The sequence below is a fragment of the Bos indicus x Bos taurus genome, chromosome 8 (assembly GCF_003369695.1).
Source record: "Bos indicus x Bos taurus breed Angus x Brahman F1 hybrid chromosome 8, Bos_hybrid_MaternalHap_v2.0, whole genome shotgun sequence".
NCBI lineage: Eukaryota > Metazoa > Chordata > Mammalia > Artiodactyla > Bovidae > Bos > Bos indicus x Bos taurus.
The window spans coordinates 88580834-88704352 of NC_040083.1; the positions used below are offsets into that span (position 1 = coordinate 88580834).

At 49.0% G+C, this 123519-nt stretch overlaps 1 protein-coding gene across 1 annotated transcript; it reads left to right on the plus strand.

The window, feature by feature from the left end:
• The first annotated feature begins 14291 nt into the window (after positions 1 to 14291).
• Positions 14292 to 119761, plus strand: LOC113897484 (translation initiation factor IF-2-like). Its single transcript, XM_027550226.1, has 7 exons — positions 14292 to 14357; positions 19683 to 19781; positions 38288 to 38369; positions 38698 to 38971; positions 91912 to 92032; positions 113041 to 113118; positions 119702 to 119761. The coding sequence occupies exons 1-7, from the start codon at positions 14292 to 14294 to the stop codon at positions 119714 to 119716; spliced, it is 735 nt and encodes a 244-aa protein (XP_027406027.1). The 3' UTR covers positions 119717 to 119761.
• Positions 119762 to 123519: the final 3758 nt, after the last annotated feature.

Sequence of the window (123519 nt, forward strand, 5' to 3'; positions counted from 1 at the left end):
GGGAATGGCCATGACTCTCAGGAAACGGGGCTCCTCAGACCCAACATTCATGCCATGCTCCCTACAACTTGGAAGAGGGAGCTGGAGGCTTCTGGGAGAGGGGGCAGGGGCTGGCCCTGAGGGGGTGGCACCATGTGCCGCCCAGAGAGGAAGGCAGTGGGAGCAGGGAACAGCATGAGACACAGGCCTGACAGAGGGGTGGGTGCTGGGGGCCCCAGGAGCCTAAGGGCCAACTGGAGGCTGAGATCTGGTTGAAACGAAGTCCTAGAGGTGTCTAAGGAGTGTACCAGGCAGAAGACAGTGTCTTCCATTTCCAGTGTTGTTTTTGGCATTGTCCACTTTAGCTGTAGTTATAAATCATAATCTGAGCAACAGCGTACAAAATTAAGTTAACATATGTTCATGTATGTCCTGTGAGAACTGGAAACACACACAGGCACACGCGCACACACACAGCACTCAGCATCTCCGTGAACAGGGCTTGTCTCTCACACCGTCTTCATTAGCATTCCTTCCCTATTCCAGGCAAACAGCTTAATTATTCATCACAGGAACTTCCCGGAATGCCCATCAACTCTTTGGTGGAGAATATCCACAGTTTCCAAGCTGAGATTCTTGGAATCCTTCACCTTGCTGCTCAGACTCTTTTCCAGTCCTAATGGAGCCCATGGTAAATCAGGCGTCCACTTCTCAGAAGATTCCTCCCTCACTGCCTTGGGCAATGCCCACGAAGCTCTGGGAGTGTGGACCTTATTCTCCTGCAAGCAGGAAACTCAGCTCTTCTCATCCACAGCTGGTTATGGGGACATCCAGGGGTCTAGCACCCAACCCCTGCATAGAGATCGTGGGTGACGGGGGCTATTTCCCTACCAGCTGTTGGTTGGTGTGGTTACTCAGTCGTGTTCAACTCTTTTGTGACCCTATGGACTGGAGCCCACCAGGGTCCTCTGTCCATGGGATTTCCCAAGCAAGAATACTGGAGTGGGTAGCCATTCCATTGCCTGCTGCTGCTGCTGCTAAGTCACTTCAGTCGTGTCCAACTCTGTGCGACCCCATAGACGGCAGCCCACCAGGCTCCATCCCTGGGATTCTCCAGGCAAGAACACTGGAGTGGGTTGCCGTTTCCTTCTCCAATGCATGAAAGTGAAAAGTGAAAAGTGAAAGTGAAGTCACTCACAGTCGTGTCCAACTCTTAGCGACCCCATGGACTAGGGAATCTTAAAGACCCAGGGATCGAACCTGCGTCTCCTGCATTGGCAGGTGAGTTCTTTACCACTGAGCTACCTTGGAAGCCCCTCTATATAAGTCACTAATGGGTAAATATTATCATAAAAATACACAGATAAAAATTATTTTATTAATCATCAAACATCCCCAGATGAAAATAAGGCAAGAAAAAAAGGAAATTGAGTTCTAAAAGCCATTAAAGAAGAGAGTTAAAAATGAAAACCAATATAGCTAAGGCACCAAAAATAAGGGGGAATGGAGACCTGGTTAACTGGTAGAAAACATTTTTTGTAATCATCTCCCAAGGTGTAAAACACAAGTGCTCTGAAGACAGCTGTTAAGAATCACTAGTTGAATCATTTCAAAGGCTTCGCTCTGCCCTCTGAGTCTACTTCTCAATTTCCTCTCCATTGTCAGCTGTGTGGATTTTTCATTCAAACAATAGCTGCTGTTAATGGATGTCCTGTTTTGTGCCATAATAAGCTCAACCTGCCATTGCACCCTTCCAGGTACCAGGCCACAGACACTCACCACACGAAGACCCAGCCTTGAGCATGCTGTATCCATGACAGCAACAGATGCCACATCGTGTCAACCATTTGAGGTCTCGCCACTATTTTATCTGTCACCATGGCAACAGGAGAGCCCTGGGAGCAGCCTTAAGGTGTCTCCCAATATAAACACTCAGTCTCCCAAGCAACATAGCTGCCTGGTGCTAACTAGGCCGGCCAAAGCTTGCAGGGCTCAGGGTGTCACCAGCCTGCTGAGGAACCATGGGCAAGTTCCCGGACTGGCCAGGCCCCCGGTGATGAAGATGAGACAGTGTCATTTACATCATAAGTAAGGAAAGTGTCTGACTAGAGACAACTCTAGTAAGCATCAGTGTCACCATCCAGGACTGCTGGGGTCGAAATGAAGGGGACCCAGCTCCACCCTCGTGCAGGGCACTGAGGGAGAGGCCCCCAGGGTGATGGAGCAGCTCTGATGTGGCAACATTTGATGGACACTCTCAGGCCCTTTCACATCAGGTGGCCAATCCCTGATTAAGGGGACACGCCCAGCGCTCACAGGGGGCCCATTGTGTGTCGTGCAGAAAATCCTGATCAGGAATTCCAATCGTAGTCACCTTTGTAACCAGCGTTAGTCCAAGGCATCCAACTCCATCCCACTTCCTCTCCCTGCCCACTGGGATGGGTAATTCCCCCTGAGAGTCCAGCATTCAGCTAGAAAGCTCTCACACACCTTCCCCTCACAGCTCAGAGGGCTGGTATTGTCATTTTCATTTCACAGACTACAAAGCTGAGCTTTCAGGGCATTTGATGGCAGAACCCAGACTCAAAGCCCATGCAGTGGTCTGTATTTAGACCACATTGTTAAATTTAAATTTCTGACAAACAGCAAATAAACTTTAGCACAAGTACATCCCAAATATTGCATGGGACAATATTTTTATCTGATATGTCTGGAAACCCCCTTGTAACTGATGCTGCTCCTACCACATTTAAAATAGGCACATGAAAAGATACTCAGCATCATTAGCATAATTATTAGACAAATGCAAATCAGACCTACAATGAGGTACTATCTTACACTGGTCAGAATGTGTCTTGTGCTTAGTCACTCAGTCATCTCTGACTCTTTGTGACCCCATGGACTGTAGCGCTTCAGGTTCTTCTGTCCATGGAGATTCTCCAGACAAGAATACTGGAGTGTGTTCCCATACCCTCCTCTGGGGATCTTCCCAACCCAGGGATTGAACCCACGTCTCTCAAATTGGAGGCAGATTCTTCACTATCTGAACCACCAGGGAAGGCCAAGAATACTGGAGTGAGTAGCCTATCCCTTCTCCAAGGGATCATCCCAACCCAGAAATCAAACTGGGGTCTCCTGCATTGCAGGCAGATTCATTGCCAGCTGAGCTACCAGGGAAACCCCCTGGTCAGACTGGTCATCATTAAAAAGTCCACAAATGATGAATGCTGGAGAGGGTGTGGAGAAAAGGAAACCCTCTTGTTGCTGGGAATGTAAGTTGATACTTTTTTTTCTTGTTGTTTTGTTGCTAAGCCATGTCCAACTCTTTGTGACCCACAGACTGTAGCTGCCAGGTTCCTCTGTCCATGGGATATTTCAGACAAGAATACTGGAGTGGGCTGTTATGCTCTTCTCCAAGGGATCTTCCCGACCCAGGGATGGAATTTGTGTCTCCTGCAGGCAGATTCTTTTACCACTGAACCACCCAGGAAGCCCCTGTAAGTTGGTACAGTTCAGTTCAGTTCAGTTCAGTCGTTCAGTTGTGTCCTACTCTTTGCGACTCCATGAACCGCAGCACGCCAGGCCTCCCTGTCCATCACCAACTCCTGGGGTTCACCCAAACCCATGTCCATCAAGTTGGTGATGCCATCCAACCATCTCAATGGTCGTTCCCTTCTCCTCCTGCCCTCAATCTTTCCCAGCATCAGGGTCTTTTCAAATGAGAAATCTCTTTACATCAGATAGCCAAAGTATTGGAGTTTCAGCTTCAACATCAGTTCTTCCAATGAACACCCAGGACTGATCTTTAGGATGGCCTGATTGGATCTCCTTGCAGTCCAAGGGATTCTCAAGAGTCTTCTCCAACACCACAGTTCAAAAGCATCAATTCTTCAGCACTCAGCTTTCTTTATAGTCCAACCACTATGAAAAACAGTATGGAGAACAGTATGACTTATCCTGAGAAAAGAATATTTTAAAATGTCTATATGTATAACCGAACCACTTCGTTGTACAGCAAAAATTAATACAACACAGTAAATCAACTATATGTCAAAAAAGTGATGAAAAGAAAAACAGGTGGCTACTCATGGGCTAGGATGTCAGTGCTGGTTGCTGGTTGCTGGTTGGGTCCAGTCAGAGACTGGAAGGCCATGCGTGCCGGCTGCCCCAGGTTAGCTGTACCCCTGTAGAGGACAGGTCAAAGGCAGAGGCTGAACCAGCAGAACAGCCACCAGGTACCATTGTCCCTGTGCACGATGGCTACGGGCACCCCAGGCCTGGGAGTGATGCAGGCTGAGTCCTGACATAGAGGAGGGGATGCCCCCAGAGCTAATTGGAGATTAGTGCTCAGACTAGAGATGGTGCAGGCATGTCAGATAGCGAGCTCTCACTTGGCAGGAAATATGGCCCTCAACGAGCAGCTTGACTGTATGCCTGGCACTGTGTGAGTCTCTTCCTAACTTGCAAACCCTGACCATAGAAGCCAGGACACATGGGGGCAAGAATGGCTCCTGGCCAGGAACATACAGAGAGGCCAGGGGCTTGGCAAGCAGCTTTCCTTGTGTGTGGATTCCTGACTTGGTTCCATTCTTCTCAGGAGAAAGTTCCTCACTGGCAAGGAACACGGTCTAGGATGGCTGCGGACGCCCCCATTCCCAGAGATTCCCAGACATGTGAAAACTAACATCAGACTCTCTAATAGCAACCTACTCAGTCAAGATAAGAGCCAGATCTGGCTTGCAGGTCCAGTGCTGGGGAGTGGTCTTGTCGGCCGAACCTGAGCCCCCCTAGGAGTTCAGTCACCCTCCACTTGCATTCTGGTGGCAATGAAGAACAGGTGTCTTGGGGGCTGGGGAGAAACTTGATGGTCATTCAACCTAACACTTGGAGTGTTCACTCTGACAGAGTATCTCTGGCAAGGACCTGAAGACCAGAGATGGGGTATGGCTTTGAATTTGGGGTGCAGGGAGGTGTAAGAGAGCTCCCTATTTATACTAATGATGGACAGAGGCTGGGACTGGAGCTCATGTGGAGGCACTGGATGTTCTCTGCCCATCCTCAGCAACTGACTCTGAAACACCTGGTAGCTTGTCATCCGAGGCTCCGAAAACATCCACCTGCCCCAGGCGGGGTTGGGAGGAACTGGTGATCGGATGGACTGGAGGGCCAGTGCCAGCTGACCCAGAAGGTTGAAAGGACCCCTCCTGCAGCTTTCCTGTGCCCCATCCTGGCAGCCTGGAGGAAGTCAGAACAGTGTCACAAGGTGAGGAGCCTTGAGCAGGTGGTGGGCCTCAGTGTCACAGTTTGGATGGGTTCCTGGAGATCTGCCAAACAAATTGGCCAACCTAGAGCAAGATGGGGTGAGGGGAGAGAACGGCCCTCGAGGATAATGGATCATTGGATGGTGGGGTGCAGAGGACACCAGAGGCGACTCCGAGGCTGACAGGGGTACCCCAAGAGCAGAGTGAGTTGCTTAGACAAGGTGGCATTAACAGCAGGCTGGGGTGTGCCTGGGGCTCATGGAATACTCTGCAAGCAGTGATGCTCTTTGCTCTAGTGCTGCCATGGGCCAGACCCCGATGAGGACTTCTTTCCTCCTCATCTCCTGAGCTGGGCCTGAGCCCAGCCCCTTCATGCTGCTAACTGGGTTAGAATCCAACAACTGCCTCAGAGGCAGGATGTGTGTGTGGAGGGAAATACCAGAGAATCAGCCCAAGGGAAGTGGCCAAGTGGGACACCCCAGGGTGGAAGGCTGGCCTGCCCACTGGGGGTGAAGGATAGAAGTGTGAGAAGACAAGAAGAATGGTCCTCACGTTCACTCATTACACACCACTGTCAGTGAAATGAGAGCATACAAATGCATGTGTATTGTCACATCATTGCTGCATTTGTGCTTTATATACATTGCAGTTTATTGTGGATCACAATAAACTGTGGAAAATTCTGAAAGAGATGGGAATACCAGACCACCTGATCTGCCTCTTGAGAAATCTGTATGCAGGTCAGGAAGCAACAGTTAGAACTGGACATGGAACAACAGACTGGTTCCAAATAGGAAAAGGAGTTTGTCAAGGCTGTATATTGTCACCCTGCTTATTTAATTTATATGCAGAGTACGTCATGAGAAACGCTGGACTGGAAGAAACACAAGCTGGAATCAAGATTGCCAGGAGAAATATCAATAACCTCAGATATGCAGATGACACCACCCTTATGGCAGAAAGTGAAGAGGAACTAAAAAGCCTCTTGATGAAAGTAAAAGTGGAGAGTGAAAAAGTTGGCTTAAAGCTCAACATTCAGAAAACGAAGATCATGGCATCCGGTCCCATCACTTCATGGGAAATAGATGGGGAAACAGTGGAAACAGTGTCAGACTTTATTTTGGGGGGCTCCAAGATCACTGCAGATGGTGACTGCAGCCATGAAATTAAAAGACGCTTACTCCTTGGAAGGGAAGTTATGTCCAACCTAGATAGCATATTCAAAACAGAGACGTTACTTTGCCAACAAAGGTTTATCTAGTCAAGGCTATGGTTTTTCCTGTGGTCGTGTATGGATGTGAGAATTGGACTGTGAAGAAGGCTGAGCACTGAAGAATTGATGCTTTTGGACTATGGTGCTGGAGAAGACTCTTGAGAGTCCCTTGGACTGCAAGGAGACCCAACCAGTCCATTCTGAAGGAGATCAGCCCTGGGATTTCTTTGGAAGGAATGATGCTAAGGCTGAAACTCCAGTACTTTGGCCACCTCATGCGAAGAGTTGACTCACTGGAAAAGACTCTGATGCTGGGCAGGATTGGGGGCAGGAGGAGAAGGGGATGACAGAGGATGAGATGGCTGGATGGCATCACTGACTTGATGGACATAAGTCTGAGTGAACTCTGGGAGTTGTTGATGGACAGGGAGGCCTGGCGTGCTGTGATTCATGGGGTTGCAAAGAGTTGGACACGACTGAGCAACTGCACTGAACTGAACTGATACATTGCAAAACACATGCAAAATGCATTAAAGGATGAGACAAAGCCAAAAAGATATTTTTGAATGTTCTTCTGAAAATTCTGGTCTTAACCATACTGGATTATACTCAGTGGACAATATACCAGGGTTTGGGCTTCCCTGGCAGCTCAGTGGTAAAGAATCCGCCTACCACCTAACTCAAAGAGCCAACTCACCGGAAAAGACCCTGATGCTGGGAAAGATTGAGGGCAGGAGGAGAAAGGGGTGACAGAGGATGAGATGGTTGGATGGCATCATCAACTCAATGGACACGAGTTTGTGCAAACTCCAGGAGATGGTCAATGACAGAGAAGCCAGGTGTTCTGGAGTCCACGGGGTCACAAACAGTCGGACACGACTTAGCAAGTGAACAACAACAACAGCAAAACAGGAGATGTGGGTTCGATCCCTGGGTCCAAAAGATCCCCTGGAGGAGGATATGGCAACTCACTCCAGTATTCTTGCCTGGGAAATCCCATGGACAGAGGAGCCGGGTGGGCTACAGTACAGGGAGTCTCAAGATAGTCAGATAGGAGTTAGCAACTAAACAATAGGCTAGGGTTTGTGGTATGTCTCTAGGTATAAGTTCCTCTTTCATGTAGTTCTTGCTCCTGTGGTCTTGAAAGAGGCCTCCTGTGAGATCTGACAGAGAGTGGATGTTTTCACACTCTCAGATGTCTTCTCTTTCCCTGAAAAATCCCGAGTATAATCTTCACTTTGCAGTTTGGCGCCATCTGTCCCTCAGTGGGGGTGGGTGTACTTGGACGAGAAAATGAAGCCCCCAATCCCACTTAACTGGGCACCCACCCAAGGGTGGGCACATGCTCCCAGTGTTGCACCAGGCAAGATTTTATTCTGTAGATACAAAATGAAAATGGAAATTTTTTTCCGTGTGAACCCTCCACTTCAGAGACCTCAGACGCAGCAGGTAGCAGCCACCCCCACACCTCCTGGGCCTGGGAGACAGAGGCAGGAAGATGTAGAGTGCAAATCCAACATAGCCTCTTTATCAGGTCATGGGAATTCTTGACAGTGAGCCTCTGGGGACTCCCACTGCAGACTCGCTCTGATTTCAGCTCCAGCTCCCACGAGGTGAAGGAGCAAATCATTCAGCGGGCTGAGAGCTGGTGTCTGCGTGGTCTTCTGCACCCAGGCTTCTGCTTCTGCAAAGCCATCCCTGGTCTTCACTGAACCCTTGGAGTGCACCATGTGCTGTGCCCACCTAACCATCCCACACAGGGCAGTTGATGATCTTTCCTCTAGTTCTTCCTGGGTTCAGATCCACATTCCTAGGATTTTTTTTCCTCTGAGGGAAAAACTCCATGAATAGAACTTTTGACTTGTTTTACCCTAATGTTCTCTCTGGAGGAATGATCTGGATGAATGAAAAGAAAATCACTGGGTGAAAAGTCATGTAAGATTTAAGTAGGACATCCATACAGATATATTCAGGAATTGCACGGAAGACTTTTGAAACAGCAAAACTCCAGTCTTCTTGGCTAAGTTAAATCTTTCAGACTTTACCTGAGTGAAGTCAGGCAATCCTGAGGCAAGGATTTTGGAAGCTAAGACAGATGGATTGACTCAGAAGCAGGACCACTTTGGCCCTGTTCCTGACAGGGGAGCAGCTGGAGGTTCGCAGGCCTGTGCTGGTGGGATGTCTCCCCATCACTGTCCCCCATTTAAACTGTTATCCCAGCCCCTCCTCCACCTCTCCTCCATCCTGTTATTATTTGTGGGAGCTGAGTAATGAAGGAATGGTTAAACCTCTAGAACCAATCACTTTCACTTACATCTCCAGCCTCATTAGAAATTACAAATAATAAATCATTAATGAGAATGTGTCGTCAAAGAAGACACCTCACAAAAGACTAAACGAGCTGTTGATATGAATCATTAATAATAATCAGTGTCTGTGCAGACTCAAAGAACGGATGTGTGGACACTGGGGGAAGGAGAGAGTGGGACAAATTCAGAGAATAGCGCTGACATATATACACTGCCATGTGTAAAACAGACAAAACTAGCGGGAAGCGGCTGTACAGCACAAGGAGCTCTGCTGTGATGACCCAGATGGGTGGGATGGGAGGGTGGGAGGGAGGCTCAAGAGGGGAGGGGATCTATATACATACAGCTAATTCACTTCGCTGCACAGCAGAAACTAACACAACATTGTAAAGCAATTATACTCCAATAAAAATGAAAATAATAATCACAGTGTCCGGAGTTTCAGGACCTGGGGCTGGGTCCTCCGAAACCAACATGTTTAATGGCCTTACTTTCCATAAATGTTCACGCACAAGCTGGGAAGGCGCCATTCCATCAGGACAGATGGTGAGAACTGCTCTCCCACCCATGTGGTCTAGAAGGCAACCTGCAGAGCAGACCAGGCTACAAAGAAAATCCGCTGAGCAGAGAATCAGCAGAGGAGAGAAAGTTCCAGAACCACAGGGGACTCGGCTTGTGCTCCAGAAGCATCTCTACTCTCATGGAGATACCCAGCATCCGCTGTCTTTTCTGTTTCTCAGTGTGTCTCATTTCTCTCTCTTTCCTTGCCTTCTGTCCTGTCTTTCCTTCCTTTCCTTCCATTCCTCTCTCTTTCCTTTCTTTCCTTCTCTCTGTCCTGAACCTTCTTTTGAGTATTCCTAGGGCAGTAAAGCGTGAGCCAGCAGTTCAGGTTGAGATAAAGTAGATGGGGTATAGCATGCTCACTGAATTTCAGAAGATTCAGGCTTCCCCCGCTTCCCCAGGGGAAAAAGATTACCTAGCTCCCTGGATTTATCCTGACTTTTGGCTGACATTGAATGGACTGTTTAAATCTTCATTATTTTAACATGACAAGTGTTGGGACTTCCCTGGGGGTCCAGTGACTAAGACTCTGGGCTTGAAATGCAGGGGCCCTGGGTTTGATCCCTGGTCAGGGAACTAGATCCCACATGCCGCAACTAAATATCCCACATAACTCAACGAAGATCAAAGATCCTGCATGCCACAGCTGAGACCCAGTGCAGCCAATTAAATTTTTTAAAAAAGAGTAGAACTACTACTTTAAAAATGGCAAATGTTGGACAAGATATGTAGGAAAGGGAATCCTCGTGCACTGTTGATGAGAATGTAAATTGGTGCACCCACTATGGAAAGTAGTATGAAGTTTCCTTAAAAAAAACTAAACATAGTGTACCATCTGATTCAGCAATTCCACTTCTGAGTATTTATCCAAAAGAAATGAAATCACTATCTAGAAGAGATATCTGCACCCCCATGGTTCATTGCAGACTTATTCATCATGATCAAGGCATGGAAATGACCTAAGTCTCCATCAAATATGTGATGTACATGTATACACAATGGACTATTATTCAGTCACAATAAAGAAGGAGATCCCCCCATTTGGAGGGACCTAGAAGACATTATCAGAGAAGGCAATGGCACCCCACTCCAGTACTCTTGCCTGGAGAACCCCACGGACGGAGGAGCCTGGTGGGCTGCAGTCCATGGGGTCGCGAAGAGTCAGACACAACTGAGCGACTTCACTTTCACTTTTCACTTTCATGCGTTGGAGAAGGAAATGGCAACCCACTCCAGTGTTCTTGCCTGGAGAATCCCAGGGACGGGGGAGCCTGGTAGGCTGCCGTCTATGGGGTCGCACAGAGTTGGACATGACTGAAGCGACTTAGCAGCAGCAGCAGCAGGAGGACATTATGCTAAGTAAAATAAATCAGACACAGGAAAAATACTGCATGAAGTCACTTATTTGTGGAATATAGGAAAGTTGAGTACATAGCAACAGAGAGTAGAATGGTGGCCACCATCGAGGAACTGGGAGTGGGGAGAAGCCAGGGGAGATGAGGTCAAAGGGTTGTTGCTGTTGTTTAGTCACTAAGTCATGTTCAACTCTTTTGCAATCCCATGGACTGTAGCCCAAGAGGCCCCTCTTTCCATGAAATTTTTTCAGGCAAGAATACCGGAGTGGGTTGCCATTTCCTTCACCAGGGGATCTTCCCAACCCAGGGATCAAACCCACATCCTCCTACATTGCAGGTGAATTCTTTACCACTCAGCCACGTGGGAACAGCTGAACCTGCCTGAGCCCGGAGGAACATCAGTAGGGGACTCACCCAGCCACACGTAGAGTCATGAGAAATAAGAAATGGCTATTGTGTTCATCCAAGTATTTAGATTTGTTTGTGACACAGCAGTTCATGAAACAAAGTCCAGTTTGGCAATTTGAGCTCACCTGACTTGAATGCACAGATCCTTCCAAGATTTTCTCTGCCAACCCTGCCCTCTCCAAAGTATCTTCTAGATGCTGGCAGGGCAGGGCTGTGGGAGGAGGGGCTGGGTGCTCTGGTGTTCTTCCACCTCAGTGAGGCTCAAGGTCTCCTAATCCCACCCCGACAGCCCGAGGTACCTACCCTGCCCCACAGGGGCCCTAACGAGCTTCCTGCTTCACCGCTGTTAGGTTCTTTCCATCTGAGATGGCCCCAGAATGCTGGCTGGGGCCAGCTCTCATCCCTTCCTGTTGTCTGGTGACACAGCAAATCTCCCAGTCACCCAAGCTGGCAGTCTCATCGCTGTTACGCAGCTGGCCTCCTGGCCCAAGGCCTCGGCTGGAGCGGTCCCTGGACATCCTTGGGGCATGCTCTCTCTCTATTTCTGTCTCTCTGTATCCCCGTCTTTGTCTCTATCTGTGTGCCTGTCTCTCTATTTCTCTGTGTGTGTGTCTCTGTCAGTCTCTCCCCCTCTCTCTGTTTCTCTCTGTCTCTCTAACTCTGTGTGGTTTTTCTCTTGGCACCCTCAAAACCCAGACTTCTGATATGGCGGCTCCCAGAGCAAGAGAACTGAGGGAAGCAAGCACAGCTGCCTGGCCTCTTTCCTCAGAGCCTCAGAAGTCACACAAGGCCACAGAGACTCCCCACAGGTTCACGGGGAGGGAACATGGACCCCACTTTCTATCTGGAGGATTGCCAAATAATTTACAGGCCTGTTTTAAAACTACCAGACTGGGGACTTCTCTGGAAGTCTGGTGGTTAAGACTGCCTTCCAGTGCAGAGGGTAAGGGTTCGATCCCTGTTTGGAGAGCTAAGATCCCACATGCATCATGACCAAAAAACCAAAATATAAAACAGAAGCAACATTGTAACAAATTCAATAAAGACTTTAAAAAAGTGATCCACATCAAAAAGAAAAAAATCTTAAGTAAAAAGTCTCACCAGATTGCCACCCTCCCAGCCATCCCAGGAAGTTGTAGGGACCCCTGGGAAGAGGTATCTCTGCGATCCCGAAGAGGTGGATCATCCAAACCCCACCCCTGCATCCCCAGCTCTTGGCTGACACTGCAGTTCCTCACCCCAGAATGAAGCCAGACCCATGAAAGCAGAGCAAGCTTCACCATCCTTTTCCTTCAGGCACGCCACCTCCACAATCTCGAGGCCGGGGGTGGGGGTGGGGGTTGGGGGAAGGCGGGCAGCTTCTAACCTCCTCTTCTATCAGATGACATTCTCCAACTTCCCTCCCCACCTCACCCTGCTGAAAAACAAGACTTGTGGGGAGAGGCATGAAAACCACATCAGTTTAAGTTCATTGAAAAGGAATAAACACGTCTGGGTAAAGTAACACCTACTCTGGCTGAAGTTTTGTAAAAATGTTTTCCCCAAAGTGGTTTTTGCTACAAATATGAAAAAGGCCATCTCACAGGGACTGAAACAATAGTGGGCATTTAGTGGTGTCACAGTAGAAAAAGTCAGAACGGGAGCCCTAGCTCAATGACGCCATCCGAGCCAGGCACGTCCTGTCCTTCCATTTCTTTCTCAACACAACAGCTTTTAATCCTCATGCTGGTCACTTAGTTTACAAAATAGCTCTCAGAACTCCAGGCATTGCACCAGGATCCCCAACTGGAGAAAAAAGATTTCTTTTTACCTCTCATCATGCAGAACAGGGTCCCGTGTACACCCTAGAACAATCAGCGGCAAAGGAAACAAGGATTGTTGTGACTCGTTGATACTAAGGAGGCGTGGGAAACCTACCTTCTCTGAGATCAAGGGCTCCCTGTCTGCTACATAAATACAAAATTAAGTTCTTCTGGTGGGAAAGGAAACGAGGAAGAGACCCTGAGTAGGAAAAGGGCAGTGTCTTCCTTGGGGGTCCCCAGATATTTAAATGCTTCCTATTTCAGACAGGGTGTATGTTTGCATTTCTCAAATAAGGTCAAATCCCAATTGTCTTGGGAATTAGAGAAAGGAAGAACGTGAGTAGGTAATGCTGCTGCTAAGTCACTTCAGTCATGTCTGACTCTGTGCGACCCCATAGATGGCAGCCCACCAGGCTCCCCGGTCCCTGGGACTCTCCAGGCAAGAACACTGGAGTGGGTTGCCATTTCCTTCTCCAATGCAGTAAGGTGAAAAGTGAAAGTGAAGTCGCTCAGTCGTGTCTGACTCTTAGCGACCCCATGGACTGCAGCCCTCCAGGCTCCTCCGTTGATGGGATTTCCAAGGCAAGAGTACTGCAGTAGGGTGCCATTGCCTTCTCCAGAGTAGGTAATAGTAGCCCAATATTTGAATCCCTCATCCCATACATGCGTTTTGAGATCTAACAATGTAGAGAAAGATGATGCAATGAGTTTCTACCCAGTCACCATATAACAGAACCTTGGTGATGCGTTGCTGGCCTCCCAGTCCCTCTTTAGGAGGTGAGATGAGTGTCAGGTGGAGGGAGGCAGGGCTGCTGGCAGGAGGAAGAGGAGGAAAAATGGCCGGGTGACCAACCAGCTGCAAAAAGATATACAACAATTGAGAGTATGTGGAATTACCGGTCTCTGGAACTGGTCAAAGTGGTCACTCCCTGAGGCCATGAGTCCCTCCAGGATCTCTCCTGGTTCTTCAGCACCCAGCCTTGCTCAACCACCCAGCAAAGCCTGGGTGGTCTCCCCTTGGGCCTCACATCAAGATGTTTGTGACTCCCCACTGGCACTGAGCTCCTGAAGAAGGGCCTACATCTCATCATCGAGATCACCCACTGGGCACTTGAGAATTTGGCTGCCTCATCAAGGATGCCCAGTGTGCTGGCCCTAAGCCACTGGCTTTACCCCAGTTTAAGGTGGCTGGACAGTGTGGACATCCTCACCAGGAGGAAGTATTTATGCAGGGGCAAAGTCAAACACCTCTTGCAGCCCGGTTCTCATCTTCCCATCTTCCACGGCGCAGCCACAAAGAGAGTGCTACATCACCAACAAACTTACCAAGTCCCAAAACCCTCCTGCTCCTGCCCTGGTAATTCCCCATGATTGCTGCTATGCGTGGGGCATGGTCAGGCAACATGGACAACGCTGAGTGCCTCATGTGTGGGAACGGCAACTCAGCACCGCACAGGACACAGACGCAGGTTAGCGATGCCTGTCTCGTCCACATTCCCAGCTCACCCCACCGAAGATGGAGGCACCACCCAGGGCTCTTTCTCAGCCACCTGTTCTCTAAAAATTTGGTGGCTTTCCCCCCCAGATCTTTCTTTGATTTGTTCATTCCCAGTAGTCACAATCATGGTACATCTTTTGGCTAGACTATTAGACATCTTAGCATTTTCAGAACTTTCTATTTATAATTTATCCCTCTTTATTTGGTGAGACATCCTTCTCTTACTCCCCTTTTAATTCTTTTTAGTTCCTTAAGTATATTTCAATTAGCCATTAATTTATTAACTCTATTAAGTCAGAGTCTGGGCTCCCTAATGAATAATTTCCATTGTTTTGTGTATATACCATCTTTTCTTGTTTCTTTGTGTGCTTCCTATTTTCTGTTGCTGTTGAAAATGATTTTTTAAGATTACTTTATTTTTGGACATTCTGGGTCTTTGCTGCTGAGCGGGCTTTTCTTTAGTTGCAGCAAGCAGGGGGCTACTTTCTAGATGTAGTGCATGGGTTTCTCATCATGGTGGCTTCTCTTGCTGGGGAGCATGGGTTCTAGGGCACATGGGCTTCAGTAGGTGCTGTTCCCGGGCTCCAGAACACAGGCTCAACAGTTGTGGCACACAGGCTTAGGTGCTGTGAAGCATGTAGGATCTTCTCAGATCAAGGATTGAACACATGTCTCCTGCATTGGCAGGCGGATTCTTTACCACTGAGCCACCAGGAAAGCCGTTGAAAATGCATTTTAAATAAGATAATGTGGCCACTCTGGAAATCTGATTCTCCTCTCCTCCCCAAGGTTCACTGTTTTTGCTTGATGACGTTTCTGAACTTTCTATAAAAAATGTTTTCTTTGTCATATGTGGCCACAAAGTCCCTGTTCTATTAGTTGCAAGTAGTTAGTTGATGACAGAACAGAGATCTCTTGAATTACCTGGAATCCATAAGCCTCCCAGTCTTTACCAATGGGCTACACACTTGAGGGCCAGCCTTCAACACTCATCTAGACAGTTGACAACTCTACTTTAGCCTTCACTTCCTGTTGGCACAGGGCTCCAGGGTCAGCCAGAGGTGAGAGCTGAGGGCTTTCTCAAGTCATTTCCAAGCAGGCACACAGTCCCAGGCATGTGCACAAACGGGTATATGCATAACAAATGACCCAACCTAGTAGCTTAAAACCATACCAGTTTGTCATACTATACTTCACAATTTCATGGGTCAGGAATCTGGAGGACTCAGCTGGTGAGTACCTGGTGGGGTGTTTCCTGAGTTTACAGGAAGATGTCAGCTAGGGCTGGAGCCATCTGCAGACTCAACTGGGATGGGTGTCCAGATGACTCACCCCCCTGGCTGGCTGTTGATGCTGGCTGCCAGCTGGGTGCTCAGCAGGGCTGCTGAGTCAAGTTCCTTCATGCAGCCTCTTCCTATGACTTGGGCCTCCTAAGAGGGCCCTGACTTCTGATTTGGGGGCTTGGAGCCCAAGAACGAGGGCTTCCACAAAAGTGGAATGAGAGCTTGGCTTTTTATGACTAGGGAAGTCACACAGCACCACTACAGTCAATCTCTATCCATTAAAGCAGGCAGGAACCTGCCCGGATCTAAGGGGAGAGGACAGACACACCCACCCTCCATAGTTTAATGGGAGGCCTGCCAACAACTTGGTGCTAAGTCTTCAAACTTCCCTGCACGGGAACCTCCCACCCTCGAGTTTCTGTGTAGGTTTTGCCAGCCCGGCAAGGCCATCTCTGGATAGATCCCTGTCTATTATTCTCTATCTCCTTCCTGGTTTATTTCCGTCCTGAAAACGGCATCACAGCATTCCCTTGCTTGCATCTGTCCACTTAGAGTTTCCTTCCCTATCATTTTCTCAGGGGAGGAGGAGGTAGTAGTGGGATCTTGTCCTCTCGTTCAGCTTTATCCTCCCAGTGCGGAGCACAGTAGGTGCTCAGTTAACATGCGCAGAAGGCACAGAGGCCTGTGGCCCCACGAAGTGTGGTGTGGTGTGATAAGCCGCTGAGGACACTTTTGAACTCAAGTCTGGCCCACTCTTAGCCTCTCTGAGGATTTCCCTGTCCACATGTGGGATGGTTGAAGGTAATCGTGCAAATCCTAACACCGGGGTTGAGACAGGACAGATATGAGCACTCAGTTGTGTACAACTCCTTGAGATCCCCATGGACTGTAGCTCACCATTCTCCTCTGTCCATGGAATTCTCCAGGCAAGAATACTGGAGTGGGTCGCCATTTCCTTCTCCAGGGGATCTTCCTGACTCAGAGATCAAAGCTGTGCCTGTTGAGTCTCCTGCATTGGCAGGTGGATTCTTTACCACTGAGCCACCGGGAGGCCCTCAGAACAGATAAGCCTCAGCCCTTTTATGCTGGCCCTTCACTCAGTGCAAGCCTGAGTATCAGGGTTTGTTTTACATTCTAACATAGAAAATAACCGAGGATTCTGCTTTTACCTCTTGGCAGGCCCCTCCTCCCTGTCTTCTTTCAGTCCTCGTAGATGGTGTCCCCGCTTTGAGAAAGGCCCAGGGCCATTTCTTCCATCACACCTCCCCTGCTTCCAGGGCAAAAGCCCCTCACAGCTGGTCTGAAACCTTCCTCCTTCTCACACAGTCCAGGGAGCTCTCCTGGGAAGCATGCTGGCTCATAAGGACCAGAACTGTGACTGTCCACTCGTGAGGAAATGAGATTCACACCCAGGAGGATGGGGTCTTCTAGAGGCAGGGCACAGAAAATAATTTGCTTCCAGACCAGCTGCAGACCGCATGGTCGAGATGGCCTAGTTCTGGCCAGGGGAATAAAATCCATCCCCTTCCAATTTCCTGCTCGGCGCCATGCTTACGTTCTCCCCTGAGGTCAAAGCCTCTGAAAAGACCGATTGCTTCCAAAACGAAACCCAAGGCCGGTGTTCACCCTCAAGTGTTTCAATTATTTCTGAATATCTGATGATCTTGGGGACCACTTCCCTCCCCCTACCCAGATGGAACTGGGGTTAAGCTTCACTGAGACTCAGCAAATCACAAAGAGGAGGCAATTTCTCCGTGAAATTGCCACTCCAGGCCCAGGTCATGCAGTCCATGCCTCACATTCACCATTGTGTACAGCTGGGGGCACAACCATGCTCATCCTGGGGATAGAGGTGCCAAAGTGTTATTCCTTGTGGTCACTGTTTTTCCTGTGGTATCTTGCATTAGGGCTTCCCAGGTGGTACTAGTGGTAAAGAACCTGTCTGCCAATGCAGGAGACATAAGAGACACAGGTTTGACCCCTGTGTCAGAAAGATTCCCTGGAGAAGGGCATGGCAACCCACTCCAGTATTCTTGCTGGAGAATTCCATGGACAGAGAAGCCTGGCAGGCTACAGTCCATGGGGTTGCAAAGAGTCTGACATGACTGAGTGACTGAGCATGCACGCACACATCCTCCATCTAAGACTTATAGTCTCTTTTCAAAGGCCAACATTTTGTCACCATAGATATCAAAGATCCATGACCATCTGGCCAGAAACAGACAGCACTTTAGTGCCGTCGAGGGCGAGAAGATGCATCCACAAGTAGGTCATTGATGCTGATTCCCAAAGGCTTGAACCCCATGGAGAAAGAGCACCTGTCCCTCCAATCTCTAAGGTTTCAGAATTGTCCATGATGGTGTCTTTGAGACTAGACTGACAAAGAGAAGTTTGGGTTTGCACAGTCATGCACAGTGACACCCAAAAGCCACCAGCGGCCGAGCAGAGATCTCAGCTGCCAGTCAGTCTGAATTTTGCTTCTTAACAATGCTTTCGTCTTCCAGGGACACAGCTAAGGCTTCCAGGAGGATTCAAGGTGGAATGTCTGTCCCTCCATGAGACTAGACCGGGCCTCACAACAAGTCATTCTTCCATTCAAGGTGACCCTCCACTTTGGGATGATCTGTTGAACATGCTGATGGAGAAGTATTTGATGGCCAAAGCCACGGGTGGATAGGATGGGGTTCTGGGAGAACGCTTTCTGGGTCAGATGCACCTTAGGTCCACGTCAGGTGTAGAAGCTTTGGGAGGTGGTTTGCTATGCAGCCAAGCCCTTTCCTTGGGAATGATTCCCCAACAAGGGGAGGATGGGCTGTGACCAGCCTGCAGCCCACACCCCAAGGCCGGCAGAGCATAATCCTGGAGGTGACAGTTCCTGTATGCAGGTGCTCCTGCCTAGGAGAGGGACAGCCTCTCTGGGAGGTGCCTCAAACAGGGGAGCCACTTGCACACAAGACTTCCAGCAAGTTCTGATTAAACCTGGTACCAGAGCATCTCTGATTCAGAGCCACCCTTTGGGAGGGTTTCCTACCCTGGTATTGTTAGGGGAAACACACTGACTGAAACTGCCCACCCTGGCCAGGCACCATAGTAATTATTTGTGTGAGTTATTCTACTACAGGAGAGCCTAGTAAGAAAGACAGAACTGATAAGCCACCACCAACTGGAAGAGTTCAGGAGAGGTCAAAAGGAGCCATGACGTGTCCTACCACCTCCCAGAATCCTCGCTGGCCTCCATCTTGACCGAGCAACACATGCACCACCAGGAAGGATCATGAGTCAGAATGATTGGCCAAAGACAACCCAGAAACTAATCCTGTCACCATAGAGCCCTAGATTGTGAACTAAATGGCATGCTGTCCTCCTGGGTTCCCTTACCCTCCTGCTTTCCGACTGGGCACCCTTTCCCAATTAATCTCTTGCTTTGTCAGCATGTGTGTCTCCTTGGGCAATTCATTTCTGAGTGTTAGACAAAAGCCCCCTTTTGGGCCCCCTTTTGGGTCCCCGTTCCTGCAATGGTATGGTTTCTCCATTGGAGTTACGAAATCTCCTATGGGGAAGTATGTTTGGGAAGTGCTGGGAGTGTTCTATTAGGCTTCACCACTCTCCCCACACCCAAGAATGAATGAAATTAGAGCAGCTGACAGCATGAGCGCTGGGCAGGGCAGGGCAACAGAAACTGTGTATTGATGTGAAAGTGGTCTGGCCACCCTGGAAAGCATCTGGTAGATTCTTAGGGAAGAAAGCACTCACGTCTCCTAGGAGCAGCAATCCCTCCCCACCCCTCACCCCCCAAGGAATTCAACCAGGATATATTAAACCAGCATAAATGAAAACAGCATTTGCAGCCCAAGGGCTGAGATGAATTCAAGGTGGGGATGAAGTCCCCTGCAGAGCCCACCTTCTTCCCCTCATTCAACACAGGAAATGAATGATGCCCAAAACACAAAACGGCCATAAGGAGCTGGGTCCCACATCTCTAGCCAGCCCTCTCCCCTCTCCTGTGCTCCTAGGTGCCCACCATCCCAGGGTCCTGGCTGAAACCTGCTGCCAAAGAGAAAGGTGGTAAGATTCCAGCAGGAAAGCTCTTAGCCCTGAGGACGAGCTCCATGGTGGGTTGAAGGTACCACCACAGGCGGCACGTCCTCCCGTCTCCCTGTAAGTCTGCTACTGAGGGGCAGGAACCTTCAGTGAGACAGAGAGCTAGTCCCTGAGCTCCTGGGTGCAGACGGTCTGGGAAGAATGATCCCTGGCAGCCCAGTCCTTCTCAGCACTGAGGGAAGGAAGACAAGGAAGAATGTTCCAGAGAAGGGAATCTTACTTCGGGAACCAGAAAGAGCAAGTCACAAGCAGCAGGAACAGCAAACCATGTGAAAGGCAGCACGGCCCTTGGGTCCCTCCTGGGATCACCATTCATTCCCTCGTTTCACATCAGCAGATGCCTTTGGGTGTAAAAATGAGGTGGGGCAGCAAGAAAACAGGGGACCTGATTCTGGCTCGGGCTAGCTGCAGCTTCACTCGATTAAATGAAAGAAGAGTTGGTAAATGCACAATGCAAATAAATATGTAAAACATCTGAGTGAGTTAACCCCAAATGCGTGCTTTTTACAGACCATGGGATGAGCTATTTTCTGCTCTGAATGCAGAATTCATCATTACAAGCTGACATTTATAAAGGGGAACAGCAATGCATGTGGTCCCATTATGGGGATCCTCTTGGCTTCCAGGTCTGTTTGGGGATGAGGACCAACATGGACCACTCTCCAAAGTAGAAATGAGAGTTCCAGGGCGGTGGGTGGTGGGGAGGGCAGATACCTGAGCCCTGAATCTCTCCTGGAAAATACACTCAGACTGATTGCTTCCTCCTCTCCATATTGGATTTGTTCCAGAGCAACCTCTTGCTTTGTTCTGTGTCTCTGCAGTGAGTAGAGATCCATAATAAAAATTGCAGGTAGTCTCTGCCATGGGGCCAGCTCCACTCTCCCAGGCTGACTCTGGCCCTCTGACCCTAAGGCCATTAACACATCCACAGGATGGCTTTGCAATTGCTTTACTTAATGAGAAAGGAAAACAGCTTTCTGCATAATAGGAGCAGCTTAACATCAGAATGATGCTTTTTCTTGACATGCTTTCAAGAACAAGAATTTTTCCAAGTCCAGATGCATAGCATTTATGTGAAAGGTAACGTAAGCGCTTCAGTGTTCTGTCTGGACTAAGAATGTTTGTGGTTGAAGAGGAATGGGCTGTGGATGGGAAGGTTCTTTATTAAATATTACTGTATTAGAGGGAAAGAATCTTTTGAGCATGTCAGAATTTAATCCTGCTTGGATCTCACCCATGACTTTCATGTTACTCACTACAGGTATGGGAGAAAAAATCAATTTTTCTGAACTCAATATTATATACCAAGAATCCCAATACAGTATTGTATACCAAAACCCTGTCCATAGTAAGTCTGGCAGAAGCAAATTCATTTCCCTTTCAGGGCTATACAACTTACAGAGAGCTCTTGGAATGTGACAGTTTGAACAGATTGTGGCAACAGATGGAAAAAATCACCATCTGATTTTGACATGATGCGGGGAAATAGAATTTGATGAACAATAATTAGAGAAGCCACATACAGCCAGAGAAGGCCCGATTTAAACAGTGAGTTCAGAAGTCAGAAAAGACTTAAGCATAGAACAGGGGCGAAATCTCTGAACAGGTAGGGAAAAGAATTCTGAAATAGATAAAGAGCTATTTTAAAGCCTCCCTGTCTTTCTAGGAGACTGTGAGCTAATGTGCAATGTTTCACACCTGGTATATTCTAAGGGTCTCAAAGAGCTCCTGAACTAAATATATTAACTGTCTCTATAAAGTTTAATGGAGAAGGCAATGGCAACCCACTCCAGTACTCTTGCCTGGAAAATCCCATGGATGGAGGAGCCTGGTGGGCTGCAGTCCATGGGGTTGCTAAGAGTCGGACAGGACTGAGCGACTTCACTTTCAATTTTCACTTCCAAGCATTGGAGAAGAAAATGGCAACCCACTCCAGTGTTCTTGCCTGGAGAATCCCAGGGGCGGGGGAGCCTGGGGGGCTGCCGTCTATGGGGTCGACAGAGTCAGACACGACAGAAGCGACTTAGCAGCATAAAGTTTAAAGGGCTTCCCTGATGTCTCAGCAGTAAAGAATCCCTCTGCAATGCAGGAGACACAGGAGACGTGGCTTCGATCCCTGGGTCAGGAAGATCTCCTGGAGGAGGAAATGGCAACCCACTCCAGTAGTCTTTCCTGAAAAATCCCAGGACAGAGGAGCCTTGCAGGCTCTAGTCCAAATGGTCTCAAAGAGTCAGACATGAGCATGAGCACGATAAAGTTTAAAACTCTCCAGAGGATGCATGGTGTGCCTTGGCGTATATAGCTGATGGGGGTACCAAGAGGGCTTCACTGTATTGGCAGCCTTTTTCTCTTTCAGGTATTTGCTGTGTTCTTTTTCAGTGCTGTTAGTACTCTTGAAATATGTCACGGTAAAATTTAGATGCTCGAATACGGAGTTTATCCTAATGCATGGTCCACACATGTGCTCAGTTGAAACTGTGCCATTGGTTGTCATTAGGTTTGTTTTTTTTTTGGCTACACCATGCTGCTTGTGGGATCTTAGTTCCCTGAACAGGGATCAAACCCGGGTCCTTGGCAGTGGAAGTGCAGATTCCTAACTGCTGGATTGCTGGGAAATTCCCTAGGTTTGTACATTTAGGTGATTGTCCCGGTAACGTAAATGAATGAATGCACAGAGCCTCCTGAATTCTTGCAGACTCTCCGGAAAACCCTTTGTCTGGGGGTTCGTGGCTTCAGAATCTGGACAGGGCCCAGAGGAGGAAGAAAGGAGAAAGATGCTCCCAGTGCAGCATGTGATCGTGTGAATGAGACACAGGGGGAGGTGATGCTTCTCTGGATTCAGGAGCTCGGAGCCCGAGACTCATATTCTGAAAGTATGATGGAGGGTTGCAACAAATAAACAAAGACTCATATTCTGAAAGGATAATGAAGGGTTGCAACTAAATAAACAAAGCCCCAGTTTCACCTGGCAGGCAAACGCCTTGAGTCATTAAGTAGTATTAGGTACATTTAATTTATTTAATTATAAAGACAACAGGCATGAGACCATCCATACTATAGCTAAAGCACATACAGAAACCAAAAACATAAATAGAAGCATCCTTAAATTTTCCAGGTGATCAAATTGCTCAGGTGGGCACATGGGGGCAGGTGTGGTGTGGGGGTCCCATCAGGAATGCAGGACCACAGGGGTGATGTGTATCATACTTTTATCCTGGGCTGTGCAAGCTGAGAATCTGAGGAAGGCTACAGTCTCCGAAGCTCAGGGAGGGACAGGCACCAGAGAGGACAGATGCACATGAAGGGGAAGAGTGCAGATAAGTTGGACCCCAGATCCCAGTATTGATCCACATCCTGACCTTTCTGTCTCCAAGCTGTCAGCCTCAGCAACGTGGGTCATCCCAGAGCAAACCACGCACACAGCCCAGGGTTGGGGAAGCTATGGGAGGATCTGGCTGCTGTTGGAGCAGCTGCAGACCTGACCACTCCCCACTCCACCCTATCCCAGCAGCCACACCAGCATCTGGTGGTCCCTGCCTCCCTTCCCTTCAAACTTACCATGTCTCCGTGCTTCACTTCCTGTTTCCAAACAGTGTGACCCACATTAACCCCTCAGAGAGTGGAAAAGCTTAGCTAAGAGGTCTCCATAGCCATCTAACATGTCATCCCATCCCACAGTCCGGTTGAATCCAGCCTAAGAGCCATGCCCCAGACTCATACCACAACCACAGCCCTTGACCCATGCAATGCTCCCACACACACTTAGCTCAAAGAAACACACCATGTGGGTAAAATAGACCTGCACGCTCAAAGGCAGAGGATGGCCAAGCCAGCCACCTAAATCAGTCGGCCCAGTCCTCATTCCTAACAGATAAACAGACAACCAAGAATTACTGGGCACCTGGGAAAACCCACAGTAATGACAGAGAGGAACTGACTGACCATGAAGAAACCCTGACAACTTGAGAACAGAAGAGAATGTCATAGAAATTCTAAGTAGCTTCCCCACATGTTGGAGACAGTATTGAAATCAGAAAAAGAAACAAACTGCTATTGAAATAATTAAGTATTTAGATGAAGTGTAGGGGTATCTGCAATTAGAAATGCATGTTTCAAAATGAGATGGATTAATGGCTGGATATGCAGATGAATAGATGCGTGGACAAAAAGTAATCATTTGCTAGTAGTAGAATTTGCAGTAGGTATTCATGTGTTCAGGCTTCCCAGGTAGCTCAACGGGTAAGGAATATGCCTGCAATGCTGGAGCCACAGTAGACAGATGCCCTGGAAGAGGGCATGGCAACCCACTCCAGTATGCTTGCCTGGAGAATCTCATGGACAGAGAAGCCTGGAGAGCTATGATCCATAGGGTTGCAAAGAGTCAGACAGGACTGAAGCGACTTAACACACATGCATGGATTCGTCCAGTTCACCATCTAGCAACCAGGAGCCTGGGAGAAGGGATAGCAGAAGCTGAAAGATGTCAACAGCATTTTGGAACCTAGAAAATGGATGAATCAACTTAGCAGGCCAGAAGGGAGAAGATCAAGACAATTTTGCCACAGAACCCAGAAAGTCTTGGGAATCAGAGATCTCTGGTGTGGAGGTAACCAATAACGGGAGAACTGGGCAAAAACCTAAGAAGCAGTGAGACTCCCACGTCCACTTCCCATTCTGCTACCATCTGTCCTCAGTGATGCCAAGGACAAGGGAAGGCAAGGGCACAAAAGTGGAAATCTATTGTGGGGGAAAGAAAACCCTCCGGCCCTTCCATGCCCAGCCTGAGAATGGGCAGCAGGCTTATTCCCACCCGGTCCAGGTAGGAAATCAGAGGGTTCTTCCCCAGGGAAATGAACAGCCAAAGAGAAAAGATGTATTGACACAGAAAGCCAGGGTCCCAGAGAAGTGTGGGGTGCCACCCAAGCTCACCACAGTGAAGTTCTCAAAGGGCAGTCAGGAATCCTTGGGCTGAGTGTGCAGCCACAGGGTCACCACAAAGGAATCGTTAGAGCTGAAAGGAACACGCAAACAAATCAACCCACCTAGGAAAAGAGGAAATAGAGAAAAGCACATAGCATTCAAAAATTTCCCCTAAAGCTAAAATTAAGACCCTCAGAAAAAAGAAGAAGACATGATACCTTCATGAGTAAGAGCTCTTGGAAATTTAAAATTCAGATAGCCAAGAAAAGGGTAATAGAAGTGCTCAGAGAAAAAGTAGAGGGAATCTAAAAGTAACACAGAAGGCCAAAGGATGGATGGTAGAAGGGAGAAGCTGGGAAAATTAGAGTCAGTTCATAAAGACCCATTATCTGAATAATAGGAGTTACAGAGAAAGAAAAGTCAGAGGAAAAGAAATTAGTGAAGATTTAATTCACAGTTTTTCTAGAGTGATAAAACATGAAAAACACCCACATCTAGGTATGTCATGAAACTTCAGAGAAACAGGGGCAAAGAGCAGATTCCAACCCAATCCAGAGAGAAACAGGCCACGACAGAGTTCTAAGGCTCAGGATGGCCTCAGCCACACACAGCATCAGGAGCTGCTTGAGAAGGAGGTAAGGCCCTTCAAATGTCCAACCTAGAATTTTGCTCTGACCAGGCATCTCACCAAGGCCACTGGGAGGAAGGGGTTACTCCATCAAAAGGAGGGAGCCAGCTAAGAAAGCAAGGTGTGGGCCTACTGAATAGCGGAGCCAGTCCAGGGGAGAGGCAGTCTGGACCAGGGACAGGGGGACCCTGGCCTGCCTCACACCAGGAATGGGACAGACAGCAGAAAGCTCTGAGAAGCACGTCTTTAGGAAGAAACAAGGTCACAAGAAATGAGCAGCATCAAACTGATGGAACAGACTATCTCTGTTATGCTGGAGGCATGTGCTCGGAAGGAAAAAGCATTAGAAATTCTGGAGGAAAACAGCAAACTGAGCAGTTCCAGGACTCAGAGGAATGAACAAAAGGAGAAAACAAGGTCTGCTCGTCCTGGCCTTGGGGACATTACTCGTCAAGATCAAGTTGGCGGCCCAGGATGACATTTCCTTCCCTGGGAATCTTCTGTCCATCACTCATTCTTCGGGGAATGACAGCCGCAGACTCGTGATCACATACTTGGCCCTTCTAGTTATTCTGTTTTTTCCATCAGTCTATATGGATTTCAATACAGAACATTCAAAATGTAAAAAAACAACCCCGTGGCAAGTGGGTGGGGAAGAAAGATGGTGGGTCAGTGGGAGGAGAGGAATGGGTACTTGTTTCTCATCTCACTCAAATGGAACAGCCTAAGATGAGTGAGAAGCAAAACCCTCAAGAAATAAACACTCAACGCCTGTGTTGGACAATAAACAGACAACCAATAGAAAACCTCAAAATAGCACACGTATTTTTTAAATTTGGGGGGGCAACAAGAGGTATGGGAACAATCTCTCACCCCAAGAAGCCGTTAGCTACCATCTAATGCTGATAAATCAGGAAACAGAGATATAACACCTGCTGTCAGTTTAAGGAGGTAATTATGAAAATCCAAACATGATTTCTCTGGGGTTTGGAATAGGAGGTAGGGTGAGAATTTCATTTAAAATGTACTTCTGTGTTGTTGGAGTAAACTGTTTTCCCCCTGTACACGTGTTGCTTTGATCGTGGTCTAAAAGAATGAAGTAGGGCTGTATGTATGTACATTGAAATGTGTCCATGAGTGAACTGCAGAATGAAAATTAATTGTACAGTCCCACTTACAAATAAATAACAGAGAACAAAAGATGCAAATTCATACCAAACCATTTAAAAGAATATGTGCATGTTTACATGCTTGTTTAAGGGGAAACAGGTCTGGGAAGAAGCACTAAAAGTACTAAACGATTGTGCTAGAAAACTGGGAAAGAAGGAAGGTTGTCATTTCTTTTGTTGTGGTTGTTTACTTCTGTTTAATTTGATTCCTTTTGAGACGTTTGCATAATAATTTTGAAACATGCTTCCCTGTTTGCTCAGCAGTTAAAAAATCCGCCTGCCAGTTCAGGAAACTGAGGTTCGATCCCTGATCCGGGAAGATCTCACACGCTGCAGAGCAACTAAGACCATATGCCACAATTACTGAGCCTGTTCTCTGGAGCTGCAACTACAGAAGCCCTCACGCCCTGAAGCCCATGCTCCAAAACAAGAGAAGCCACCTCAGTGAGAAGCCCACAAACCTCAACCAGAGTGTAGCCCCTCTCGCTGCAACTAGAGAAATGTCTGCATGCAGCAATGAAGACCCAACACAGCCAAAAATTAAAAAATAATAAAAAATAATTTTAAAGCATAAATAGATGCAGTTCTACACTGTAGAGTGCTTTCTGTTGAAACTAGTTTTCGCTAGTATCTCCTTCTTTGGAATCTCATGCACGCTAGCATTTTGCCTCAATAATAGAGAATTTCACCTTGATTTTAGTTAAAACTCTGTCTTCTCAAACATACTCTCTTTCAAGATGATTTTGGTTCTGTTAAATAAAACACCAGCTGAGCGCATTTTGCAAGCAGGCATGAAATGCTGGTACTGGGGAGAGCTATCTACGTGCTCCCCTTCAGGGACCAGACAGCCTGATGGTGGAGTCCTGGATGGTCGCAGGTTTGATGGACTCATAATACTTAGACAGTGGCCTGATTTGAAAACAGCTTTTATTTCTGCAATAAAAATGAAAGTACTTTTGACTTCTGCTAGCAATTCCAGCGGAGAAGGCGATGGCACCCCACTCCAGTATTCTTGCCTGGAGAATCCCAGGGACAGGGGAGCGTGGTGGGCTGCCTGTCTGTGGGGTTGCACAGAGTCGGACATGAGTGAAGTGACTTAGCAGTAGCAGCAATTCCAGAGTTCTTACAACAGAATCTTCCAATTCAGCTTTTTCTTAAAATCTATCAAAACTGGAACATAACAGGTAGGTTATTGTCATTTGTGGGCATGTGGTGTTTTCATTCCAAGCGAATTATTTCCCTCTCCTGCTGGGAAATAAACAACACAGAGCGCTCAGTATTCAGCGAGGGCTTTCATCAGATATGATGAAGGATCTTGAATGAAAAGGAAAGGCAGCTGCAGAGACTCACTCCGACAGATAATAAGTCAAGCTTAGCGATGCTGTGAGAGGGAGGTTGTCCATCTCCAGAAGTCCTTAGTGAACAGTCATAGACAGAGAAAACCAGGGGATGGAACAATGGCAATGAGGTCTCCAACTTTTCTCTTTGAAGACTAATTCTTTGTACCTTCCAAATCATGGACTAATCAGATGGGGGTCTAGACCACAGAGTTCCCTGTCCCCAGGATATTCAAGGTGGGCAAGAGAGTGAGGGGCAGTCTTCAGTTCTCAAGGCAGGTGGCTTACCCACCATGTGGTCTGGTCATTGTCTGGTTTTGCACAAAAACTTCTGACACATTTGTGTGTAGAAAGTGCCACCAGGAAGTCCCAAGGCCAGAGTTCAAATCCTGTCTCAGTGAAGAGGTGGATGAAGAATGAATGAAACCGACCTGACTCTGTTTCCTCCCTGACAAATGAGGCCAGCATGCCCTGCCTGTGTGTTTATATTGGGAAGCCCAAGCCCTGGAGTGCCAGAGACGCAACTCTGCCCACTGGTGCCTCTGCCCAACAGGAATGTTCCAGTGTGGGTGGGAAGCTCAACCAACTCCAGGCTGGCCTCTAGCGAGAGTTGAGGCCAATAGTTTTCCAAAGCAGTTATTTCATTTTACATTCTTACCACCATTTTTAACTACATGACGCTTTTCCTTTTTTTTTTTTTTTTGCATTATGTATTTACATTAAAAAACTTTTTTTGCCTGCACTGGCTCTTTATTTTGATGTGGGGGCTCTTTATTGCAGTGGGTGGGTTTCTCTAGTTGTGACTAGCAGGCTTATTTAACCTGTGGCACGTGGGATCCCAGTTCCCCTGCCAGGGATGGAACCCATGTCCCCTGCATTGGAAGGTGGATTTTTAACCACTGGACTACCAGGGAAGTCCCGGGTGGTATTTCTGATTGACCTATAACTCACAAAAATATAGAAATCCCCAAGGCAGAACTCAATGAATTTCATCACATGTATACATTTGACTAACCACAACCCGGGTCCAGATAGTGCATTTTCCACCCGCTGTGCTTTACAGACAGAACATACAGTGTGGGCTGTTTTGGATCTGATGTCTTTTACTCAGAACTATACCTAAGAGGGGCTTCCCAGCTGTTGCTAGTGGTAAAGAGCCCACCTACCTGCTCAGGAGGCATAAGCGATGTGGGTTCGATCCCTGGGTCAGAAAGATCCCCTGGAGGAGGGCATGGCAACCAACATGAGTATTCTTGCCTGGAAAACCCCCATTGACAGAGGAGCCTGGCAGGCTATAGTCCATAGGGTTGCAAAGAGTTGGACACAACTGAAGCCACCCAGCACACATATCTAAGAGACTCCTCATTTCATGTGTGGAGTTCTTTCCTTTTCATCACTGTTATTCCATTGTGGGAATATACCAGGATGGCTTGGTCTTTCTACTGTTGATGCCCACTTGGATTGCTTCTAATTTGAGATCATAACAACAAAGCATGAGCAACGCCATGAGCATTTTTGCACATGATTTTCAGTGAACAAATCCATTTAATTTTGTTGGGATTCTACCCAGCAGAGGAATTGCTAGGTTACACAGCATATGTGTGTTTAACTTTAGTAGTCCAGCTAAATATTCTTCCAAAGCAGCTATTTCATTTTACATTCCTACCAGCAATGTACAAGAGTTCCAGTTGCTCCACATCCTCACCAACTCTTGACATTCTTGACTCAAGACCTTCTAGTGGTTGAGTAGTGTTCCACTTACATTTATCACAGCACTAACTACACTAGACTGTGTTTATGGCAGTTTCTAATTGTCCACCCATACCTAGTTCCCCTTCCTTAATGTAATAGGTTTTCAGCTGGACATGTAGTCACTCAGTTAGCAACTACACGTCCAAACCTTCCTTGAAGCTACATGTGGTCCCAGGACCGAGTTCTGGTCAGTGGTGTGGAGAGAGGTGATGCATGCTACCTTCTGGACTATATTGCATGAGGATGCTCTTCTTTCCTCCAGCTGGATGAGATGGCCTAGCTGCATACAGTCCCAGTCTACTCATCTACTTCTGGCAACATTACATAAGATGTATATAACTTCTATTTTGGTGAAACCACTGTGTTTTATGTCTCTTTACTGCAGCAGGAAGCACCGCTCCCCAAAGAGCACACTGTGGTGATGACTCACTTACCCTCTGACTCCTCTACAGTTGGATGGTGTTGCTTTTGTCTGCTCAGCACATCTGTTCACTAGGGTGCTGCTTCTTGCCCAGCCCTGAAGTTTAGTGAGATTATTAATCAAACTCCATCGAGGATGTAGGCAGGTAGCTCAGATCTGACTGCTGGTGGTTCTACAGCTCTGGGCATGAGACCCAACCAAGCCAACCAAAGTCTTTCCATGAGAGTTGTAGTCTGGTGAGAGTCTTTATCATTGTTTTGAATTGAGGCTGCCATTAGCCTTGTGGCAGGATAGTGAAGCTAACACGCAAGCAGAACCACAGTCAATCAGAGAGAAGAAGGAAAGGAGTCAGTGAGAGGAGGAAGGCCATCAGTTGTATCTCAGCCCCTGGATCTAGCTGTACCTTCAGCACCTTTAGATGTAAATGAGCCAAGAGTTTGAGCTGGATTTCTGTCACTTGCAACCAAGAGTCCTGTCTCTTTTATGAATGCACTGAACAAGTTTGAGGGTGATTTTATACAAGCACTGTGCTAGATACAGGGGATCCAAAGTCCTTTCCCTTTAAAATGGCAATCTTGATCTGGATAGAGAGCCCATACAGATGGAATCCATTGGAAAGAAAGGGTTACATTCATTCCTCCCCCACCCCCAACCCCCATCCCGCCCCCAACCCCCCCCAACTAACTTCTAACTAAAAGTAACTTTATTCAAAATATCAGTGCAGGCAACAGAATGCAGTCATGTTAGCTGTCACAAACATTTTCACATCACATCTCAAATTACTGGGCAACTTTGTCATGACTTCAAAATTACTAGTTATCAGGCTTGCTGCTAGAGCATGTTACTTAATGTGTAAATAACAGAGCAAATGGGTCACATTTTGAGATATTTAGATAACCGGATTTCAGTACAATAGGTTTCCAGTCTAATCCTGTATTTTTACTTTATGAATTTAAAAGCATATTCTGAAAAGAGGTCAAGATTTCACTAAGCTCTGGAAGCTCCAAATGAAGATCAAACTAAAAAGAAACACACCAAGAAACAATAGTAGCGAACCCTGGAGCAGCAGTGATTGAGAGCCTTGCAAGGTGGCATCACAGTGGGAGGAGATACCCTGCTCTGCCCGGAGGTGTGGGTGGGGATAGGGTTGAAGACATGATGCTCCAGCTGACCACTCTGACAGGCCTTTAAAGTGCCAGCTCAAGCAGCTGGTGGCGGAAGTGGCCTTTGGGGGTCAGGAAGGCATTGCTATTGCAGGTCAACTGAGGACACCAGCTCTGGTTAAACTTAATGGTCAGCCAGGGCAGCAGGCCAGCATCCTGTTCAGTGTCCCCAGTTTCCACTCTCCCTGGTTCCAACTGGGGTAGTGCTCAGTGGCTTTCACCGGCTCTGCTCTCAGGAATAAAATAAGACAGAAGAAGCCTTGATAAACCACCCTTTTCATTTAGCAACAGGGAAAGTGCTGGGGAAGGGTGTGCATGAGGGCTAGATTACACCCCTTAACCAGAGTAAGTTAGTACTCCACGTTCTGACAGCTAAAATAGTACTCAGGGCACCCAGAACAATGAGGACAGCTCCGAGGCCTTCATTTATATGCTGCTGCTGGAAAGCAGCTTTCAAGAGAGGAGCCCTCCATTTCCTGTGGGGGGCCCCAGGACAGCAGTGGGGCAGGAGGGTACTGGGGGCTCCCGACCATTCCCTCCACAGCTGAAAAGGGTGTTCTGGTGACAAGGGTCCTGGTGGAGGCACTTTGAGGACCTTTCATCTTAAGGAGGCTGCCAGGAAGTGGGCCTTCTCTAGGGCGAGGGAAGGAACCATGAGGTGTGGGGTGACAGTCATGCCATCAGCAGTTCCAGCAACTACAGGGGAGGCTGTTCCCATGCATCCCAGAAGCACTCTTCCGTCACATTCAGAAGGTGGGAATGCAAGTTGGTACAGCCACTGTGAAAACCAGCATGGAGGTGTCGCAGGGGGAAGTCAATTCTGACTCCATGTTGAAACTGTTTCTTTGACTTGCTTTCCGCTGCTTTTGTTATTACAATTACACATAATGGCCTGCCTCAGAGAATCCTACCCCTCTGCCTAACTATTAAACTAAAGTGCCTTTGTTCAGAACCCTGTCCGCCTATAGACGGCAGGAAGGAAAAAACTAACACATCACTCTGCCTGAGACTTGCCATCTAGGAGATATTTGCAAGATTAATGGCATTTTTTTTACTTTGTTTCCTCACTGCCCCCCATCTCTAATCCATAAAAAAACCTGACATCCAGACCCCAACCAGATGGTTATTTTCAGACATTAGTCTGCCATCCTCTTGGTCAGCTGGCTTTCTGAATAAAGTCATATTCCTTGCCTCAACACTTCGTCCCTTAGATTCACTGGCCTCTCATGTAGCGAGCAGAGTGAGCTTGGACTCAGTAACAGAGGTTCCTCAGAAAACTAAAAATAGAATTACCATATGATCCAGCAATCCCACTCCTGGGCATATATCCAGAGAAAAGCATAATCCAAAAGGATACATATGCTCCAGTATTAACTGCAGCGCTATTCACAATAGCGAAGACATGTAAACAACCTAAATGTCCACTGACAGATAAATGATAAAGAAGATGTGGTGCATACATACAGTGGAATATTACTCAGCCATAAAAAGAACGAAATAATGCCATTTGCAGGCACATGGATACAACTAAAGATTATCATACTAAGTCAGAAAGACAAATACCATTTGTTATCACTTATATGTGGAATCTAAAACATGATCCAAATAGAAACAGACTCATGGACATAGAGAACAGCCTTGTGGTTGCCAAGGGCTGGGGGGTGGGGGAGAGATGGAGTGGGGGGTGGGGGAGAGATGGAGTGGGGGGTGGGGGAGAGATGGAGTGGGAGGTTGGAGCTAGCAGATGTAAGCTTTTATACACAGAACGGATAAACAATAAAGTCTCACTGTACAGCACAGGGAATTATATGCAATATCCTATGATAAATCATAATGGAAGAGAATATATAAAACAATGTATATATATGTGTGTGTGTGTGTGTGTGTGTGCGTGTGTGTATAATCAAATCACTCTGCTATACAGCAGAAATTAGCACAACATTGTAAATCAACTGCACTTCAATTAAAAAAAATAGTTCAGATATGTGAGGGGATAAAAATACATTAAAGTTTAAGAGAAGTTACTTCTTGGTGGTAAAACCAAAAATGTAAACAAATAAATAAATTCTGGTGTAAAACAAAAGACATTTTCCCAGACCTGGATCAGAGGCTCCCCAGGCATTATCATCTCAGCCCCCAGGACTCATTTCTCCAGGGGCCATTGCCCTTTATTTTAACAATGTACTGACCCCTTGCTCTCAGGTTTGGGCTTTGGGGCTACACCCTTGGCTTCAGGAAAAATGCACAGGGCTAGCTCTTCCAGGAAACTTTTCCTCCCTTACTTTTCCTCCGAATATGGAGTTCAAATACTCCGTATTCGGTTTTTAAAACTGCTCTCAGCCAACGCATGCAAGTTCCTCTGAGAATGGAGGAGCAGAGTGGGTGTCCCTCCTCGCATCCGTGGGGCCATGGTGGAAGCCCAATGTAGTGGTGCCACATACGCTGACACCTTGAGCTTCTTTTCACATGGGATTATATCATCTAGGCAGTCACTGCGCTCATCCACATGGAGATAAACCAACGTTCCGACCAGCCAGGCAGAGAGACTTCACAAAATGTGACCTAAGTATTCAAACATTTGGTATTGTGGGGGAAGCTGGAAAACAAATTGGTGGACAGGATGCCTTTGATGTGTATCAACCTAGAATTGATGCTTTTGAACTGTGGTCTTTGAGAAGACTCTTGAGAGTCCCTTGGACTGCAAGGAGATCCAACCAGTCCATTCTGAAGGAGATCAGTCCTGGGATTTCTTTGGAAGGAATGATGCTAAAGCTGAAACTCCAGTACTTTGGCCACCTCATGCGAAGAGCTGACTCATTGGAAAAGACTCTGATGCTGGGAGGGATTGGGGGCAGGAGAAGAAGGGGATGACAGACGGTGGGATGGCTGGATAGCATCACTGACTCGATGGACGTGAGTCTGAGTGAACTCTGGGAGTTGGTGATGGACAGGGAGGCCTGGCATGCTGCGATTCATGGGGTCGCAAAGAGTCAGACACAACTGAGCAGCTGAACTGAACTGAACCTAGAATTGGGGGTTCGGGTAGGGAGTGGGTCAAGCTGACAGAAGATTAACATCCCTGTGCACAGGGTTCCTTTGGTTATTCTTCTGTATCAGTTTAAAATGTCCCATGTGCGTGTGTGTGTGCTAAGTTGTTTCAGTCCAGTCAGGCTCTTTATGATCCCATGGACTGCAGCTGGCTAGGCTACTCTGTCCATGGGATTCTCCAGGCAAGAATACTGGAGTGGGTTGCCATGCCTTCCTCTAGGGGATCTCCCCAACCCAGGGATCAAACACGTATCTCCCATAGCTCCTGCACTGCAGACAATTCTTCACTGCCAAGGCAGTGGGGAGGCCAGTCAGTTCAGTTGCTCAGTAGTGTCTGACTCTTTGCCACCCCATGGACTGCAGCATGCCAGGCTTCCCTGTCCATCACCAACTCCCAGAGCTTACTCAAACTCATGTCCATTGAGTCGGTGATGCCATCCAACCATCTCATCCTCTGTCATCCCCTTCTCCTACCTTCAATCTTTCCCAGCATCAGGGTCTTTTCAAATGAGTCACTTCTTCCCATCAGGTGGCCAAAGTATTGGAGCTTCAACTGCAGCATCAGTCCTTCCAATGAATATTCAGGACTGATTTCCTTTAGGATTGACTGATTTGATCCCCTTGCAGTCCAAGGGACTCTCAAGAGTCTTCTCCAACACCACAGTTCAAAAGCATCAATTCTTTGGAGCTTAGCTTTCTTACGGTTCAACTCTCACATTCGTACATGGCTACTGGGAAGACCATGCTGCTGCTGCTGCTAAGTCGCTTCAGTCATGTCCGACTCTGTGCGACCCCATAGACAGCAGCTCACCAGTCTCCCCCGTCCCTGGGATTCTCCAGGCAAGAACACTGGAGTGGGTTGCCATTTCCTTCTCCGACGCAAGAAAGTGAAAAGTGAAAGTGAAGTCACTCAGTCGTATCCGACTCTTAGCGACCCCATGGACTGCAGCCTACCAGGCTCCTCCGTCCATGGGATTTTCCAGGCAAGAGTACTGGAGTGGGGTGCCATTGCCTTCTCCGGGGAAGACCATAGCTTTGACTATATGGACCTTTGTTGGTAATGTTTCTGCTTTTTAATATGCTTTCTAGGTTGGTCATAGCTTTTCTTCCAAGGAGTAAATGTCTTTTAATTTCACGGCTGCAGTCACCATCTGCAGTGATTTTGGAGCCCAAGAAAATAAAGTCTGTCACTGTTTCCATTGTTTCCCCATCTATTTGCCATGAAGTGATGGGATTGGATGCCATGATTTTAGTTTTTTGAATGCTGAGTTTTAAGCCAGGTTTTTCACTCTCCTCTTTCACTTTCATCAAGAGGCTCTTTAGTTCCTCTTTGCTTTCTTCCATAAGGGTGGTGACATCTGCATATCTGAGGTTATTGATATTTCTCTGGGCAATCTTGATTTCAGCTTGTGCTTCATTCAGTCTGGCATTTCATATGATGTACTCTGCATATAAGTTAAATTAACAAAGTGACAATATACAACCTTGACATACTCCTTTCCCAATTTGGAACCAATCTGCTGCTCCATGTCCGGTTCTAACTTTTGCTTCTTGACCTGCATACACGTTTCTCAGGAGGCAGGTAAGGTGGTCTGGTATTCCGATCTCTTGAAGAATTTTCCACAATTTCCTGTGATTCACACAGTGAAAGGCTATAGCATAGTCAATGAAGTTTTTCTGGAATTCTCTCTTTTTTTCTATGATCCAATGGATGTTGGCAATTTGATCTCTGGTTCCTCTGCCTTTTTCTAAATCTAGCTTGAGCATCTGGAAGTTCTCGGTTCACGTACTGTTGAAGACTAAATTGGAGAATTTTGAGCATTACTTTGCTAGCGTGTGAAATGAGTGCAATTGTGTGGTAGTTTGAATATTCTTTGGCATTGCCTTTCTTTGAGACTGGAATGAAAACAGACCTTTTCCAGTCCTGTGGTCACTGATGAGTTTTCCAAATTTGCTGACGTATTGAGTACAGCACTGTCACAGCATCATCTTCTAGGATTTGAAATAGCTCAACTGGAATTCCATTACTTACAGTAGCTTTGTTCGCAGTGATGAAATGTCTCATAATAGAAGATAAAACATTGATAAAAATAAAAAGGCAAACTGAGTCACTTTGTGTGGACCCGGATGAGTCCCTCCTGGGTGCTGGGTGGTGGGAAAATGCTGTCATCTCATCAGATCCTCCCTTATCTCCTTTATACAAATGAGGAAACACACTAGGAGAAGCTTATGATTGATTGTTGAAGGTGCTGAAGCTGGAAGCATTGACTCTGTGTCAGGCATATGATCAGTTTCTTTGCCGAGCCGCCCTCCACTCTGCAGACAAAGCAAACAGGGGTTCAGCGACCTTATTAAAGACAATGTGGAATGATCTAATGGCTGGAAAAGGTTCCAGGGGTCATCCTACTGTAGGCCCCCTCCAGCAATTTCCTGCAGTGGCCCCAGAACCTGTCTAGACACTGGCCATGTAGGACATGGTCCTCCAGGGGTGGCTGGCTCCTCTGGCAGGCAGATCTGCCAGAAAGCATTCACAAGTGGGAGGAAATCGACTCTCTAGTCTAATTTCCACCCATCTGTCCTCGTTCTGCCCTTCATAACCCCACAGGGTAATCCTTCTTCCCGGACAGTTTTGCAAATATTTGGATTCTGCCGTCTTGTGCTCTGCACACTGATCTTCCAGACTGAAGGTTCCCCACGTGTCAACTGCCCTCCCATGGCCTGCTGGTGGCTGTCCTTAGATCCCAAGCAAGGACACTGTATTCTAGATGGGTCGGACTAGTAAAGAACACAAGACAGCCCCCTGCCCTTGTATTTGCAATACTTGCTTTTATCCATCTTAAGAATGGGTTCCTTCTTGGGGTCTGGGATGCTGTTAAAACATATCTTCCCATCAGGTTTTAATCCAAATAGGATGGAAGAACACAGATTCATAGACTTCTTCCACAGGAGGAGAGCTTGGAAGGTACAACTCCCCTGTGTCTTTCTCATAAAAGTCTCCAGCTATGAATGTGGGGCACGTGGTGCTGGGGGTCTTACCTGAGAGTCTCTCTTCCATGCTCTGCAACCCTTAGAGAGGGTGGGAAAGGGCTCACAAGGTCACCTGGAAACATCAGAGCCAAGGCTCAAACTGGAGCCTATCAGATGCCAGGTCATGTTTCCCACCTACAGAGGGAGGGGGGTGAACTCCTGCCCACCCCTACCTTCACCCTTGGCACTAGCTTTGCCATCTTAGTTTTGCTGGCACAGTGTTGATGCACTTGCATTAAGGTCTGCCTATGGCAGCCCCAGCATGGAAAGAGAGGAGGCCCCTAAAGAGACTGAGGCTCTCAGTCCCGTTATTGATCATTTAGGAATGGCTTCATTTTAAAACTCTCACTCTGGTTACTAGCAGCTCCTGGGCATCAGGAAAGTGACCTCAGGTGAGCTGGGAGGATTCCTGCAGCCTGGGATCTACAGTTAGTTAGTGGCTCAATCATGTTTGACTCTCTGCGACCCCATGAAGTATAGCCTGCCAGGCTCCTCTGTCCATGGGATTCTCCAGGCAAGAATACTGGAGTGGGTAGCCATTCCCTTCTCCAGGGATCTTTCCCACCCAGGGATCAAACCTGGATCTCCCACATTGCAGGCAGACGATTTACCGTCTGAGCCACCAGGGAAGCCCTGACTTCTACACTACACACAAGGAAATCCTGGCTGGTTCATTGGGAACTGCATCCCTTTCTCTGGACAGCATCCCTCAGCAGGCCTACTGGCCAGATCAACCACCTTCTCAGGCCTGTCTCTTCTTTCTCCAGGGCCAGAGGATTTGGAGCAGTCTTCGGAGGGCACCTAGTTCTCAAACCTGTGGGTTAGTGTAAATGTGTGTCACCAGCAGTGATCAGATGGTGAACACTTAGCAAACAGTTGGCATGCGGGCAAACAGAAGGGGTGCAGCAAAACCTGGATTGGTACCTACCCACCTCACCCTGGGGAAGTGGCAGAAGGCTTGGTTTGAAATGTTCTTATCCAAATTAGATTTGCTTAGAAGCAAAGGAGCAAGCGTCCTCAGAGACCACATGCTTTTTCCACCCATTGGGCAGGTCAGGTCCCCAGCAGAACAGCATCAGAGCCTGGGAGTTCGCAAAACCTTGGAGATTTGGAGGAGGGTGGAGGCTCGAGAGGGTGAGGTCAGGTCAGGCTCCCAGAAGGGGCAATACTTCATTAGCAGATGGTGAGAAGGGGGTAACTGCGCATGTCATCAGAACGTGTGTTGGACCCAGCAGAGGCCTGGCCAGGGCAGAGGTTAGCCTTTGGGGGCTTGGGGGTTAAGGGGGAAAGGTGGAAGGTGGGGAGAGAAGATATCACAGGGAAAGAGTGGAGATGGAAGGTGGTAGGGGCGGGTGGAGATGGAGGGAGTGGAGGAGTGCAGGAAGGTGAAGAAAGGGGAGGGAAAAGGGGAGGGACGGAGCGGGTGGGGGATGAGAAGTAGGGCGGGGAGCCGGGCGGCAAGGAGGAGGAGGCAGGAGAGAGGGGGAAGGGAAGCGAGAGGAGGCGGGAAGGGAGGAGGGGAGCGGAGGAGGGGCCTGCGCGCAGCCCCGCGCCCTCCCTCCCGCGCCGGCCTCCGCGCCCTCCCTCGCCGCAGCATCCCCGAGTCGCCTGGCCGCGCCGCCCCTCCGCGCCGGGCCTCCGAGCCGGTCGCCTCCGCCTCTGCCGCCGCCATTCCTGCGCCCGCGCTCGCCTGGCCCGGCACCGCGGGGCCGCGCGGCCAGGACACGCCGCGCCAGGTAAGGGTTGGCGGGTAGAGGGCGGGCGCGGGCGGTGCAGGTGCGCGGGGGCGGCGAGACCCTCCCCGAATCGGCCCCCGAGCCCGCCCGGAGCCTCCGCCCCGAAGCCCCCTGACTCCTCCCAGGACCCCCGGGGCCTCCCCGGAGCCCCCTTCCCGGAGCTCCCTGACTTCTCCCGAGACCCCTCTTTGAGTCCCCTCCCAGGACCCCCCAGGACCCCTCCCCTCCTCGGCTGCCTCCCTGCCCCGGCGCGCAGGTGGCTCGGCGACGCTTGGGGCTCGGGGCGCGCGGCTGACCCTGGCCCGGGGCGGGGGCGGTGTGTTCTGCCTGACCCGCGGCTCCTGTCCGCTCGGCCCCCGCCCCACTCCGGCCATTCAGGCCTGGCCCGGCCCCGCGGCTTCTATTTCTGTCGGCGGGGCCGCGGCCCCCGGGCTCTAGACCCCGAGCAGCGCACTCAGACAGGTGGGGCAGGTCGGGGCCCTGGCAGTGAGTGTTGCAGGCCTCGGCTTCCTTTTGGGTTTTGGCTGCGTGATTCTAGAATAGCCAAGGAGAATCAGCAGCCTTAGCTTAGGGCTGCACCTGTTGCAGCCGCCTGGTGAACTGCAGGAGGCTGAATCCACTGGGGTTTTGCCAGGGCAGACAGTGGAAAGGAGGGTTGGATCGTGGTGGTCCCCTTCGTTTTATTTCATTTAGTATTGGGGATGGGGGTGTGTGGGCGTCTGGAGGCGGGCAGTTCACCAAAAACGAGGCCTGTGGTCTAGGGCAAGGGTCGCCGCTTTCTGGAGCGCATATGCTATGCAAAGTTGTTCAGCTTTTGATTTGAAAACCACCACTTAAGTACATCCAGGACTTGGGGACTGTGGCCAAGTGGCTGGCCCCCCCATTCTGAGTCTATTCAGATCCACTAGGCGCCACCGAGCGGAAGTTTCCTTTCCAAGGGTGAAGTGACATCGGTAGCCTGTCAGCTCATACCTGCCCCAGGCCTGGGGCCTGCCTTCTGGCTGCCTGGGCGCTGTATTTTGGGAATGTTTACTGTGTCCCAGAAACAGGCTGCCTCAGTCAGTGCTGGGGCCAGGATTCTGGCCGAGATAATGCCCCGATTGTCACTTGAACCGTTGGTGTCTGTGCACATCGTCTGCAAGAATAAAGAAGAATAAAACAGACCTGCTCAGAGTACTCCAGGCAGCCAGTCCTACCAGGGGGAAAGCCTGCAGGGATGAGGGGATGGTGAAGGGATTCACTGGGGTATTTCTGGGGACAAAGACTCTTCCCACCAAGAGTGTAGACCTTCAGATTGCAAAGAAAAAAAAAGTTTGTATTATGAACAGCGAGTAAACCAAATAAAGAAAGAAAAATTGCTGATGCTGAGAGGCAACCCAGCTCTGGTCTACTCTTGAGCCATGTTATAGGACCGTGAGCTGGCATTCGAGAGGTACTGGCTGTCTATGATTGCTGGAAAATGCAGCGTTATCCCTCTGCTGGTAACTGGGGTGCTCTCACAGCCTTCTTTGGGGTCCTGGCAGATGGTACATCCACCCCAGCTCAGGAGTGGGGTGCAGGGCCACACCGCACAGCTGTCCAGTGGGTCTGGGGGCAGGGAGATGACCATAATGACATCATCCACTCGTGATCCAGTCCCTGTGGGTTAGCCAAGGCAGGTTTCATCTCAAGCGCCCTCCCCCCTCACCAGGCAAGGATGTCTAGGCCAGTCTTGGGAGCGCATGCTAATGGCTGGCTCTGAGTGAGGGGGGAAGGACCATCGGCTGGTGCCAGCACATAGCGAAATCAATAATGTGTTGCAGAGATCAATGGTTTTTTCATTGGTCCTCTGTGCTTCCAAAGAGAGCCTGCTTCTCCCACACTGAGCACGGACAGTTTCAGGCCTCCCACCCCTCCCTCTGGGTTCTGTTTCTGGTTGGGGGGGAATGGGTGTGGCCAGGAGCCTCTTCCTGATCCCTTGTGTGGTGAGCCTGGGGCTCCTGGATTGGCAATTGGGCTCCGTGTCCCCTCCCACCACCAGGCGTCCCCAGTGTGCCTGGGTTAGGCCCCTGCTGCTGCATATGTGTATTGGCTTCCCAAGTGTTCCTTAATTCACAGCGACCTTCCCCTCATGCTAACAATTTGTTCAAAAGAACTCCTGAGAAGGTGATGTGGCAGGTGGTGCATCCCTGTGCCCCCAGCCCCCCATCCCAGTCTCTTCTGGGAGTGACAACAGTGACCAAGTTAACCATCCAGGCCTGCAGGGTGGCCATGGGGTGAAGCTGGCCATGTGAAAATACACAAATGAATTTGCCATCAACTGACTGTCGAGGGTGGCTACAGGGAGAAAGACTGCTGTCCTTTGTGGGGCTCGGCAGGTGCAGTCTCCCCTGCTCCACCTGTGCCTCTGGGGCCCTTGACCATTCAGGGATGTCTCGGGGCGTCACCCGAGAGTGGGCCGGTCCGGCAGGCTTCTCTGCACTGGAGACTCAGCACAGCCCGTGGCCATTGCAGCCTGCCTGCTGTCAAAGGTGATGGAGAGAAGTGCAGATTTATTGCTGCTGCTGCTGCTAAGTCACTTCAGTCGTGTCTGACTCTGTGCGATCCCATAGACGGCAGCCCACCAGGCTCCCCCGTCCCTGGGATTCTCCAGGCAAGAACACAGGAATGGGTTGCCATTTCCTTCTCCGATGCATGAAAGTGAAAAGTGAAAGTGAAGTTGCTCAGTCGTGTCCGACTCTTCGCAACCCCATGGACTGCAGCCCACCAGGCTCCTCGGTCCATGGGATTTTCCAGGCAAGAGTACTGGAGTGGGGTGCCATTGCCTTCTCCAAGAGATTTATTAGGAGGAAGTATCTGCTGATTCAGTCAAGTGGAGATAGCACGTGAGTGGGCCGTGCCTGGAGCTGGGCTGGCATTGTTCAGCGCACCAATTAAGGTGATCTTTGGGATAAGCAAAGTGGCTCATCGCAACTCCTTGGAGTGGCTCACTTTGAATTGCCTGTCCCTTCCTGAGTGCATGGTCTTTTACCTGGCGATATTGTACCTAGACCAGGCATCACAGCAGCCCAGGAGTCATTCCCCCATAGCTGCCTTCCAGCATGCCCTGTGATCCGCCAGTAGGACCAGGTCCTTTATTTGGTCTAAAAGTCTCAGATGCTCTCTATGAAAGTGGAGACTTCACCCCTTCCCCAGGTCACTTCTATGTATTACTCGTGATTGCAGCTTTGAACGAAATGCAGTTAACCAGCATTTGAGCCAAGAAACATTCCTTTCAAAAATGATGGTATTTAAAGAGACAGTTGGGCGTTTGTTGAGTGAACAATGATTTTAAAAGATAATTATATTCCTTAACAACAGTATTTTGGTTATGTTCACACAGTCTTTACCCTTTAGCTGTAGATGCTGGAGTGATCTGCAGAGGAAGTGAGAGCCGTGTTTGAGAGCTGTTTCAGATTAGCGTGGGTGGGGGATGGGTTGGGTGATGGAGGGGGCAGCACTGACCATTGTTGAACGGTTATTCGCTCTGGGTGATGGTACCTGAGGGTTTGTTAGTCTCTTCAGTCTTTAGTCTTTAAAAGTCTTTATCATAAAATAGTTAATGATCTAAGAATCCCATTTCCCCCTCTCAAATGCCATAGGATCCTTCACTTCATGGAATAGTTGAGGTTTACTCAGGATGGGGAACGTGGGTATACCTGTGGCGGATTCATTTCGATATTTGGCAAAACTAATACAATATTGTAAAGTTTAAAAATAAAATTAAAAAAAAATAAATAAAAGAAGTGCTGATGAGTTAAGTGAAAACATTGCTCCTTAGTGTGGACTGTATAGAGTGATCCCATTTACACATGTATAGGTAATAAAGTATAGAAGCGTCTGGAATGACAGACTCTGTGTGTCAAACGGACGATGACAGAGCACCCGCGGTGGACGAGGAGGGCAGGTGCTGCTCCAGACTCTAGGGACACAGCTCCGAGCAAGAGTGGCTGTCCAGCTGGTGACCGGGATGGGAGGGAAGGATATATGTGTGCATGTGAGTTGTGTGTGCTTGGGTGTTGGCAGAGGGTTGAGAAGGGGGTGGCAGGAAGGAGGAAGGGGAATCTAGCCTTTTATCCCCTCACCTATTTCCATGTGGTTTGTTTCTTTTACAGTGGGATTGTTTTTGTAATGATAAAATGTATTTGTAAGAAGGGATTTCCATTAGGGAATGTGCTTAGTTGCTCAGTCGTGTCCGATTCTTTGCGACCCCATGGCCTGTAGCCCACCAGGCCCCTCTGTCCATGAGGATTCTCCAGGCAAGAATGCTGAAGTGGGTTGCCATGCCCTCCTTCAGGGGATCTTCCCAACCCAGGGATTGAACCCAGGTATCCTGCATTGCAGGTGGATCCTTTACCATCTGAGCCACCAGGGAAGCCCTTAAGGAATAGAATAACCTGGGTGTTTTGCAATATTTATTTATTTAGCTGCACGGGCCCTTAGCTGTGGTACTTGGGATCTTCAGTCTTTTGTGGCATGCAGGTTCTTTAGTTTTGGCATGTGGAATCTAGTTCCCTGACTGGGGATCATACCCAGGCCCCACCTGCATTGGGAATTCAGAGTCTTAGCCACTGGACCACCATGGAAGTCCCTGTTCTAAACATTAAGTTTCTAAATCTAAATTTATTCGAAATGGATTTGACTTGTAGGAATTCGTGTTCCTACACAACATAATAACATGATGTGGCTTCAGTGAGGCAGGCAGTGAGTCCACAGCCATTTTTGCTCTGAGCCTGTGCTCTGTGGGCCCTGAAAAAGAGACACCAGTACCCTGACCTCAGCAATAGGGGGGACGAGACTCAGACCCTGAAAATTTAACAGGAATGCCGTTCCTCAATTTGGGCAGTAAGCTGAGGTACCATGCTGGGCCTAAGCCATGGGATGGGGAAGACCCTTAGCTCAGACCCACCATGGTCCTGGTCTAAGTGGGGAAGCACATTTCGTTCCATGGGACTTGACCCAGCAACAAAAGCAGTGACAGTCCAGAGCCTTCTTGGGTGGATTCCCACTGCTAGTTGGGTGACCTGCCACTGTGGGGCTGTTCCACTCATCTTCAGCAGTTGCTGTTTTCTCATTTAGTAGAGAATATGTTAAGTAACTTTCCTCTACAGCAGCAGCAACAACAAAACCCATAAAAATGCTAAGTCCACGGAGTAAAAAAGTACAAGTTGCCTGGAATCCTCAGGGCTTCCCGCCCCCTCCATTTTCCTGTCCTATTACAAGAAATTTGAGTTGCTTAAGTACCAGAATGTAATTGGCTTTGATCTAGCATCTGGGTGTTGTTTGGCTCTGAAGCATGTTTTTGATTCTGTTTGCAAGGACACTACGTTCCCGGAGGCCTACTCTGAATAAGGGCCTCAGCTGGACCCCACTTTGTTCTCACCATGTGTTTGGGAGTTTTGTTTGTTGTTGTTGTTGTTTACTAGTATTTTCCATGTTTGTGGGGCGGCCACAGCCGGGCCTGCAGTGAGGCGGCTGTGCTCTGAGCCTGGGGTCTCGTCTGCATGGCCATGAGCTGCCTGCTATCAGAACAGACTGTAGGCGCATGGCTCATTTTTCCATTGAGATCAGATGTGTTCTCTGCATCTCAGTGCTTTCCAGAGGCCTTAGGGATCCTGCCTGAATAGAGCTGTGCCGTCTGGGCATTTGGGGCACCCAGGAGGTCTGTATCCTTTGTAGGTGAGGTCCCATCATTCATCTTTTTTGAGGCAAAGAAGTTAGGTACTCAGGTGGTGCTAGTGGTAAAGAACTCACCTGCCAATGCAGGAGACATAAGAGATGCAGGTTCGATCCCTGGGTTGGGAAGATCCCCTGGAGGAGGGCATGGCAGCCCACTCCAATATTCTTGCCTGGAGAATCCCGTGAACAGAGGAGCCTGGCAGGCTGTAGTCCATAGGGTCACACAGAGCTGGACACTACTGAAGCAACTTAGCAAGACCCCTTTCACCTCCACTTCATGAAGTCCCACCACTCCGTCCAGCAAATGTTTACTGAGCTCCAATTACGGCAAGAAACCAAGAGATAGAAGGCCCTGCCAGCTTGGCACTTATGGTCAAGTAGTGGGTGCTGGAAGGCTAAGGAGAGGAAGTAAATCCGAATGTAACGCATTGGGGCCATAGTGCCATGGAGAAAGCCAGTGTGGGGTCCAGGTGCTCACAGTTTGAGAATGTTTGAGATTCAAAACCAGGTGGCTGGTGGGCTGATGGAAGAGGTGAGGAGTGACCAGGGGGATGTCCTGGCATGCTTTAGCAAGGCCAGAGGGCAGGTGTGGCTGGAGCAGAGGAGCAGGCCTGTGCAGGTGGTGGGTCTGGCTGGATTCTGGTGTGTTGTGAAGATGGAGCCATTGGGATGATTGGCTCAATAGAGGAGTCCAAGGTGACCCTGAGATTCTTGGCTCAGGCAGCCCGAGGGATGGAGTGGGCGTCACTCTGAAATGGGGTCTCAATGGGCAGAGCAGCTTTGGGGGATTTGGGAGGGTGGTGCCTATGACCTCCACTGCTGTCCACGTGGAGGTGGTAAGGGGCTTGTTGGGCAAGCAAGAGTGGAGTTGGAGGGAGTGGCCTGGGTCCGATATGGGTCTGGCTGTTGCCAGCACAAAGGTGATATTTTTAAAGCTGGGTCGGCACAAGATGGCAGAGGAGGAGAGGAGAGGTCCAAGGTCAAGGAACCAAGAAGGAATGTCATCAGGGCAGGAGAAAGCCAGAGGGGTCTGGGGCATCCAGGGCCACTGGAAGAGTGTGCATGGAGAGAATGGGCTGTCTGGCCGAGGGAGCCAGCTAGATGAGGAATGAGAATTATCCTTGGAGAATTGACCTTAGAAACATGGAGGTTGTCAGTGTCCTGACAAGAGGGGTGGGAGTGTTGGGCCAAGACAAGGTGGCAAGTGGAGCTCAGGACATCAGGAATTGGTAGTTTTTTCGAGAATTTTTCTGGGAAAGGGGGCTGAAAGATGCGGGAGTTGCTGATGGGCATAAGGGGTTGTGTTTCAGGTTTTGGTCCTGATGGGAAAGATGGAGTAGGGGGAAGAGTGAAGGAAGTAGGGTGGGGGCCTTACCCATGTCCTCCAATGAGGGAGACGGAGGGGGACAGACGAGTGGCCACTGTTCCCCCGCAAGCAAACTGTCATCAGCCTCTTAGGTGCCCCACTTCTCTGATTGGCCCTGGGGTCCTCAGAAGGGGTCAAGATGGCAGAAAATGGTTATGGAAGCTTGTGACAGCGGAACCTCTGAGCATGGCGGTGGGTGCCCAGGGGCTGATGAAGCCCTCTTGGGTGCTGAGCATAGGAAGTCTGGAGAGCTGAGTTTGCCAGGCTCCCTGGCAGGAGTGGATGCCCTTCTGGCTGAGAGGACATCTGAGTGACAGGAGGAGGGTGAAGGAGGCCTGGTCTGCTGACCTGATGAGCCTGGGCAGAAACTGAGGCTGAAAGTGGGGCCGTGTCCTTGCAGCCAGGATGTGAGCATTTCCCTCTTATGTTGGCCTGGCATCCCTACACACAGGGCCCGGTCACTAGCGAGGGCCTGCGTGTGATGGATTAACACCGCCCTGATTCCGCATCCGCTGAGCACCACGTGAGTGAGGGAGAGAGCCTGTCTCCAGGCGTGGTCCCTGTGCCAGCAGCATTGTATTTCCAGACCCTGCTGCAGGTGCAGGTTTTTACCTCCACCCCCAGGACCCCTGAACCAGAAGCTCTGTGGTAAAGAATCTGCCTGCAAGGCAGGAGACCCAGGTTCGGTCTCTGGTTCAGAAAGATCCTTTGGAGAAGGGAATTGCAACCCACTCCAGTATGCTTGCCTGAAGAATTCCATGGACAGGGTAGGCTGGTGGGCTACTGTCAGTGGGGTCACACAGAGTTGGACATGACTGAGTGACCAACACTTTCACTTCCAAGGTTGGGCTAAGCACAGCCTGTGGTTGGGAGGTGTACCCTGAGGGGCAGACAGAAGAGCTTCTCTCTGGATGCCCTTTAGACTTAGGGTGCTTGCCTGTAGAAACAGTTCCGTTAACCAGTTTTATTGAGGTATAATTTACATACAATAAAAGGTTACTGTTCAGTGAATTTTGACAAACGTATACAGTTATGCAGGCTTCCCTTGTAGCTTAGATAGTAAAGAATCTGCCTGCAATGCAGGAGACCCAGATTCAGCCCCTGGGTGGGGAAGATTCCCTGGAGAAGGGAATGGCAAACCACTCCAGTATTCTTGCCTGAAGAATCCCATGGACAGACAATGGGTTTGCAAAGAGTCAGACTTAACTGAGTGACTTTCACTTTCACTTCCAAGCTTGGGCCAAGCAGGGCTTGCCTTTTCGGGTACTGCATCCTGGAGGGCGGACAGGAGGGGAGAGGCAGGGCCAGTGGGCCCACTCTGGATGCACATTAGACTTGGGATGTTCACCTGTAGAACCAATGTTTCTTTAACCAGTTTTACTGAGGTATAATTACATACAATTAAAGGCACTGTTTAGTGAGTATTGACAAAGGTATCCAGTTATGCAGCTGCTACCGTGATGTGATGGAGGCCGACAGTGGATGATCTCTGCAGGTGAGGGTGCACCTCACGCGTTCATGCACTTACCGTCCCTGGCTGCTGTCCGGCTGCTGTAGCAGTCGAGCAGTTGCAACAGAGATTGTGTAGCCTATGAACTCTCCCCAAACTCCCTGTTGCCTCTTTGCACTCAACCCTCCACCCAGGCAATCACTGATCTGTCGAGATTAGACTATTAGAAGATTGGTTTCTTTAAGCGTTTCAGAACGGAAGCATGTATTGTAGATTTCTTACTTCTTTCCCTTGGCGCATCTCTGAGATTCTTGGGTTTTGCTGTGTGTTGTACTTTCCGTTTTTTATTGCTGAATCCTGTTGTATCACGTGGGTGTGCCATGATTTATTGATTTATTCACCTGCTGGTGGATGTTTGGATTGCTTCCTGTTCGAGATTATTATGAATAAAAGTGCCGCAAGCTACAGCGCAACACAAAAGAACAACCAGTTAAAACATGAACAAAAATATCTCCAGAGAAGACAGACAGATGAGAAACAAGCACATGAAAAGATGCTCAACATCATTAGTCACGAGGGAAGTGCAAGACCAAACCGCAGTGAGATACTATTTCCCTCTTTTATTTAGAAGAATGACTTTTATTTAAAAAAAAAAAAGGAAAATAGTAAGTGTTGGTGAGCATATGGAAAAGGTGTAAGTTTCACACGTTACTTCGAGAATGTAAAATGGTGCAGCGACTTGGAAAATAATTTAGGGATTCTTCCAAAAATTAAACACAGAAATGTCACGTGACCCAGCAGTCCTACTCATGGGTAAATACACAAAAGAATTGAAGATAGATGTTCCAACGAAAACTTGTACACAATTGTTCATAGCAGTGCTAACTCACAATTTGGGAAACAACTCAAATGCCTGTCAGTGGATGAGTGAATAAATAAATGTGGTCCATCCAGGCAATGGAATATTACTTAGCCATTAAAGAAATGAAGTACTGACATGTGCTACAACATGGATGACCCTTAAAAACATTTTACTAAGTAAAAATAGTCAGACACAAAAGTGCATTGTATGATTCCATTTATACGAAATGTCTGGAATAGGCAGATCTATTGAGACAAAACAAAGCAGGCTGGTGCTTGCCAGGGCCTGGGGAAGGGGAGAATGGGAGTGACTGCTTAATATGTATGGGGTTTCCTTTGGAGGTGATGAAAATGATTTGGAACTAGAGAGTGGTGATGGTTGCCTATCCTTTAAAATGGTTTAAATGGTAAATTTTATCTTATATGTATTTTACTGCTATAAAAAAAGGGGATATAAAAAATGCTGTATTCGTTTGTATGCACATCTGAGAGTGGACATGCATGTTCATTTCTCTTGAGTAACTACTGAACCAGTAGAATTGTGAGGCTGTGTGGTAAGTGTATCTTTAACTTTGTAAGAAACTGGCAAACTGTTTTCCAAAGTGGTTGTATCATTTTACATCCCTACTGCTAACGTGGGAGCAGTTATTTCACATCCTTGCCAACACTTGCTGTCATCAGTCTTTTTAAATTTAGTTACTCTGGTGGGAGTTGTGCTCTACCATAGATGTTCTAGTTGAGTATCTTTTCCTGTATTTATTAGCTCTTTTAGGTTTTGTTAAAATCTTCTGCTGACTTTTTAGTTGGGCTATTTATCTCTTATATTTGAGTTTTTAAGAGTTCTTTACGTGTTCTGGATTCAGTTTGATAGATATTTGTATTGCAAATATTGTTTTCTCTGTGGCTTACCTTTCTATTTGATTAATGATATCACACAAAGGGCAGACATTTTTAGTTTTAAGTCCATTTATATCAACTGTCTTTAGCTAGTGGTTTGTGCTTTTTGTGTCCTGTTTAAGAAACTTTGTCTCACCCATCATCATAAAGATTTTCTCCTGTGTTTTCTTCTGAAGGCATTATGGCCTTAGCTTTTATCTGCTATCTGTTTTGAGTTACCTTTTAACTGGAAAGAGTTTAGGATTGAGGTTCATTGTTTTGAGTGCATATACCCAGTTGTTCCCGCACATTTGAAGAGTAATTGAGAATCTGTGTGGCTCTGTTTCAGGACTCAGTTCTAGTCCATTTTGGCTTATTCACCACTGGCCTAGAAACTAGCCCGTCTTCATGACTGTTGTTTTACAGTAATTCTTGAAGTCAGGTAGTGAACCTTCCAGTTGTGCTTCATTTTCAAAACTGTGTTATCTAGTCTAGATCCTTTACATTTCCATATAAGTTTAAAATCGGCTTGCCAGTTTCTACAAAAACGCCTGCTTCAATTTTGAGTGGGATTGCATTAACTCCTTAGATCAACTTGAGGAATATTGTTATTTTAACAATATTGAGTCCCAGCCAGTGATCATGGACTGTCTTTCCATCTGTATTCAGTTTCCTTCATTTCTCTTAGCAGTGATTTGTAGTAGTCAGTGTAGGTCTTGTATGAGTTTTATCACATTTATTCGTGAGTATTTTGTGATTTTAAATGTTACAATTGGGTTTTAAATTTTTAATTTTCCAATCGTTTATTTCTACTCTTGGAATATTGTGTGGTTGAATGGCACCAGCGACTCGATGGACATGAGTTTGAGCAAGTTCCCGGAGTTGGTGATAGACAGGGAAGCCTGGCATGCTGCAGTTCAAGGAGTTGCAGAGTCATGCATGACTGAGTGACTCAACTGAACTGTTACTGTATAGAAATTCTGTTGATTTTTATATAGTTTATTTATCTTGTGACCTTTCTAAATTCACTTATTTGTTTCAGTAGCTTTTTTGTGTCCTTTAAGATTTTTACACAAAGATAATCCTGACAGTTATAAGTAGGAACCATTTTACTTCTGTCTTTTCAGTTTAAATGCTTTTTATTTCTTTTTCTTCCTTTATTCCATTGTCTAGGATGTTCAGTGCAGTGTTTAACAGAAATGGTGACGATGGACACTCACCTGTTCCCAATCTTAGGAAGAAGGAACTTAGTATCTTTTCATTGAATATGATGTTAGGTGAAGATTTTATGTAAATGCATTTTTGGAGGTTGAGGGAATTTTCTAGTTTGCATAGAGTTTTTATCATTACTGGATGTTCAGTTTTGTTATATGCTTTTTCTGTATCTGTTGAGATGATCATATGGTTTTTCCTCTTTTTTTGATAAATATGGTGAACTACAGTAGTTAATTTTTGAATGTTAGACAATATTTCATCCCTGGCACAAACCCCAGTTGGTCATGATATTATTATCTTTTTTTGGTATTGCTAGATTCAATTTGCTACAATTTTGTTAAGAATATTTAGAACTATATTGATGAGAGATATTGTAATCTTTTCTTGTAATCCTTCTGTCTGGTTTCTGTATCAGGGTAATGTTGGCCCCACACAATAATTTGGGAAGTGTTTCTTCTTCATTTATTATTGAGAGTTTGTGTAGGACTGGCATTGTTTCTTCCTTAAACATTTAACAGGATTTATTAGTTAAGCTGTCCTGGATTTCCTTGATGAATTCGGTTCATTGACATAGAGCTATGAAGACTTTCTGTTTCTTCTTGAGTCAGTCCTGGTGATCTGTATGTTTCAAGGAATCTGCCCATTTCACTTAAGTTGTCAAAGTTGTTGGCATGAGGTTGTTTATAATATTCCCCTATTATCATTTTAATGCCTTGGGATTTGCATGGTTTTCCCTCTTTCATTTCTGAGCCTGGGATTCTTGAAAAAATGAAGCAGAACAAAACCCCCGTGTCTGTCTCCACACCCGCCCAGTTACAACAGAATCTCCTGGGATGGGAGGGAGGGTGTGGATGGGTGGTTTTGACAGCTGTTCAGGTAATTCTTGTGCAGCCAGAATTGAGAGCCTTTGACACAGAGGAAGGAGGGATAAGCTTTACTTACTGGTGGTCTGGGCAGGTCTCCCAGAAGGAAGAGAAGGAGGATCTGAAAGAGTGGAGAAGGATACAGGGCCCTTGTCTGAACACAGGGTCTGTATGGAGAACACCAGGCCAGTGGCCTTGATGGGGCTTTGAGTTTGGTGTGGACCCTGGGTGGACCTGCAGGTATGGAGGGCGTTCTGTACATGACAGATTTTGGAGCCAGTGAAAAATAGGAAGGAAAGCAGCTGGCCAAGAGACAAGGAATTCCAGGCCACACAGCATAGACTTCCTTCTCTGCAGGGTTGTTGTTTGTTTTAAAGTGAGATTTACTGAGGGATAATTTGCATTCAATCCTTAAGGGAATCAACCCTGAATATTCATTGGAAGGACTGATGCTGAAACTCTAATACCTTGGCCACCTGATGAGAACAGGAAAAGACTTTGATGCAGGGAAAGATTGAGGGCAGGAAGAGAAGGGGATGACAGAGGATGAGATGGTTGGATAGGATCCCTGACTCAATGGACGTGAGTTTGAACAAACTCCAGGAGATGGTGAAGGACAGGGAAGCCTGGAGTGCTGCAGTCCTCATGGTTGCAAAGAGTTGGACACTACTGAGAGACTGAACAACAGCGACAATTTGCGTTCAGCAAAATGCACCCATTTTCATGTCCTGTTCTATGAGTTTTGAAACATAGTCATGTAACAATCACCAGATCAAGATACAGAAAATCGTGTAACTCCATAGATTTCCTTGTGTCCTTCCAGAGTCAGATCCTTCCCCACCCCGCCCATTCCCAGCACCCATGAATCTGTTTTCCATCCTTTAAGGCTTTTCCAGGATGATGTATAAGTGGAGTCACACAACGTACAGCCTCTGGGTCCAGCTTCTTTCACTCTGCCTAATTTTGCAGGGGTTTGAGCAGTAACTGATGTGAGCAGAATCACAGTGAGCGCTGACTCTGACACCTGATTTATGAATCAGAAAGATGAGGATGAAGACAGGGAGGCCATTATGGGAAAGAGTGACATAGCGATATTCATGGTGATCTCATTGTCAGGGACCTGCCACCAGCCTACTATGCCTGTCTCGTGGAGTTCTAACCACAGCCCTATCAGGCTGGGAGAGTCCTTCTGTCTTTTCCAGGTGAGGATGTTGAAAACGGAGCAACCAAGGAGTGGTGGACCCAGGATGTGAACACGGGGGCTGTGGCTTGAAGCCTGCAGGGAGGGGTGCTTGCCAGATACAGCATCTGATGCGCACATTGAGGGGTGGCCACTGGTCGAGGTATTTAAAAAATTTTAAGGATACCTGTACCCTCGGCCATTTCAGTTCATTGTCTGGAAATTTATGCTGAGGAATCATGGTTGTGAAGAAGCGTTTATTAGAAAGGGTGTCAGGTGTTGATAAACAGAAAACCCAGATACCAGCTGAAAGCCACTGACAGATGGTCAGAGATGAGGAGATACAGTTAGGCTAGCCAGCCTCTAAAAATAATAGTATAAAATATGATGATGTATCACATCAAGTACTAGGAACTATTCCTAAACCAGGGCATACAGTGAGGACCCATAATTTGTCTAGGAAGCATTAGGCAGACTGTCCAGAAGGGAGGGTCACGTAGTTCGTTGACGTTGTGGTTTTTGTTTTCTCCTTGGTGCTTGTCTGCATGACTCCAGTTTTCTGCAGCAATAAAGGAAAAATGGAAAAAACACAACTGTAGATCACACGCGCACACACACACGTCATATGCCTTGAGAGTCTGACACTTTTCATAGACCTGTTATACCTGCCTTGTTTAAAAAGCAGGTGGGAGTTCTTTCTGTTGTGCTTTTAAATGGGAAACATACGCTGGCCTGTCCAGACAGAGTGAGAGGAGATGCCTGAGTGAGAGTGTGTGGCCGCCATGAGCCCTGCACCGGGGGTGGGCCCACTGCCCTCCTCCATGCCTGGCTCCAGCAAGAGCCTGCTCTGATGGACGGCCTGGGTTTGACCGAGAGTGTGGCTTGTGTCGTGTGTGTGTGTGGCCTCAGGAAGGCCTGACCGTTCATGAGTGGGGTCAGCAGCATCTGGGAGCTGTGGGATTACAAAATGAGGTGACAAGTGAAATATCCCTTCTTGGTTATCTTTGAACTGGGATGCTGATAGATTTCAGTATCATATTTAAAACCAAGCTTCAGAGAGGTTTCAGTACTTATCTAATGTTGCTGAAAACATTTTATTAGAATATTAAAACTTAATGGCTGCTTTCAGACCCTGAGGGCAGCTCACAGTAAGACATGCATTTATTCTGTAAGGCAGTGAACCTGCTTATATGTGTGTACATATGCATGCACACACATGTGTATATATACACACACCCGTACTTAAAAAAAGTTTCTCAGGAGAGCACTCACCCCTAACCACATATGATACTCTCTGATATTTTGTTCAATTGCATCTTGTTAAAAACTGTGTTTGCACCCCCCAGATTGAAAAATACTGAACCCCATTTTGTCGTCTGGCCTTCTGTGTGACTGCATGGACATTTTAAACTTTCGGCGTTAAGCAAATGTGTGAGGACTTTGTATTGTCGTTTTATTTCCCGCATCAACTACTGGCTGTGGTGACCTCTCCTTTGGTTTCTCTAAGTCTGGTGCTGAGCACAGGTTGGAGCCTGGAGCAGAGGGGCGCCCCCCCCCAGCTGCCCATCCCCAGTCGCCTGAGGAATGCATGCTCAAAGGCCACACATGGCAGGGGGAGGTGGGAGCCAGGAAACTGGGTCAAAGCAGAGCCCCTGAGCCTCGGAAGTGCATCACTGGCGGGTCTTTGAAACCTGAGGGACTAGCTTGGGTTTCAAATGTGGGCTCCCTTGGGCCTCCCTGGAAGCACGGCCCCCCTGCCTTATGTTTATATGCTCTCCCGCTTAGTGGACAGGACCACCAACGGAGCGAGGCTTGGTTTTCCCTGGCAACCCGGGAGGGGATGGGAACACGATTGTTAAAGTAGATGCTGAGGGGCCTGGAGAGCAGGCCTGAGAGACACAGGTCCCCACGGGTCTGCAGTGATGGCTCTGTGGCCTCCTGAGCTGGTGGGCACAGACTTTGCATCCTGGGAAGAGAACACCACTTATAGTGAGTGGAAAGGGCAGACTCCGCTTCGAAAACAAGTGAGACCCAGAACACACACACAGTCTCCTCTCTTCCCGGGAGAGGACGCAGCGTGTGCACATACCAGCTCTTTCCGAAGGCCCAGACTTCTGCTAAGATGTTTTGTGTCAGGACTATTTTCAGGCCTTTTCTAGCATTTATGTTGCGGTCCCTAAAGACGGAAAAACTTTCCCCAAGCACAGCTCCTTTCATTAGCCACGCCAGGTGCCGGTCTCTCCAACCTGCTGGCCGGGAGCACAGGGAGCAGTGGTGTGGCTTCTGTTACCCAGAGTGATCTCCACGAGCTTGGCAGCGGCTGTTAGCTGCGCCAGCTGAGAACGGCTGGGCACTTCCCAGAGCAGCCGGAGCTTGTCCCAGCCTGGCCTGTGCTTCTCTTTGCTCTTTGTGCCATGCCTGTTTGCTCAGAGCTGAAGGGGGATGGGTCTGTTGAAGGAAACGTGCTCTTAGGGCTGTGGGGTCAGTCATTTTCTGCCCGGCCAAGTGCCCTTGTGTGTTCCTGGGCCAACCCTGGTGTCCTGAGGCATCTTCTCTCCAGGAGAGTGGCCCCAACAGCAGTAGCCGATGGACCAGGGCGTGCATCCTCTGAATGCTGGGGCCAGGGCCAGCTTGTTGGGGTCGGGTCCCCCAGCAAAGGCCACCTGACTTCAGGCTGACCTCTTCCATGGCCACTCACCACTGGCTGCTCAGCAGTGGGTCCCCTCACCCAGCTCAGTGTGGCCGCTCTTCTTTTCCCATCTTGAAATGCAAGGGAAGATCCCCACAAAACGGCAGCAGCAGAAGGTCCAGCCTGCCCTTGCTTCTCTATTTTCATCTTCCCATTTCCTTCCTCCTTCTCTGGTGAGGCGTTTGCACTTTTACAGTAATGTGCATGTGACCTTGCTTTGCTCACCAGTGTAGCCTGACTCTGAGGCTCCCGGAGCACTAGCAGGCCCTTCTGGCACTCCACCCCAAGGATGCTGTCCCCACTGAGCGCAGCGGAGGTGCGTTCTGGCTGGGTCCGACTTGCATACACTGGATCCTGCAGTGCACGCGTGGATGTGCCTCAGCTCCTGTGAGTGGCCTCGGGCCCCGCTGCACGTCCGGGGCTCTTTCCTCATCCCAGCTCTCCAGCATCCATCTGGGGCGCGCACCACAGTTCATGCACTCGCTGTGCTGTTGGCTTGGTTTCTGGCTTGGGCCATTATGAATGTGGTTTGTAAACATTCTTGTCCCTTTATTCTCCATTGAGGACACCAGGGGTCCTCGATTATCTGTAGTTCCACTTCCCAGGGCAGCTTGCCTCCATCTGTAACAAGGCTCCTGGAATTGGGGTCTCAGACTTAGCTTGCTGGCACCCCTGGCTCCAGCTTGCTCCACCAGGAGCTATACCCTCCACCCTGGGAAGGGCTTGGGCCTCCTTCTCCACCCCTGCTGCCATCTAGCCCCTTGGGGTCTCTCCAGCTGCACCCTGCTCCTTGCTACCCTCTGCTTCCCCCGATCTGGCGGGCCCAGCAAGGCCTGGTGGAAAACTCCCTGGTCATGAAAATGTGGTGGCTCTTCTCTGCTCCGCAGTTCTGTCCCGCTGCACTGTACCCTGTCACTCAGCCGTGCTGCTGTTCACGCCTTCAGTGAGCAGGGGACATGCCTGGCATGTCCCGGGCACCATGTGTGCAGCAGGGCATGGGGATGTAGAGGGAGAGCCCATGGCGTGTGGTGCCTCCAGCTGAACTGCAGTGACCAGGGATGTGTGCCACCAGGAAGGGAAAGTTGGGGGTGGGTGTTGACCAGCAAGGATGGGCTTGAGGGGGTCTAAGTCAGGAACTCTGAGCTGAAACTCAGGGACAGCAGGAAATAGCCAAACCTGAGTGGAGAGAAAAGCTGTGGCAGTTTAAACAAAGCATGTAGCTGTAATACATTGACACTGCTGTCACTAAGATGCCGTGGTGTCTGCCCTCCCTTGTGACTGCTTGGATCTTGGAGCCCTGAGATGCTAAGTAAGGGGCTGATGGCCCTCATGCTGTGAGGAAGCCCGAGCCCCGCAAGGCCATGTAGCACTGGGCCTGCAGTGGACAGCCTCTGCTCCCTCCTCCCCAGGCCCTGACTTGGGAGGGGAGTGGCCTTTACATGATCTCAGCCCTTGGTATCAGGACCCCAGAAGGGGCCTCAGACTTTGGGCTAAGTGTCCTGCTGGGGCCCGTCGGGACTCCTGGCCCAAGGACTGTAAGCGTGGGGACTATCTTGGGCCACCAAGTCCAGGGTGGTTTGTTACATGCAGCAGTGGCTCCCCCAGAGAGTGGGTGGGCCTTGGGGTGAAGTGGGAGAAGTTCTGGACACAGGTGCTGGGTGGGAGGTGGGGTGTGAATCATAACAGGTGCAATAGCGGTAATTACTTGAGTTTTCATCCTACACTTTTCATTGTCTCTGTAGCCGGGAGGCCTTCTGTCTTCTCCTTAGCTGACCATGAAGGAAACATGCTTACATCTCATCGAATCATGATGTACAAGCATGTTTCCTAGGGTCACCATAAGAAAACTTCGCAAATGAGTGGCTTAAACAACAGAAATTTATCCTTGCCCAGTTCTGGAGACCAGGAGTCCAAAATCAAGGTTTTGGCAGGCCCATGCTCCTCCTGAATGCTCTAGGATAGGACCCTTCCTGCCTCTTCCAGCTTCTCTTGGCTCCAGGTGTCCCTTGGCTTGTGGCCACATCCCTCCAGGACCTGCCTCCGTCTTCACTTGGCCTTCTTTCTTGTGTCTTGCCTCCATGGTGCTCTCACAAGGACCTTTGTTAGTGGATTTAGGGCCCATCCAGGTGACCTGGGATGATGGCATCTTAACTCTGTGATCTGAATGACATCTGCAAAGTCCCTTTTTCCAAATAACATCACTTCTCAAGCTCTGATTGAACATTTTTTGTCGCCTACTGTAGCGAGAAGGCAAGAGAAGGCAAGAGAACCGTGTGGGGCTGGGAGGAGGCGGGTGGCCCTGGTGGGGCGGGGACTGGCTTCGTGGCCAGCGGCAGGGAGAAGGGTGTGGGCTAGGGCTGGCAGGCATTCACCTTCTCCAGGATATAGTTCATCGAGGCTTTATCAGCAGGAAAATGGAAACCGCCGCCACTTTCTGACTTTGTGGGAAGTTATCAAAATGAGAGTGCGGTGGAAACTCACTGCTTTGTTAAATAATTTTGCATTGACTCAGAAGGGAAACAGGAAAGGGCCTTCTATCTTTTTATGTGAGTTTTTATCTCTGCTAGTGGGACCTTTCTTTTAAGTAGCTTTTCTACAAAAATACGTTGAATCTTTAGTGTGAATAGGAAGTCAGATATGCTGACTAACTTTTCCTTTATTTTAATGGCATTTCTATTGTTTTGAAAATGAAGAAAGAAAACAAAGAGTATAAGCTACCTCCTCTTGCCCAAGGTACATGTTCTCTGTGCCTTTTGCGCACAAGCACGCACACACACACACACACACATGCATGTACACACGTGTACACATACATAGGACATATATGTAGATGGTGGTTTCCCAAGGATGTGTTCACACCGTAGAAGGTTTTGCAACTTGCTTTTTTCACTTAGCACTAGACATGTGTGCTCCGCACTGCACTGTGAAGCCTTGCACAAGTCTGTGAGGGTCGTATGCCTGTGTCCCTCACCCCGTGGTGGAAATTTAGGTGTCTCTGTAGTCTGTCACATCCTTGACAGTTTTTCTTGGGGTACCCCAGTGAGTACTTATATTATAGGAGTCTATCCTCTGGAGAAGGGAATGCCAACCCACTCCAGTTTTCTTGCTTGGAGAATTCCAGGAACAGAGCCTGGTGGGCTCTAGGCTATGCGGTCGCAAGAAGTTGGACACGACCAAGTGACTAACACACATACCCACCCGCCCACACACACACACACACACCCCACTGAGTATTTGTGTAGGAGTCTTAAAACTGAACTGTTTGAGTCAGAGGGTGTATGTATTTTTACTTTTGACTGGAGTTGGCTGGGCTGCCTGCCAGGACAGTATTGTGCCCCTCAAGCTCACAAGAGCCTTTCTTCTCCCTCACCCACCCAGAGCAGTTCTGGTGTGTGTAGTCCTGACCACTGTGATCAGGAAAAGGGAAAGTCATGGGTCTCTGACCCCATCGCTTGTTTGTGGTTTATTGGTTGTTTGCATTTTCTCCTTGAAACACCTGACCGTGGTCGTCACCTACTTTAATAAAAATTGAGTTGTTTCCCTTTCACTGATTTTATTGATTTGGGGAATTTCTTTAATATCAGAGTATTCTGCAGGGAGAGGGGGAAAAGCCTGTTTGAAAGCATTTTATCCATAAACTTTGTGGTAGTTGCAGATGAACTTTGACTGGAGACCCATGGGACCATCACCTGGTTTTTTTGATTCATCCGGGGTATCCTGAGGGGCCCAAGCCTTTCATGTCCATTGCTGTGGGAAAGACATCAATCAGCTTTGACTGTGCCAGCCTGGCCACCTGGACAAACAGTAGCATCCATCAATGCTGCTGCTGCTCAACTGCTTCAGTTGTGTCTGATTCTTTCCGACCCCATGGACTGTAACCCACCAGGCTCCTCTATCCGTGAGATTCTCCAGGCAAGAATGCTGAGTGGGTTGCCATGCCCTCCTCCAGGGGATCTTCCCCACCCAGGGACTGAATCCGTGTTTCTTATGTCTCTTGCATTGCAGGCAGATTCTTTACCGCTGAGCCACCAGGGAAGCCTGGTGCCCATGAGTGGTGGGGCCCAAAAGAAATTGGTGATATTTGTAATTGGATGTGTGTGTGTGTGTGTGTGTGTGCGTGTGCGTGTGTGTGTGTGTGTGCGTGTGCATGTATTCCTGAAAAATGCTGCGTAGTAGAACTGGAGGACTGCATTCCAAAAGCTTTTCATGGATTTAGGAGTTCCTGCCCACTAGGCGGCTTGTAGGACTAGTTTTCCATACATCATCTTGATTGTATTTTTAGCCAAATGATAAAACACACCACCCCGCCCCCCCCCCCACACACACACCCTCCACGGCTCGTGCTTCTCTGGAATGACAGTGCATAAGTGACAGTTCATCACAGTGTCATGAGTAACATAGCTTGTTTTCCTAGAAGGCAGTTATGTACCCCAGCCAGATGCTGGGCTATGTGTCCTTGATGATTCTCACACATGGCTTTCACTGGACCCTTCACAGGGTGCTGTGTGCTCATGAGGGGTCTTCTCTCCACTCTAAGGTTCTGCTCCAGAGTGGGGTGGCCCAGACTGGGTAGTATCTCAGAAGCTGTGTTCCTGATTGTATCAGGGTTTTCCAGGGAAACAGAACCAATGGGCTGTGGGGTGGGGGAGGAAGGAGGGGGGAGAACTGGGGAGGCTGGCAGGTCTGAAACCTGCAAGGTGAGCTGGAGGCAGAATTCCTCTTTCTTAGGGGGAGATCAGTATTTTTCCTACCAAGGCCATCAACATATTGGATGAGGCCCACCCACGTTAGGGAGGGTTATCTGCTTTACTCAGGGCTTCCCTGGTGTCTCAGACAGTAAAGAATCTGCTTCCAATGCAGGAGACCCAGGTTCGCTCCCTGGGTTGGGAAGATCCCCTGGAGGAGGGAATGGCAACCCACTCCAGTGTTCTTTCCTGGTGAATTCCATGGACAGAGGAGCCTGGGGGTGACTGCAGTCTATGGGGTTGCAAAGAATTGGACAGGACTGAGCAACTAACACTTTCACTTTTCTGCATTACTCAAAGTCTACCAACTTAAATGGTGATGTTATTCAAAACATTCCTTCACAGAGGCCTCTGGAATAGTTTGATCATTTATCTGGGCATTGTGGCCCAGCCAAGTTGACATGTAAAATTAATCATGCTGATCAACACCCCAGGTGCCTCAACCCCGTGGTGGGTTAGGTGTGTAAGCTTGTTTAGGATGTATAAGGATGAGGGGTGACCTACTCCGCATGCAGGCAGGGCTTGTGTCTCATCTCCAGAGGCCATGGGGCCTGGCACCAGTATGGAGGAAGATGACATTTCTTGTATTCTGATGGTGTGGGGAGCGTGGCTCTGGCCTTGTGTGGGCTGAGCCCCATGCTTGCTAACTTGTGGCATCCTTGGGATTGTGCCTTCATTCCAGCACCTCAGTCCCCACACTTAGGGCTGAGCAAGCTCCTCAGTGCCTCTGGGGTTGTTGCTTGTCGTCCTCTTTCTATGAAATGCTTCATTTCCTGGCATGGACACGGTGGAAGTATTTATTAGCTGAAAGGCTCGGTGCTCCGCATCCTGATATTTTCTTTTGCTGGCAGAAACCTTTGTTCAGTTCATGGTCTGGCCATCCTGTCCTGCCCTCCATGTCGCTGAAGTTGACCTGTCCTCTTGGCATGCTCTTATCAAGGCTCTTGGGCCGTCCTGTTAATTGGACGATAAATAATCACAGTGAGACAGAAGAAAAGCAGAGTGGTGTCCTGGGGCAAGTTTGGCTTAGTCCTCAGGTTTACATGGCCCTGGAAGTGACTTGCTTGGTGGATAAAGGGAGGGAGGCAGACAGGAGCACTGCAGGGTTCCCTTAATGAAGGAGATTCTTTTTTGTTTCCATTAGGTGTGGTGTTTGAGGCTAGTGAATGAATGAATGGGAGAGTGGGCTGGTCCCAGAGGTTGGAAGGGATTAGGGTGGCAGGTGGGTGCCCGAGGGACACAGGTGCCAGGCCTGCCACCCAGGGTCAGGAGGCAGTTTGTTGTTCAGTTGCTCAGTTGTGTCCAACTCTTTGCGACCCCAGGGACTGCAGCATGCCAGGCTTCCCTGTCCTTCACCATCTCCCAGAGCTTGCTCAGACTCATGTCTGTTGAGTCATTGATACCATCCAACCATTTTGTCCTTTGTCATCCCTTTCTCTTCTTGCCCTCAGTCTGTACCAGCATCAGGGTCTTTTCTGATGAGTTGACTTCTTGCATCAGGTGGCCAAAGTGTTGGAGCTTCAACTTCAGTATCAGTCCTTCCAATGAATATTAAGGGTTGATTTCCTCTAGGATTGACTAATTTGATCTCCTTGCAGTCCAAGGGACTCTCAAGAGTCTTATCCAATACCACACTTCGAAAGCATTAATTTTTTGGCTCTCAGCCTTCTTTATGGTCCAACTCTCACATCTATACATGCAACAGAAGGGAATATCAGTTCTGAGCCTGGCATTGGCATGTCTGGTGCCTTCCCAGATGCTGAGGCTCAGAGAGGGACATCACTAGGATTTTGGGGACCCGCAGCCTCTCCTTGTTTCTGGGTGTGTGGGGCATAGTGCACGGCTCCCAGACCTCTGAAGCTTCCAAAGAAGCCCTCTGGTCTTGTTATTTCTTAGAAGAGCGTGGCCTGCCTGGCAGCCAGGGGCATGCCTGAGGGTATGGCTGCTCTGTGCTCAGGGGCTGGCAGGGCCTTTGTGGTGCCCCGAGGCTGACCCTCTCTCATCTAGGAGGCCAGCTGGGGTGCTGGAGAGCTGGCGCTGGAGATGCCCTATGACAACAGCGAGTGCCAGAGCTGTGTGGCAGCTCCAGCCTCTACCCTGTCCCCACTCCCAGGCTCCAAAGCACCAGCTGCTTATCTTGAAAGTACCTTCTGGAACTTCCTTGGGTAGCCCAGTGGTGTGTCTGGAGTCTCCACACCTGGGACCCCTGTGGGGCCCCCCAGTGACGGCCCTGAGACCAGATTGCTGTCTTAACACACTTGCAGAAATGATAGCCAGGAGGAGTGTGTGTGTGTGTGTGTGTGTGTGTGTGTGTGTGTGTGTATGTGTGTGTGTGTACGTGTGCATGTGTGCACACACACAGGCTCAGTCCGGTCTGACTCTGCTACTGCATGGACTGTAGCCCGCTAGCCCACCAGGCTCCTCTGTCCATGGAATTTTCCAGGCAAGAATACTGGAGTGGGTTGTCATTTCCTCCTCCAGGGGATCTTCCTGACCCAGAGGTTGAACCCGCATCTCCTGCACTGGCAGGCAGGTTCTTTACCCACTGAGCCGTCAGGAAAGCCCATGCCAGGAAAAAACATTCTTTCTGCCTTTTTTCTCTTTTTTGAGGAAAGCATGTCTGTAGGTAGAGGGTTGGGAAACAGCCATTGGATCATTTTTTACTTTTTCAGCCCTACCCTCAGTCAGGATGTTCTTGGAATCGTAAAGCTTGAAAGAGATGATGAAGAGTATGTAGTTTATGATCCACGTGTGCTGAAGGTTGTGTTCTGTGGGGGAAGTTTAACGGTTAGAGGCTTAACCACAGAGAAAGACAAACTAATTTAAACACAGTTTACAGAGATTATGTACTGGGCTCTTTCATCTGTGTACACAAGGGAATATTGTTAGAAATTAAGAACTTGGAAACATTCAAATTGGTTTTTATTTTATTTGTCCAGCATAATCTTTGTGGTGTTTTATTTGGATCAAAATGCCAATGATTTCTTGACTTAACCATCAACATAGAGTTTAAATGAAGGTTAATTACCATTTGAAAGCTTGTGATACATAGAGCTGCGTAAATGAGTCAGATGGTGTTTATTTCTGGTGTTTATTGATGCCAGGTGTTTAGAAGCTGCAATTTGCATTTGGACATCAGTGGGGTTCGGTCTGTTGGCAGCCAGTGGGAGTGGCGGAAGGCCTCTACCTAGAATCTGCAGAGTGGCTGGAGCTTTTCTGAAACGGAGTAGCACGGACTGCACAGTACAGCTGCCGGGGACCCAGAAACACTGCCGTGGGGCTATAACTCCCTTCTCTTTCTGCCTGCTTGATTTCAAAGAGGAGATGAGGAACAAGGTCCAAACTTCTGTCACTGACTAATCGGGCCAGAGTCTCCTAGGCCTCTGTTATATGCCCGTCTATTTAAAGTTCTGGTCTGCCCAGGTATGGCTGAACATGCAAAATGCTTCTTCAGACTGTGGATGCATTTTACCAATTTTCCGGTTGCCTCTTGTGGGAAGCAAAAGCATAATTCTTTGAAAGTCCAAAGGATTGGACAGGTTGAATCAGGGTCTCTGTCTGGTCCGCGATCACAGTATGAACAGACCCTGTCCCACAGGTGACAGAGCCTGTGTGCACGGTTCATGTAGGGTAAGTCTGGAAGCCGCAAGCCAAACCAAACAGCGCACATCTGCAGAGAGTGATCTGCAGTTAAAAACTTCCTGCTTTTAGAACTCTCTTTTATTATTTCCATACAAGTGCACCTTTGTAAATCTACTGTTCTGATAAAAGTGTTTTAAAATAAAAGTTACCATTTTAACCATTTTTAAGTGCTCAATTTGGGCATTAAGTACCTTCGCTCTGTTGTGCAGCCATCACCACCCTCCACACCCAGGACGTTTCCATTTTCCGAAACTGAAAACTCCCCAACCCCCCTCCCCCAGCACCCACCATTCTAGTTCTGTCTCTACTTCTGTCACTGTCCTAGGCACCTCAAACAAAGGGAATTATATAGAGCATTGCCCCTTTGTATCTGGCTAAGAGTAAAGGTGTTTTTAAAAACATTTGAGTCAAATTAATGTAGTTCTTTTACTCTTTTTCCTTCATATTTTATATTATTTTATAGTGAAAATGATTATTTTGGTATACAGTTCTGTGAGTTTAAATGCATGTATAGATTTGTGTAACCACTTCCACAGGATGGAATAATTCCATCCCCCCAAGTTTTTCTCGGTTCAGGCAAACGTCAGAGATATTGCAAGTTCAGTTCCAGATTATTACATTGAATCTCCTGATAGAGCAAATCACATGAAATTGTTGCTTTCCAGGGGCATGTAAAAGTTATATTTACACTGTACTGTAGTATATTAAGTGTGCAGTCTCACTGGTCTTAAAAAACAGTGTATACATACCTTAATTTATGCATTAAAATTTTATGCATTTGATAATTTATGCATTAAAATGCATTATTTGTATCTTCTTTTAAGATTCCATGTATAAGAGATCCATGATATTTGTCTTTCTCTATCTGACTTAGTTCACTTAGTATGAAAATCTCCAGGTCCATCCATGCTTCTGCAGATGGTATTATTTCATTCTTTCTAATGGTTGAATGATACTCCATTGTATGTAGGTACCACATCTTTGGGGCTTCCCTGGTGGGCTCAGATGGTAAAGAATCTGCCTGCAATGCAGGAGACCTGCGTTTGATCCCTAGGTCAGTAAGGTCCCCTGGGAAAGGGAATAGCAACCCACTCCAATATTCTTGCCTGGAGAATTCCAGATGAATGGACAGAGGAGCTTGGCGGGCTCTGTCCATGGGGTTGTAAAGAGTCGAACACGACTTAGTGACTAACACACACACAAGCCACATCTTTATCTTCAGCTGTTGATGGACGTTTAGATTGCTTTCTTATCTTGGCTATTGTAAACAGCAGTGTAATGAACACTGGGGTGCATGTATCCTTTTGAAGCATATTATCCTCTGGATATATGCCCAGGAGCAAGATTGTTGGATTATGCGGTAACTACGTTTTCAGTTTCTTAAGGAACCTCCATACTGTTATCCATAGTGGCTATACCAGTTTGCATTCCACCAACATTGTAGGAGGATTCCCTTTTCTCCACACTCTCCAGCCTTTATTGTTTGTAGACTTTTTGATGATAGCTTTCCTGCTGGTGTGAAGTGATATCTCGATATAGTTTTGATTTGTGTTTCTCTCAATAATTAGTATTATTGAATATCTTTTATGTGCCTCTTGACCATCTGTATATCTTCTTTATATTGATAGAAATGTCTGTTTAGGTCTTCTGCCTAACAGATGAACTTATTTACAAAACAGAAACAGACTCATTGACTTAGAGAACAAATTTATGGTTACCAGGGGGAAAGAGTTGGGTGGGTGGGTAGTTAGAGAGTTTGGGATTGATGCGTATGCACTGCTATATTTAAAGTAGATAGCCAACAAGGACCTATTGTATAGCACAGGGAATTGTGTTCAATACTCTAATAACCTAAATGGGAAAAGAATTTGGAAAAGAATAGATATGTGTATACATATAACTGAATCACTTTGCTATATACCTAAAACAAACACAACATAGTTAATCAACTATACTCCAATATAAAACAAAAATTAAAAATAAAATAAAAATTTGTTTACAAAGGCAAAAAAAAAATTACTGCTAAAGAATGCTAACCATCATCTGAGCCTTCAGCAAGTTATAGTAGTAACATCAGACATCACTGACCGTAGACCACCCTAACAAATACAATAAAAATGGAAAAGTTTAAAATATTCTGAGAATTACCAAAATGTAACACCAAGACACAAAGTGATCAAGTGCTGTTGGAAAAAATTGTGCCAGTAGACTTGCTCTTAGAAGGGTTGCTGCTGCTACTGCTACTGCTAAGTCACTTCAGTTGTGTCCGACTCTGTGTGACCCCATAGACGTCAGCCCACCAGGCTCCCCCGTCCCTGGGATTCTCCAGGCAAGGACACTGGAGTGGGTTGCCGTTTCCTTCTCCAATGCGTGAAAGTGAGAAGTGAAAGTGAAGTCGTTCAGTCGTGTCCGACTCTTCACAACCCCATGGACTGCATGCAGCCTACCAGGCTCCTCCGTCCATGGGACTTTCCAGGCAAGAGTACTGGAGTGGGGTGCCATTGCCTTCTCCGAGAAGGGTTGCTACAAACCTTCAATTTATAAAAAGTAGTATCTGCCAAGGGCAGTAAAATGAGATATGCCTTTATTACCCTTTATGTTCATAGCCTCTCGTCACCACTGAAGACTGACTGAGTCTGTCCTTGTAGTGCACTTGTTTATGAATGTCCTGTAAGTGCAGCCAGAGAGTAGATAGCCTATTAAGATGGGCTTCTTTCCTAAGGATAACACCTTTGAGGCTCACTCAAGTTGTTGCATATATAGACATTTGATTTTTTCCTGGTCACTGAGTAGTATTCTGTTGTATGCTTAAATGGAGTGGCCATAAATATTTGTTTGTCGGCTTTTCTGTGAAGGTATGGTTGCATTTACTTAGGATAAATACTCATGAATGAGATTTTTGGGCCACTTGGTAAGTGTATGTTTAACTTTATAAAAACCAGCAAAATATTGTCTGGAGTGTCTGTCTTGTTTTACATTCTTACCAACAACCTGTGAGAGTTCGAGTTGCTCCATATTCTCACCCATACTTGGCTTTGTTAATTGGTTTTTCATTGGAATATAGTTGATATACAGTGCAGACTCTTTACCAACTGCGCTACAAGGGAAGCCCAAGTTACAGGTGTACAGTATAGTGGTTCACTGTGTTTAAAGGTTACACTCCATTTATAGTTCTTATAAAATATTGACTGCATTCCCCACATTGTACAGTATATCCTCGTAGGTTATTTTATACCTGATATAATAAGGTGTTTATATTATTTTATACCTGATATAATAAGGCACCTCTCAATCCCCTGTGCCTATCTTGCCCCTCCCTACTTCCCTCTCACTACTGGTAACCACTAATTTGTTCTCTATAACTGTGAGTCTGCTCCTTTTTTGTTATAATCACTAGTTTGTTCTATTTTTAGATTCCATGCATAAGTGATATCATACCGTATTTGTTTTTCTCTAACGTATTTCACTTGGCATAGTACCCTCCGAGTCTATTTATGTTGCTGCAAATGGCAAAGTTCCATCCTTTTATGACTAATATTCCATTATACATACATACATATGCATATATATATGTATATATAATGTCGTGTTTATACATTCATCTATTGATGGACACTTAGGTTACTTCTGTAGCTTGACAGTTATAAATAATGTTGCTGTGAATACTGGGGTGCATGCCTCTTGTAGAACTAGTGGTTTGGGGTTTTTTGGATATATAAGCAAGAGTGAAATTTCTGGGTCATATGGTAATTCTGCTTTTGTTTTTTGAAAAGCCTCCATACTGTTTTCCACAGTGGCTGCACTACTTTTTTTTAATCATTCTAATTTGCATACTGTATATCTCCATGTGGTTTTAGTTTGCATTTCGTAGTGACTGATGGCATTAAACATTTTCTCATGAACTTATTTGCAATCCCTCTATCGAGTTTGGTGAAGTATCTTGTATTTTATTGGGTTGATTTTTTTTCTTCCTATTGAATTTTGGGAATTTTTCCTGAACATAAGTTCTTTGTCATAGTTGGGCTTTTTCAAATATTTTCTTCCCGTCTACAACTTGTCTTTCAGTTCTTGTAATAAGATTTTCACAGAAGGCAACATTTTAATAGTGATGAAGTTCGACTTACCAATTTACCATCATTCATAGAGAGTACATGGAAAGAGGGTTCATTTTCTGTTACTGATCTTTTATCCTGAGATTTTGCTAAACTGTCTTGTTAGTCTTGAGAGCTTTTTTGTTGTTGTAGGTTCTTTGGAATTTTCAACAGAGGCAGTCATGCTATCTGTGAAAAGGTCGTTTTATTTCTTCCCTGCTAATCTGTTTACCTTTTGTATCTTTTTCTCACCTCATCCAGTAGCCAGGGCTCCCGTACAGTGCTGAATAGAGGCAGTGTCAGCGGACATCTGCCTTGTCCCTGTCATTTGGGGAAAGCGTTCAGTCTTCCGTCACTGAGTATCATGTTAGCTATAGGTTTCTTCATAGGTATTCGTTAGTAGACTGTTGGGGTTCCCTTCTATTGCTAGTTAGCTGAGTGTTATCATGACTGGATGCTGAGTATTTTCAAATACTTTTTCGCCATAAATTGTTATGCTTTCGTGTTTTTTCTTCTGTGCATGGTTATGGTAGATTACACTGATTGATTTTACACATTGACCCAGCCTTTCATTCTGGGATAAACTCTATGTGGTTGTGGTATAACATTTATATATTGGTTTGGCCAAAAAGTCTTTTTGACCAATCCAGCATATCACTGGATTCAATCTGCTGATATTTTGTTGAGGATTTTTGCATCTGTGTTCACAAGGGATATTGGTCTGCAGTCTTCTTCTGCTGTTTTTGCCTGGTTTTGTTATCGGGGTAATGCTGGCCTCATTTAAGTTGGGAAATGTTTTTTCCTCCTCTGTGTTTTGGAAGAGCTTATGTAGAATTGTGGAGAAGGAAATGGCAACCCACTTCTGTATTCTTGCCTGGAGAATTCCATGCACAGAGGAGCCTGGTGGGCTCCAGTCTGTGGGGTCACAAAGAGTCGACGGACATGACTGAGCAATTACCACTATGTAGAATTGGTGTTATCTCTTAAATCGTTGGTAGAATTTGCTGATAAAATCATCTGGGCCTGGAGATAGCTGTTTCAAAAGGGTTTTTAACTATAAATTTTAGTTTTAAAGTGTTGTGCAGTTTGTTTATTTCATCATGGTGCATTGTGACAGTTTGTGGTAATTGAGAGACTGGATCATTCCCTCTACGTTGTTGACTTTTCTTATAAGCATAGTTGTTCATGGTGTTCCTTGTTATCCATTACTGTCTATGGGTCTGCAGTTGTCACACCCCTCTGTCCTGGTTCTGGTACTTGGGAATGTATTAGACCCAGTGTCTGAAATGCAGCCTTTGTTTGGAGTGGGGCCAGCATCCTAGCTGAAGGCACTGCCCCATCTCCCTGACTGGATTCCTGGGGTACCCGTGGTATCCAGAAGGAGTAGCAAATGAGGTTTGTTCAGAGGAACACTAAAGCTTTGAAGCCTCTGGGTCAACATTTGGTGCCCCGGGGTAGGAAGTTAATACACGGCACCCCAGTGACCCACATGTCTTCATGTGTTTCCAGAAGCATCAGTTTGCTGCCAGGGAACAGTTTCACATGGCAGGGCAGGAGATGGGTGGTAGGAATCTCCCTAAAGGGTGGAAGAGATTCCCCTCTCATTCATGGTGTTTAAGGGGACAGTTCTGAGTGATGTGTCTGTAGTACTAATTTATGTTTCGTCTATTGCTAATCAAGGCCACAAATTGGGTTATCTTGAAAACTGTGGTAAATTAAGGCGAGTGGAGTGTTAAGTTTTAGTCAGGGTTTAAGTGGAGATTGGTTGTTGTTTATTTGTCGAGGATGCAAGATAGTTGGTAGCACATCCTTCTGTATGGGGCTTAATCTTCCTTCGTCACGAATCCTAAAGTACATGTTTTTAGAATGATGAAGGCTCTGGGGTTTGGGCTGCTGTAAAAAATAACGCAGACTGGGGTGGTTTCTAAGCAGCTGGTGTTTATTTCTCATAATTCTGAATGCTAAACATCTGAGATCAGGGTGCCAGAACAGTAGGTCGGGTTGTCGTTCAGTTGCTAAGTCATGTCTGACTCTCACAACCCCATGGACCGGGAACCTACCAGGCTCCTCTGTCCATGGGATTCTCCAGGCAAGAATTCTGGAGTGAGTAGCCATTTCCTTCTCCAGGGGATCTTCCCGACCCAGGAATCGAACCCAGGTCTCCTGCATTGCAGGCAGATTCTTTACCGACTGAGCTACAAGGGAAGCCCAGGAAGTATAGCGGGAAGGGAAATTAAAGTCAGCCCCTCCTCCGAGGGAGTTGGGGTGTACATTCCTTTTAGCCCCCTCAGCCCTAGACTCACTTGGATCTGAATTGGTGGGACCACATGCTGGTGTGGTGTCTTTCGTGAGATTCCCAAGACCATCTAGTTCTGAGGTTTTAGAAGATGGGCAGCCAGGCTGTGAGGGTGTGAAAGTGAGCGCTGTCCCAGGACTGAGTTCCCTGTGTCCTGTCCTCATCTGCACGTGGCTTCCAGGATAGAGGTGGCCGTGGGTAGGGCGTGCCCACTTCTTTTCACAGAGAGCCTTCAGCTTTGACAGCTGAGAGGGGGCACCCCTGTTAATTCTTCACTGTGGTGGTTAGCTCTGGAGATTAATCATTCTGTTCCTTTCCAGTTGTTTGCTGACATTTTAGTTTCTGTTCTGATTGCTTGTAAAAGAATAACAAACCCCTCTCTTTGGTCCATGTCTTCTGGAGCTTGTGGCTTAGAACCTAATAGTTACACAGTAACGAGAGGGCAGTGGAAGTGAAACAGCATCCTTGCAGAAGGTTCCAGTAACGGATGTGGTATTCATATGTGTCATCGTCACGTGAACCCAGCAAGGAGCCCTCGCGTCCTGGCAGTTAACCTCCCTCGGTGTCACATGAGAACTCCCCTGAAAACATTCACCTTCAGGACTGCAGACCTGTGACCTGTCCGGGGACTAGATATGGGGGTGTTGATTAATGAGCAAGAAGAATACAGTGAGAAGAGTATAGTTTGGGTGTCATTGAGGAGTTCGTGCATGTGTGTGATCTACTTGGGCCTTGAGACAGAAACATGTACTGTCTCAACAAGACACTGTGTTTTCTATGCAGGAGGAACCTCAGAGTCCCTGGGTGGCCACTGACATCTGAGGAATGGGCTGCTTGGTATCAGCATGTCTGAACAGGGGTGTGCAGGCTGGAAGGGGTCTTTGGGTTGGGCATACCTGGGGTCAATTCAGGTGTCTTCCTAGAGCAGTGATTCTTTTCAAAGAAGGAGAGGGCCCAAGACAGCCCCCTCTCTCTGACCTTATAGGTTCTTAGGGATATTTGAGAAACTGTGGCAAGAATTCTTGTTTGGCAGGAAAAACAAAAGGCATTTCTGAAAGTGAATTGACAGCCCTGTTCCTTATTTTCAAGACTGTGTGAGCACAGATCTACGTGGTCACCGTGTGTTATCATTTGTGTAAGGGGGAATCCTCTTATCATTCATCATTTTTTCGTTTGGGCTCCATTGGTTCACGCCCCAGGCAGCTGCAGTTCCTTTATGGGAATGTCCAACACCCTGGGAGGGGGTGCTGCTGGGACACTGCCAGGCTTCTCACCGGACAGCGATGCTTTACTTGACATTAGGGGCAAGCCTCCTTCTCACTCCCAGCCCCCCAGATTTTCTCCCCATTGCCCACTCCCCTCTAGAAATCCAGGAGTCCTTCTTGACACAACTTCACCCTTCATTTCCGTCAGTCCTGTTACCTGGTCCTGAACCCCCTTTCCTCCTGAATCTCACAGTTCTACTCTCCCTTCTGTTGTCTTTAGACTTTGGAATGAGCAGCCTTTGGATGGCACTTTGGAACCTGTGGGATCTGTCTGTCTTGATACAGCTCTGTAAGTTGTATGGAGTTGATGGCCATGCAAAGTCCTCGCCTGTAGACAGCTGAATGGATTCTGGCGAGTGGCGGGGCAGTTGTCTTCCTCCCGTGGAAGAATCCAGTTTCATGCCCATTGGAAGCTCATTTCAATTTCCTTTTTTATATTTATATAAATGTATATATTTTTTTTATTGAGCATAACATAATATCAGCCACATTGCAGTGAACAGCTCAGTGGCATTTAGGTCATTCACAGTATGTATAACCACCACCTGTGTCATGGTTCGAAGAACTTTTAGTCACCCCAATAAGAAACCCTGTACCACTAAGCAGTCACCCCCTTTCCTCCTCCCTCAGCCTACCCTATATAATTTGAAGTTCTTTGAGCAGGCAGCCCTTCTCATTGGGTGGTGCTGGTTTCCAGTGGCTTCTGGCACCTCCTGTCTGCCCTCTGTGGGATGCAGTGGGCTGGAGTTTCTTTTAGAGTGAGAATTTGGTCATGGAGCGTAGGTGAGCACTTCACATGTGGACTTTGTGAAGTGGTCTTGTCTGGGGCTCTTGGATGATATTTTGAAAAGAATTCATCTTTCTGGGCTGGCACTCTGGGCCCTGCCAGGTCAATCAGCATGTACTGATTAATTATCAGAAGTTCAGTGCTGTGTTGAGCAAGCCAAATGTTTTTAGCTGTGGAGAGGTCATAGTGCCAAGAACAAAAACACAGTGAATAAAGAAATAAATTCCATACTTTTGGAGCTGCAGGCTTGTGTGATAGTCGTCAGCATCAGCTGAGCAGAGAGCAGGACTCTCACCCCCTGGGCACTCCGGGCCCCATGGTAATGGCCAAGAGTTGGCCCAGCCTACCCCCAGGAGCTGAGGACTCCCTGGTACCCCGTGTTCCTGGCAGACCTAAAGCACAACCTCGGAGTGTGAAGACTGAACTTATAACTGGCCCGAGTCTTGGTCAGTTTTCCTCGTGGGGCCCTCACTCCGGTGGAACCTCGGGTTGGAACCTGGCCCTCCGTGACCATGGCTTTTCCTGGCCCCTCAGCCTTGCAGGGAGGGGCCTGTCCCTGCTGTCCAAAGCCCTCCGTGACCATGGCTTTTCCTGGCCCCTCAGCCTTGCAGGGAGGGGCCTGTCCCTGCTGTCCAAAGCCCTCCGTGACCATGGCTTTTCCTGGCCCCTCAGCCTTGCAGGGAGGGGCCTGTCCCTGCTGTCCAAAGCCAACCGCAGGAAGCAGGTGGCTGTGACCTTGAGCACAAAGGGGAAGGTCGAGACTTGACTACGGGAAACCCCGGAGTAGTCCTGTGGAACAAAGACAAACCCCTGTCCTTAGAGGGGGCTGGATTCTTAGACCCAACATGGCTGTTGGGTTTTCCAACTCAGGACAGGCTGTTGGTGCTTTTGTAAATGGTCAAGGATGGCTCTCCACTGAAGGTATTGTTGACTTGGTTTTTTGTGTGTGTGTGTGCTCATCTTTTCCATATTTTAATCTCATAATCTCTGCTGCTAAGTCACTTCAGTCATGTCCGACTCTGTGCGACGCCATAGACGGTAGCCCACCAGGCTCCCCCGTCCCTGGGATTCTCCAGGCAAGAACACTGGAGTGGGTTGCCATTTCCTTCTCCAATGCATGAAAGTGAAAAGTGAAAGTGAAGTCTCTCAGTTGTTTCCGACCCTCAGCGACCCCATGGACTGCAGCCTTCCAGGCTCCTCCGTCCATGGGATTTTCCAGGCAACAGTACTGGAGTGGGGTGCCATTGCCTTCTCCATCTCATAATCAAAAGCATCCAATAATATGATTTTGAGATCAAAGAGATGTATAACCTATATCATTCACTTGTTTGTAAGTGATAGGCATTTGTTATTTTCTGTTGACTGATACTTTGGGGCATTTTCACTCCTTCAGATTTAAGACATTGCATCACTGTACCAAAAAATTCTGTTTTGTAAAGAAAACATAACTCTCATATTATATGTTATCCTGAGGAAATGATATCTCTGTGTCCTGTCAGGTGGCTGTTTGTTGCCACTCACATCAGTGTTGTCACCACAGGAAAGCATGGGATCCCCTTCCCTCGGAGTCCCTTTTCCTTGGAGTCCCCACTTCTCTGCATCAACCAGATTATGAGTTTTCTATCATAAAAAAAAAAACACGCATGGCTAATGATGTTTCTGTGAGGAATTATGGCACCGTATCTAAGTTTAGGAGGGAAATTAGTGGGATGTCCTGACATCTGTGTTCATGAGAAATCAAGCTTCCAGAATTTGCAGCACAGTGGTGCGGAGCAGCTCCTAAGCACTTCCCTTTGGCTACGCACAGCAGAGAACATCCCTGCCGGGATGAGTGTGTGTATGGTGTCAGCACCTAGCTCTGCAGTTTGGATCTCAGCAAAGCCTGAGAGTTTCCCTTCTAAAACCTAAACCTAGTTTAATCAACTGCTAGGAAAAGCAGTTTGCCAAAACGCATCCTACCCTTCTGTTAAATCTGATTCATTATTTCATTTGTTACCGAAGAAACACACGCTGATCCCAGGACTTTCTCTGTGGTTTATACACCGAGGTTTTCTATCCATATGCTGCTCTCTGGGGTGGGAACAAAACTCAGATGGATGCAACTTTCAGAAGTTTATTTTGATGGCTTTTCTCATGTGTTGACATGCCTCAGGTTAGGGCAGTGGGTGTCCCCGTTGCCTCCTGGGTTGGCTGAGGAGGTGTGACTCAAAATCACAGCAGTCCAGAAAGACCATACCCACACTCTGGCGCCAACTTGGTCCTTTAGATACTCATTTAATCCTCTCTTTGGGGATGTTTTCTGTTTTTATGCTATCAAGAGGCTACTGGATGAGAACTTCTGTGTGTGAATACAAGATGAGAACATTGTTACCTGTAGCTAGCATTGATTTGGAAGGTTCCGGATGTTGCTTCTAGAAAAGACTTCCTGTTGACCCTGGGAAGGGGCCCATACCTCCTCACCACCTTTGAACCTTATCTTTTTTTTTCTTTGTTACTTCTGTAGGGGGAGAATGGCATCTTGTGTTAATTTGTATTTTTCTGATCAGCAGTGAGATGAACATTTCCTTTTACACGTTTGGTAGCAGCATATTTAGAAAGAGTGGTGGTGGTGGTTTAGTCACCAGGTGGTGTCTGACTCTTGTGACCCCATGGACTGTAGCCTGCCAGGGATTCCATGGGATTCTCCAGGCAAGAATACTGAATGGGTTGCCATTCTTCAGGGAATCTTGACCCAGGAATTGAACTCAGGTCTCCTGCATTGCAGTCAGATTCTTGACTGACTGAAAGAGAATTTTTCATGTTCAGTAGATCAGTGAAGGTTCAGCAATGGGCCCCACCCGCTACCCCTTCACCCCCTGCTGGGAGAATGAAAATAAAGCATTTGTTGGTGGTGGACCTGTTCCCCACTCAGAACTTTTCTACCTGCAGGGGTGTGGGGAGCAGGGGGCCTGGATTCACTGAGTGTTATGCTTTGGATGGCCCCATGGAGACCTGACGACCTCCTAGAGAGGCATCAGCTTAAGCAAAAGGTTCTGTGTGCTGTGGTTGTTTTTTGTTTGTTAACATTTTATTCATGTGTTTGTGCCTGGTCTTAGTTGTAGCATGCAGGATGTTTAGTTGCAGCACGTGAATTCTTAGTTGTGGCATCTGGGATCTAGTTCCCTGAGCAGGGATCGAACCTGGGTCCCCTGCATTGAGAGCACAGTCTTAGCCACTGGATCACCAGGGAAGTTCCCTGTGTGCTGTGTGTGATGTTTCCAAGGAAGCGCAGAGTTTCCGTAGTGAACGGGACACCGGACATGCGTGAGTGGTCTGATTTTCCTTGATGTCGCTTCTCCCTGTTTCTCTTGCTTGCCAGCCCCCAGAAGCATCTGTGGCTTAAGGTCTCAGACACGCTTCTGAGCTGGTTCTTGAACCAGTCCCTATTTGTACTTTGAGCCAGAACTAGTGAGACCTTAGGGAACCCTGAGAGTCTTCAGGAAGGTGGAAATCAGAGGTCTCACCTGTCCGTCAGATCCATGTGATTTTGGGCTTCAGGTCATTTGTAATCAGTTGTTGAATGAAAATCAAAGCCAGGCTTAGTAAGAGTCTTTATTTGAAAGGATTATTGTTGGGGAGCCCGGGAAGGAGAGAGATTTATGGGAGACAAATGTTGCCGTGGAGAGATGTGTGACCATGGCAGGCACAGCAGGGATCAGGCACGCTGGGTTTTTCCTTCTTAGGGAGGTATAGACAGTCTGTAAGACCCAGGTGTGGGGCAGTGGGATGAAGAGCGGTGGGTGATAGATTGGAGGATGTGTCCCCCAAGGCCGGCCTCTTCTCAGGGGGGCTGTCTGAGGGCTCAGCCTGGCTGTGGGTCGAGGGAGGCCTTGGGGAAGAAGAGAAGCTGAAGCAGAGTCGGGTGACACGTGTTTCATTCCAGTTGATCTGTGGGGATGACCGTTCAGCCCATCCTGGACGAGGCCCAGAATGGGATTGGGGGGCCTGTGTCTCACTTTGTCTCAGGTGAATGTGGCTTCCGTCTTGTCCGAGTCCTGTGCGGTGAGCCCTTGCTGCATCACAGAGGGACAGGACTGTCTTAGGAGGTGGGTAGCATCTTAGGACCTCCAGTCTCACACCCTGGTTGCTGCTGCTACTGCTAAGTCGCTTCAGTTGTGTCCGACTCTGTGCAACCCCATAGACAGCAGCCCACCAGGCTCCTCCGTCCCTGGGAGTCTCCAGGCAGGAACACTGGAGTGGGGTGCCATTGCCTTCTCCCCACACCCTGGCAGTCATACCTGAACTGGATTTGAAGCTTTGGTACCTGCCATGGCCCTGGAGGGCCGTCTTCAGCTCAGGGTCCACCTAGGGGCTCCATCTTGAGCTTTCATCGTGTTTACTTGCTCTGATTGAGCCGGGAGAGAAGAGGGCTTCTGAGGGAGCCTTTCTATTTGTTTGGGCTGGGAGCCAGCAGCCCAAGAATAAGCTTCCAAAGGGCTCACTTTGTGAGCTGGCAGCTCTGGGCATGGCAGTGGAGGAGGGTGGTGGAAATGTCGGGTGCCTGCCCTGTCAGTCACTCCCCACTTCAGACCCGCAGACATCTGTGCGTGTCCTGGAGAGAGAGCTGGAATAAAAGTCTGTCCAGACGTACTGAGTTAGAGGGAGTTTCCAGGAGTAACTTTTATTTTCAGTGTGTACACAGGACATTTAAGTACCGCGTCCTCTCCAGGTACCCGTCCTGCTGGCAGAATTGTTCTCTGAGAGAGCCTTCAGGGTTTGGTCCCCAGGCTGGCTCCTGGCCCAGCCCTGCCTCCCCGACTCTGGGAACTGCCCCACCCCCACGTTAGGAATCACCCCCTGGCTTTACCTTTCACATTATAAACAGATGGTTTACAAAAGGTAATTGAAAAGGAAAAGCTTAGGAAGATTAAAAAGTATTCTAGAACCTGTGTTGAAGAGAAGAAAACAACTCATTTCCGGGATCAGCTTTGCTGCTTTGAAGTGGTTCAGATAGAAATTGGCGGGGTTGGCATGGTCTCTTGTTTGCAGATGGGGCAAGTATGCCCTCTGTTGCTGCTGTGCGGGCCTGTCTGTCTCTATGGTGAGAGTCTTGGGGATGTGCTTGAACCAAGGGCAGCCTCTGCGAGGAACTGACCGCTGAGATTGTGTGTTCTCCCACGAGAGCAGGGACCAGGTGATCTAGCTTCAAGGTGTGTGGTGGTTGGGGTGCTGGGGTGCCCACCTTGGGCACATCACCCGCCTGTGGGCTTCCCCGGAGCATGGACCAGGAGGGACATGAGGGAGTCTGCAGCCTCCCAGGGTTGGGTTCATGTGGATGTCTGCCTGGGGGTACAGTTTTATGTCTTACCTGCAATTTTTTTTTTTCTTAGACTCAAACTCCTAAAGCCTGCTTCTAGTGAGAACTCGGGTAAAGGAAGTGAATTACTCTGAGTATTTTGGTTTTGGTGATGCCTACTTAACAATCACACAGGGCACTCAAGGGTGCCCTGTGAGTGCTGCCTGGGTACCAGGGTGGCGCCCAGAGGCAGGGGGCTCCACAGGCGCGAGATAGGCCACCTGTCTGTAAGAGGTGTGCTTTTATTTTTAGCACGTGGCATTCAGTGTCTTGCAGAGCTAAGAGTGACATGACTGTAGATCTAAGTGTTGTTTGGTTGCTCAGTTGTGTCCGACTCTTTGTGACCCCATCGACTGCAGCACACCAGGCCTACCTGTCCCTCACCATCTCCCGAAGTTTGCCCAAGTTCACGTCCATTGCATTGATGATGCCATCTAGCCATCTCATCTTCTGACGCCCTCTTCTTCTGCTCTCAATCTTTCCCAGCATCAGGGTCTTTTCCACTGAGTCAGCTGTTTGCATCAGATGACCAAAATACTGGAGTTTCAGCTTCAGCATCAGTTCTTCCAATGAGTATTGAAGTTTGATTTCCCTTAAGATTGACTGGTTTGATCTCCTTGTTGTTCAAGGGACTCTCAAGTCTTCTCCAGCACCACAGTTCAAAGGCATCAATTCTTTGTCGCTCTAACTTCTTTACAGTCCAACTCTCATATCCATACGTGACCACTGGGAAGACTAGATGTAATTAAGCAACACTGGAATGGGAGTTAATTACTCCTGTGTGTGTCAGAAGGCCTGGGAGGGCTCTCTGGTCCACCGGCTGAGGCCCTGTAAAGCTGTCACCTGGACAAGCTCCCAGGACCACCTCCCAAGGGTGTGCAAGAGTCCTGGGGTACTGCTGTAACCAAAAATGAGTGGTCTGAGCTTTTAGTCTCACAGAGTGGCCTGAGGGACTCGTTAATGTAAAAACTATACGTGACTCACTTCATTCTAATGCTGATCTGTGCATGATGTTAGCTCAGATGTGTCCTTTAAGGCTTACAGTATAGATTATATTGCAGGAGAAACAGGTCACCCGCACAAGGTGGTGCACGGAGGTGTGTGTTGGAGGAGGCATATACGGAGTGGTGTGTGTCCAAAAGCTGTTGTAATATGATGGGGGGGCCTGAGCACCACCCAGCTCAGGGGCACCCTGGTCAGTCTCTAGTAAGAGACAATCTGCAGGCGCTGGTGCCCCTCTGTCCTGCTGAGGATGGGGCTCTGAAGAGCCAGGACCGGGCTAGCCAGAGGGCTGTGTCCAGGACCTCCCTCCGTGGCCATCACCCGACTCTGATCTTGTTGGGTCCCTTTATAGTGAGTGGAAGCTTCTACACCTGCAGCCACACCTGAACCCGCTCTGTCCAGCACCGTGGCCGACACCATTCAGGGCGAGGAGCGCTCCACGTGTGGCCCGTCAGAGCCGGGTGGTGTGGTGCCTGGGGAGACCTTAGACTCAGAAGTGATGGGAAGATGTCCTGTCCACGACTCTATTAGTTATGTGTTGGAGGGATTGGCTGTGTATTGGGCTAAATCAAGTGTGCTGTTAACACAAACTTCACCTGTTTGTTTTTGCTCTCAGTGTGACTGGTAGGCACACATGTGATCTGAGATCACAGGTGTGGCTCACATGAGTGACCCACCTAGTGTTTCTTTGGGAGGCACAGGTCTAGACTGTGCCCTCTGCATTTGAATTTCCCCTTCTGTCGAGGCCGGGCCCACAGGCTGGGAGGCACAGACTAGGGACTCAAAGGATGAGGAACTGTCAGGCTTTGAGAATACCTTGAAGCCAGCTTCAAGTGCAGTTGTTTTTGCCTTTCTGCAGACAGAGACTGCACAGGACTTCAGCCTGCACAGGGACTTCCAGGCCTCAGCCAAGAAACGGGTTCTGTGCTCAGATGGCATTTCTCCTGCACAGGAACTGAGCTGTCGGCTTTGGTGAGCATGTTGCTCCCCAGAAAGGTGGTCCTGGCACCCTGTTGATCAGGCTGCTCTTTATCTGGGCTCCCTGTTATCCAGGCTCCCCATTGTCTGGGCTTTGGTTTCCCTGTTTTTCATGGATAAAGAAATGTGCAGTGCATCTGGCTTGATCTGCCACATACAGCTGTGGTGTGGCCTGTGCACACTGTTTGGCGTGCTGATCCTGTGAGTTAGCGATGGCCTTGGTGAATCCCTGCCACTGATCTGATGTGGGGGAGGGACCACCGTTTAACCCTCTCCTGCCCCTGGAAGCCCCGCCAACGATCTGCTGAATGGGAGCTGCCATTTGAGCAGCTACAGGGCACGTGGCCCGAGTGCTGGGAGAGCCCCGCAGGCCTTCTCACATCTGGCTGGGCTATTTATATCCCACAAAGGCCTGTTTTTCTCTGAAAAGAGTGGGCATGTGGCGATGCTGTCATGTGCGAGGGCCAGTGAAGTGAGCCTTTCAGTAAAGGACTTTCTGGTGTGTCCAGCACGTTTTCGGGGCATGCACAGGCCTCAGGGTTCCACATCTGCCCTGTGCTGTGGTGCATGTGCCCACACGAAGCTGGGGTGGAGCTGTGGCCCTGTTCTGGTGTTGGGGCACATGGCTGGCCCCAGGGCATGGAGCCCTGTCACCCTTCAAGCCCCATCACTCTGACGGTGCACTGAGCTCTTGAGCTGTGCTCCATACACTCTAGGCACTGGCCTTCCACAGTGGAGAAGCTTTCTACTGTTGGGAGGATGGACCACAAAGGGGATCAGTAAGTCAGATATGGGGGTGAAGTGGTGGTGGGTGCGAAGAAGAGAAAGTAAGCAGAGAAAGGGTCCTGGGAGTGCCTTGCAGAGAAAGGGCAGTTGGTTGAGAAGAGATGAGGTCTGGCCCTGGTTTTGGGAATAGTGTTCCAGGCAGAGGGGACAGCAGGTGCAAAGGCCCTGAGGCAGGAGTATGCTCAGGTGTCGAGGAGGGGCAGGTGAGAGAAGACGTAGGTGCATGGTGAGCTTACTGGTGCTCAGAGAGGCTGAGATGGGAGCCCTGGGAGCCAAGGGTTTGGACAGGACTGCTGGTATCTAGGAAGAATGGACACTGGAAGGTAGGATGGGGCACCCTGTTAGGAGACTGTGAGGTGATCAGGAGGAGAGGTGGTGGCTTGGGCCAGAGTACAGCAGTAGGGGTGGGAGGATGGCCTGACTGGGCATTTATTTGGAGGTGAAGCTGAGGGGACTTGCCTCAAGGTTGGATCTGGGGTGGGGTGGGGGGCTGAGGATGCACTCAGATTTTGGCTGAGCAGCTGGAAGGATAGAGGGTCCACTTACAGGCCACCTCCATGCAGGCTGTCTAGGTGGGAGTTTGGTTTGGGACACGTGAAGTTTGGAGGGGAGGAGGTCCTGGGAGCTTACACCTGGAGTCAGGGAGACATCCAAGGGATGGCCCTGATGGTGGGTCCCAGCTCAACTCCCAGAGGGCAGGCTGCATGGCCTGGGGACGTCTGTCCACCCTGTGTTCATCAGGTGAGGCTGGCCTGTGCGGGACACAAGGATGGGCCTGTGGGGTGAGATGGGACTTGATGCAAGACTCAGGCAGGTGGCTGGATGGGAAAGGAGAGGATGTGGGTGGCATGTGAGAATGCAGGTCCTGCTCAGTTGAGCCCCTCGGCATGAGTGGTGGGGTCCTAATGTGTCTGGAGGCAGGGAGGTAGAATGGCAGGGGTGGGGTGAGGCAGAACGCCCCATCCCTGGCTCAGCTGGGCTTGCAGACTCTGCACAGCATAGTTTGTAGAGCAGGAGGCGAGTTTAGAAAGGAAGTGCCTCCATCTTTCTGTGTAAGCCTTTATGGATACTCTTCATGGCTTCCTTGGTTTGTTTTGCTGCCTCATTGGAAAGACGTGGCTCTCCAGGGGCTCGGATAGCCTATGCCTTTGAGTCAAAGGGGCACTCATTTTTTTTTTCAGAAAAATGCCTTGGGAAGCAAAGGGTCCTCACTAGAATCTGAGAGAGGTCCAGCTGTGTTCCTTATCGTGGTGGGGGTCCTTTTCTTTGTCTTCTCAGCCATGTTGAGGGAAGATGTTGCTTAATTACTGACTGGTCAGTGGACGTTAAGAACATGGACCAGGCGCTACTCGGAGCTACTCACTCAGGCTCCAGGATTGAGTTTTTGGTCCTTTGTAGCAGGCTGAAGGATGGCCTCCAAAGAAGTCAGATTCTAATTCCTGGAACCTCTGAGTGGTACCTTTCCTAGAGATAGAATCTTTGCAGATGTGATTCAGTTAAGAATCTTGCATGCGGAGGTGGTCCTGGGCTAAATCTGATGGGCCCTAAATGCCATCACAAGTGTCCTTATGAGAGGGAGGCAGCAGAGATGTGAAAGATAAGAGGAGACAGGTGATGTGAAGATGGAAGCAGAGATTAGACTGATACGGGTGTGGTGGCTAATTCTGTGTGTCAGCTTGACTGTGCCAGACACTTGGTCAAACCTGATTCTGGGTGTGTCTGGGTGAGATTAGCTTTTGAATATGTAGGCAGACTGAGGCAGATTGCCCTCCCACCGTGGGTGGGCCTCATCCAATCAGTTGAGGGCCTGACTGGAGCAGAAAGGTAGAGTGAGAATTCCCTCTCTCTGCCGGGCTGTCTTTGAGCTGGAACACTGGTTTTCTCCTGCCTTCAGATTAGGACTAGAGATGGAACTTGCATCGTCAGCTCTCCTGGGTCCAGCGTGCTGACTGCTGATCTCAGGGCCTGTCAACCTCCATGGTCACGTGATCAGATTCAGTAGAATAAATCCCTTTCTCTGTGTATACACATACTATCGATTCTGTTTCTCTGGGGGTGCTGACTAATACAGTGGCCACAAACCAAGATGTGCCAGAAGCCACTGAAAGGTGGAAGAGGCCAGGAAGGATTCTCCCACAGAGCCTCTGGAGGGAGCGCAAGCCTGCTGACACCGTGATTTCAGCCCGGAGAAACTGATTGCAGACTCCTAGCCTCCAGAACTCTGAGAGAATAGGTTTCTGTTGTCCTAAGCCACTGGTTTAGAGTCATTTGTTAGAGCTGCCACAGGAAAAGAACACGGCCAGTGTAAACAGCGCTCCCGTAAATATCCCAGCCACACGCACGGGCTGTTATTCAGGCATGGATTTCAGGGAGTGGCACCACTGGGGCAGGGTGTGTGTCTCTTTGTTTTATAGATCATGCCAGGTCGCCTTCTGAAAAGATCTAGCAGTCCATCTCTTTCCTGCATGGATGAGTGTATACCCTGATCCTACAGGTTCTCTCAGTGGTGGGCATGAGTGGTCTTTCTGACTTTGTCAGTCTGAGAAGTCCAGAGTGGCAGCTTTGTTCCTTGAAGTGTGTCTCCTTGAATCTGGTGAGTTTAGGATCTTTGCTCAAAGATCCCTCCATCTGTGAATTGCCCATTTGGGTTCTTTGCCCGTGTTTCCCCTTTTCTTAGGGTGTTTCTCCCTCCCCTATTCTTTTGTTGTTGTTGCTATTTAGTCGCTAGGTTGTGTCCAACTCTTTGTGACTCTGTGGACTGTAGCCCACCAGGCTTCTCTGTCCATGGATTCTCCAGGCAAGAATACTGGAGTGGGTTGCCGTTTCCTTCTCCAGAGGATCTTCCCAACCCAGGGATCGAATCTGTGTCTCCTTCATTGGCAGGCAGATTCTTCACCATTGACCCACCAGGGAAGTCCTATTGTGGGGGCTTTTCATTTGTTATAGAAGTGGATGGTTTTCTGTCTTGAAAACATTTATTCCCCAGTTCTGTTGTTTGCTAATTACTTTTACTAAGGTGTCATTTGCCATCAAGATTAAATCATTATATGGTTGACTATGTCTCTTTTCTTTTATGACTTATAAATATTAATAACTATATTTGTTAGAAAGATTCCATGGGCTCTCTATTGATTTCTTGGTAGGTGTTTTATTGTTTTGTGTACAAATTCTGCTCTTGAGCCCATCTAAAACTGCTTTTGCGTAATAGGTAGTAAGATGCTGGAGGGAGGGGAGTGTAATTTTATTTCCCTCCAGTGTACCAGCACTAAATAATTATTCAGTGATCAGTCCTTTGACCAATGAATTGAACTTCAGCTCTATGGTATATTATGGGCTCATGTAAACTGGTTCCCTTAAGGGATTCTCCAATCCATCCCACTGGCCTTTTCATCTTCCATGTGCCATCTTTACATTGGCAGCAGCTGTATGTATGGTGTGTTTTGAGAGCTGGTAAAGGAACCCCCCTTGCTGAGCTGTGTGTGCGTGATGAAATGTTACAGGACTGTTCTTATAATGCAGTCATGACTGCGTATCCACGTTAACGTGTATCATGGCTCCTGGGAAGTGGAAGATGTGGGTGGATGCACGATGTTTGTGCTGCCAGGGACAGAAGACAGGAAGGTATGGTGAAGGTTGGAGAGGGGGCCAGGTGAAAAAGGACACAAAGACCTTTGCATTGTGTAAAATTACCCCTCTGCACAGGCAGAATTTTTCAAGATGATTGAACAAGTGAAATAGCAGTATTCAAGGAATAAGGCTGACTGACTCATTGGACAGAGAAGGCAATGGCACCCCACTCCAGTGCTCTTGCCTGGAAAATCCCATGGATGGAGAAGCCTGGTGGGCTGCAGTCCATGGGGTCGCTAAGAGTCGGACACGACTGAGCGACTTCACTTTCACCTTTCACTTTCATGCATTGGAGAAGGAAATGGCAACCCACTCCAGTGATCTTGCCTGGAGAATCCCAGGGACGGGGGAGCCTAGTGGGCTGCCGTCTATGGGGTCGCACAGAGTCGGACACGACTGAAGTGACTTAGCAGCAGCAGCAGTAGCAGCAGCAGACTCATTGGAAAAGACCCTGATGCTGGGAAAGATTGAAGGCAGGAAGAGAAGGGGACGACAGAGGATGAGATGGTTGGATGGCATCACCGACTTGATGGACATGACTTTGAGCAAACTCAGGGAGTTGGTGATGGACAGGGAGGCCTGGCGTGCTGCATTCCATGGGGTTGCAAAGAGTTGGACATGACTGAGCAACTGAACTGAACTGAAGGAATAAGGCACTAAAAGAGAATAAGTTTATCATGGAAAGACAACATACGGTGATGGCTCCACCGTCGTGCTGGGGACTTGCGATGGTATAAGTGTTCTCTGGATATGGGTGCTATTACTCTGCACGTGGTGGGGCGTGTGTGTACTTAGCGGGGTGCGTGTGCCCTTGGCATATATGAGTGCTGCCGTTCCCAGGTGTACCCCGTGTCCAACAGCTGCCCGCAGGAGCTCACACCTGGGCACTGACTTGGGCCCTCTGGGCTGCCATGCCCTGTCTCCCCAGTGCCCTTTGTGTACCCCAGATGCCCTCTGTGTCCCCCAAACGCCCTCTGTGCCCAAGCTCCCACAGTGCTTCTCAAGCTGGACTGGCCCCACCCACACTGGGAACCTGCTGAGGTCAGGGCAGTGCTTATCCTCTTGGGGCCCTCGCCCCGCCCACACTGCAGGTGGAGGGGCGCCTTGAGCTGTGTGCCCTGAGCCCACACAGGACAACAGCTATCTCACATAAGGAAGCTGGGTGCGGCAGAAGAGGGCGTGGGGTGGGGTGGGTGTAGGCGCCGCAGGCTCAGGGCTGTCCTGTCGCTCTGCCTTGCAGAGGTCCTCCTTTGGCAGCTGCTGGTGGCCCAGCCTGCTTCTCGGGTGGCAGCCACGGGTGGGGGTGGTGGTCCAGGATGCACTTTGCAGGCTGGCTCATTTGTCCCCTGAACACCTGGGTGACTGGAGGCTCTCTGCTTTGCTGACAGTGGAAGGTGAACCAGGAGCCTCCCTGTGTGCGGGGGAAGGAGGAGGAGGTGGTGCTGGTGCAGGGGTGGCATCTGCCCACTGGTAGGTGTGTTCCTTGTGGGCCACTCAGGTCCTCTAGACGTGGGGTTGGCCCCTGTGATGGGGACTGCAGGCGGGCCTGGTGCACCGCAGGCCTTTCCCAATAGCTCAGTTAGTAAAGAATCCACCTGCAATGCTGGAGACCCCGGTCTGATTCCTGAGTTGGGAAGATCCTCTGGAGAAGGAATAGGCTACCCACTCCAGTATTCTTGGGCTTCCCTGATGGCTCAGCTGGTAAGAAATTTGCCTGCAATGCAGGAGACCTGGGTTCTGTTCCTGGGTTGGGAAGATCCCCTGGAAAAGGGAAAGGCTACCCACTCCAGTAATTTGGCCTGGATAATTCCATGGACTGTATAGTCCTTGGGGTCGTAAAGAGTCGGACACACACGACTGAGTGACTTTCACTGGTGCGCTGTGGGGTGGGTATTTGCTGGGCACTCTTGCACCAAGTCCCAGTCCTGGCCCAGGGTCTGTGCCTGGTGGTCTCTCTGCTTCCTTCCTGGGAAGGGGTAAGCAGGGTGGGCCAAGGACCCTGGTTGTGCAGGGTGGTGTCTAGCACTGATCTCCTCCAGGCCTGCATGGATCGTCAACCCCCCCCAAGTGGGTTTTGACACAAGAGCTTGAGAGGCACGGGTATGTGGTGCTGATCCTTTGCCAGCTGTTCTTTGCCAGTGAAAATCATCTGTTTTTCCAAATTTCACCTGGACTCTGTATTTCCAGCCAGTGGAGGAGGTGGCCCTGGCCGGGCAGTTTCTTTTGATGTGTCCAATCCTGCTAGCACCTGCCCTTCCTTGCTGCATGCGCCCTGCTTCTCTGAGATTCCGCAGGCACTTGGCTTCCTTATAACTTTGTGTGCTGCTGCGACTCAGCAAGGAGTTCATTGTGCCTTGCAGAGCTGTTTGCATTTAATAGATACCAGGAAGCTTGCATGTATGAGGCCACCCCTTCCATGCCAGTGGGGCTGTGGCTGGGTACCAGACAGCCCCTTGGCTTCCAACCCAAGGAGCCCCTCTCACTGCTCTGCTGACTGTGACCCAGGCCACACAGGGGAAGTAGACCGAGTCAGAGGCTGGTCCGTGGCCAGCAGGGGTGGGAAGGATGTGTGCTGTGTTTCCGGTGCCCTGGCTGGGGAAGGGGCATTAGTAACAAACGAGCTCACCAGCCTCACCCATGTCAGTCTGCAAGTCCCTACCTGCACAGTTCGGGCTCGTGTACACTGAGCTGCATGCCCAATAGGGAAGAGAGAAGAGATGTTTAAAAACCCAGCTGTGGGAAGTGAGAGGCCCTGTCAGCCCCCATGTCCTCCTCCTCCCTGCCCTGTGTGGTGATTGTCCTCTGCATGAGGCGCTCACCCTCCGGCCAGTCCCCAATCTTTTGTCCTAACAGCAGAGTCTGGCACTGAGTTTCTGATCGGAGTCCACAGTTTAACTGGATTTTAGTGCAGGCCCATGTAGGAAGGAAAACAGAAAGTGCTGGCCTAGTGTGGAGGCGAAAGTGGTGAGAGGGACCCAGGGGCTGTGTAGAAGGAAAGCAGCCTCGATGGCAGGTGGGCCAAGGGGGCCGGGCGTTTGGGACCCTACAGTCCTGAGAAGAAGTCTCTAGTTCTGGGCGGTGGGTGATTGGTGCCCTCTCACTGCTCCTGCCTCTGGGCCGCCTTTGCCCCCTGCTCATGGCCAGGGCATCCTGACGCTGTGGTCAGAGCCCAAGGTCATCCTGCCAGTAACGGCACTCTGGCCACATCTCTCTTCTGGCCTTGGACCCACTATGCTGGGCTCTCACCTCAGCCCCATTGGGTTCTCAGCCTGGCAGCTTGTTTCCCCCAGCTGGAAAATGGTCCATCTACCACGCAAACCCCCATGAGTCCCCTCGGGATCCTGGCCATTGCACAGACCCCACCCCCCATCCCCTGAGAGAACCTAAGATGGCATGTCCACAAAGCAGGCCCCACCCCCACCCCCCACCAAGAGCCCCCATGATTATCTGTCCATCCGTGGTCCCTTACTTTTTTTTTCCTGGAAGATCACGAGCTTGTAACCCAGAGGGGCCTGGGCACATATGAAGTGTGTGGAGGATGCCCTGAGTGGCTGATCGGTGGAAGATGCAGGAGCAGAGGTCAGCGTGGCTGGGGACAGTGTGTATGGTGTGTCCAGGCGAGGGGCGGTGGGAGAGAAGCCCCATGGCCTGGGTAGCCCACAAGATGAGGGTCAGGTCAGAGGGTGGGTGATGAACCACTGGACCTCTGTTGTCCATCTGAACTGTTCTTGGTAAGACTCAAGTCTGGCTGGTCTGTCCCTGGAGCTTTTCCTCGTGCTGTCTGACACTTGGCAGCTGTGACCAAGGCCGTGCACTAACTGGAGAATTATTAACGTGGTGCATTTTAGAGCCAAATAAGGTTGAATTCATGCTTAAAATTGGTGTGAAGATGTGGTGAGCTTGAACATGGGTCAGTTGGTTTTCATTTGACCAAAATTTATGCAGTGGGTTCTTTGCTAACCTTTTTTTTTAAGTGCAAGTACGTGTAAATAGGTTTTTAAAAATAGACACTTCTCTTGCTTTTTACTGTAAGTCGAATTGACCCATTGATGCACTGAGTCTGAGGTCTGCAGTGGGCTGCAGAGCTCTGGAGATGGGTCTGCTGAGCTAGTGCTGATCTGAGGAGCACCATTCCAGTGGAAGCTGAATTAAATTTTACGTCTTATTATTTGTGGATGGCAAAGGCTACTGTTTGAAACCCTGAGCCTCTGTTTGGTACCTTAATTTTTAGATGAAATCTTTAATCACAGAAGAAAAGTGTTTGCCCAAGTGTTTTTTTTTTTTTTTTTTTTAATATTACTGTCACTTTAAGAAAATTGCCTTCAGAGCTAATTGTCTTCATAGGCAGTTTATAGACCAGAGTGGTTTTGACTCTCAGCAGCTAGACCTTAAGGGAATCAAAGAAACTCTGTTTTTTTAAAACAGGTGGCTCATGTATTATAAATTTATTAAAATATTTTAGAATTGTAAGCCATATTGCCTATTTTCTGAGTCTTAAAATACAAAAATTATATATAATTCTAGTCAATGAATGTAAAGAATATTTCAATTTGTTGCCTCAAAATACTTTGAAAGTCAGAAACGTCCTTGTTTCTTATAAATGACAGAATAAAGTGTTTTCATAATGCTGGTTTGACTGGAGAAGCGGCTTTTAACTCTTGAAGGGATGGATTAACATTTTCTCTAGTTTCATGAGCCCAGCTCTGTCACTGACTGAGGGTCACAGTTACCTGGCACCTTCAGCCAAGTCATGGAGCACGCCTGCTTGGACATCTGATGAGAACTGTCATGAGGCCCCGGGCAGCTCTGAAAGTTGTCCCCATGCCATCCCAGGATACGGCATTCCCACCGAGCCCACCTGAGCACTAACCGTGGCTGTCCCGCCTTTCCTGCATCTTGTCTCCAAGCCAGGGTGTTGTCACCAAAGGCTCCTAGGGAGAGGAAGGTGCTGGAGGTCACCAGACAGGTGCCTGGGAGCAGGTGGGGCCACTCCTGGGAGCAGAGTCTGCATCGTCACCCCTTGTCACAGTCCTGCAGCATCCCACGCGCACTGACTGTCTCCGGCCACCTCTGTGGCTTGTTAGAACCCTCCAATTAGAAAGGTTAAAAACCAGCCTGCTGCCCCCGCCTGCACGGTGTTTGGATCAGCAGGTGGGATGGACCTACCTGGTTGCTGGGTTTAAGGGATTTTCGACTTGAGGTCTGGGACCGAACAAGTTTCAGTCCTGCAGGGGCAGGGCACGGGTCTCTCGTATAGCATGGCTCTGTCCATCACATGGGTGCAGCCATTCTCAATCCTGCTTATTACCAAGACCCAGACCCCCGGTGTTTGTGGCAGTCATACGGCTATGTCTGCCTACCCCACGGCCTGGCTTCCTTCACTGGACGAGTTGGCCAGTCCTCTGTCCTGATGCCCAGAGGTGGACCTCAGGAGTCTGTGTCCATCGCAGGCAGCACATGAGGGTCAGTGCCTACTGTCACCAAACTGCTGTGTCCGAGACCCGGATCCTCCTATCATGGAGTGTGGAATTTTTCATGGCAGCAGTGGAGCCCAGGTGGCCCTATTGGTAAAGAACCCACCTGCCATTGCAGGAGACAGAAGAGATGCACGTTCAACCCCTGGGTTGGAAAGATCCCCTGAAGAAGGGCATGGCAACCCACTCCAGTATTCTTGCCTGGAGAATCCTGTGGACAGAGGAGCCTGGCGGGCTATAGTCCCTGGGGTTGCAAAGAGTCAGACATGACTGAAGCCACTTAGCACGCACGTGGTAGAGCTGTAGGCACTGCTTTTTGGGGGGAGCTGGAGGTTGGGGTGGTGCTGGGTGCTGTCAGAGGCCGTGTCTGGTGGGGTTGAGCCTGTGGTGTCTGCCCGTCTCCCCAGGATGGTTCACGACCAGGTGTGGGCCCCGCCATCCTCACGCTGTGCCCCATTCCAGGCCCCGCAGAGGATTGGCCACTGCTGCACTGGCACTTGTGTGCCCCCATCCAGCCACCCCTGCAGGTAGCATGGTGGCCCCGGGCTAGGCCCACTCTCGGGAGGATGTCCTGATGGGCAGTATAGTCAGAAGGCGGAAGAGGCGCTCCTCTGCCAGCTCTTCTTCCCGAGTTGGTTTTTGGGCAGCGGTGCTGAGGTGTCTTGTACACATCACATCCCCGTTCACCCTTGCTGCCACCTTGCAGCCATGACTGGACTGGATGCTGTGGCTTTCCCCGTTTTCAAGGCTGGACGCCGACACTTGGAGAGGCTTAGGGGCTTGCTGGGACCCTGCAGGAGAGCCTGGATGAAAGGCAGCTCCCTGTTCACGACCTGGAGCCTGAGGCCCTCACCTTGTGGCTGGGCCTGTGTGATCCTTGGAGACACCAAGGGGCCTGGTCCCCTTCCCCCTCCCTGCAGGGCTCTAAGGACCTTTCTCCTCGGGGACAGAAGCTCCTGGCTCCTCTCTTGGCCTGAGCCGGCCCTGCCCATGCTCCTGAATGAGCCCACACAGGAGAATAATTGGGTCCACATCGCAGGCGCACAGCTGGCCATTGAGAGGGACGAGAATGGGGCAAGCGTGTTCCATGGGCTGAGGGAGGCTCACTGTGGCGGCTTGTGCCACTGCTGAATGGCTCCTTGTCATGGCCCCTGTGGAGCCCGCTGCCATGGCCTGTCCCTGTGGCCCCACCCAGGCTGCACCCTGGAGACCGAGGTGTCAGGACAGACCCCCTGGGCAGCAGAGCTCCCTGTGAGGACAGGGTGGCTGGGCCAGACTGTGTCCTGAGCACCATCCTCCCCCGTGACCAGCGTGGGGTGAGGGAGCCCGTCGGCGAGTGCAGCCCCCGGGAGAGGTAAGGCCACTGGGCTGGGCAGCAGGGACTTGGCTCTTTAGGGTTTGCTGCCAAGAAGCCTAGCATTTTCTTTTCTTTTTTTCCCGATGGTATAATTTATTTCCTGCTGGAGTATTCTGAGTGCCTGCCACATGAGACCTTGTTTAACCCTCTGAATAATCAGATGACCTTACAGTCATCCCCGTTTCATTGACACTGAGATGTGTACAGTGAGGCCGAGTACTTAGCGCATCCCAGCATTTTATTATTTGTGCAGATGGGTTTTTGTTTTCTCAGTTCTCATGGCTCAGGTGAACAGCAGTGGGCTGAGTAAGCAGACAGCTGTCCTTCTATCCCTCGACCCTAGTGACCAGGGCCTGAGTGACTGATGACCCTTCTCAAGGACCAGAGGAGTTTGTTTATGAGAAGTGCGTCTGTCTGTCCCACAGGTCAGCAAGTGTCCAGGGCTGAGGCTGTGATTCAGGGCAGGCACTCTGCTGGCCAGGGGAGGCTCCCGGGTCCTTTTCTTGAGCAGGTGATTCAGATCCCTGTGGACGGATCATAATGTGGGCACGGGCCAGGAGTGCTCATCACCTCCCTTTATTGTTTGGAATAGCTTAGGTCTCTTGGTTTCTCGCTTTCATATGTGCTTGGTAAGTAGTGTGTGAAGGTCGTGCGCCTTCAGGCCAGTAGAACTTAAGTGTGTTGAAGTCCAATAACTGGGGAGGATGCTCGCTATATTTTGGAGGGGTTGCTGGGCCGGGGTTGGGGAGAGCTGGGGAGAGAGCCAGAAACACGCCAGAAATTCTGCCATACCAGCTTGGAAAAGCTCGGTGCTTAGGGGCCTGATAAAAAGAAACAGTGGCAGGAAAGTGCCCAGACTGAGGACTGTGGAGGGAGTTCTGAGTTTAGAATTAACATAGGAATAGGGCTGTGAATAGGGGTGCTTGTAATCCTTCCAAAATTGGGATAAAATTTGCATCTGAATGACTCATCAAGGCAAGATTGCCTTGGAATGTGTGGTTTCCTTCTTATTTTTCAGTTCCTACTACCAATCATTTGCATTTTTTATTCAACCAGCATTCTTAATGCTACCTTACGATTGCCCTCATCCTGACTTTTCCTAGCCTGGATTTCTGCATTGGCATCTCCCACCCTGTCTGTCTTCATGGAGGGTGTGCAGGACCGATGGTCTCCTTTCTCCGCCACCCCCATTCAACACAGCACCCACGTGGACGCCTAGCTCTCAGGCCAGCTGGCTCACTCAGCCCTCATAGGCAGATAGGTCTTGTTTGGACTTCCCAGGATTAAAAAAGTATATCTTAGTTATTTTTCAGTGTCAAGAAATTAGGAGACCACCTAAAATTCTAATTTTTTTCTAGGAAAAAAATCAAAAGAGTTAACACCTATTCAGTACTGAATGGCAGTAGGAGTCTGCAAGTCCCTAAAGATGTTCACATTCTAATCCCTGGAACCTATGACTATGTTAAAGGGATTTTGCAGGTATGTTTAAGTTAAGGATCTTGAGATAGAGAAATTATTCTGATTTATTAGCTGCTGCTGTTGCTACTGTTTAGTCACTAAGTTGTGTCTCTTTGTGATCTCATGAAAGTGAAAGTCACTCAGTCATGTCCAACTCCTTGCAACCCCATGGACTGTATATACAGTCCATGGAATTCTCCAGGCCAGAATACTGGAGTGGGTAGCCTTTCCCTTCTCCAGGGGATCTTCCCAACCCAGGAGTCAAGCCCAGGTCTCCTGCATTGCAGGAAGATTCTTTACCAGCTGAGATACAAGGGAAGCCCAAGAATACTGGCGTGGGTAGCCTATCCCCACTCCATCGGATCTTCCCAACCCAGGAATTGAACTGGGGTCTCCTGCATTGCAGAGGGATTCTTTACAACTGAGCTATCAGGGAAGCCCTTGTGACCTCATGGGTAGACCCTAAATGTAATCATGAGGTTCCTAATGAAAGAGTCAGGAGGACAGAGAGAAGATGCTGTGCTGCTGGTATAGGGGAGGAAAACTTTTCCTCTACTCTTCAGTTCTGTATGTGGGGTCTGTGAATTAAACTGATAACAGATTAACGGGAAAACGTATATCACATTTAATGTTGTTATATGCACAGAGGCTTCACACAAAAGAAGTAAAAACTCCAAGAAGCAAGTAGGAATCGTGGTCTGGGCATGGGTGGGAAAAGAATTTTCAGATATGAGGCAGAAGGAGTGGAGAATACAGTTTATTAGAGTGGGAGACGCTGTTAGAACAGCAGGCCAGTGCAAGGGAGAACCAGCATTGCACAGGGGTCCTTAGTCCACTTTTATACCCAGGGTACAAGGAGTGGGATTGGGGTCTTGCGGGTCATTTGCTGATTGGATGAGGCATGTATACTGGGTGGGGGAAGAGTAGGGCAAATACGTTCTCCGTAGGGTAGGAGGGGAGACAGGTTATACTGTTCCATTAATAGTTACAACATGGGGGAGGGGAGGATGGTAAGGGTCTGGTTCTTACATTCCTGCATTCCAAGACCCTCTTGGTTTTATCTGCTCTTTCCTCCTTGGGTCACCACATCCCTCCCTCTCCTTATTTTTAGGGCCAATTCTTTGGCCCCTTTTGATACCCTGCTCATGTCTAACAATCTGCCTATTTCCCTTCTCAGGCATTTGGGAACCCAGTCTCAAAGGAAAAGGGGCAATGACTGCTCTGACTTCTTCAAGCTGTACAGGGGCGTCATGGGGCTCTGGGTTCCTTTTGCCTGCTTTCTGTCAGGGTGCAGGGAGATGAGAATCCATGGAATGATAAGGTGACTTGTTTCAGCATTGTCTTGAGTGTTGGTCAGGGAATAGTCTTGTCATACTACCACTTGGAGATTTGTTGTATTCTAGAAGAAACAAACTTAACAAGAAAGTTAAAGGTATGTGGCCCAAAGATTAATAGAAGTAGAAAAGCTGCTCAGGGGCTAGCCAGGAGAACCAGGCCCAGACCTTGGTTTGTGACGTTAGTGTTTCTCTGGGTACGAGAAGAGGTAGGAATTTGGTCTCATAAAATCTTTACCTGAAAACATCTGGCAGTCTGGAGGCTGGTTCTTCTGGGTTCTTCCCGGAGCACAGAGTGCCTTATTTCTGACCTCCGCCCTGAACTCCTTTCAGGAGTTGTTGAAGGTCAGCAGTTTGCAGTGGTCATGTTGCAATCTTTGTAGAGGCAGCTGGCAGGTGCCAACTTCCAGTCAGCAGGGTCCCCGCATAGCCACATACTTGACCATGCTTTGGGGGCATTTCATGGCCATTGTGTACCACAGTGCCGGGAAGGCTTTCTCAGGTTTAACAAAGATTCCATTGACAGCTCACCCAGTGAGCTGTTAATTGGACCAGGCCTTGCGAGTAGCAGAAATCTCTGGACCATACCTGTCTTACTAGCCTCTTGGTCCAGGAAAATATTCCTTTGTTGTTTCTTCCCATTTCTAGAGTTACATTATTACAGTCATTGATCTCATATGGAACTGCATATCAGCATTTTATCACAGGATCAGTCACACATTTGGTAACATAAGAAACAATCTTCTGAAACAAGTGACATAGAGAATAATACAGCTAGCGGTTATTAGTAAGGTCACGAGTAAGAATTATAAGTCAAGAACTTTCATTACGTAGAGCCCAGTATACCCCAGGTCATCTGACTTTGTTTGTCAAATGACTATCACTTCAGTTCAGTCGCTCAATCATGTACGACTCTTTGCGACCCCATGAATCGCAGCACACCAGGCCTCCCTGTCCATCACCAACTCCCAGAGTTCACTGAAACTCATGTCCATCAAGTCGGTGGTGCCATCCAACCATCTCATCCTCTGTCATCCCCTTCTCCTCCTGCCTTCAATCTTTCCCAGCATCAGGGTCTTTTCCAATGAGTCAGCTCTTGGCATCAGGTGGCCAAAGTATTGGAGTTTCAGCTTTACATCAGTCCTTCCAATGAATATTCAGGACTGATTTCCTTTAGGATGGACTGGTTGGATCTCCTTGCAGTCCAAGGGACTCTCAAGAGTCTTTTCCAACACCACAGTTCAAAAGCATCAGTTCTTTGGCGCTCAGCTTTCTTTATAGTCCAACTCTCACAACCATGCATGACTACTGGAAAAACCATGGCTTTGACTAGATGGACCTTTGTTGGCAAAGTAATGTCCCTGCTTATTAATATGCTGTCTAGGTTGCTCATAGCTTTTCTTCCAAGGAGCAAGCATCTTTTAATTTCATGGCTGTGAAGCATCTTTTAATTTCATGGTTGTGGTCACCATATGCAGTGATTTTGGAGCCCAAGAAAATAAAGTCTCTCACTATTTCCTTTGTTTCCCTATCTATTTCCCATGAAGTGATGGGACCAGATGCCATGATCTTAGTTTTCTGAATATTGAGTTTTAAGCCAACTTTTTCACTGTCCTCTTTCACTTTCAACAAGAGACTCTTTAATGCTTCTTCGAATTCTGCCGTAAGGGTGGTGTCATCTGCATATCTGAGGTTATTGATATTTCTCCCAGCAGTCTTGATTCCAGTATGTGCTTCATCCAACCTGGCATTTCACATGATGTACTCTATATATAAGTTAAACAAGTGACAGTATACAGCCTTGACATACTCCTTTCCCAGTTTGGAACCAGTCGTTGTTCCATGCCCAGTTGTAACTGCTGTTTCTTCACCTGCATACAGATTTCTCAGGAGGTAGGTCAGGTGGTCTGGTATTCCCATCTCTTGAAAAAATTTCCACAGTTTGTTGTGATCCACACAGTCAGAGGCTTTGGCGTAGTCAATAAAGCAGAAGCAAGGGAACATTTCATGCAAAGATGGGCACAATAAAGGACAGAAATGGTATGGACCTAACAGAAGCAGAAGATATTAAGAAGACGTGACAAGATACACAGAAGAACTATATAAAAAAGATCTTCATGACCCAGATAACCACCATGGTGTGATCACTCACCTAGAGCCAGACATCCTGGAATACAAAGTCAACTGGGACTTAGGAAGCATCACTACAAACAAAGCTAGTGGAGGTGATGGAATTCCAGCTGAGCTATTTCAAATCCTAAAAGATGATGCTGTGAAAGTGCTGCACTCAATATGCCAGCAATTTGGAAAACTCAGCAGTGGCCACAGGACTGGAAAAGGTCGGTTTTCATTCCAATCCCAAAGAAAGGCAATGCCAAAGAATGCTCAAACTACTGCACAATTGCACTCATCTCACATGATAGTAAAGTAATGCTCGAAATTCTCCAAGCCAGGCTGCAATAGTACGTGAACCATGAACTTCCAGATGTTGAGGCTGGATTTAGAAAAGGCAGAGGAACCAGAGATTAAATTGCCAACATCTGTTGGATCATTGAAAAAGCAAGACCAAGTGAAGTCACTCAATTGTGTGCAACTCTTTGCGACCCCATGGACTGTAGCCTACCATGCTCCTCCATTCATGGGATTTTCCAAGCAAGAGTACTGGAGTGGATTGCTATTTCCTTCTCCAGAGGAAAGAGCAAGAGTGTTCCAGAAAAACATCTACTTCTGCTTTATTGACTACTTTTCTTTAGCACAATTAAATTAGAACTCATTTACAACTTCAGCAGTATTGTTGCAGGAAGACGGACCCCTTCCAGGGCCCGAAACTGGGCTCTTGTCTAACGCTCAGAGATGAATTGTCTGAGGAGACACATGTGCTGACAAAGCAAGAGAGTTTATTGGGAAAGGGCACCCGAGTGGAGAGCAGTAGGGTAAGGGAACCCAGGAGAACAGCTCTGCCGTGTGGCTTGCAATATCGGGTTTTATGGTGATGGGATTAGTTTCTGGGTGGTCTTTGGCCAATCACTCTAATTCAGTCTTTCCTGGTGGCACATGCATCGCTCAGCCAAGGTGGATGCTAGCGAGAGGGATTCTGGGAAGTGGACAGACAGGCAGTGTCTCGTTTAGACCTTTCCCGAACTCTTCCAGTTGGTGGTGGCTTATTACTTCTGTGTTCCTTATCAGGATCTCCTGTCATAAAACAACTCATGCAAATGGTTACTATGGTGCCTGGCCAGGGTGGGCGGTTTCAATCAGTGTGCTTCCTCTAACAGTATTATTTAAAAAAAACAAAAAAAAGACACACACTGAGACATACAAAAATCCATACAGATAGACAGTTTACCACTTGAGATTTAAAATTTCTCTTTGACCCACTCCCCAAGCCCACTTTTTTCTTTTTTTGAAGTTCTAATTTGCTCAAGGCTGAGGTCTCAGCAAAGTGGGCTGTGTATTTCAGGGACATGGAAAGGGTTAACTCCAAGCTTTTCCCTCGGCAGCCTTTTTAACAAGCTAGTTGTTTTTGATTGCATATGCGAAAGGAACCGGTTTTGTAGTTTGCAGTAAAAAATTTTCATTTTAACCGGTTTTCTCTGGGGTCTAAAGAATATCATGGCCAAACTGTGTCAAAAAGTCTTCTTTCCTTTCTGTAGTCATAGTTTTATACTTAAATTATAGACCAAATAGTGCTCAAATTGACTCTGATATCAGGGGCAGATCAGCTGATAAAATCATTGGATTGTTCCTCTAGTGGGAAGTGAGATCTTTGTCCCATCAGAAGAATCTGAAGGGTGAAGGGACTTTGCAGGAGTGGGGGAAGCTTGGTTCCCTCTTCACCTGAGAGAAAAGCGTAGTTAGAAGGGGATCCTTTAGAATGTTAGGAGAGTTTCTGATCCTTTAGCCTTTTGAATATAGGAGAAGGACCTGGACCAAAGGGACCCTCAGAATCCTTTCCTAGAGATCGTGTGGATATGAAAGGTCGAGTAGGGTTCATCCAGGAAATCCGCTGGAGAGAAACGGGGGGACAGGAGATAGGGAGGCAACAGAAAGACACACGCGGCATGAGTCCCTCAGATCCAGATTCTGACCGAGGGCCATGAAGGACTGAATGTAAGGAAATTCTGAGTCCTTTCCCTGCTTTTGAGGCTAGTGTGCCATTCAGAGACCATTTTTTTTTTTTAAAAGTTCCCTGGTTTGTACTGGGGCCAGGCCTTTTGCAGGGTCAACATTTTCCAGTTTCTGAGAATATAGTCAAGGGGTGAGTCTGAGAGAGACTCCTGGGATGTACCAGAATACACTCTAGCCTACCTGCTGTAGAGTGGGGGTACTGAGAGTCACTGGCCGACAGAAAGGGGTCTCTTTGGTCCCAGTGATCTCTCCGTGCTACTAATGGCACAAAAATGGCCCAACTGTCCCAACAGTCACGTCTGACAGTGAGAGGTGATTTCTGAGAACCATGTGGCTAAGGCACCCTGTGACCTGGGGAGAGAAAGAGATTCCTGGGAGCAACTGGGTGACTCACCTTTGGCAATTCCCTGAACTGTGGAAGGCTGTCTTGAAGGTTCAGGGCAACACCTAGGCTCCTGTAAATCAATCTGGACTGAAAGGGAAGAAGTGAAAGTGACAGGGAAGAAGGCTGAGGAATCCGCCTTACAGTCCTATCAGGGAGGCGTGGCCAGGGGACGATGGTCTCTGTTTTGCCTCAACCACTACGAGCCTGACACGGTGCACGGAAGTTGTCTTGCTAGGGGCGGATGTCCTTGGGGCCTGATCCTTTCTGTGTCCCCCTTATCTTCACATGGGAGTCTTCATGGCACCCTAATGGCTTTTAAGTGCCTCACCTGTGCCCACACAATATTGGTTGACCTAGTCCTCAGTTGGAAAGAAGACACAGGAGAGACCCTCACCTGTTCGCGAGGTAGCTACTGGGCCACAGTGAGCAGTGGGGCCTTTGAAACACACCAGAGGGTAACCCTGGCCAGAGTTCCTCAATTGCTTCCACAGCACTTGCCTGTTCGCAGAGGGTCTCTATGAGAAAGGAGAAGTGAGGAGGTGGGGAAGAGACCCCAAGTTCCCCATACAGGCCACCAAAAATGTGGTCCCAGCGCAGGTTGGAAAAGAATTTCCAGACATGAGGCAGAGTGAGAGGAGAATAAAGTTTATTAGAGTGGGGGATGCTGTTAGAACAGTAGGCCAGCTCAATGGGGAACTGACATTGAACAGGGGTCCTTAGTTTACTTTATACTCAGGGTACAAGGAGTGGGATCTGGGTCTTATGCGGTCATTTGCTGATTGGATGAGGCATGTATACTGGGTGGGGGAAGAGTAGGGCAAATACGTTCTCCGTAGGGTAGGAGGGGAGACAGGTTATACTGTTCCATTAATAGTTACAACATGGGGGAGGGGAGGACAATAAGTTTCTGGTTCTTCCATTCCTGCATTCCAAGACCCTCTTGGTTTTATCTGCTCTTTCGTCCTTGGGTCACCACAGTAGGCTTGGGGCTTATGTATCATTTTAACAAAGGGCAGTCAGTTTTGAAGTGACAAGACAAAGAAAGAGGGGTTGGGCTCCTGGGGACAGTAAATTGTGGGAAGATGACTAGGAAGCATATATAGGATGCTTAATAAGGTTAATTATGCAGACTCAGTGTCATCTCTGGTATACTTTTACAGAGAGAATTTATGTCCTGCTTTTAGGCAAATGGAGGAGGGCAGCGAACTCCTCTTGCATCTGCTGTTCTCAGTTGCTTTCAGCTCAAAAGAATCCTTATGCCCAGGTGGCCTCTTTGTCCTGTGCTCTTCACTGTCTTTACAGTAGAGGAATGAGCCTGGAGCCAAGGAATGCAGGAGGCCTCTGGAAGCTGGAAAAGGCTAACAATTTTCCACTGAGCCTTCTGAGGGCATGCATCCAGCTTTTCCATTTTAGCCCAATGAGTCCTATGTCAGATTTTTGACCAACAGTTGCCATAACAAATTTATGCTGTTCTAAGCCACCAAGTTTGTAGTGAAACTTTATGGCAGCCATACAGAACCAATGTAGGTCCCTCAAGCAGCCATAGGAAACCCATGTAGGTCCCTTAAGACATGGTTTTGTGCTCAGAGTGTTGCAGAGAAGAAGCCAGTTCTGACTCCATGTTGGAACTGTTTGTTTGCCTCGATTTTCCTTGCTTTTGTTACTGCAGTTATACATAAAGGCCTGCCTCCAAGGCCCCTGCCCCTCTGCCTGACTGTAAACTAAAGTGCCTTTGTAGCTCACAGATAATCTGACCATGCCCACCTGTGAATAGCTACACCAAAAAGAAGAGATTAACACACCCCTTCCAAAGACTGGCCAGTCCCTTGGAGATGCTTTGAGAGACTGACGACCCTTTCACTTTACTTCCCACTGCTTCTCCCTCTCTAGTCTGCCTTCTGACTTCACTTCCTTATTGCTTCTTTCTCTTTGACTCTACTGAAAAACCTGGTATTCCAGACCCAGACAAGATGGTTACTCTGAGACACTAGTCTGCCATCTTCTCAGCCAGCTGGCTTTCTGAATAAAGTTGTTTTCCTTGCTTCAGCACCTCGTCTCTCAGATTCACTGGCCTGTCGTGCGGTCAGCAAACGAGCTTGGACTTAGTAACAAGAGGAGTTTCACAATCACTTACAGAGACGAGATAAATGAAACCATTACCAAGCAGCAAAGAAAGTGTAAAATTTAGTGTGAAACTGCATCATGTAGGCCAGTGATATTCAAACTTTAGGTAAGAATCACCTGGTAGGCCTAAGCAGATATAGCTTATGCAAACTCAGAGGGCTGTGGAGGGCTGAGAATGTGCCCACAGGACAGGACTCTGCTGGTACTTCTGCTGGCCCGGCATGGAACTTTGTGTCACCTTCTAGACCTCGGGTGCTACAGGGGTTTAGAGGAGCTCAGAAGGGAGTGGCAGTCGCTGGCTTGCAAAGGGTATGTGCGTGCATGCCAAGTCACTGTAGTCGTGTCTGACTCTTTGTGACCACATGGACTGTAGCCTGCCAGGCTTCTCTGTCCATGGGATTTCCCAGGCAAGAATACTGGATTGCCATGCCCTCCTCCAGGGTTGGCATGAGGGTTGCCATGCCCTCCTCCAGGGGATCTTCCCAATCCAGGGATGGAACCCACGTGTCTTATGTCTCCTGCATTGGCAGGTGGGTTCTTTACCACTGAGCTACCAGGGAAGCCCTTTGCAGAGGATAGTAGGGTTTAACAACAGGAGGAAAGAGGAGATGATGTGTCTGGGGATTGGTAGGGTGGGAGTAGGAAGTGTGTTGGTGCTCTGCCGGACCTGAGCTGCACGGAGAGGGCAGGAGCAGTCATCTCCTGTCCAGCATCCCTTCCTTCCCAGGGACCTGACCAGGCACGCGCTGTGCATGCGGCACTCGTGCGTTCAGGGCCAAGTGAGCAGCCATGAGCCCTGAGTTCGCAATACAGAGAGGACAGAGGACAGTGTGAAGGAGGAGTGGCTTCCCCATGCCTCGTTGCTTGCTGGGTGGCTGCTCGTTTCAGGAGCCCCACAGCCTGGCTCTGGGCTAGCCACTCCCCCAACCCCACACCTGCAAGCTCCTGGTCCTGGCCTTGCCTCTGGTTGGATTATGTCCTGTCACAGGTCTCCTGTGTGCCCTTGCCCTCAACACAGTTGAACTTCTGCATGGCCAACTGACCTTTTAGTTCAGCGAACTGTCCCTCTTAGACTTTAGATCTGAGCCCCTTCTGCTGTGGCTCAGGACTTGGAGCACATCTATTCCAGCTTATGTATTTCCACTGGGTTCAGCATCTTAGCCCCACAGTGGGGCCACGGGTTTTGAGAAGCATCTGTGCAGCTCTAGTTTAGCTTTGTGTAAGCAAGGCCAATGGATTCATTTCCTTTATGGATGTTTTTAGCTTGTTCTATGACATTTCCTGAAAGTTAGAGGCTCTGAGTATTTCGCCAGCTCCCCCTCCCTATCCTACCTATTCTTAGCAGATTGGGTCTGCAGTATGCTGTACTCCTGGACTTTGTGAACTTGGATTTTGGTAGAAGTGCCCTCTCTGGTTTGGAATTTGACTATCCTCTTAGCTGTTTGTATGAGAGAGGTGGGTTTAATGCAGGAACAAGCTTTTGGAAATGGTTATGATTTCCACCAGAGGTACTATTGACATTGTCCCTTTTCACATAAAAATTGCCTTAGAAACTTTTTCTAGACCTCGTTAGTTGCTCAGTTGTGTCCGACTCTCTGCAACCTCAGAGACTGTAGTCTGCCAGGTTCTTCTGTCAGGGGGATTTTCCAGGCAAAATTACTGGAGTGGGTCGCCCTTCCCTTCTCCAGAGGATCTGCCTTACCCAAGAATCGGACCTGGGGTCTCCTGCATTGTAGGCAGATCCTTTACTGTCTGAACCACTCAGGACCTTACCCTGAGGGAAATATTTCCCAACAAACCACGAGAACTTTGACCTCCACCTTTTAGCCAACAGTGTGTGTGTATAATACAATTGTCAGCTCTGACCCTGGTCTCCAGGGTTCTCAATCATCTTTTACTTTATTTCAGAACATACAGATGCACACCCCCACACCCCCACACACTACACGTACCACCCACACAGACGTGTGTTCCAGCTGACCATGGATCTCTGTCAACCTGGAGTGTGTGGCCGGGAGCGTTTGGTGGGGAGAGTGAGCCTCAGTCCACAAGGTGGCCAGAAGCTTCCTGCTGACATCCTCACTTCTTGAAGTCTCCAGGAGCTTGACTGTCACCAGGACCGTGGGCCCTGACCCTGCCTGGAACTCAGCTTCCCCATCTGGTGGTGGGGATGGGGTAGCGTGGAGTGGGAACCAGTGGACATGGGACAGGCCTGGCTGGCGGTGCAGGCTATCAGAGCCCACTTTTCAGAAGTGCCATTATGTCTCCCGGCCAAGGTCTGGCCCATCTTAGAGCTCAGACAATTAGAGACGGCTCCCACGGTGATCATACATGGCAGTGCTATGTGAGTTCTCCACCTGCAGACAGTGGAGTGAGCCTAGAGGAAGGGCCAAGTCAGTGGGGGCAGAGGTTCTAGAAGGGCAGGGGGCTCCTGGTGCTTCCGTGCTGTCTCGGGTGCTCCCAGATGCCCCCCCTCCCACCCTCACCTCCCTCCTCATGCAGGGGCGCTGTTCTACCGCTCCTGTCACTTTCCTGTCCTGGAGAGAAGAGCCGTGGAATGATTGACGGCTGAGTATCCCTGGATGCTGGTATTTTCTCGTTAGTTGCAGCACTGTACACCTTTGAGTGACTGCCTTGTTGGCTCATGGCACCCCTGGGTGCAGTTGCAGTGCTGGGTGGTGATGGTGTCACTGGCTGGGCCACCTTGGAGGGGCGGCAGGTTGTGGGTGTCTGAGGCATATTCACTGAATATCCCTGCTGCGGAATATAATTGCACCGTATGTATGGGTATTTCACACTTGCTTCATCAGTAGATTTTTCGGGTGCTTCCCTCCTTTGGCTTGTGAATAATGCTGCCCTAAATGTGGGTGTGCAAAACCTGTTTGAGACCTCACTTTCAGTACATTTGGGTGTATAATTGGAAGTAGAATTAAGAGATCATGGGCAATTCTGTATTTAATTTTTTGAGGACCCTCCATCCTGTTTCCTATAGCAGCTGTGCCATTTTACATTCCCACCAACAGGGCACCAGGGCTCCAGTTTCTCCACTTTCTCATCAATGCCTGTTTTCTGTTTGTTTTTGTTTTTATTGTAACCATCCTAAGGAGTATGTCTTTGCTTTAATTAAAGCCTCAATTTGGAAACTCACCTAATTTTCACGTGGTTATTAAGTATCATTCTGCAGCACCAAATCCAACTCTATTATTCAGGCCCTACACATCCCCAGAGGGCATCTCAGGGAGAGCCTTACCCAGAGGAGGGAAAACCAGAGGCCAATTCTGCCTCTTTTACTTTATTTCCTCACCACCACCCCCCCCGCACCCGTCCTTGTGTTCTATAAAAGAACCTGGCATCCAAACCCCATAAGATGGTTATCTTGAGACATTAGTCTGCCTTCTTAGTCTGCCAACTTTCCGAATAAAGGCATATTCCTTGTCTCAATACCTCTCGGATTCACTGGCCTGTTGTGTGGTGAGCATGGCAAGCTTGGACTCGGTTGACATTTGGACCTGGCCATGGGCTGTCTGGGGACTGTGCTCCAGGACATGGTTGAAAAGGACACTCTGCTGACAGTTCTGGGACCTTTCAGGTTGAGAAAATCAGGCTGACCTGTGTTCTGGAGCTTCACTCTTGGCAGGACTGTTCATTGCCCATGTGCTGCCTTCAAGCAGCCCCGATGTGAGGCAGGAGAGTGGCACCCATGGGGGCTCTGCCCACCTTGGCCTCCACTCTCACCCGGTTCCATGGTCTCTGCTGCATGAGTGCACGTGTGTGTTCGGTCCTTTTGAATCTGTGTCTGTGGCCTCATGTTGCTCTTGGGGTCCCCTGTGAGTGGGCAGACAGCTTTGGCGGGAGCTCTATGGAGGGTGTTGGCAAGCTCTTGCCTGGGAGGCTGCTCAGAGCCCCCTGGGGGTGGGTTGGGGGGACAGGCTCTGCAAGCTGCTGGAGATCCGATAGAGATGGGACAGCACCCCGTTTCCTGAGGTCCTTCTCTCATCTGAGCAGGACTCAAGCTCCTCATCCTCACCCCAGCACCAGAGTTCCCGTGGGAATGAACTGTCCTTCGGAGACTAAGAAACTGGAGAGGTAAGGTCTGAGCTGTGAGCAGAGACCACCTGCTGCTCCTTGTGGCTGCTGGAGAATTCTCAGGGGAGGAAACAGCATGGGAGCCCTGAGGGGGCTGCCCGGCTGTGCAGGGGCCTGGCCAGGGCTCCTAGGTGAAGGGGGCAGAGCTGGCCGGGGATATGGGAAACTGAACCTTGGAGCAGGCAGGACCTGAAGAAAGGAAGCTGGTAGCCATGGTCTCAGGGGTGACTTGGTGTGGTGTGTGTGTGTGCTTGTCTTCACACTTCTGGGCCTACCTGTCCTGGGGTGCACTGCTCCTCTTTCTCTTGGTTTCACATTCTTGTTATTGGAGAGGACACTGGAGGGTGTTCACTTACGTATTTTAGTGTTCCAGGGCTCTCACTCTCACTTCATCTTCTCAGGTCTCGGCTCCCAAGTGCCCCCAGGGTCTCTGCCTGGCTCTCCAGGTGTGAGAAGCACTACCCAGAGCAGCATGGGGAGCTGCCTGGTTGGCACTGACCACACTCAGCTGGCCCTGCTGTCTGATTCTGTCTTGTTTGCACAGAGTCCATGGGCATTTGCATCTGCGTCCTTGGTTGACCGCTGATCAGGTTTTTCTTCGCCCTGGACCACAGTGTTACGGGAACGGGGCTGTGGGTTGGGTCTGCCTCACACGTGGGGGTAGAGGAACAGAGAACTGAGACACTGTGGCAGCTACGCGTGGCCTGTTCCTGGCTGTCGGGGACGGCTCTGTGCCAGCCGTTCTCCCATTATGGACTCTAATGGCTCTTCATCTCTTCAGGGGCTCTTACTGCAACTGCTGAAGACCTTGGTGATCCAATGGCAGCCACATCCAAGATTAGTGAGGGCTGTTTGATTTATATTCTCCGAGAGCATTCTCGCTGAGACCTGCAGCTGACTCATCCCAGTGACTGAATGTTTTAGAGTTAAATCAGTGATTACTGAGCCACTGCAGGTGTCCAAGGCACCTGGCAGCTGTGGGCACTGTTTCCACTGTCCCTGGGTGGGCCTCACTCCCGTGCATGGGCAGGGCCAGAGGCTGCCTGTCCTTGCTTGGATTTCACAGGCTGGCTCTGGGCAACCCTGACTGCCCTCTTCCTCCCTTCCATGGATCTTCTCACTCTTTATGTTGGAATATGAACGTTTGGCTGCTGAAGGAGGCAACTGCTCACATCAGTAACACCTATCCCCAGATGTCCTCGGGTAAGCAGGTGCAACCCGGCAGGGTGACATCTTTTAGGACAGGGTGTAGGAGTCACAGGCCAAGACCAGAGCAGCTCAGAGGTGTGTAGAAGTGGTGGATTTCCTCAGACTTTAAGGACAAAGCTCTTTCCCTCTCTGATCAGTTTCTTTGGGAAAAATTGTTGTAAAAAGAGCAAAATATGAAACTTGGCAAGAGTTGTTTTTCTTGCAGCTGTTGCCCCTGGCAGGATTAGGCAGCTTCACTGCGACGATCTCATTAAAGGCTTAGTGAATGGCTCCAGGCATTCCGTGGTAGATTTTAATGTCATCTCTAATGTGCGTGGGTATCATCTATCATGCTGAGTGGTGTTACAATAATCCACGTACTTTTAGGCTAGCTGCATCTGCCAGCGCAGACTCTGAGGGGCTGAGGGGTTAAGTGGCTGGCCTGGGGTCACACAGCTGGTAAGGGGACCAGAGCTCAAACCTGGGCAGCTGGGCCCAGCACCCAGACTGATTTATGTCCCTCCTGGTGGGTACATGGATGGGGCCGACTTGATGGGGCAGCACAGGTGGGGCAGGGGGTGGTGGATGCCGTGTGACACCCAGAGATGGAGACACGAGTAACCAGGGTCGGACTGGGGACTTGAAAGTGCAGATTCTAGTCTGGCTGAGGACGGGAAGTGCTGGAAAGCCACCCCAAGAATGGGAAGACTGCACTCCTGGGGGCGCTTGGGGCCACCTTCTCCTTTGCTGTGGAGTGGCCTGGGGGCAAAAAGACTGAAAGAATCTGGAGGAACTGTTGTTGTTTGGAAATGACATGATTGTTTTGTAAGAAAAGGACTGAAAAATTCATTTCCTAATGTAAAAAAATTAGAAGATGCAGAATAGTCCAAAGAAGATAATTAAAGATGCCCCTGAACTGAGCACCGCCCATGCCTGGCCCCTCTCCTCTGCCTACAACAGGTGGTCACGGCCAGCGTGCTAGGGGCCCACAATCAGGTGCTTGGCTTCAGCGAGCTCACCTGTGGAGACAGGTAATGCTGCCCTGTTGGGATCAGGGAGTGAACTCCAGCCTGTGCTTGGAGCCGCAGTGCTCACACCCTTCTGGGTGTGCACCTCCCTGGCAATTTCTTTACGTGAATAAGCTTACATTTAAGTGCTGTTTTATCATCTCTCTTTTGCATTTAATGATATATTGTGTTTATCTGTACTTGTCAACAAGCATTAACTTGATGGTTTGTGCTGCCTGTAGAGCGTGCTGTAATATTTATTTATTTATTTAGCCAGTTCCTGATGAGTGTACATTTAGATTCTGAATTTTTACTTTCGTTAAAGAGATGTGGAGATAAACACTCCTGGGCTGGCATCCTTTTGAACTTGTAGGATTGCTGAGTCCAAGGAAACCTGTGTGGCAGAGCTTGTCAGACTCCTCCAGAAAGCTAGGCGAAGCTCCGCCCTCACCAGAGAATGATAACTGTTGTGGATCCCCTGGCCTGGGATGATACGGATCCATGGGCCATGCTGCTGGCCAGGTGCCAGCTCTTGCCAGAGTTGGGATAGGGGGATGTGAAGGAGGCTTTGCAGCCTGGCAATAGGAACCACCAGGGAAGCAGTAAATTGTTTCCCACTAGAGACTGAGGGGGCTTGTAGTCCACTGACAGTGGGTTCCCTGCAGGAGCGTGGAGTGGAAGGGAAGGCGGGGTTATCCAGTGTGGCTCTTCTTGGCTTTTTGAGATAGAAGAGAGATGCCCCAGGGACCTGGCAGGGTAGAGGGCTGGGAAGAAGAGGGTGGGCTGGACAAGCTGGAGCAGGCGCTTCAAGTTTCCAGCCTGCAAAGTGGGAGAGCCTTGTTACGTGTGTCCTGGCCTCTGAGTAATCCCCAGCCCTGTGGCTGAAATGTTTCTAGAAACTTCCGTCACCTGTGGATGCTTTAGATGTGGCTGCCACTCAAGCCTGGAACCTGTCCTCGGCAGCCAGGCAAGACCATTTCCCCAGGCAGAGCTACCCACTGGGTGCTCCCCTCTGAACACGGGATGAAGCAGCAACTTTCCCAGGCTTTTGTAATTACAAAGTTTTTAATGAGGTTGTATCATCAGTTGAGTCTTCAGAATGTCCTGAGACAACTTGACATTGAACAGAAGCCACGTTCTTCTGAGCATAAAACTAGCGTCACTTTTCATTCACTCTGCAGACTGCAGTTTGTGTAAATTATTTCATTTCACTCTTAGGCCTCTGTCTTAAGCTAGCAAGAGAAAATGGGTAGTGTGCACTCCTGCTTGGCCTAGTTAGCAGAGAGCATTTATTTGGAAAGGGCTTGCTTCCTCGATTTCCCTGGGGAAAGGCGTCACTCGGAGGCAAGGACAAGTGGATGGCCTGGAGATACAGATACAGGCGTCCTCAGCCAAAACCATCTTTTCCAAAGTGTCTGCTGAACTCCTGACTTGGAACGAGTTGAGATTTTGATAAGAAACTGGATTTAAATGAGCCCAGTTAGGCCCAGAGCTGTTTGCTAATGCCCTGTGGTCCACCTGGTTCAGGTGCTCCAACTTGGAGTGGGGAAATTTCAGCCCTGAGGAGTGGCGAGGGGCCGTGGGGAGCAGGCCTAGGGTCAGACAGTGGGATTCGAACACTTGACCCCACCGATCGACACTGATGTGGCTCCTTGGTGTTCTTATCTGCGAATATCTGATGATGATTTTGGAATCCCTGCGAGATGTTGGTACATTCCTGGGGTCATAAGTGGCCTGACTCACTCCCTTGTTGGCCCCACCCCTAGAAGGTTCAAGCAGTGATGATGGGGAAGTCAGTGCTCCGCTGTGCATCTGCTTGGCTTCTCACAAGTGAGGCGAGTGAGGCTGAGACTAGAGGTAACCAGAGGGGTGGGGGTGGCTGCTGGTGGGGTGGGGGAGCTGCCTGCAGGCCTGCATCAGGTGGTCTGGTCCATGGGAGCTGGGGCCACCCCGGCTGTCGGTACCCTGGGAGGCACTGCTTCCTGGGCCTGAGATGGATGACTTCTACCCCTGCGTCCCTTCCTATTAATTTCCAGACCCAGAGCTTTGAGGGCCTAGAAGGGACCCTGAGGCTGAGAAGGATGCTGAGGGACTGATGGAAGGTAGGCAGGGCAGGGCCAAGCCAGCCCTAAGGGAAGCCTCATTGGCTGCTGACAGGGTCAAGGATCAGGACAAGAATTCTGTTTTTCTCGGCCCCCACAGGAAGCCGTGGTTGGAGGTTTTCTGCTGTTTCAGGAGCACTTCCTCCCTGGGGGCGCCCATCACCCCACACCTGGAAGCAGGGCTGGCGTGAGTGCTGTCAGGGTCCCAGCGCAGGGGGAGCACGGTCCTGGTGGAGGGGAAGCCATCCTGGACTGAGAGTGGCCAGTGCCTCAGTTCCCTCCTGTCTGGAACGAGGGGCCAGAGTCTCGGAAACTAGGAGGACTCACCGGGTTGACATTTGCACAGCTCCGAGAGCCCTGCCTGGCACCTGGCCCAGGAGTCCCACCCTCTCCTCTGCTGCCCAGTGCCCACCCTACTAACCCCCGTAACTGTGCCCTGGGCTCCACACAGTGTCACCGCTGTGGCAGTGGGGTGGCAGCGTCCTGAGCCTGTGACGGCTGGGATCATAAGGAAGTGCCTCTGTGGGAAGTGGCGCCCACACTGCCCAGGGGCATCTGTCTAGACCACGTCCTCCTGTGTGGTCACAGGGAAAGCAGAAGTGCCTGGGTGAGGCTGGCCCGCAGCCAGCCTTGCAGACAAGGGAAGAACCCGTTCCCAGGACCAGAGATCATGCCGCTTCTGTCTGAGGTTAGCCCACCAGACACTCTCCCACTGCAGGGGGCAGCAGCCCACCCTGAGGGACCCAGTGGATCCACCTGTCAGACCCTCCACAGTGAACATTTGCCCCCTTAGAATTCCTGCTCCATGTCCCACAGTGTGAGAAGAGCAGGAGTCAGGTGGACCTCCTTGGGGGCAAAGGTCATCAGGGATCCCCACTGGACGAGAAAGGCCAGACCCTGCATCTCTCATGCTCACAGGGAGCCCAGCACCTTGTCCAGGCCTTGGGTTGGTCTTAGCAGGGGGCGCCCGAAGAGGATGTTCTGTGGCGGATGGTGTGGCCAGCTGGCCACATGCCAGGGCCAGTTCTGCAGGAAGCGAGGCCTCCAAGCTGTATCACCTTCCACAGAATGGGGGTGTTTGATGTGTGCTCACAGCCCTGCTTTCTATCAGCTGAGTAAGTCGGATGGTCAGAAAAGAGATTAGTGAAGCACGATTATTCGCATTTACTCAGCCCTAAAAACCATATGCATCTTACCCAAGGATTCTGAAATGTGAGAAAACTGAACCCTTTCCTCCGGCCGGCACTGTTCCAGACCCATATTTGGGGGCCCCTTCCTTCCATCCCTGCATCCTGTCTCTGCATCCTGTGTCTCTGGATGAGGACTCTCAGCCTGTGTGAGGTAGCGAGTGTGGGCAGTGCCTAGAGGCCATTCCCTGACCAGGGGCCTGGTGTAACCGCAGCCCATGCTGAGGAAGGTGCCCTGCCCCTGAGCCCAGTCATTCTGGGCCAAGATGCCGCCCTCCCCAGGGACGGGTGGAAGGACCCTAGAGGGGGCGGAACTGGTGGCCTACTTTATGTGGTTTAAGAATGTTCTAGAATATCTCTGGGGCTTCTCAGGTGGCTCAGTGGTAAAGAATCCACCAGCCAATGCAGGAGACAAGCAAATTTGATCCCTGAATCAGGAAGATCCTCTGGAGGAGGAAATGGCCACCCACTTCAGTATTCTTGCCGGGAGAATCCCGTGGACAGAGGAGCCCGATGGGGTCCATTGGGTCACAAGAGTCGGACACGACTGAGCGACTAAACAACAACAAAATGTCTTTTAGATTTTTCAGTTAATTTTGGTTCATATGGATTGGGAGGATAGACCTCCTGGCTAGAGACCCCTCTCTGGGCCTCCGTTCCTGCTTCATTCCTAACCTGCCCCCTAGCTGTGGTCTCAGAGCGGAGGTGCCTCCTGGGGGCCGCAGGACAGAGTGAGGCGGATTAACTCCTCAGCTGGAGTTTTCCACCTGGAAGGTGACAGCGTGATGGTGACGCACCGGCTGCCACTCTTCCGCGTCTCACAAGTTCTGAATCATCTGGAACGTGACTCAGAGCTCAGAAAGGGATGCCCCGCCCACTGTGGAATCCCATCTGCTGGAAAAACAGGGCCTTTGCGGGCCCCGGGGGCTGCTAGGCTGGGCTCCGGGCAGGTTGAAGGTTAATAGAGTTGGGGTCCGGCCAGCAGTGGCTTGTGATGGTCTCTTCCCTGTGTGGTGGCTGCAGAGTGAAATCCTCACTGTGACTTGGACTCAAACTCACCCTGGGAATTCTAGCAGAAGAGACTCCCAGGCACCTTCCTACAGTCCAGAGGGACACGCCTTTTCTAATCCAGCCATCTAGCTGGGCTCCATACCCTTCTGACCTTCCTGGTAGTTTCCAAGGCACCTCAGGGTCAGACAGACAGAGGCCCCTTGGTCTACCATTGCCTGGCTGTAGCTGGTGTGGTTTGAACGTGGTTCAAAGGCAGCAGAGTCTCAAAATAGCAAGCTTTGCCACAAGGTGCTCAGCTGAGCCCAGGGCCGAGTTGACGTTCCTGGAAGTCTCCTTGAAGGGGTGTGCAAGCCGGTGAATCAGACTCAGAGGTCTGTGCAGGTGGTGTGTGCACAAATTCCTGAGGGGGAACTGGACCTGAGATGATGGGCTGATGACTGTTCTTTTGTGTCCTGCCAGGATGAGGTGACCTGGGCCTTCATGGAGCTTTTGCAGAAGCATGTGGGATCCCTGACGGGTTTGCCAAGCCGGGCGGGACGGTCATGTCCAGGGAAGGGGCAGGGCTGAAAGGACAGGGCTTTATGTTGGCTCCAGCCCTTGCCCATTCAAGCTGGATGACGGCCTGTGGTCAAGCTGGCCTCACTTCGTACCTCTGCTATATATTTTTAAGGAATCACTAGATATGAAGCAAAGAGAGTGGCATTTTGTGGTTTCAGACTTAAAAAAGAAATCCCCGTTTGGGCCTGGGCTTGGTGAGGCTCCCAAGCCAGTCCCTCCTGCCTTGGCAGAGACCTTCTTGTCCTTCTGCAGCCGGGTTAGGTCTGGCGGCCCCATGCAGGACAAGAGGAGTCCAGTCTCCTGGTGTAACCACAGGTGCTTCCTTCCCTGTGGACACTTGGAGGGGGCCGTGACCACCTGGGGGTGTAGGGTGTTGCCTTGGGCAGCCCTGCATGCAGTCCTCCACCTACCCCAGATTCCAGATGATTCTTTCTGGGAAGGTTCTGTGACATCTTCACTGAATGGTGAAGGGAAGGAACCACTGTTTCTGAAGTGCTCGCTGTGGGGCTGGGATGGCTCCTCATCTCTGCCCCGAGTTCCTGGAGAAGGAAGGGTGGGAGCTGCTGGCTCCAGGGCAGAAGGGGCATCAGCTCCAGCTGGAGACACAGAGCTGCCCCAGAGTGGTTTCTGCCCTGCTCTGACACACCTGCCCCACCCCCAGCCCGGTGGGCCCTCCCAGAGCCCAAGAGGTGCTGACAAGGCCTCTGGGTGCTGCGAGATCCTGGAGGGAGGGAGTCCCAGCTCTGATCGTGGCTCCAGACCAGTTATTGCATTTTTTGAGTCTGTTTCTCCTCCACAGCAGCAACGCAAAACCTGTCTCCCCAGGGTTCGCTGGGGACTGGAGGTCCCAGAGACAGCAGGAGGCCACGCGACTGGTGGTGTCCTGTGTCCAGTGCCAAGTCTCTTGCCCCACAGGCCCCTTCAGGTGGCCAGTGTTTATGATCAGGCATGTGCACACTCCAGGGAGTTGCCCACGGGGGATGTGGTTCCCTGACTCACTCACAGTGGTAAGGGTCTAATGCCCTGGGTTTCTCACAGTGCACTCACAGCAAAGCACAGTAGAAATCTCCATTGTGAGCAGTGCTGGTGGAATCTGTCAGGAGTGCCTGACCACCATCTCACCTTCGCCTTTTGGTAGGATATTCATTATTCCTATTGCTTATAATTCTTCACAAGACCCAGTAATTGAATCTCAGCCAAATCCAGCCATCCATCTCTGAGGGCAGTTTTCAGGCTGCCCTGGTCCATGAGCCAAATTGTAGTGACAGCCGGGATTTAGGGGGATGAGTGTGACGGAGATGCTTCTGTGGGGTGTAGCTGGGATGTGTGGAGCAGAAAGGCAGGATCACCCTGGGGAAGGCAGGCAGTGTGCTGGCATTTCTGCTGGTTTTCAGCCCCTGAAACCACACAGGGAGCTCCAGCCAGGATATCTGGGGCGAGTCTGGGCTGTGCACTAAGCCCTGTAGGAGAGTGGGAGGGGTGCGGCCTGAAGGGGGCCCTGGGTGGTGCCATGGCACATCTTGTAAACAGAGGGTAGAGGTCACTCTGGGGCAGCCAAGTCTAGTTCTGAAAGAAAGTGTGGAGCCCCTTCCAAGGTCACTGGACAAAATCTCTAAAACTGACCAAACCCCATAGCAGCTGTTGCTCTGAGCCTCCCAGTTCCCTGACCCCTTATTAGGTAAAATACTGATGCTGTTGCCCGCCCTGGAGCATCCTAACCAATTATCTAATGCCGCCATTCCAGTAGGAATTTTCCCTGGAAAATTCCAGAGAATTTTGGGGTGGAGGGTGAGGCTATAAAAATTGGCTACTAGCCTTCAAAAGGGGTCGGCTCTCCCTTGAGCCAGCCTGATGTTCTAACAGCTCTAATGAACTCTACTCTCTTCTCATTCTGCCTTATGTCTGGAAATTCTTTCCAGCCCACGCATGGACCTCGGCAGAAAGGGCTTGATGGAGTTTGGAGTCAGAGGATGCACCCAGAGTCTAGAACTTTTCAGGTTCGTGGACCAGGGGTTGGTAGTAAAAGCTGATGTCATGACGATGTGTTTTAGAAAGAGAATCTTTCATTCTAGGCCAGCCAGATCACAGAGTAGACCACCATGGGGATTGGTGTTGGCTTGAGAAACCCGCTTCCCCCCGACACTTGTTTCTGCTACAGGGTGACTGTGTGTGGCTGTGAGGTTCTGGTGGATCTTTGCCAGCACTGGGGGGTTTCCCCACTGTATCACAACAGTGCAGTGTCCTTTCGTTTCTGTGTTAACATTGATTCAGTGTAGTAGGCACGTATATACTACAGTATGCTCCTGTGGTGTGCACGTGTGTCTCAAATTCCTCATTCATGCAGCTTCCTCAGCAGAGTAGCTGAGGGGGTGGGGGTGGTTAAAGGAGTAGGTGAGGAGGTGGGGGGACTGAGGGAGTAGTGGGGGTTGGGGAGTGAGGCGGGGGATGCTGAGGGAGTAGTGGGGGTGGGAGAGTGAGGCGGGGGCGGGGGGGGGGAGGGGGTGGGTGGGGTGGGAGGGGTGGGGGGGGTGGGGGCGGTGGGGGGGTGGGCAGTGAGGGGCGGGGATGCTGAGGGAGTAGCATAGGGGTGGAGAGGCTGAGGGAATAGTAGGGAGGTGGAGGGGCTGGGGGAATAGCTGAGGGGAGTGGAGAGGCTGAGGGAGCAGCTGAGGAGAGGGGTAGTGACTTGTTCTAGGTCACACAGCTGAGAAATGGCAGCACCTAGACCTGAACCTGGGCAAGCTTGCCTCAGAGTCTACACTCTGGCCCCCACACTTTGCTGCCTTCCCTGTTAGGGGGAGAATAAACATGAGCTGAATTAAGGCATTTAGTTGCCTTGAAAGAAGTACAAAAAATGCTGTAGATGTTGATTGTGTTTAATAGCATAGAAAATACGCCTTTTCAAAAATAGCTTAACTAATAGAAGACTGACCTGGAGAAGGAAATGGCAGTCCACTCCAGCACTCTCGCCTGGAAAATCCCATGGAAGGAGGAGCCTGATAGGCTACAGTCCATGGGGTCGCAAAGAGTCTGACAAGACTGAGCGACTTCACTCACTTCACTCAATAGAAAACTGAGAAGTGAGTCAAATGAATATAAGTCATGCAGGTTATGTGCAGTATTTCCCAGTAGAAGGAAACAAACGTGGTGAATAAGTTCTGAGCCTGTTTCCTGCCCCACCCCCACCCGCCCCCTCCCCCGTGTGTGTTAAGGGCAGAGCCTTAGGACCTTTTCCCGGTGTTCTCTGTGTGGCTCCTGACCTCTGCAGATAGACTCTGCATTCTAGAAAGAAAGCCTTCTTGATAAAACAATCAGTCTTTAAAAGTGAATTTTAAGTAAGAAATTGACAAACGATCTGAATATCCAGCATTATCATATTTAACCATACAACAGTGCTGGGGAGCCCTGCCACGCGGAGGATGAGGCACAGTTCCTGCTGGGCCGCTCTCTCCTCCCCTCCCCGCTTCCCTCCTCCCTCCTCTCCCCTCTTCTCCTCCCACCTGGCAGCCTGACTGCCCACAGGTCCCTTGTTCTTCACTGAGTTCCAGGTCTCTGTTCCTCTTGCTGCCTGCCTGCCAGCCTGGCCCTCCCACTTCCCAGGGTACTTCAGCTGAGGCTGGGATCTGGGGCACTCACCTGCACGGAAATGCTGTCCTCTGTCTGAGTTTTCTTAGGCTAAACAGTGCCAACAAAATGTCCAAAACGCCGGAGAGGCTAGAGATGATGTCAGGTCTGCTCCTGTTCTTGAAAACTTCCATTTTAATGAAGTGCATTTAGTAAATTTCAAAAAGGGAATCATGTTTTTAATAGTTAAAATAACTTGTGTTTTTAGAAATTGCCATAAATGTTTTCTCCAACTTTAATTTTCCAATATCTCACATTTAATACATTTTACTTTTAGTATCAGATTTAAAATATTTTAATTAGGAAAGCATGTGGTAAGAATTAGTACTGAAGAATGCTGCTACTGCTGCTAAGTCGCTTCAGTCGTGTCCGACTCTGTGCCACCCCATAGACAGGCAGCCCACCAGTCTCCCCGGTCCCTGGGATTCTCCAGGCAAGAACACTGGAGTGGGTTGCCATTTCCTTCTCCAGTGCGTGAAAGTGAAAAGTGAAAGTGAAGTCGCTCAGTCTGTCCCACTCCCAACGACCCCATGGACTGCAGCCTTCTAGGCTCCTCCGTCCATGGGATTTTCCAGGCAAGAGTACTTGAGTGGGGTGCCATTGCCTTCTCTGAGTACTGAAGAATACACATCATCAAAACTGAAATACAGCCAGAACTTCCCTGGTGGTCCAGTGGCTAAGACTCTGCACTCCCAGTGCAGGAGGCCTGGGTTCAACCCCTGGTCAGGGAACTAGATCCCACATGCTACAGCTAAGACTGGGATGCTGCTGCTAAGTTGCTTTAGTCATGCCCGACTCTGTGCGACCCCATAGACGGCAGTCCACCAGGCTCCTCCGTCCCTGGGATTCTCCAGGCAAAACATAGCCAAACAAATAAAATATTTTTTTAGAAAATGAAATACACCCCTGCTTCAGACCAGAGTCTCTAGTCTCTCACTGCCAGCTGATCTTGATTAAATGCTGATCTAATCAGATAGTTTTGAGTAAACTATGTACATATGCACTTGGTCACGTACCCTGTGTCTGCACAAATAGCATATATAACAGTGTTGGGAACCTTACATTTTTACTGAACTAAGCATCTTGAACATCGTTTCATCCCTGTGACCACTTTATTTTTGAACAGCTGTACATCCTGTAGGTGTGCCATAGCTCATACACAAATCAGCTTACACACATGTAGTGTATGTGCATATGCACGTTTATACACGCAAACACATACATATATGCACACATGCATATAAACCGATGGACCATGGACTCCTGGGTATTTCCAGAGTTTTCCTGTCAGCAGTCTCGTACTTGGGCATCTTGTGCACGTGGGGGTGTGCCCAGCTGAATTCCAGGCAGAAAACTGCTGGGTCAGAGGGCCTGGACCTGGAATCTTGGCAGGTGTCACCCCGAGGCCCCAGTGCATGTGGATGTTGCCCCTAGAGACGGCGTGTGAGCGGAGTGCCTGGGCACCTCCAGGGTGGGCTTCTGGGCTGAAGTCAGGAAGTTCAGCAGATGAGGTTCGAGGCTCCTCCCCATCCACAACCAACAGAAGCTGGGCTCCTGCTCCCGGGAGAGTGTGGCCGTGGCCCCAGGCACACCCAGGCACTGAGCTCTGAATTTCCCGTGACAGGAGGAGGCGGTCAGAGCCCTGATTGAGGGCGGGTGGGGAATGTGCTTACACATGCTGGGGGCCAAACCCTAATATTTATTGGGTTGTCCCAAAAGTTCATTCGGATTTTTGCATAAAATGTTACAGAAAAACCCAAATAAACTTTTTGGCCTACCCAATATATCTCACAAGGTAGGTGATTAACAAGTTAGGTATAATTGGCTCTGCCTCACAGGTAGGGAGAGTCCTAGTCGATAGTTCCTCAGTGTTTCCTAGCAACCAGACACTGTTTTAAGCTCTTCATATAGGTTAGTCATGGATCTTCACAAGAACCAAATGAGATAGGTACTATTATTAGGCCTACTTTCTGGAGGAGGACACAGAAGCACAGAAAAGTCCAGTAACTTCCCCAAGGACATACAGCTGGAAAATGGAGACGCCAGACCTGGAACAAGGCCGTTTTCACCATAGAGTCCTGTGCCTGGGATGTGCTTGTGTCTTCTCCATGCGCTAAAGAGAACACTGGGTTACTGCTGAGGCAAGGGGCCTTCAGAAGGTGAGGTCACGTTGGCAGAGTGTAGGCAAGATGCATGCAAGACAAAGACCCCCTTCACCGGGGCTCTGTGCTACTGTTATGAACAGTCCTGAGACAGCTGCCTTCAGGGCATGGACACTGGGGCTCCCACACCCTCCTACAGGGTTGGAGGTGTGGTGGGGGTGGGGGTGAAAGTCAAGTTTCTCCTGCCGTGTGAGAGGGAAACACTTCTTTCCTGATTTATTTCATTCCTTTCTTCTGCAAATGGACCGTGCATTATGTGAATTATAAGCACATATGCAGAGTCAGAGGGACTTCCCTGGTGGCTCAGCGGTAAAGAATACACCTGCAGTGCAGGAGACACAGAAGACACAGGGTCAATCCCTGGGTTGGGAAGTGGATGGCAACCCACTCCAGTATTCTTGCCTGGAGAATCCCATGGACAGAGGAGTCTGGCCAACTACTCCATGGAGTCGCACAGAGTCAGACACTGAAGTGACTGAGCAGGCACACACGTGCATAGTCAGAGGAGATGCATAATTAGAATGATAATGGTTAGAGAAAGAGACTCACAGACTTAGAAAATGAACTTACGGTTGCCAGGGGGAAGAGACAGGGAGTTTGGGAAGGTCATATACACGTTGCTGTATTTAAAATGGACAACCAACAAGGACCTACTGGATAGTGCATGGAACTCTGCTCAGGATTACGTGTCAGCCTGGATGAGAGGGAAGTCTAGGGGAGAGTGGACACGTGTATGTGTGGCTGAGCCCGTTTGCTCTTCACCTGAAACCATCACAACATTGTTAATCGGCTGTACCCCAATGCAAAGTAAAAAGTTTCAAGTTTGGGGAGAGAAAAAGAATGACATGGTTAGTAATTGCATACAGAGCATGTCTTTTAGCTTCTTCAGTGTGGTGGTAATTAATTATAGCCTGTGGGTTTTATGTTGGGAGAGAAGAGAAAAATTGCTGTGGTAAAGGGTGCAGACAATGGGGCCCCACGGGGCCTCGCGGTTGACTGAGCCGTTAGTGTTTTCACTCAGGAACATGGGGGCTTGAAGCTGTTTGACAGAGGGGAGATAGGCAGACTTGGCCTGAAGGTGGAAAGTGAGGGTGTCCGCGTCCAAGTGCATTGTGTGCAGTGATTAAGACACACACACACACACCCACCCCACACACACCCACCCCCACACCCACACCTGCCCTCGCCTGCTTTCTTTCATCTGTTGCTCAATACTGTGAAATTAGAGTGAATATGATACGCAACTTGTCCTCCAACCAACAGAACAAGCAGCTCTGGGCTTCTGTTTATTGAAGTGACAAAGACTTACTGAATTTCTAGAAGAGAAGAGTTTTTCAGTTTTATAATTCTTGGTATTCACGTTGTTTACCTAAACCTCTTACTTCTGGGTGACTCGCTTTCTTGTTCCCTGAAGTGTCTTCAGCGGTCCCCAGGTGGCTGCTGTGCCCCGCCTGCCCGCGTGATAGGAAAGCCCCGTGTGAACAGGTACATCCCACGGTTCATTGCGTTTGCCCACCGCCTGTCCGTCAGTTGTGCCAGCCCCTCCTCCAGCATTTAAACAGGGGACACAGGTTCTCTGTCTTGGATGAATATAACTTTGTCCAGGGACACTTCCCTGCTGGCTCATCTGAAGATATTTTTGCTTGTAAATCGGCCATCAGAAGCAGCTGCTGGTATAGGAAAGACCCAGACCCAGTCATAGGCAGCACAGCACAGTGGAGCCGGGTGAATCCCAATCATCTCTGCCTGTCACTTTGAGGTTTCATCTGCTGACCCGAGCTGTTGAGCACCAGAGGTGGTCCTGGGTGGCCCTGGAAATCAAGTGTCCTGGGTGGACATGTAAGAGAGGGGTACCAACGAATCTCTGTGCTGCAGACTTGATGGTCCCACTCCCCAGGAGCTGTGTGGGAGAGATGAGACAGTAACCGTGTTTCCAGGGAGCATCTCTTATTTCTCAGCTGTCTTAAGAAAATGGCAGGAATTGTATCAACCCTTAAAGCAAAAGAAAAAAATAATTCCAACCACACAAATTGCTAGGGTTTGATTCCGAGGTTTTAAAAATATGTTGGATCATTTGCAATCATAGAGGGGTCAGCATCCATTTAACCAGCCTCTAAAACCTTTAATCCTACACGGTGACCTCTGGTTTTGCAATTCTGATTCTCTTTATCTGAGAGTCAGTGATCTTACTGGATTTGAGGATTCCTATTTTGAGGGCTCCATCCTGCACTGGGAAGGGGTAATGTATGATATAGAGACTGGCTACACAGCTGGGGAAATTCTGCTGTTTTGGCTTAAAAACAAAGAAAAAAATGAATTAAATGGATCCTTTAGGAAATCATTTTCTTGTAATATGTTCTCTGTATCTGTTTTTCCTTTATTGCCTGCTGCCTTTGGATTTCAATGAAGATGAGCTCTAAAGAATACATATCTGAAGTCAGGAGACAATAGATAATAGTTTTTGATTGATGGACTCTCAGCTGACAGTGACTCTGGCTATTTGAATGGCGTTGTTCTGCAGGGAAGTGGTGGTGATCAGTGGCTGGGGACCAGATCTGAACCTGGGTGACTGAGAGGTTATACTTCCTTTATTCATGGACGAGTGACTGCATACTCCCTCCCTCCTCCTGCTAGCACAGTGCACAAATGCTGAGCCGTCCTGGGTCAGAGAATTAGCTGCGGGGGGTCCAGAAGTGAAGGCAGGGGTTTCTTTTTGGTGCCTTTCCAGAAGTATTTGTTGAGTTTATGTGGATAGTTGAAGTGTTTCAATATTTTTGTTTCCTATTATTTTCAGAGCCAAGATTGCTGAAGCCTTCTAGAAACAATTGGAAGTTTCGAGAAGGGGCAAGATAAGGTAAAATCCCCTTTGTTTCTCAATCTATCTTGGCAGTTTAGCCAAGTTGACACCTTATAGAAGCCCCAGTGGGATCCAGCTGAACGTTGGTCCTTGGTCCCTGTGAGATTTTAGGGGCAAAGATCTGGACTTGGCCACTGCCCCTTGGGGCTGGCTTAAGGGGAAGCCAACAGGGCGGTAGGGGCGCTGCCTCTGTTTTCTTTCCTCCCCCCGCCCCAGCTGTCTTTCCACCCTGTGCTCCTTCCCCTGCCTTGTTTCTGAACTGCAGTCCCTGGTCTAGGCATTGAAATGCCCCATCTTCTTTTTTGGGAGTAGAAGTGAGGGCTTCCCTGATATCTCAATGGTAAAGAATCTGCCTGCCACACACGGAATGTGGGTTCCATCCCTGTGTCAAGAAGATCCCCTGGAGAAGGAAATGGCAACCACTCCAGTATTCTTTGCCTAGAGAATTCCATGGACAGAGGAGCATAGAGGGCTACAGTCCACGGGGTCACAGAGTCAGACACAACTGAGCACACACCCACGTGGGGTCATCACGGGGTCTGTGTAAAAGAGCACTGTCTGTGTCATCTGCCTTGAATTGAGTCATTTTGTGAATCAGTCCTTAATTTTTGTTGATACATACATGGTCAGCCATGTACTTCCAGCTTTCATTCAGTTCAGTCGCTCGGTCATGTCCGACTCTTTGCGACCCCATGAATCGCAGCACTTCAAGTATACCTATAGAGGACAGAGATATGCCAGTTTAATTGGTAAAAACAAAAGGCAAGCCCCCCTCCCCCCGCCTTTCTTCCTGGTATGCTACTCATGTATTGTGGATGAGCACGTAGGGTTGTCATTTCCTCTGGCTTTTCGATACACCTGCTGCCAGGATGGTCCTTGGTATCTGCCATGCGTGGCAGTCGCGAGAACCAGTTGTGCCAGCTTGGGGACCAGTGTTAATGAACATAGCTTCACTTGTAGGGACATTCGCACTTTATGTTTATTGGCTGGTTATGTACGTGTACATTTTTAATTATTTGTTCTATTGGGCCAGAGCTCTGTAGTTTGTTAGAGCTTCTCTTTCTGTAGTTGTTAGGAATGTGTGTTTGTGTTCAGTGTGTGCTCACTCATGTCTGACTTTTTGTGACCCCATGAACTGTAGCCCACCAGACTCCTCTGTTCATGGGATTTCCCAGGCAAGAATACAGGAGTGGGTTACCATTTCCTCCTCTGGGGGATCTTCCCAACCCAGAGGTCAAACCTGCATCTCCTGTGGCTCCTGCATTGCCAGGTGGATTCTTTACCACTGAGCCATTTGGGAAGCCCAGTTACTAGCAATAATTGCACTTATTAGGAATTCTAGTCCCAGGCATTTATAAGTATTTTTTTCCAAATATTTTCCCATAGATTGTTTGTCTTTTGTTTGCTGAACACTTTATTTTCAAGAAAGATTTTGGGACGCAGGAAAATTGAGAGTAAGAGTGGTTTCTTCTGTCCAGTACTACACTGAGTTGTTAGGGAATTCCAGTGTAAAGGCCTAAGAGGGTGGAGTCTCTTGTTACTTTTACCTTGTGGTCATAATAAGCATGAAGTATATGCAGGGACATGAGGTCACTTCTCATTTTTATGTAAATGCAAAAGAGGTCAAAGAAATGGCAGGAACAGATTCTTGTTACTTTTACCTTGAGGTCATAAAAACCGTGCAAGAGAAGAAGCCACTTCTCATTTTTATGTAAGTGCAAAAAGGGCAAAAAAAATGGCAAGAGTAGACACAAGAAATGGGCTGGGGTGTGGAACATTAGACACAGCTTCACAGGTTAATGTTTGGGATATAATATATTCTCACTGACTTGAATATAGTATAGAGGAGGCATAAAAATTTAATATATTAAGTTTTTACAAAGCAATATAAAGTGTTGCAGAATGGCAGGCAGTTCTTCACCATCTGAGCCCAGGGAAGCCCCTCTAACTGCAGTCTTTTAAAGTAAATTTCTCTCTGCCTCTTGGGGAATGTTTAGGTATTTTATTTAAGTTATATTAGTGGAGTTAAAACCCTTGGAGTTACTTTTGAAGGTAGGAAAGTCTTATATGATTAAGAGAAAATTAAGAATGCAAATAAATTCCATGTTAAGACAGAACTTTTCAACAGTGTCATTTATCTAAGTTTGCTCTCTCTGTAGGCCTAAGTGAGGCCTGAAGCACCAGTTTGAGTGGCATTTCAAATATCTCCTGGTGCACATAGCATCCTTTGGTCCTTGGGGAACAAGCCTAGGAGCACATCTTGTGCCGAGCTCCCCATGGTGTCAGCAACCCTGGAAGACACACATTCCTCCCCAGGGGCAGGCTGACCAGTAAAAGTCGGGCCAGGGGAGGGGGTTATCTCTTTTTGCCAGTGCTAAGCTATCTGGGCTCAGAGACAGGTGCACATGCCGTGCTTGGGCACCGCACACCTTCCAAAGAGACAGTGCATGTGTGAAGTGTAGAGTGGTGTTGCACAGGTGGTTGGTCCCTCCCTCCACTGTCCCTCTGCTGGGGGATCCCTGCGGCCCTACACCCACTGCATATGCCCTTCTCAGCACTTGCCCATCACCACTGCTGATTGCTGATTAGTTGGTTGCTTTGTACATCTGTCACCGCAGCGCCGTGTCTCATTCCTGGGTTCCATGCAGCACATGTGTGGCACACACGTGCCTGGGTTGAGGTGAAAGAACGAGGAAGGGTTCAGGCATGTGGGGACATCCTGACAAGCTTGTTTGCCCTAAGTGGCTGGAGGGGAAAGCTGTGTCCTGGACACTCTTCCATTGGGGAAGGGGAGTGGGGGTGTTGCAGCAAGACTCAGCTACAAGACTGCATGGCCTCTGCAGCTAAAGTGCTGCTCCCGCGATCCATTCTAAGTTCTGGGGAAACTGAAGTTGAAACAATAAACTGTTTGTTGTGTGTGTGAACAGAGAGCTTCTGAAACCTGTTTCTGATTCCTGAAGAGGCAAGGTCATTTGGCAAGGGGGTGACATCAGCGACACAGCCAGAAGTGGGGAGGAGAGCATTGAGGCAAGGTCATTTGGCAAGGGGGTGACATCAGCAACAGCCAGAAGTGGGGTGGGGAGAGCATTGAGGGCAGGGAGGGGAGGAGGGGGCACAGCCTGGGGCTGGACTAGGGGCTGGGCTGGGGAGGGGAGCCCAGGGTGGGGGACAGCCTGATGATGAGGACGTTGGGCTCCAGCACTGGCAGGGTATGGTTTTTGGGGTGGCTGTTGGGTTCTCTGCCCCTGGCTGGGGAGGGGAAGGTATGGTTGTGTGTCTTTTCCACTGTCCTGGCCACAGGGCCTGGGAGTAAGTGGGGCTTCCCCTGCCCTGTGTTGGGCAAACCCCACAGACAAGCCTGAGCAGGCACCCCTGTAGTTGTCCACAGTGGTCACCCAGACTCCCCTTCATGGGTTCCCTGGGGATGCCAGTGAGGGCACTTTGAACATTGGTTTAGCATTCTGTAGCTGACAGAGTACTGACACTTTACGTGTGGTGGGTGAGTGGTGTCCTCTCTGTGACTCTACAGATAGCTGGAAGACAGGTGCAGTGTGAGCAGGACAGACCTCAGACAACACCCTTGGCCCACGGTTCCTGCCTAGTAGGACCCTCGCCTTCAGTCACTAGGCACATCTGGGAACACAGTGCTAGATCGGGACTTGTGTGTGCTGCACATACTGCATAGGCGTGCATGCACACCATGCACACACAGGCACACACAGGCATGCACGAACACATATGCACACACGTACTCA

What these genes read in the sequence shown, in the direction of transcription:
- LOC113897484 (XM_027550226.1), top strand. Translation starts at nt 14,292, where the DNA reads ATGGACAACGCTGAGTGCCTCATGTGTGGGAACGGCAACTCAGCACCG. An exon ending in GAGGGTGGAGGCTCGAGAGG is followed by an intron (nt 38,370 to 38,697) that starts GTGAGGTCAGGT and finishes CCGGGCGGCAAG; the next exon opens with GAGGAGGAGGCAGGAGAGAG. An exon ending in ATGTTAAAGGGATTTTGCAG is followed by an intron (nt 92,033 to 113,040) that starts GTATGTTTAAGT and finishes AATTCTTTCCAG; the next exon opens with CCCACGCATGGACCTCGGCA.